This window comes from Pyrgilauda ruficollis, unplaced genomic scaffold (assembly GCF_017590135.1).
Source record: "Pyrgilauda ruficollis isolate IOZ18807 unplaced genomic scaffold, ASM1759013v1 scaffold55, whole genome shotgun sequence".
NCBI classification, from domain to species: Eukaryota; Metazoa; Chordata; class Aves; order Passeriformes; family Passeridae; genus Pyrgilauda; species Pyrgilauda ruficollis.
In genome coordinates, this window is record NW_024527155.1 from 4,671,869 (window position 1) to 4,793,833 (window position 121,965).

Consider the following 121,965-nt stretch of genomic DNA (forward strand, 5'->3'; position numbering starts at 1 on the left):
CTGCTCCAAATTGGACAACTTTGGATCACCACATTTTTGCAGTCTTCCAATTCTGCCCAGAGAATTAGTAGTATTCCTTATGGTGTAAACTGGAGCACCCATAAGTAATATGCACATTCTTCCTGGACTTGTGTGCAGGGGCCCAACGTGACTTCAACTAAGGCCTCTTTTGAAAACTTGATCATCAGGATGTGGAATAACTTCTTTCTGACACTTCCATTTGAAGAGGCTTTATGACTCAGATGCACAAATTAATTTCTAGTGAGTTAAAAAGTAGAAGCTTTAGCCCAGAAGCAACACCTACCCAGTTTCATAAGCCTGTCATACATATAGCTTTAATAAGAGCCTGCCAAATAAACAAAACTCACCTATAGAAACAATTAGGCAGTAGCAGTAGTAATTCAGGAAATTTCCAGCAGGTTAGTAACAAGCTGTGAAGAGCCTGTGGCCTGAAATGCAACCTTGAGCCTCTAATTCCTAGGAAATTGTTTGTGTTGTGATGGTTATTGCTGCTGACCAACTAGCACCTGGAAGAGCTTTAAAAATTTTGGCTTTTAATTTCTCTTTTCCATTTTCAGCATGTGAAGGCAGTTCTGGCATGAGTCACAGCTCTTTGAGATCCATCTCTTCCTGAGGTGTGCATGGGTAGCAGTGAAACAGAGCATGCTATAAAGGGCAGAAGCATTGATGGAAGGAAGCAATCAGGTACATGTGTGATTCTTTCTCCATGGAGCTCTCAAAATCTAATCAGAAAAGCTTTTTTAGAACCCTCATCCCAGAATCTTAAGCAGTCTAGAGGACACAAATATTTCTTTAGAATATGTACATAAAAAAAAGTTTGATTGCTACCTGTGTTTTTTTTTCTCCAATGAATTAAACAGAAATTGCATTTCTGTTTTATGCTACAAAATAATTACACTTTTTAGTGCCTGATGTTTCTTGACACTTTTTCCCCCTTTTATTGTGGCCACCTTCAGCATATCTGAGTCTTTTCAAAGGTTTATGAATCTTCATAGTTCACTCCTCTGTCCTACAGAGAGAGTCCCTGATAGCTGGAGGGTAGGTACTTCCCAACATCCCGGAAATGTCTCTGGAAAGGAGCCAGTTCTCTCCTTGAGGTCTGGTAAGAGTCAGTCAGAGAGACACCCTGAAACAGTAACAAACCCAGGCTCTCTGTGTGCCAGTTGAAGCCGCTGCGCATAAATCCTACTGATGGCACTAGTTACGGTTATAATTAAAGTTATGCCGTAAAGGTAACTTTTTACTACAATCCTAGAACTACTCTGCTTAGAGTCTCTACAAGCAAATCTAATGTAGTTCTCTACTATTTTGGATGCTTCAGAAATGAGACTGTGTCCCAGAACTTCATAGCCCTCCTGGGTCAGGTTCTCGACATACAAGTAATCATACAACGTACACTCAGCCACAAGTGTTAATGAGAAAGTAATTAATTACAGATTCCATGTAGCTTGTATTTGAAAAGCTCCACCAGTTATACCAGATCCAGACAGACGTGGTGCGGTAAAAGGAGTTCAGCTTCCTGTAATAGTGATGTAGCTGCCCAGTTGGCTCTCTCAAGCAAAGAATTAACGTAGCCTAAGAAATGTAACACCCTTTGCATCTAAATTGGGTTCTGTGGCCTCTTCAATGAAGAAGAATGAGTGAACTTAAAAGTCCAAGGATGTCTAGAATCTGGAGATGGAAACATCAGCTTGGAGATACTTTAACAGGTGAGAATCCCACTTCTAGCTTTCTTGGTGCCTTTTAATTTTTTTTTTTTTTCATTTAGTTTTCTCTTTCAGAGCTGGCTGCCATTACTGCTGACATCAGTGAAGAGATTCCCGCTGAATTTCAAGGCCAACTGGATTAGTTACCAGGCTTTTATACTGGAAAGGTATGTAATTTTAAAAAAGCCACACTGTTCCCACTTGGGCTGGAGCCAAGGATGGCCAAGCGTGCTTGCTCAAGTGCAGCTGTGGCACTTGAGGTGCAGCCCAGACAATGGAACCCAGTCTGGCCAGAAGCTGCAGTTTGGCAGCTTAGACCCACAGGGGGTCTGCCCAGGCATGGGGAACAGCAACAGGGAATTTATTTTATGAGTCAGAGCTGTAATTTCCAAAGGGCAGGGTTTGATCTGCAGAAGTTATGTCAGCATAACAACTTCACAGCAGCCAGTGAGACCTCTGTCAGGTGTGTGGTTTACCAGGAGGAGTCTTCAGCTGGAAAAAATTCTCAGGTGTTTTGCACTGAATGGAAAGTGTAAAAAGTTTTATTAATGTTTTTTGTATAGTGTTTATTGCCTCATTTCAGTACTCCCTAACATTAAAAAAAAACCCCGAAAACAACCCTTTTCTGAATTCTCTATTTCCTACAAATCTTACTGACACAACGTGATGCCTATACATCTACCTCCAGCTGTAGGTCTCAGCCTCCCAAACAAGGTTTGTGTGAGCCCTTACAGAATGATAGAATAGTTTGGTTTCAAAGGGATGTTAAAAGGTGATCTAGTCCAGCTGCCCTGTGATAAGCAGGAACATCTCCAACTCCATCAGGTTGCTGAGCCCAGCCCAATATGCCCTTTAACATCTCCAGGGATGGTTCATCTACAACTGCCCTCTGCAACCTGTTCCAGTGATTCACCACCCTCACTGTAAAACTTTCCTTCCTTATATCCAGTCTGAATTGACTGTCTTTTAGTTTAGAACAATTCCCTCTTGTCCTATAACAACGGGCCATGCTAAAAAGTCTGTCCCCATCTTTCTTACAATCTCTCTTTCAGTACTAAGAGGCTCTAATATGGTTTCCCAGGAGCCTTCTCTTTTCCAGAGAACAGCCCCAATGTCCTTATTCTTGTGAATTTTCCCATGAACTCCCATGGAAATAGTTGCTTCCGTAATGCTATGCACATGTTTTGAGGGCTCAGAAAAGACAGGGAAATGATAAACATATGAGCTCAAAACTTCTGAGAAAATGAGGACTGCCAGCGTTTCCGTAATTAAAGATATGCTCTGTAAACTGTCCCTGCCTCCCCCTTTCCCTTATGAATGAAATGTGGAACACTTCACTGAGCCTGGGAAGTAAGTTAAGGTTACAGAAGTGATGGCGTTTGATGATGTCACGTCCCTTTTGATGACATGGATAAAACATGATGACATGTCCAAACCCGTGCCTGGAGCGAGATGAGACTTTCTTGGGGGACTGTTTGGGGATGAAAAATGGTGCAACAAGCAGAGCCCCTCACTGCGGCAACCCCCCGGCGGGGCTCGGCTGCCCCTTACTCCGCCCGGGGCCGCGTGTGGCGGCGGACGGCGGAGCCCCCGGGGCCGGGTTAACCTCGCCTTAGCCCTGACCCTTCTGTGAATTGCCCGCCCCCGAGCACCGTGCCAGGGCCGGCCGGGCGCGCCCCGCTCCCTCCGCGGCTGCCGACGGAGACCGGGAAACTTTCGGAGAAAGCCACTTCCTCACCCGGGCCGGCTTGGCGGGGGGAGATGTCAGATGTCGGCAGGGAGAGAGGGAGGGGGGAATGCGGGGAAGCCGCAGCCCCTCCGCCCGCTGCCAGACGGCCATTTAAGCCGCGGCCGAGGGGCCGGCGGGAGGAGGCGAGCAGCGGCGGCGCAGGGAGGTGACCGGCCCGGCTCTCCGGCGGCCGTTGCCCCGCTCGCCCCCTCACTCCGCCCCGCGCAGGGCTTCCCCCGCGGCTCCGTCCCCCCGCCTCTCTTAGGGCGGGGCGCGGGGGAGGGCCGGGACGCCGGGCGGTGCGGGGCTCAGCCCGGCCATGTCTCCGGGGGCGGCGGCGTCGGGCTGAGCGGCCGTGCGCGCAGCGGGGAGCGCTCTCCGCCACCATGAGGCGGCTGCCCCTGCCCTGCCTCCTGCTGCTGCCGCCGCTGCTGCTGCTGCCGGCCGAGGTGAGACCGAGCTGCGGGAGGCGGGGGGCTGCCGTGCCGTGCCGCACCTGCCCCTGCCGCGGCTGCCCCGGCTCGGCTCGGAGCCGGCGGCCGGCGGGGCAGGTGTGCGGCCGGGCTCGGGCTTTGTCCCGCAGCGGCTCCGCCGGTGCCGCCCGCGGAGGGGAGGGCAGGGGAGGCTGGGGCCGCGGTGTGGCCCGGCCGGGGCGTTGCTCACCTGGGGCGGGATCCCCGCGGCCTCCCTCTGTCCCCCGCCCGGCCGCAGCGGGGCTGTGCTGGGGTTTAACCCGACAGTGCAGCTGCGTGCCTCCTTTCGGGGCATGAGGCTGCCCCGGTTGTTTTCCTGGGTAAAAGCTGCCCTGGGTACAACAGGCACGCCTCTCGTCTCCCCAGTGTTGTAGCCTGCCCTCCTCGTGTCGCTGCTGGTTAATGATGTTAATAGGGTATGTGTGGTAAGGGGGTCTTTGCGCATTGCCCGTGCCGCTGGTGCACATCACCCGCTGGGTTACAGCTTTCGGGATCAGCGCGGAGTTTCCACGGGAAAGCTGCCGTGGTGCGGAGCGAGCAGCCCCAGCGGTGCCGGGCAGCAGATCAGCAGGAGGCCTTGGCCACCACGCTTGGCTTTGAGGCCCCGCTCTGTTCCCACGTGTGCTGCAGGATGTTCTTCCAAGAGCACCTTTCATTGATGTAAATCAGAATGGCGTGCCAGGTGACCCACTCAGCATGCTGGCATGGACTCTCACCCTGCTTCCCGCAGCTGATGTGTTCTCAGTGTTCCCGTAGGAGTGCTTCATGGCCGCTGTGAACTCTCATGTTCTGGGGCTTGCTGAACTTTTGCTTCCAGATGCACCCGCTTGTCCTCTCTGCCTCGATGTTTTCTGCTACAGAAGTGTGCATGTGTGTTGATAGGAACCAAGGTGCTCAGCAATCTGTGGTGACAGATCTGCTTAGGAGCTGCTGAGCAGAACTGTACTGCTGCTTTACATTTTTGACTACTTTTTCTTACCTTGCATTGATGCCAGCTTGTGATTGCAGTCATTGGCTGCAATTGACTCTTGTAAACCTTTGCTTCCTCGTCTTGTCTGTTTCAGTTTGGAGTACCTTGCAGTGTTTTGTCATTTGATCTCTGTTTGTTGTTGAACCAAGCCTAGGTTTAAAAATCTCTTCAGAATAAGAGCTAAAACTGAATTGGGTATTAAAGTACACCAGCATTTTGGAAGACCTCAGAGGAGGCCTGGATTGTCCTTGGGTACAGCCTTGCAGGATCTGCCTGCCATGACCTCTGTTTGCAGTTCTTCTTCTCAAGCTGGGTGTGAAATCTTGGGATTTAGTGATGTCTAATGTTCTCTTAAGTCAGGCTCTTAATTGGTGTCTAGTATGATTAACAATAATACTAAAAAAAGTGGACCCACTCCTCAATTACATGTAGCTAAATTTATGCATTCATCATCTTGGGGCCCAGCTGTGGACCCTCAGCTAGGTCTTGTCATCTGTGTTACCAGAGCTCCCATCAACATGCTGCAAGACATAGGTCAGATCTGCAGATTTTGGTGTGGCTCATTATTTTAGGTGGGTACTCTGCAGCTCATAGTGTCACTACTGAAAATTTAGAAGACAACATTTGCAATTTTGACTTAATTGTACCTGTGAATGTGAAAGCTGAGGCAAGGAAGTCTCCGTTTACTGAAACTCTCAGGCTTCTTCACTAGTGCTGATCAGCACCTGGTGGAGTTCTGAACATTAAGAGCATGTGCTTGACCTGCAGACAGGTGGGGAGAGAGGTCCTTAAGGATTTTTTTCCGTCGAGGACTAGGATGTAAACCAGGTGCTCGCTGACGGTGTGATTCTGTAAATCATTCTCTCATTTGAATGACCAAATTTCACTGTAGCCATTTACATCAGGTAGGGTGGGATAACTCAATTTTGAAAAGTCATTATGTTTCTATAGCCTGTAAGCAATAAGGATGCAGAATGAAGCCTTGCTTAGAGGCAATGCTTCAAGTGCAATAATCTTGTTGCCTGTTCCAGTGCTGTTCACACGGTCTTGCCCTCTAAAAATGAGGATGTTCTCTAACAGGGCAGAGTTTTGCTCTTTGTGTAGGGCCCTTTGCATAGGCTCAGGCAGGTGTTAGAGGTGGCTGGTGTTGTTTGGGGTGTGGCATGTGCTCAGGTACAGGGTCATGGCCTGGCCTTACCTGGGGAGGGATGTGGCTGCTGTAGGAAGGTGACAGCAGCTGGCAGGACTGTCAGGCATGTGACATGAGCTGGGCTTCATGTGTTGCCAGTAAGAACTATTGCCCCTTCTCTGCAGTCTCCAGCCAGCCCCTGAGTGGAAAGGCTGGTGTGGAAGTGGCTCTTGGCTGGGTCTGGCCTCTGTGTTGCCTCTCAGATGACTGTGGGGTTGGGGAGGGGACAGCGCTGTACACTGACACCATTGTGGGCCCAGCCACACGCAGAGACTGGGAAGCGGCCGGAGCTGTGGAATGGCTGTGTCATGGCAGCTCCTCAGTGGTGTGATGGGCACATGATCTTTCTGTGGTGCCTTTTACTCAAGGATAAGCATCTTGCTTATTTTTCAGGAATTACAACATAGCGGGCAAGGTTGGAGTTGTTAACACAAAATCTTGGTCTCTGTTTCTTGTTGAGAGTGATCACATCAGTGATATGATAAATAACATCTACAAGTAAAAGAGCAACAGACAGTGGTTTTGGGCTTGTTTTGGTGTTTAGAATTACAAGTGCCTTTTATGTGGGCCTAATAGCTTGTTGTTACATCTTATTCCATGCACAGAACTACTGATAATGTGTGAGTTGATTGTATAGGATTATGACTTAATTACTGGTCTGAATTTCCGAGTGATGAGTTTAAATGAAGAACCATCTTATCTCAAATGTGGGCTTGCCATGTGTGTATGTTGCATGTGAGATAATTTCTGCTATATATTGGTCATTATTAATCATCTTTGTTGAGTCTTCTCCTGCATAGTACACTAAATTTAAATTTTAGTTTGTGAAATTATTCTGAGTAATCTTCAGCACATGCAAGAAGAAGAAGTTAATAGTAATTTGCATTTACCTTTGTGACTGATCTACATATAGCTCATTTAGAGGCTTACAAAAGAATAAAGATGGAGAAATGTGAGGCTCCTTTGCTGCTTCTGTACATGCACTTCTGGGGTAAACCCTTTAATGGCCACTATTAAAAACACAGATATGAGCATTGCTGATCTGGAGACCTGAGCAGACCTGACCTTAGGCAGCACAGACCAGAAGGGGAAGCTGTAGCTGTGAACAGAGTTTGCTTGTGGCTGAGGAGCATAGAAATAAACTTTTCATCTGCCAGGCCAGGTTATTTTTGTGTGATGACTGCTTCCATTTTTGTTTACAACAGCAATACAGGTTAATTTCCTGAGCTTCTTTATGTTCCTTACAAAGCCCTGCAACACAAGCACCTTCTGCAGGGCTCAATGGAGGCTTTGTCTTCAGCGTGGCATGGATGTGCTTCCTTAGAGGCATGGGCTGGCTGCACATTGCAGCACTCTCACATGGTTTCCAATACTTTGAGTCTCCAGCCAGCAGCTCACAACAAAATATCTTCTTCTGCATATTTGAGATCAGAATTGAGGCTCACAGTGGAAATGTTGTCTGTGCAAACAGCCACGCTATTATTAGTACTTCCTCAATTATGGGAGCTACATGCAAGTCTTTGTTGAGAATTTTCATGGCATGTAATTTTTTAATGGTTGGAGTTTCTAAATATGAGCGAACTTGCTGCTGTTTTAAAATTTTGGTTGTTCATTGTGCAGGGCATAATCTATATAATTTTAATTTATGCATTTCCTTCTTTCTACTAGAGTTACAGTGTGTCATAGAGGGGGCATTTTGACAGTGCTGGAGAGTGGTTGGATGTTTGTAGGTACAAAGCCTACCTATGACATTTACTTGCCTGCTTGAAAGATTCTCAGTATGAGCAAAGGCGAGAGACACTACTAAACCAGTTGGTGGCTGCACATCTGGTTGTTAGCCTGATGCTTTTAGTTTGACTCCAGCATTTGAATGCAAATAGTACCTTGAACATCGTGAAAAGTTGCTGGAAGTATAGGAGGAGCTAGCTGAGTTTTCTCCAGCAGAGAGGGCCTACTGCTATGTAGGGATGGGAGAGTGAAAGAACTTTGCCTTAAATGGAGCTATCAGTAGGAAATTAATTTTCAGCAGGAGATGACTGTGTAGGGGAGGGCTTCAACTGGGAGAGGGGGGAAGAAAATGAAGTGTAGGTAAACATGTGCTAATATGAAGTGCTAGAAAGCAATGAGTGTGGGGGAAAGAGTGATCAGGCATCACAGGAAGAGAAGAACAAAACAGATGCACTTCTCTGGAGGGCTGCACCAAGGCTCTTCTCTAAGTGCTTTCCAGCTGTTCCCAAATGTATCTGCACATAAACAGGCCTCCTGGGGCTATTAATCCAAAATTCCAGGAGAAAAATCCAAGATTAAGTGGGAAAAGTATTTCTGTAATCCAGCAAAGAATGGACATGTAAATGTGGTCCAACCAGAGCTGAATCAATAAATTCCTGGCCTCATTTAGTTATCTTCTATGGCCTTCATAGGCTTTCAGTGGAAAAGGCAGGGAAAGCTATGTCCATGTCTTTCCGTAAATGTTGTTGGTATTTGGCAAGTTACTGAAAGTGCTTATTTTCTTATCATCATCAGGAAATTGGAAGAAGCCCTTGATATCAGAAACCAAGCAGTCCACCCATCACTCTTTTCCTTCTGTGCTCTCTGTAAAGATACCACAGGCTGTTTAGGAAAGCTTCTTTCTCCACCTGTAGAAATGTAATAAGAGAAAAAGGTAACTGCTTTTAACTGTGTCTCAGAATTGAAGAAATTGCACCTACAAAGAAAAAGAAATGGCAGTTCTAAAAGGAGGATGTTGGTGTCTGCTGTGGTGCCAGATCTGTGGGATCTGTACCTGACCTTGGCTTTACATGGTGCTCCAAACCCATCTGGTATGAGTGGGGAAGAGAGCTCAGGCTGTGTTTGACATGGGTACTGCTTGACATGAAGGGAGAAGGGACCCCTGTTAGGATCACCTTCAGGCTCTTCTAGCCAGTGCCTGGAAGTCTTTTTTCTCTCCAGTGCTGCCCATCTGCTTGTTTCCTGTTCTTCTTGTACCTCCCGTTTGTTTGGTACACTTCTGATTTTTCTCACTCTTCTGTACAGTTTTAGCCAAACTGAACAAGTAAAAGAAATACCTAGCGTGTCATTGGAAAGTTCCTATTGCATGCAAGGGTTTTGTTATGTTCTGCATGTGGGCTTCTGCTTTAGGGTTGAGAATGTGGGTATTTTCTTTAAGTGTTGGGTTGGGTGTTTTGTTTATTGGAAGGGCCGCATGGTTTTTTGGTTGATTGGTTTGGCTTTGTGGTGTGCAGGAGAATGACATCCACATACTGTAGTACTGGTTTTTGTGTTTTGTGCACCAAATGAGCCAGGGCTTGAATATAAGGAATAATTTGTGTGAACTTCAGCCCCATTTTCCTCATTGAACATAAGAAATCTTTGCTTCTGAAACTGTAAAATCGCCAAGTAAAGACTTGAACATCAGGTGCAGAGCTTTATTGCAAATTACAGCCTGTCTCTTGTGGCCTGGTAAGCAGATGCAGTCTCTTAGCACTTCTGAGCCCCTAAGTGCTGCAGCTCTCTCTCCCATCATAGCCCAGGTGAGTGGCTGGGAGCTTTCCCTTGTTAGGCTGTTAGATTTGTATCTACAACACAGCTGGCTCTGTGATTAGCTGCATTCTCAGAGTCATTCCTTACTTCCTTTTGCCACTATTTTGGTAGGGGTGTTTGGGGTTTTTTTTGGTTTTTTTTTGTGTCTGCCAGCTTGCGAGCAGTTGGGCTGAACCTAGCCTGCATGGGAGTGCTCCCCAAAGAGGGTTATTTGTGCAGACCAGCTTTGTGGAAAAGGTAGCCTGTCCTTGGTCATTGAGGGATGTAGATTGGCAGGGCTTTAAATGCATATTTAAAAGCTTCTGCTAGTTCAGCAGGATTTTTTTTTTAATGGAGTGTGTCAAAATGAATCATTCATGGGTGTCTTGGCAGGTGGGTGGTAAGACAGGGAGCTCTGCATGCCTGTAAGAGGACTCCTGGTCCAGTTCATGATGTTACACATCTTGCTCTGCTTGCTGATAGTTTGTCTCGTCAATGGTGGATGGCTCTCGAGGGTGTTCTTGCACAGGAATGCTGGTGGCTTTTGTTTCTGCATTCCCATTGTGGTGGAGCTTAGGTAGAGCTTTCTGTCATTATTTCCTCTTGTGCACTTGGATTCTAGTAAATTGGGGCACTTTTAATAAGCTTCCTTTGCTTATTTTCTTATATACACACATGAGCTGGCAAGTCTGTTTCTACATACCTCATTTTGAGTCCTCACTTCCAAATTCTATTTTCTACCAGCTCTATTTTTCAAAGTAAGGAGAGAGCCATGCAGAGGATGCCAGCCAGAGGGTTGGGTTGTGAGTGCCACATTGGCTCATGGGACAGGAGGATGTTGCAAAGAATGGGGCAGCAGAGCTTAGCTTTGGGGCAGGCCAGCCTATATAAGCAGCAAAGCATGGGACCATCCATGGTATTGCAGACTGGGAAAGCTTCCTGCTGCCTCCCTGTAGCAGTTGTTGTGCCTGCAGAATCAAGAGTCCCTGTAGATAAGTAGCTTCTTTCTGCTGCCTTTCCTTCCCAGGGTTTCCTCATGCCCAAAGTAGCTCAGACAACTGATTCCCAGACTGTCACTTGAAACTTTCAATTGAATTTTCCTGAAGGTCTCATGATACAGAAGGGGAAAACGGTGAGACTGCAGTTTAGTTGCCTTCATCTGTCTGCATCAGTTTAAGGACAGGTGAATTGTTAGTTTAATCAGAATTCATAGTAAGAGAGCTCCTAGCTTCATCTTTATTTGTCAAAACCTGCTCTGCTGCTTGACTTTGTGCAAGGTGGCCTCTGTGCTTTTAAGTGGGAAGAGCAGGGTGGATGCTGGAGTGGAAATGAATGAGGCTTCCACCGCCAGGGACATCTGGATTGGAAAGGCAATCAGCTTTGTGTGCTAGTTGGGATTTGGGGTAAATGAGCTCTCTGAGACCAAGATGTGGTTTTGGCTGACAAAGAGAAGGGCTTCCACTGTTTCCTTCTGGGCTGCAGGTGAAAGAAATGCACATTAGTAGAAAGTAGCAGTGTGGAACCATCAAAAGATGCAGTAGCAGTGTGCAGTGTGGAACCATCAAAAGAGATGGACTCAGCCTTGCTGGTGGTTTTAGTGCAATATGAGATGTGCCACTGTTTCACTATAGTTATTAAACAATAAATATGACTTTTTGTGAAACACAATGTGAGGAAAAGAATGAGTGCCTGTGGCTGGCATCAAATTTACATATGTAAAATTTTCTTGTATTAATAAGGGAGTTTAGGGTTTTCTTCCTTTTGTGGTCATGATCTTTGACTCTTTGCAGGAATTTTACATACTTATAAATCAAGAGGGAAATAAAATGGACAACGATAAGTTGATAGGGTCCTTTTGGATTATCAAATTCTGTTTTGTTTGCTTTTCTCTAGTGAAGGCAGATATGGGAATTCTAACATCTTCTCGACACTGCACATTTATAATTGCCCTTTTATAACCAAGTTTGGAATTGAGTCCATGACTTTGCTGCTACATGAATTATACTTTCTAAATTCTAATATTCTTTCCATCTGCTTGCAGGGTCAGCTGCTTCTTCTAATACTTGGCCTGAAGTTCAGTACAAATAAAAATGTCCTTTTTGTGGTCAGTTCTGATGTGATTTTTTTTTTTTTTTTTGTGAAGTAGGCTGTGCCTGGTTAACTGGGGTCTTTGATGGTTTCACCTTCTGTGGATTTATGCTTTTCTATTTTATAGAGGGGAAATAGGAGAATTGTAACCACAGTTTTCCTTCCTGCAGTTATTGTAAGCTTGTATCTTCAACAAAAAAAAAAAGAAGCTCTTTCTTAGGGGAAGTTTGTTATCTTTGATTCAGTTTGCATAACTTTCAGGGTAATTCACCTCTAATTCTGTGCAGCTGGGCACCAGGGAGAAATGAGCAGCCCAGCTTTGAGGTCAGGATCTGGCCTTTTTAGCTGGCACACTGAGGATGTCACAGACACGGGCCTGGTGTTCTCAACTCAGAGTTTCTGATAGATTTTGCATCAGACAGCCGAGGAAAGGAGACTGACTTATATCAGGTAAAGGAGCAGCATTAATATTTGCAGGATAAAAGTTGTTTGTTGATATTTTTTAAAAATTCAGTATCTCTGCTGTTCAAAATCGTATTTCTGAGATGAAAGCAAAAAATGAAAAATTTTTGTCAGTTTCTTTTGCATTTATTTTCAAATGAGTGATAGACTAGCTAGTTATTCTAATTAACTTTGTACTAGTTTTAAGACTTCTTACAACCAACTAAAAACCCACTTGCTTTATTAGTACTATTAAGTTGTTCATCTGAGTGATAAATTAAATGCATTGCTACATCCATTTAAAAATAATTGGAACTACCCCTGAGCACATGCTAAGCACTGATAGATATTGGTATTGTGAATGTGCTAAATGAAATCCAATTTTAAGAAAATAATTATGGGAAAGGACAAGGCTGTAAGATCTGGAAGTGGATCTGTTGGGCCTTTGTTCTGTGATCTCCATAACAATGCAGGTAATTGTATGGATATGACAAATCTCAACAATACACTCCTTTCTCCCTATTAAAAGAGAGAAAACTTGCCTTTGTCTGTAACTTATTAAGGACTTGCATTTGGACATGTTAAAATTTCAGTGAGATAGTTCCAGAGGAAAAAAAACCCTAGCCAGTTAACAGAAGCAAAAAAAAAAAAAAAAAAAAAAAAAAAAAAAAGCTGGTTTGCTACATATTGAGAACCAGTAGTGTTGAATCCATTTGGAGACAGGCCTTTTTTCCAGCTGAACAGTTACAGATGAAATGTTGTTGCAAAGTGTTTAGATGTTTCTTCAGAAGACATGACTTTAATGGCCAAGTCCTCCAGCACCATGTTAGTGCACTTTTATCTTTTTGTCTTTCTCTCCAAAGATTTTTCACTATTGCTGAAGGGTAGTTGATCTAAAATATAAATGTCTTAACGTATTTGTATGTGGATTTAAGGCTGCATAATGAAAGTGTAATTGCTTCTGAGCTTTTATTGTGTGTGCTCAATTCCTCTGTGACATTCTTGTTTCTGATGTCTGCTGTGCACTTGTAGTAAAATAGCCACATTAAAGAAGCTAACAATCAGCTCTCTATATTCATGAATTTGAAGGCCTAAAATTCTTGGAAAAAAAGAGGTGCATCCTTAATTAACTTTATAATGTGCTTTAAAAAACCACCAAACACCCAAACTAAAAAAGTCTTCCAACAAGCTATTATATGCTTTTGATGATTAAAAGATATAATTAGTTTATTGTGCTCTGAATTAAGCTAACATTGTCTTTCTTTCTTGTCTGCAATATTTTGGGGAGTCCTGCTGCTGCTGCTGAGAGTGCATGTGCTGAGCTTTAGCCAGCAGCAAATATTTGCAGGTGGATGCAATATCTGGAGCAGCCTTAGGCGATACTCATTTCTCAGTCCTACAAGACAGATCTGTGGTATGTGGTTTAACTGGTATTTATTTAACTATTGTCTTCTGACTCAGTCTTCATAATTTTACATGTATCTGTTCAACTATTTCCTGGTTCAGTGTGCGAAGCACAGCATTGCAGGAGGAGTGAGCAGAAGGTCAGAGCTGCTATTTATTTACTGAAGAGCATGCTTTTCCCTCTTCACTGATAATGGAGTCTAGTTCTCTTCATGGTGGAATTGGTTAGGACTTGATCTAAGTGGTGCAAATAGTTTTCTTCTAAATTTCTGAAAGTTTGAGCAGCCTACAAAAAAAAAATTGTCTTTTTCACTCACTTGGACTGTTTTTGACTTGCAGGAAGGGACTGCTGTCCATCCAGTCATTAAGTTAATGAGTGGGTGATTGACACAGAGCAGCCCCTGCTCCATCCTAGCAGAGCCACTGCCTACTTGCAGTGCTCCTGCTGGACAGAAGGTAATTTCTGATAACCTTCACTGTGCCCCACAGGTTATGCTGCATGCGGAATTCTGTGCAGTGCATTTATGGTTTGTAAGCAGTGTGTGCAGTGATTCCTCCTATCCCTAAGTTTAGGGCTATTCACAACACCTGGCACAGCTGCTAAGAAGAACAGTAGGTTGTAATGCCTAGCTCTGCAAAAAACCTGTGGCTGCAGATTGAGTCTCCGCAGTCTTTTTTCTGCAAATTGCCTACCTTCTCTCTTGTGAATGATTTTTTTAAATTGAAAAAAGGCAAGACAGAAGAGCAAACAGGTATCTCATATGTGGGCATTTATTCAGTCATTGCTGCATGTGGTATTTATCACTTATCACTGTTGTCTCCAGATTTAATCAAAATTCACTCCATGAATGTTAATCTGAGTTTTGCAGTGAGAACTGGTTAGCTGAACATTCTGTCTCCTCCTGCAGAAATGTGTGGAAAAGATGGGAGATAAGATAGTGCCAAACTTCAGTTTCCGTTCTGAACAAAGACCTCTTACTTTTGCTTTCCTGAAGTCAGACATTTGCTGTTTCATGCTTCAGCATGGAACATAGCACTGATGAAATCCTGCTGGAGTTTTGAAGATAAAGCTAATGACTGAGAATTTCTAGGACTTGCAGTAGGTTGTTTGTCGAGATCTGTTTGAGGACTTGGGAGCTGCTCACCTGCCACCCCTCAAAGCTTTTTGGTACTTTCTTCCCCTTTCTTGCAGTGGTTGTGTTTTGTGACCTGGAAGTTGTAAATGCCATGGGACATTGTAGTTGTACATGGCTACTACTAAGGAATCTTGTGGGGCTGGGAACTCTGGCAATGACTTCAAAAAAGGAATCTTCCTCAGTCAGCCGGTGCATATCGGAAACCAGCATAGTGACCCACCTCACCTGTCTCCACCAGGATTCACTTCTGCTCACAAACTGCATCAAAAATGAGAGCTGCAAGGGGGGAAAAAAGCTTCCTTTATACAACTTCCTGTATTTTGTGAATACAGGGTTCCTTTTTGGTCATGAATGGGTTATAAATCAGACAAAAGTGGGGTTGTGGGGTCTCGTCTCTTTCTTCTCTAAGTGAATTGGCTAATTCTTGGTGGGTTTGTAGATAGGAAAGGCATTCCTTACATCAGGCACAGATGGGGAAAGGGTTCTTGTGTGGTGAGATAGACATTTACCTCTAGACACAGAGCAGCCTGTGGTAAACCACTCGAGTGCTTGGGAAAAGGGAGTGGGAGTGTGAGTGAGGCTGCACAAAACCTTGGCAGGCATTTAGTGGGACAGTGACTATCACCCTGGATATGTGTCATGGAGCAAGTCCCAGTTCTCAAGCCTCTACTCATAGCAAGTGGTGCAGCAAGAGGCATTGGGATGCTAGGGAACTTGTGAAGGATGGCACATGGATGTGCAGACTGTGCTAAAGGTAACAGCCATTATATTGAAAAGGTGCAAAAATCAGTATGCTGGTAAAACATCTGTGTTGTAAATGGCTTCCATCAGGCTGTTCTAGCCCCAGGCAGTGTGTATTGTATGTAACTGAAACAAACCCTTTTGTTGCCTTTGCACAGCAAGTACTGCTTTTTTCTGACCAACAAAACCCACAGTTTGTTTCTAGATGTCCTGTAGGGCCGTGACTGGTCTTGTGAGCAGTCTGTGGTTTGTATGTATTGGGTGCTGTTTGGAGGACTTTGAGGTGTTCCTGTCCTTGCTTTAATGCAGCAGAAAGAGCTAAACAAGAGCTGCGGGTGGGTGCAGCCGAGGAGGACACGTGTACGAGAAGCTACTTGAGCCTGGGGTGTAAGCAATCCTCCATCATGTCCATCTCTGTGGAAGGAGAAGCAAAGTTTCTGAAGAAAGGGAAGTAGGCTGTTGGGGGAGGATGATGAGTAAACAGAGTGTACACGAGGAGCAAGATTGCTGCAGCCTACGTAAGCTAGCAGCGTGCCTCAGCTGTTGAAGCAGCGTCTAAGTATGTGCTGTTTCATTACACAGAGCTGGACCCTATTCCCTCTGACATGAAACCGACCAGTCCACCTCCTTCTTCTTAATTAGATCCTCTTGGGATGAGACATCCCTTCCTGAAATGAGAGGGAGGCCAAATTCACACGCACCCGCCACCCCCAGACCTCTGCACACTTGACAGCTGTGATAACATGGCACTATCCCCTCTCATTTGGATACTGAAAAGTGATGGAAGGCATTTCTGGACAGCTGATGTTGAACCTGCAGGCTCTCTCTACATGAGATCACCAGCTGTGTGCTGCTTGCAAAGAGCCTTACTAAGAGGTGTGTTTGCCCCCCTTGATTTTTTGGTTAGCTTTCAAGCTGAGGTGAGAGCATTTTTTTCCCCCCAGTGCTCCAGTTCTGCAAAGGCTCCAATAGGCAAAAGTCAATTAAGATTTTTTATTTTGATATCCTAAGTATTTCTGAAATATGTAATCTTTTCCTAGCTATAGCAAGGGCAACTTTAGTGAAGGGAGCGCTAAAGGGGTCAGGGAAAGTCCATTTCTTGCCAGACCATAAAAAAAAAAAGGTCTTTAGGGTATTTAGCATTGGCACAGCAATCTGCTTTCCCCCTTTCTCGGTGTTTTGAAGCATTTTGCTTGCAACATTTCATAATTAAGTAAATATATATAGGCAGATGCTGGCACATAGTCCTAAAACTTTCCCTCCAAAGCACTTGGGGTAAGTTATGAAGAGGGATCTTCTGATAGGAGACCCTGGGTAATGTCACATTACCTGTGAATTGCCATTCAGATTTCTCATTTAACTAGTTGGCCTTGATTTTGAGATCACCAGTGCCTGCCTCCTTGTCATACAGAACAGCTCTTCCTCCTGCTCCTGTCCTGCTGCAGGTGTTCACCCCCAGCCAGGCTCTGTGGTGTGGGATGCTCAGTGTGTGAGAGCACCCTCAGTTAGAGACACTATAGTGGTGATGCTCTGGTGAAATCTCCGAGCACACCCGAGATGGGCAGCCTTGACAGAGCTGTGGCACAGCCCAGCGTCACAGCCTTTCCTAAACTCTCCTTTCTCTGGGCCAGGCAGTCCTGGTGTAACTTAAAGTCGGTGAAAGCTCCATCCATTCTCAGTTTTCTTAGTGCAAGTATGGATGGTTTTTCTCACAGCATTTCTCATACTTGTTTCTAAATCAATTTTATCTCATTTTCTGAAGTCTTCTCTGTATATTCATAATTAAAATTTATCATTTTGATTGAAAATCCATCCTTAATGCCCCTGTCTTTTACATGTTTCCCTGTAACATATTATTTTAGAAACATAGCTATTTTCATATTTTAGCATTTTTATCAATAAGAAACTTCAGAACATGATTTCTCTATTAAAAAGTCTTCTGCTAAAATTCAGCACCCTTCTTTACAACGTTTTATCTCCCCCTTTCCTTTTCTGCCCACATCTCAAGTCAAATTTTAGGTATGTATGTGGAATAGGTTTTGCTAATGAGTGGGAAACAGATAGTTACAAGCAGTGATGATGGAGAGGAATAAGTGCCTCTATTAGTGTGGTGACAAAGTGGTTTTTGCAGGACTCAGACTGTCGTTGCACATGATCTATGGTACAGCTTCCACCTCAATTTTGTTTCATGCTTATGTTCAGTTTTTGCATATACATGTCACAGAATAGTTTGGTTTCATTTGTATTTATTTAGCTTGCTGAGGAGGAGGAGGGTGGTGTTTTAATTGAAAGCAAAAATTCCTGTGAACCATATGCCTCACTTTTCAGTCAGCTCTAATTAAATTTCTTTTTCCTCCCTGTTTCCCCTTTGTGTGCATAAATGAGAACCTACGTGGGAGATCCCCATCACTGTTATTGTGTCACATTCCTGTTTTATGATCTTGTAGTTCCCTCTGTGTTGATCAGACTCCTTAACAAAGATTGTTATTACAGACACATTTTTTAATGTGGAAAGATCTTACGGAAGGTTAAATATTGCTACTGTAGGTCCTTTGGTCAGTATTTCAGAGTGATGATGAAAATCAATGGTTTGACCCCCTGGGAAAACTTCTGTTCTTAAATGTGGAGAAAAAGGCACAAGGGTCTGAAGTAACAGTGAAGGCACACAGCTTGGACTTTCTGAATTTCTGTGCTGCTAGGTCATTGCAAGGGGACCCTACTCTTGTTTTTGCTTTCTACCAAAAAGTAATTTTTAATACTAGTCAGTTTTTGCATAACTGTGATAGGATACTCTAAGTAGTATTAGCCAGTTCAATATATGTGTGTCTATATACATCTCTATATCTCTCTGTGTGTGTGTATATATACATATATATGTGACTGTGTATGTCCAGAGTATATATTTGTAAGTGTAGAACAGAAGAAATGGGCCTTGAGTGAGAAATAATTTAGTTTGCTATCTAGTTTTGTTTGTTTGTTATCAAGAATTGTTTGAAACAGGCTAAAGGAAAAGGAACTGTGTGTTGAGATAAGCAGTAGGAGAATATAAAAAAAAAAAAAAAAGACATGTATTTGGCTTACATGATGTCCAGACTTACTGTGATATTTTCCAGGCACTAGTATTTTCCTTTTTTCCTAAGATTATAAACAGTTGATTTTTGTTGAGTCTACAAATTAAAAAAGAACAACAGTATTAATATATTTAACTGTTCCTGAAATATGCATTGGAGTGCTTTGTTTTACTCCTCCTTTGTGTTTTAAAGAGGAACCTTGCTACATCAGGTTTTAACTTCTACAACTGATTAAGGAACCGCTAGCTTGACAAATAAGCGTGTGATGAATGGCAGGGGGAAAATGATGAATCAAATAGTGAAGTACTTGAATGGGTTCACCTTAGGCACTTAAAAGAAATTTCATCAGTAGAACATGCCAGGATTGTTTCAGCGGCTCTTCTGTTTCTGTTCGATCGATACTGGGCAGGATGTCTTTTACACAGGCATTTTGTGTAACCATGTCTCTGTAACTGGAGGAAAAATCAAGGGTTTCTTCCAGCCCCAGCATCCGTGGTGTTGGTGTGTCTGCCTGGTAAAAGGGGTCTGGCAGCTGGTGGGGACATTGTAGTGGTGTGTATTTGCCAGCGTGGGTTTGATGTGTGTGCTGAGCTCGGCAGGCCCTTGCTGGGCTGACATGTATCCAGTTCAGATCCTCTTCTGTGAAGCTGTGGCAAATACATCTGAGCGTGGGGATGGAAAGGTGGGATGAGTTCCCTGGGGTTCAGCAGGAGTACTGAAGGTTTGCCTTGCCAAAGCAGAATGTGCATGCTTGCTTTCCACCCATCTCATCTTGAGGGGAATTTGGATTTCTTTAATGTCCCGGCTTGTGCTTATTTGGCTCCTTATGCCTGCAGCTCATTATGTCTTGGTTTAACAAGGTGTCCTGTGTGTTTGGACTCCAGAAGCCTGTTCTCTACAGCTTTTGGCCACATATCTTTGTCTGCTTTGTTACCTGTATGACAGCACTGTGAACTTCCCACTGCAAGAAGTCATTTCTGGAGAAAAGAGGGAATTAAAAAACATATGATGGATTTTGTGCTTGCTATCGAGAATGGATTTTCCTATGAAAATAAAATCAATGGAAAGTTAAGTTACAGTCTGCTATGACATGGTAGAAAATTACTTATGTGTACTGATAGAGCACTAAGAGGTTGGTTGCAATGTCTGAATGTCTCCAGATACATAAATAATATCATATTGTCATATCATCGTCTAGACATATGTTGCCTTCAAACAGGAAAAATACATAATACTGTTTGTTTAAAAATCTCTCTTTTCAAAAGGCATGTGCCAAGAAGCAGTGTGCTGGGGAATAAGTTCACTTATAACCAGAAGGCTTTTTTTTTTTTTATTAGCAGAATTGTTTGTGAATGAGCAATGGAGATAGTGACCTACAGGGTTTATAAAATGTGGGAATCTGCCTGTCTAGCCAGCACTATAAATAAATAAGAAAGGCTTTTGAAAGATTTTTGTCAGTTCAATATACATTATTTTGTTTCAGCAAGTCTCCTTTGCTTCACAGGCTCCGTTCTGTATATGGTACTATTTATAATCTGGGGTGGAGGAAGAGTCTCTGGGAGTGGGTGATTCACAGACACAAAATAGGGCCATAAACAATGTTAACACTGTGGCATAATCTGATAAAATCAGAAACTTGGACAAAGCGTGCAGCGCTGTTCCTCACTAGGGCTGTTGTGTGGCAGCTTTTTCTCCCTTTCTGCTGACCTTCTCTGACTTGCCAGAAATGCCCTCCAGTTTTGTTTTCCTGAGAGCCCAGCACTGAGCTGCTGAAGGTTAACCTGAGAGCAGTGCTCTGGTTCAGCCTTCTGCAGGGAGGCTTCATGCCTGACCCATGTGAAGAGTGTGTGTCACTGCTGGTTTTCTGGGATGTGGCAGGGGAGTGTCCAAGGACTTTGGTAGCTCAGTGGTTGTCTCCTCTGCACCCTGGCCTGGCTGCAGAGGGCTTGTGTTCATGGCCAAAGGTGGATCAATGATTGTATCACAGGCTGGGAGTTGAGGAGACAAGTTCTGGATATGTGTTCCCTCACACTGCTCCTTTTGTGGGCTCTAGCAGAGAAAATGGCACACTTAAGAAAATCTGGAGCTTGCCTCGGACTACCAGAGCAGACAAGAGCTGTGGGACCACACTGAGGTGGTATTTTGAGGATGTGCCTTTAGTATACAGGTAGAGATAGCTTAACTACCTCCAGGAATAAGATGTGTGCTTCCTTGTGCCAGATGGAGCACTGACAAAGTCCGGGATTTGTTACTAGAAAGAGGGCAAAGTAGAAGGATTGTGAAGAGGAAGGACGTAATCATTGGTGCTTCTCTAATGCTCTTCTCTAAGTTGGAGGCATTATTTGAGCTGAACTCTGAGGCACAGTGTACATTATATGTGTGTACATTTCTCTGAGGCTGTTAGAGTCTGTTGGAGGGAAGTGATTTGTGAAACTTACCGAAGTACTGCATTGCAGAGCCTGTCCTAAAACTCAGGGCTCATAATCGGGCTTGTGTATCTCCAAAACCATGGTGTGTCCAGCAAATCACAATTTAGGGAGTCACACAGGAGAGAAGTATGTGAAGACACAAAGAAAAAAAATTGTAGCACAGGAATTAAAGATGAATTTTTTCTGTGGTGGTGGATTAGGATCCCAAGGTACTTCCCGCTTAGAAGGCTGTTGGAACAAAATCAGAAATAAACTTCTGAGCATTCAAGCCAACAACAGAGATGAAAAGCAAATAGAGTTAATTTTAAAAGAGGAAAAGAAGCTAGCCCAATCAAATAAAAATACACAGGCAAAAGTGTGCACTCATAGTAGGCAGGAAAATTCTATCTTTTGCTTTCTCCTATTATGGGAGGGGTCATTGTTTCTTTTTCTAGTAAAAGAATCCTTTTTTACAATGTCTGTGGGAAAGGAGAATAGTCTGAATTGAGTCTTTGAGATGTTGTATTACAGAGAGTCACAGAAAATGTACTATGCAAATGACTATCTGCCTTATTAGATGCCTCAATAGAGTTCATTGTCTCAATATTGCTATTATTGGAGATGGATGGACACTACGTGATTTTACCATCAAGCTGAAAAACTTCAGTGTTACAGTCTCATTACGAGGGCAATAATAGTGCACTGACTTAAAGGAGAGAATTGAATTAAGGGGAGTGAAAGGTCCATTGCTCTGTCCATTTTAGTTTGTCTTTTGTAGACTGTGCATCGTTTTAGGGGTCACAACAGGGGGGTTTGTGCTTCATGGTCTTGGTTTTGTTCATCTTTCATTGCTAATAAAAAGAAAGCCCTTTTATGGGGAGGAATCCTGCAGCACCTGCTGTGATTTTGCTTGATTGCAGTTGTGGTAAGGCTGGCGTTGTTGGATGGTGGTGGTGCTTTCTCAGGTGGGGGCTGACCTGTACCACCCTGGTGTCCTCATGGAGGAGGAGCATCATCAGCTCCTTTGTTCCCTGATGTCAGGAGCTCATTGCAATATTGCTCTTGTCCTTAGCTGGTTCCTTACCTGTGTGACTGCTCACTGAGCCTCCCCTGAGCTGTCACTAGAGCCTCACCCACTGCCTAAGGCAAAATATAAATCCCAGAAACTGCTGAAGCCAAAAATCTCTCTGATGTCCAAGTCTGTGTGTTGTCAGTCACCCTTAAACCTATTTTTGAGGCCTTGCCTTGATAAGAATTCTTTCTTAGGTCAGGTGCTTGAAATGACTACTAACTGGTGTTTTGTGATGTGTGTTTTTTCTGGGCATCACTTGGTGTGCTGGATCTGGCTACATTACAGTATGGGAATTTCCAGATAAAACTTGGGCTCCAGAAGTGTGTTTGGTGTCTGTGTGGCCCCATGGCAATAGTAGGGATCCATCATTGAGTTTGGAGCCATGCTGCTGTTATCCATGGTATGATGTATCTCTTGAGCAATTTTGGTAGTTCTAAACCTATCATTTGCTTCATTTTTTTCTTGGTGTGGAGGGGGAAACAACTGAGTTTGTCTCTTTTATTATCTGGTTAATATGTGTGGAAGTTAATGAGTAGCTGAAAGCAGCACAGGGGAATTGTGTTGTAACACAGTAACCTCACTCAGTGTTTGCTTTCCTTCCTTGACTTTTCAGTTTTGGAGGGGATAAGGAAGGCCTGTTACTCATTAAACAAAAACAGTTCTTTACAACCCAGAGCATTTTCCCCCAAATACCCAGCTGCCTCCTGTTAGTCCTTGAAAGTAGCACCTGTCATGCAGTACTCTGTAATAGGTATTATAATAACCAGGGATTGCAATGCATACACAGTGTGTGAGCCAAATTTCCTGACAAATCTTTATGCAATAAAACCTAAATTGCAGAATAAGGCATGCTCTACTTTTATTGTGTCATTCACCTTGGGGTATGTGCTCCTGATTTCTGTATTTCAGTGTTCCTTATTAGTGTTTGGTAAGCTTTACTTCCTTTTGGACATATGATTATATGCTCTGTTCTTCTCTATTTCACTCTCCACTTCAGTTTTCCACCCTGGTCTTGAGGGGTTAGTTTAATACAAGTGTGCATATAGGAAGAAGAAATGAAGGTATTGGTGGCTGTTTTAACCCTTTGTTTTTGTGGAAGGGTTGGATTCACCTCAGAAAAATTACATCTTCTCGGGTTAAAAATGGCCACTTAGTGTGGTCTGCTGGGCATTCTTTTGGGGGGAGGTTTAAGCAGTAAATTACCCTAAATTCCTCTAGCACTTAATCCAGCAGACTTAATCAAGTTATAAAGCAGCAGCTCTTCTGCTTTTGTTTTTTTGATGACGCTTTTCTACTACTGTGACCCTGAATATGATGATTACTGAAAGTTTTTTAAAAAACAAAGCCAACGCCAAAATGTGCACCCTTTCCTCCTGGAGCCTTTGGCAACACTTTCACCAAGTCAGTGTTTTGTTTGCTCTGTGTTTTTGGTCATGTTGCACGTGGCAGACACAAAACAGGGAAGGAAAAGGTACTGTAGGAAACAGTAAGATATGTCTATAAACCCAGAAGCCTTCCTAAATTTCAGGAACTATGCTTATCCCTAATAAATATCTTCAACTGTTTAAAATTGGGGGGGGGGGGGGGGGTTTAAAATTGGGGGGGGGGGGAGGGGAATCTAATTAACAGTGCAGCTTTTTAGTTAAAATTCTGGTAATGCTGAGCTCAGTGAATCAAGCTAACTTGTATTCTGCTGTTATCAATAGAGACAATTTAATGGAATGTTGGAAGACAGATTGCAGTAGTACAATTTGTTTTGCATGTACAGCAACAGAAATTCTGCTTTTCTCCTGCTCCTCATCAGAAAAGCTCAGTGCACAGGTAGTGCGTTGTTTTGCACTGAGCTATCTCTCTAGTCTTTCAAGGAATATGTGGGATTTTGTGTTGCTTGAATATATTCTGTGATTAGACATCATAGGTTTTATTATATGCAAAAAGCACACCTTAATAGTGGTTCTTGCAATTGTTTTGAACATCTTGGCTTTTATGCAGCTTTTCTTCTTGTGTGACTTCTTTATATTTTTTTAACCTACTGTATTGAAATGATAAAGAAAATATTCTCATTATTTCAGTAAGAAAAGCATATTACACATTTATGACTGGCTGTGTAGAGTTAAATTACCATTTCAGAAAATGGCGCTCAAAGCTGTGAAGAGCTTCTGGGGTGTTATTTCTCTCACCCTCTTTTTCTGACTCCCTTGTACATCTCAGATGGGCTTTAGCTGCTTACTCTGTGCTTCCTATAGGAGTTTATATCTTATTTTCATCATCACCCCCTGCCCAAGGGGAAAATTCCTTCCTTCTAAAGGAAGATGGAAGGTCTGGCTGTCTGTTGAAGTGAACCCTTGTGCCTTTTGGTTGTTGATGATGGGAAGTGGAGCTGCAGCCTGTGACCACTTAACTCTTCTGACATCTCACTTGCCTCTTCTCTTTCTATGCCAAAGGAAATGTTTTTTGTTTGGTGGTGTTTTTTTTTTTTTTTTGTGTGTGTGCTGCTGGCTTTGTATTTCTGCATATGACTTAAATTTTCTCTTTTTGCAAGGTTGGAGCTTTTTAATTCTTAACTTGGGTCCACTGGATTTTAGTAACTTTGAGACTCCTTGCCAAAGAAGCAGAAGTTTGGAAATAACTTCTAAAACAGGGAGGGGTAGATTACCTCACTTTGTCATTCCTGCAGTTTGTACCCTCCACATGCAGCACAAAAGCTGGTTATCTGGCTGATAACCAGATATCATGGTTTTCTGGACCATGAAGTATTTATATCAGGTGAATGCTGTAAATTTGTCTTTCAAAACACATGTTGTAGCAAATAGAATTAATGTTTTGCACTGGGGAAAAGGGATAAATCCTGTTCAATTGCTTAAAGAACCCTCCTGTATTGCTGTGGTTAGGTTGGAAAGGCAATGGGCAGGAGCTGGTTTTGCCAGATGAGAGCAGAGTTCTCAATAGAGTGGTGCCCTGGTTTCTGAGTGTTACTGAAGTGCAAATATACGTAATTTGCGCGAACGGGCAAAATAAAGGGTGCTAAATTTCCTCCTACTTTCTTCAAGTTCTGCTATTTCAAGCTGCTGTATTTGTGTTCTCCTCTAATATTATTGCACAGAGGAAGGAGAACATTTTATTCAAAAACAAGTATTTCATGGCAGTTAATTTGTGCAGTGTTTATAGTAATTACTTGAAGAACACATGGTACCTTTTCTGTTGTGAGTAAATACTGTACTAACCTCTGCTAAGGAGTAGTGCAGGTTGTCTAATGAATTGCATCGGGGTTCCCAACTGGTTCATTCATTTCATTGTTGGTGCTGGCTGAGAGATGATTTGTTCCTGCTGTGTCAGAATAATCCCTCTGCAAGTGCCTTGTGCATCTCAGTCGTGGCAGTGATAAAGTAGCGTGCCTGGAATAGAGAGAGCTTTTGAACACAGCCTTTCTGAAAGGATGTTCTCATGTCCAGCCATGTACAGTGTTAAGGCAGAAGGACCTGAATTTGTGTGCTTTTTCTAAAGGAGTCACTTGCCCGTCTCGTGTCTTTCAACTGGTTCACGCAGGCAAAAGACAGGAAAGTGAGGCAAGCAGGCAGGGAATGAGTGGATTGTAGAAAAGATGCTTTTGAGGTTCCTGGTCAGAAAAGAACATGTCGTCATTTTGTAGGCCGCCAGTAGAGCCTGCACCAGGAAGAATGATAAGCAAATGATTCTGTTTACTTGTTTTACATAAATGAAATATGCCACCTCTGTGAAATGACTGTCGTTGGCGGAAGGTGAATGTTTTCCTGCCTCAAATGCCATTGAGGTGGGTGAGTGTTAGATCTTTTCCTTTATGTTTGGGAGAGGGTGAGGCCTTACGAAACAGCTGAGCCAATCTGATGGCCATCTTCTTCCCTGTGTCACCCAGTGACGTGAGCTGGCCCATATCTGACCTCGTATTGGGCCAGGTGAGATAGCTAAACTAGCAGAAAGCTATTCCCATTATTCTGGAAGAGAAGTTCTCTGCCAAATGAGCTGCTTAAACAAATTCAGTGTGCAGTCAGGTGGGTGACCGTGCCTCAGCGAGGGCAGTGTGAGGAGAGGAGGAATGGGTCGGGTCAACCAGTGTGTAGCAACAGTAGTAAAAGTTACATTAACTGTATTTCAGTTTCTTATGCAGTGTCATCATCCATCTCTGTAAGCCTCAAATCAAATGCCAATTTCAGAGCTAAATGTGTGAACTGTTTTAATAGAGCAAATCGAAGTCCAGCATGGTGCCAATAGCAGTGTGCTGATGGTCGATGAGGTTGTTTCAGCATTCAGTTTCTCCTACAGCTGCAAAGACAAGAAGCTCCTCCAAGCATAAAAATCAGTTTTCCTTTTAAAAATAATTTCTGAATTTGTTTTTTTCAAGAAAACTGGAAATAATGTGCTGAGAATGTTGCACACCTGCGTAGCAAAAGCACGTTATTTCCTCTCAGCCAAAACAAAACAGACCACCTTTTCTAGGGACCTGGCTGCTGCAAACCATGGGATGTGAGAAAAAGTGTATTAGTATATGTCTGTGCCTTGCTGAACCTGAGCTTAGTGACAACGGTTCATTTCTTAATTATTTAGGAATAATCCTCTTTTAATAAAAACATGCAGTGTAGTATAGACACTGTAGTACTGCCTTATTCTTATGTTTCTGCCACTTTTAAGACCAATTTATCCACGTTAATTTGAGTAGTTACTGCTTGTTAACACTATATGAAAGCAAAACACCTTTGCTGAAGATCTGTTGTAATTTTTCTGACACATTCAGTGGGTGCAGTTGGGCTTTGTTTTTTATTTCAGCCTAGAAAACCCTTTTGTTAAGGTACCCTAAAATAGTTTGAATATTTGTCTCTCAACACATTACCCTTTGGAGTAGAGATGGGTGATTATGTTAACACTAATTAAGCTGGAGAATCATTAACATTGCATTGTGGTAGATTATCCAGTATCTGGCATTTCTAAATCAAGCTGGTTTTACCTTGAACTGATAATGTAGCTAAACCCTAAGGCATACATAGATTTTGGGAAGAAATCTGCAGTTGGAGTCAGGCCTTGGTCCCCAAGGCATTTGTAGGTCTGTGACTTGCAGTGTTCCACCTGTGGCGGCTACAGGTGGCTATTTTGGTCATTTGCTACAAAGAGCTGCAGCTTTGTGTAGTGTAAGGTCTGGTTTGTTTTTTGGGTTTTTTTTCCTTCAGTTGACTTGTGTCCAGTCTGCTTAGCAAAAGCTGGGAGGACTGGGATCCTTCAGGATCTTTCTATGCACTTTCCTTTCTTGTTGCTGTTAGAAATTGCAGACTGGTTACTTAGAGTTCATGCAGAGGTCAGAACATGGGAATCTACTGGCAAATATTTTTTCTTCCTCCTCCAGTTTACATTAGGGAAATAATTTTTGTTTCTTAGTTGTTTATTTTAGCCAAAGGCTCTTATCTGTTTCCCCAAACACATTTTGTTTCATTTGAGACTTAATATTCATATTGTCTAAAATGTTTATTACACTTTTTAACAAGAAAGGTGATTTTTAGACTTTTCTTGTAGTCATGCTGGTAAGGAGTTACTTCTGGTTAGAAGATTGAGTCTAAAGCCTATTAGTTTTTACCAGGAAAAGCTCCAAGGCAGACTGAAGTCCTTTCTACAGCTTTGGCAGTTTCAAGCTACTGTTGCCATATGTTTTCACTTGTAGATGTTATGTCCATGTGTGTGCACTCCACCTTTATTTTGTGTTTATCTGTACCTATGAACAAGGTCTCACTGAAAATAGTGATGTGAAAATAGACAGAAATACTGCTAACTCTATTCAGTGTGATTTTTGAATTTTTCTTTTTGCCTCCCTTTGGAACATGATGCTTAATAACTGTTTGAACAAAAGTGGTAGGGAAAACCCACCATGGATTTTGGGTCTTGTTTTTGTGGAACATGTTTAAAGAGAGGTGTTAGGTGGGGTGAACCTGCGGCTCTTTTTGTGGTGCAGTTTCCTCTCTCAGGTTGTTGCAAGTGGCTCCTGAGCTGGGACTCGTGTTTGAGCTACAGTGATTGGAGGAGTCAGGCAGATGGGATTCTCCTAAGGATTCAAAAGGTCTTTTGGTAAAATTTGCCCTGGTAATTTATTACCTGCTTTGCCTGGCAGGGACTGGGCTGGTAGCTTGGCTCAGTGATGTTTTAAATTTCCACAGTGGAGCATGTCACTTGTCAGCTTGCCCGCATCCTGCACCTGAAAAGGAGCAGAGCAGAGGTTTGCAAGGGGCACCGTGTGCGTGGGCAGGAACTGGGACCTGGCTGTTTGATGACAGTAATTGTAGGAGTGTTCTGTGCAATCAGGAATGGGAGGAAAGCTTCCCCTTGTCTATAGCCTCCTACAGAGAGAGAGACTTGCTTCATTCACACAGAGCAGACCTTGGAATGCAAACTTGGTTCTTTTAGAGGGGATCAAAATAATAATCTCAGGTTAGGGTGGGAAGAACAAAGCTGAACAAAAGTTATTTTCTCCCGTTGTCACTTGGCACCTCTTCCTGCTCTTAAGTGCTCGGCCAAAGCATTAGCACTGAGCTGCTGCAGAGAAGGGCTGTGTACAGTTGTACATAATACAAGCAGGCCTTTTTTATGGGGTTGTATGGATTACATATGGGGTCTGTTGTATGGATTACATATAGGTATGTAGGTTACCTGTTTTCAGCTTTTTGATGTGTTGTTAACCTCAAGATATTTCATTTGAGTTTCCCCATGAAAAAAGTAATCAGAGAATAAAATAGTCTGTGCCCCATGTTTTTAGGCTTCTGAAGTAAAAGAGAGTTTTTAAAAAACAGCAAAACCCTCCCTTCTGAGATAGGAAGATAAAATGTTGTGATATAGGTGAGTTTACACAGAAATTTAATGATGGAGATCAGTTAGTCATACAAATGTTTGGATGTTTACCCACAACCAGGGAAGCAAACAGCAAACGCAGTTCCCAGCTCTGCTGCAGCTCTTTCCTTATCTAACTCTTCGTCTTGTTTGCTGTTGCCTTATGGTGCTTTGGGAAGAAAGAGAGGGCTTGGCATTCCTTGGTGTATTTTGGGAATTTTTGTGCTGAAACTACTGGTGTTCTGTTCCATGTCATCTCTGTCACCCACCCTCCTTTTTTTTTTTTTTTTCTTTTTTTTTACTCTCTCTCCTCTGTCATTGCTGCTCTTAAATTCATAATTATTTTGAAAGTGCTGAGCTCCCATCCCCACTCTGCAGCAGAGACAATGAAAAAAGCAGGAATGTGTCTAATGATCCATGAAATCAATAATCCTTGTAAGCAGTTGGTTGGGAAAATGAGTCACATGTCTTTATTTTGAATGTCTGGGGTGTTTCAGAAAGCAGGCAATAGGAGAAGGTCTGTCAAGACAGTACTTGCTGACACCCGTGTGTGCATCGGAACCTGAGCAGGTGATCTGAGAAAATCTTTAGACACTGCTCTCAGATCTGTTTTTCAGTGTCTGTGGGGTTGCAGGAAATCTCCACAATGTGAAGTAATTAGCCTTCAGCTTTTTCATTAGTGTGAAGTTTTCTTCTTGAGTGTGGAAGTCTTCCTAAAGGATGTATGTTCAGTGAAGTGCTGCAAGCTCAGTAATAGTTTTACAACTGGTGTATTGCCTGGCTTTCGTGCTGATCTTGGAGCTTGTCAGGGGGGAAAAAAAAAAAGGGAAATGTTAAAAGTGCTGTTCCTGATGTTCATTTCCATAACTTGTCAAGGTATGAAGGAATATTGATTTGTGGTTTCTGATTAAAGTGAACAAACAAGTTTTAAGTTGTTAAGTTGTAAGGTCAGAGCAATTAATATATATGGATGTATTTTTCAGAGGCTTTTTTCCTATTTGCAAAGATAACAAGTTTTGCCTGTTTCTGTACCAGCAGCGATAGAAATCTTGCTTAAATAAACTGAAATAAAATACAATGAGGCCTTTAAAAACAAAGCATGGAAGGAAGGGGCTGCAATTTATTGGTTCATTGTGTTGATGACATGCTAAATACACAACTTTAGAGGGCTTAGCTCAGGGTCTAGTTCAAAAATCTTTTCATTTGTGTGTTGTGGTGTCCCTGAGGAGAAAGAATTCTTATGTCTGGAAACTGTCTTAGTGCTAAGAACTATACTTTATCTGGTTAAATGCTGTTGAAACTGAAAGTTTTTAAAATAGTACTGGGTGTTTTTTAACATCATGTTAACTGAAGCTACTTTGCATAAGGATGTTCCTGGCTTTAGTAAGTGGCTGTGGCCAGCAGGCCAGTTAAATACATTTCTGCTTAGTAAATTTGCTGCTGTGCTTATTTTCAGTAACCTTTCCTTCCTGCACTAGAACTGTAATATTTCTTCATGTAATTTCTAACAAGTTATGCTTCTGTAGGCAAGGAGAGGAGAAGTGTTCCTAAAAGCAGCCCAGTGGAACTGTTAAGTGATTTCAAATTGCAGATCTGAAGTAATTAATTAAAAAGCAAAGCAAAACAGAAAACCACAACCCAGTGAGAGTGAATAGAGTAACAATGGCAACTTGTTTGTGAGCTCTGTAAATTTGATGCACTAGTTGCTGAGATGCAATAATGTAGAAACTGTTGCACCATTTTTTGCAGCCTTAAAAACTTTTATACTCAGGGCTGTACAATAAATCCTGCATCTTTTTTATTATAGGGAAGTGTTTTCCTTTCACTCTGAGATGTTGCTGTGTTATGTTTCAAATAATATGCATACTATAAATCTTCATGTGTTAAACTCAGGCTGCAAAGCAATTTTAGATTTCAAAATTGAAAGTCATTTGATTTAGTCTGTTGCAAAAAGCCACTAAATTAGCCGAGCAAATAAAAAGGAAATAGCGTTGACAAGTTCCTTTTCCTTACCAAGATAATTTGAAATACTGGCTTGTGAAAAGGTCTGTGAGAAATTGTTGTAAAATGCAGCAAGAGAACTTGTGAAACTAAAATCTTCATCTCTCCTCTTGGTTATTACATGCAGCTGGTCGGGGACTGAATGGAAAACACTTCTACAATAAGTTCTGAATTATAAGGGAAGGTAATTGTATTGAAGAATATACAGCTTTTGGGAAAGGGAAAACAGAAGCAATACTTGAGTATGACTAAAGCCAGGGCCCCAGAATTTCAGGCACTTTATTCTTGGTGCAGTCTTCTACGTGCAACTGGTTCCATTTGAACTTTTGCACTTTTTTTGCATGATCAAATCATGTCTAACATTTTCATAGTTCTGTGGGCCAAATACTGGCTGCCTGCTCTGCCTCATTCCTTACTCTGTGCAACAGAAACTTCACAAATTCCGATTCATCAATTTGCTGAAAAACTGCCTGCCTGTGTTCAGCACTGCAGTTACTGCCTCCATTCCTTTGGTCCTCAGGCATCATAAGGGGGATGAAATGTTTCTAGTGTGTAATACATTCAGCTGTTTTTTTATTTTATTATCATGCTCCTTTGCTCCTTGCTCAGGGGGATAATGTATTGCCAGGTCCCAGTGGATCAGGGTTGTTTTAAGGCAGGCTGTTACTTTAAGCCAGACTTCTTATTGCTACTCTCCGAAGATGTAACCCTTAGAATTACAGTCTGTGTGATACTATGTTAAATACTGAAAATAGGGATCATAGTTGCCCTCTGCAGAAGGATTCCAGAAAATGCCAGTTTTACATGGTTCGTACTCTTGGTTGCCCCTGAGAAACTCAAATTTGCTTTAAGAGCTCCTTTTGTCCATGTAGCAGAAATGCTGCAGAGAGCTTTAAGGGAATTTTCAGTCATTTCTGCAGAAGTACACACAGTGAAGGGCTTTGGTTCCTCATCCAGTCCTATCATAGAGGTGTTTTTTTAAGGGGTGATGTTTGCAGCAGCGTGAGGCTGAAATAAGTGCACACTTCCGTATCTTGTAGCACTTGTTGAGACTTGCAATTTGGCCCATGGGTCACCTTGTGAACATGAGTTAGGATTTACATCTCCTTTTACCTGTAAAATGAATGGTGACTTTTTTAGAAAATGCCCTTTTTATCTGCTGAATCCAAGCTTGACTTGGACTCCACTGTGTGGGAATCAAAGCCCCTGGCCGGCCCCCATCCACCCTCCTCGTCGCTCTCCCCAGTTCAGAGCAGCTTCTGGCCAACTTCAAAGAATTCACTTCAAAGGTTTTTGGCAGACACAGAGCAGCCAGGCTGAGGTTGGAGTTTCCAGCTTCGGCAGAGTGAGTGAAGCCTCGGCTTCTCGGGGAGCCTTCTTCTCTTTTCCTGTTATTCACTCGAGCCAAATGTGAGCTGCTTTCATGGGGGGCATGGAGGCTGTGTTCACCCCTCACTTGAACTGTGCAACAAGAGGGAAAAGTGCCTGGGAAAGGTAGATAGCTCTGGCAGAACAAAGGAACTTCAAATTCAGCTATGGAGAGAGATTCCATGTTAGTTCTCCACCTCCCCTGAACACAGGATTGGCTTTATAACTGAAGTGCAAGGTTTACTCCTGCCCATAAGGGATCTACTTTTTCTGTTTTAGCAATCCTATTGCAACTCTTCTGGTTCTTGTTAGTCCCTCAAAGACCTGGTTCCTCTTCTCAGCTTCCTGAGATCTTACTTCTCGGCAACTTCCTATAACCAGGGAAAATGTGCTCCACAGAAATAGTGTGTACTGCCTGGAAATTGGCATTATTTTGTATTTGGCAATGTGGGACCTTCTGGGTGTCAAATGTCCAATTGCACGAGGGAACACTGCAGCTCCTGCTGGTGCAATTACTCTGGAAACCTCAAGCAAGCTGGAGGCTGGGGCAGCCACATCCCTCTTGTGTTGGGGTGAACCCCTCTGCATCTTCCTGCCTTAACATCCTGAAACTCTTTGTATTGGCTTTTGGGGGGAATTGTCTCCCCTGCAAAGCCCAGAGCATGAGTTCTCTTAGCCACTGTTGTCGATTAAAAGCTGTCATGGTTTCAGGAAAAGCCAAATACCAATGTGGCTGGGAGAGCTGCCCATGGAAAATAAAATGGAGGGGGGTGGAGAGCACCTGGTACTACATTTTTGTGTGAGGTACTTGGTGTTCTTCAAAAGTAGATAAAGAAATATGTTGAGTGCAACCCTTAACACCTTCTCCACATCCCATTTTGAATATTAATAGTTTTCTTTTAGACAGTGGCCCTGAGATGGTGTGTGATGTATACTATGTGCTTGCCAGGCTATTTATATATTTAAAGCCTTGCTCTTGCTGGTGGGGGTTAGAACTGTGGGAAAATGCTAAAAGTTATTTTTTTTCTTCCCCCATTATTTTAAAGCAACTCTCTGGCATAAGGAGAAGCAAGAAATCCTGCATAAAACAGCGGTTTGCTGCTTGTTAGAACTTCAGTCCAGAATCAATAACAGAAAAGATATCTCAAATACTGGTTTTTCTTTTTATTAAACCATACAAATTTTTTTTTATACATAAATAACAAATATATAGATATAAAACATTTTTACACACACACTTCTTTCTGCACCAACTGTTTTGAGAGTGGAAATTAAGAAATAAAACTCTTGATACTGCCAGGCACTGGGTGTTCTTCCAGTTAGAGCCGTGAATGCCTAGAGCTCTCCACCCCAGCCTGGCATGTGCCACTGGCTGGGAGTTTTGTGCTGGGAGACATTATCGGACAGGAACTTTTAATTCATTTGTGTGCACATTAAAAAAAAAAAAAAAAGGCAATTTTGGCTGCCATCATATCACTGAGATCTTTCATTGTCTTGATCTTGTTTTTCGAAGTCTTGAGGCTGAGTGGTGATTGAAAAAGCTGTGCCGCAGGGTGGAGGCTTTCCTCTGCCTGATCCTCTGTGCCAAGTGGCTGCTGCTGCTCCCACTCAGGACTGGGAAGAGGGTCCTGCCAGCCTGGTCAGGTGTCAGAGCAGCAGGTGGGTAAAGCAGTTCACAGAAGCTGCTCTATGGGAGAAATGCAAAACTCAGTTTGACCTCAGCAGCTAGCCTCTCTTTTATATTTATTTACCTTTTTTTTATTTATTTATTATCGTCAGGTGGGGTGGAGCTAAATTTGCAGATTGATCATGAAGATGCAAGATGGGTAAATGGGGCAGCACTTCCAGCTGACAGCAAGTTGTGTCCAAAGCCATAGAGCTGGAAGCATCCAGTCTCCTGGGAAATGACTAAGGGGCAGCCCGGCTGGGACTTATTTGGGTATAATGCCTCATGAAAGCTGTGTGGGTACTGAAAGAGCAGTTTTGTGTGTGAATGGCCACTTTCTAGGTAAGAAACTGTGCCTGCAACACAGTATTTTTTCTTCAGTGAAGGTACCATAATAAAAGGAGCTATTTGGGCCTAATTCAGAAGGCTGGAATGCTGCAATTACAGCATGTGCAGATTCCCAAAATACCCCAGACAGGAGAATCTTGCCTTGCTGTGCATACATGATGTGAGTCAGAGCATTGCATTGTGGTTTCACTGCTGCCACTTCATACCTTTGTTCTGCTTATAATTAAATGACTTTTGGGTCTAACTTCTTACTATTTTTGCCTATCAACAAAGCTGGGATTAAGTGTTTCAGATCCCTCCTTCCCCAGGCTTTTAATTTTGGTAGATGTGTTTTAGGTGTCTCCATGCAGGCTTGTTGAGTAGATTTGGTCTCACCCTGAGCAGCAGAAAGTAATGAATATCATTTTTCCCATTGTGCTCTAACTGCATTTGAATAAAGGGTATGTACAGACTGACCTCTGAGAGAGGAATTTGATGCTGTTCCCCAAATTACGGCTATTTAGAGGGATTATGCAGAAAGCTAAACAGAAAGGAAAAATAATAATTTGTCTTTAGGACTCTGCTACTGCCCCACCCTGGTGTACAAACAAATGCCTTTCCCCTTCGCTTCTTTTGAATGTTTATTTATTGTTTTTACAGGATTTTTCTGCTTCCAGGGCTGTTGGCTTCTACGTGCTAATAAAATGTGAATGTGTCCCAGATTCACCCTCAGTGAAGTGCACACAGTTCTGCAGTGGCCAGATTTTCTTTTTTAGCACAACACAAAAAGAAAACAAAAAATCTCCATCTTTATTTTTGCATTTGGTGGCATAGATATGGGGAAATAACATTCTCTCCCAAAAAACCATTTTCAAAGGGAAAAATTGTGGTAATTCCACTAGATAGTGCCGATGGGGGTGGAGGCTGGGAACAGGAGGAAGTCTTAAAGCAACACAAACCCACAATTTGGGTAGTTTAGGGTCATTTGACTGTTTGGTGTGACCTCATGTTAGAGTGGTTTACCTTGGGCTTCTTTTTTGCCTGTGTGGTTTGTGTTTAAACCCAAGAGCCCCAGGGGAAGGAGTTGATGGAAAGACAGCAGGAGAAAAGGGGCAGCCCATGTTTTTCCCCGTGGCACATCCCTGTATTTGTTTCATTGAAGCTTTTATTCTTCATTAGGGCCTGACCTCGGGTCTGTCCCGGCAGGAATGTGTTCCAAGCTGGTGGTAATTAAGGACAACTGGGCACAGGGTGAGGGCAGCTCTGAGCTGGGCTGGAGGCTCCTGGAGCTTTTGCCCCGTTCCCATTTGCCCTTCGCTCTGTGGCCAGGCAGCAAGGAGATTGCAGCGTGGATCTGCTGTGTGCCAGCTGAGTGCTGGGACCGTGGGGCTCTTGGGAACCACGGTCATCATATTGTGGCTGGTTATGGCCCTTTGTTGCCTCGGCTTTTGTTGCCCCTCTCAGCATCTGAACGTTTTTGTCAGAATGGAAACAGTTCCTCTCCATCTCCCGCCTCGGTTTCAGTGTGAGTCGCAGGGGGTTGTCCTCGAGTGAACCCTTCTGTAAATTCAGCCCATATTCATGAATAGTTTAGTCTTCCCAGAAATTCTGTTTCTTAATGAATAAATGATTGAGCAAAGGGAAAAAAAAAACCCTTTCCATCCAGAAGCAGCAATATTAAAATTTGCTAGGCCTGTTTCTTTATTGTTACATAGTCTTTGGGCTGTTGTGAGCACTGTGGATCCAGTTCAGCTGATAAGCAAACCTGACTCCTGCAGTCAGGAGAAGAAGGCTTTTATTTTACTTGGGTTTCTTTTAGGGTTTTTTATAAACCTGTAAATTTAAAAAGAGAGCTTTGCAGCAACAGCTCTGGTACTGCAGTAGAAGGAATTGGCTCATATGGTAACACAGGCAAGGTATCTACTTGGCAACATAAACTCGATATAAGAGAGAAAACTCTTACGCATTTTAAATTTCTTATTGCAAGTTGTTCTGTGTCTTGGGTGTCTGATTAGTGTTTGAAATAAAGGAGGAAGCTCTGGTGCTTTACTGGAAAGGTTTTTTTTCTGCAGATCAGCTCTGTTGGAAGATGATGTTTTGGGTCTATTTTGGGTTGTGTAGCTATGCAGATACTGTTTCTGGGGTGACTGAGCCACCATTTACACCCAGCTTTTCTGGTAGCTGCTATAAATACACTCTGTGCTCTGTTGATGGAATTGCAATAACATTTATACTAACGAAATTAATTAAAAACTTCAGAGGTTGCATATTATAGGGGATAAGAATTGAGAGATGCATGAAGTTTTCCTGTGATACTGGAGGGGTGTGTGAAATAACAGTGTAAGAGTTTAAAATGTTACTGTGGTAATATTTGGGAATGGAGGGTCTTCATACAGTATATGTTGAAATGGGATAAGAGGGTCATTAGGAAAACTGGAAATATCTTTCAGGATGCAATTCTAGTTAAATCAGGATAAAGAATAGAAAGAATAATGTTCTATCCCCTTCTTCAGTTTTTTTACTCCCCAATCTGCAGTGTGGGCAGTTCAAATGTCAGGTATAAAGGATGTAATTCAGATGAGACTGTTTTGGTTAACCTGCAGTATGAATGCTTTGAAATACCATAACTTTATACCAAATACCAAATGCTTTAAAAATACCATAACTGCAATTCGTTTTCTTTCATTTAAATGTGAAGGTTAAATTCTGTTAAGTGATATCAAGTAACACACAAGTTTTTGGGAAATTGGCTAGCAAATTTCCAGTGATAGCTGTTGGATCAAAAAATTCACAGATGTTACCAGAGAATTTCCTGTTTAATTTTTGTCTCTTATTGTAGTACTTGCTCCTTTCAGTGCAGGATTACCCCTGGGCTGACCTCTGTCAGTAAAAAGGTAATTCTTTTGGTTTCTTCAGTGCTTGGGTTGTCTCTGCTGATGCTGCATTCCTGTCACCAGAGTAGTACTGTTTGAATGAATCAAAGTAGGTAACTTCATGTTCTTGGAGTCAATAGTGAAACATGCTTGTTGAAGTATAATTCAGTGCAATTTTTTTTTTCTTTGGCAGCTACAAACTCTACCTTTTTTGCTTCTTTTAGAAGGCTTTAATCTTGAAATGTTTCTAGAAACATATCCCTGATTTTAGAACTATCCCTGATAAGTCATTGTAGTTGGTTGAGGATTTTTTTTTTTTTTGGGTGTGTTTTTGTTCACAGTGTTGTTTTGGTTTGTTTTTTAACCCATGATCTTGAGACATGAGTGATTCTGTGTCTTCCCTCTAACATGCAACAATGTTCTATGTGATCAGAGCTTATCTCTTTGGCTGCCTGCATCTGAACCCCCTGGGTGACACTGCAGGAGCTCGCACTTGCTGGTCACGCCTCTATTTTCAAACAAGAAGGAAACCCCTTAGTTATCTAAACACTTTTCTGTTTGTTTGGCTTACTTGTAAGGAATGTGCTTTGGTAAGTGTCTTTGGGAGGCAGAACAGGGACTGGGCTCTAAAACTTAGTCTGCATTTAAAGTGGGCTCTGAACACAGACCTCACAATGTGCAGTTGCTGCTAGAGGCAGATTAAAAATCACTGTATGGCAGGGGAGAAGGGGCTGTAACAGTGGATTTTAAAAGGTTCTGGGTTGTGCAGACTGGATATATCACTAGGAAAGAAAAGGAGAAAATGTCTTAATAGAGATGTTCAGCCCTTAGGGGTTGCCTAGACATCTGCCTTCTTGCCTTTTGGCATCTGGAGGCTCATGTGTCCCAATACATGACAGAAAAAAAGTCTGTGGGTATATTTTCATTTTCATAGCTTGGGTCAGGTGGTGGATCAGGCATCTTTCTAAACTGGGGCTTTGTGTGTGCTAGTGTATTCAAGCTAATGTGTTCCTCAGTCCTTTGAAAAGTGTTTCAGCTTTGCAGGGGCAGTCTGGGTGCAGTGAACAGTGGTCTTTAGTCTGACTTGGCTTGGCGTGCCCTCGGTCTCATTTGTATGTGTCATCTTAGCTGAGTCTTCCCTCTTGATGAAACTCTTCCTGGTAGTGTCTGCAGGATTCCTCCTCACTGCTGCTGAAACACAGGGTGGAGGTGCTGCCAGGCAGGCCAGGGATTAAACCCTGTGGGGTTGTGGATTAGCTCCACTGTCAGCTCTCACCCATAAAGCCAATTGTTCCAAAGTGCTTTTCCTTGTTAGTTTGTTTCGTGCAGTTGAAGTGTAAGGAAGAATAAAGCAAGCAGTATCTCCTAGAGATGGGAGAGGCTGTGAAGGATGCACTACTTTGTTCTGGTATGTAATCGTTCTTATAAATGTTTTACATTCTATATTCAAACCTGTTCTTCAGGTAGTCACGTTTCTGGCAGCATTATATAACTCTGTGACATTTTGACTATCTCTGTTAGAGACAGGAGGGGTGCAGAGAAATCTGCCTTGTGAATCACTCTCCCTTTAACCCTTGTTGGAAGGTGGGGAGGAAAGAGCCTGAGGCCACTAGAAGAGCAGTTCAGGGAAGGTGATGTGGAAGCAAAACCACATCAATTAAAAGGTACCAAGATAAGAGGTTTCAGCAGCTGGAATGCAATTAACTTCCTCTTCACTCTTATCTTTCTCCCCTACCTGCACATGGGTAACAAAGGTCATTTGTGTCATCTGATACAAGGCTTTGGCACTCAGCACCCTGAGTTCACGTGTAATTTTTTTATTGTGCTAAGATTACAGATCACACCAAAATCCCACCAATGTGGTGCAGAGCAATTAAGGTTTGTGTTTTATATTGCTGCTTTACAATTCTTGCTGTTGGCAAACAGCAGTTTATAGATAGTTACAAATATGTATGTTGTCCCCCTAATCTGAGGGAACTCTGCCTATTAGATGAGCTAAGACAGTAAATGACTTAGCCTTCTGTGGCATGCACATAAAACAGGATGCAAGGCATGGAGGACTTAGTTTCATCTTTGTTTTAGAGCTGGTTTAATGTGGCTTTAGTATTTGATTGTGAAGAGGAAGTTTTGCCCCATGTGTACATGATGAAAATGCATCACAGGGAACTGGAGGGTTTCCCACCTAACCTTCCCCAAATCTCTTGCTCCAAACACAGACACGTTTGTGTGGCTTTTCAGAGCTTGGTACTTGTCAGCCTTAAACACACAGATGAGAAACTTGAGAAGCATATTTTTAGCAGATAATTCAAAGTTCTGTTTGTGAACTAGGTGTGTTTTAATACAATACTTGAGCATTTGCATGGCCTTAGTGGTTTGTGGATTTTTTTGTTTGTTTGATTTGGGTTTTCTTTTTTGTTGTTGGGTTTTGGGGGTTTTTTGGGTTGTTGGTTTTTTTGGGGATTTTTTTTTTGTTTTTTTTTGGGTTTTTTTTTTTTTTTTTTTTGTTTTGTTTTGTTTTTTTTTTGAGGAGGAGACATTGGTTTGGTGTTGGTTTCTTTTCTTTTTCTTTCTTTTTTCTTTTGGCTTGTTTTTTAATTTTCTGGGGTTGTTTGTTTGTTGTTTTTTTTTTTTTTTAATAAATAATAGCAGTGAATGTGCTCTAGCTAGCTGGCTTTGGGTATGTCCTTGTTTCCTCCCTGAATATGATAGAGCTGTCATGCTTTAGCTATTGCAGAGTATAAAAAATTAAACACCAAACACCAGGCCAGAAAGAAATGTGTTTGTCTGGGAATCATGAAGTTCTTATCCTTCAGGGTTTCCCAGGCATTTTGCAGTGGTGCAAGGAAACTGTTTCTATAGTTTAGCTCAAGATTAGAGACCTTTTAGAGAAGCAGTGATATTTTTTTTCTCTTTCCATGTTTGTGGTCTGTTGAGGGCAGAGGAGCTAAAGAGAACACATCTACTGTTTCAAAGACACTGAACATGTAATCTGGGTCAAATCAAATCAAATCTGAGTCAAAGAATAATGAATGGAAGGAAGTGTTAATGTGTTGTTAAAGAGCAGCAAAACTGAAGAGGAAGATGAGGTGTTGTGATTGATTATAGTACCTGCTGCTCATCTTTCATTCTGCCATTTCCTATAGACAAATTAAGAGAGATTAAAATATATTGAGGATCCCTCAGGGACATCCCTCCATTTGAATTTCTAAGTGTACCTAACATGCTTGAAAAAATAATTTTATTGAAGGGGTTAATAGCATAGGTAGGAAAAAGAGGAGTACTGATGAAGCCCTCCCCTACCCCCAGTGTCTTCTACAGAGTCAGTGCCTGACCAGTATTAGTACTTTTTAATATCTACCTTTTTTTTTTGGCTGTAGTTAAGGCAGTAGTTGGTACTACAGACTTTGCCAAAGGGAGAATCTGCCAAAATGCTTGGAGGATGGTACTGCACTTGTTGCTGCCCCTTTCTGGTTTTCTATTAGGGCAACACTGTCGATATAATTGTGTGACACAATTATTCTTAATAGTGCACCCCTTCAAAGTGTATTTAATGTATTTTCTCAAGGCAGTCTGTGAAACAGGAGGTTGCCTATATAAAATATACATGGGTGTGTCATCAGAAACATAACTTGCATAGAGATTTTTTTTTTAATCTTGCTTGTTTAAAATTTGCAAGAACCATCCTCAAGTGGAGGGGGAATTCCTGCCTGAAACAGTTTGCTTCATCATTAAACTCACTGGTAGTTGGGTCTTCATTTAGTGGTAAAACAAGTTGGGGTAAATTTAATGAATTTTGTCTGTTGTTTTGTTTGTCTTGCACTTAATTGCAATTTTAAAAGTTTTTTTTTCAGTAATCTTTTATAAAAACTATGGATTTGTCTGCCAAGACTATGCAGTAGAAAGAGATAAGCTTTTGTATTCTGGGTTGTAGTGCAGGTAGAAGAAAATCTGTAAGTCTATGGAGATAACAGAAGCTGTGGGAAGCCACATCAGTGGTACTGTTGCTCTAAGCAAAGAATGAGCAACATGTTGGGAAAATTGACTCTTAGTTTTGAAAGCTTTCTAGATTTGGTTTGATTTCTTTTTCCAAGTGATACACAAGGCTAGCAAACACTGCACAGCAATATAATTTGCTATGTATTGAAATAAGCATGTTTCCAGACTAATAAATAACATAAACATCTTCCTCCTCAAATAAGAGTTTGAAATGAGCTGCTGGCTGTTGGATCTGTATCAGAGCTATGCCAAATACACAGATCAGCAGGAACTCCTTTGTGTGTCTTGGAAGGAGAGAGAAGCCATGGGTATTATTTTTCTGGAATAAAAAGTTTGCAGCTGTTCAGGCTGCAGTGTCGGTCTGATCTCTGGTTCTGACCCTGCACCATCCAGCCTTTTTCCACCACAGCCAGTCCTCCCAGATGGCCATGAAGTTGACCTTTGAGAGACGTGTCTATTGACTGGTAAATGAGAGAGAGCCCATGTTGTTGTCAGTGAATAACTTCTCATGCAGCCTCAATGTATTCACAGAGACGAGTCTGGCAATGGGGTAATGGCAGAGCCAATTCTCATTCCTGCTTCTATTCAGCTTCTGTTCAAAGAGGAGGAAAAGAGAGACACTACCAGAGCCCCAGATGAACTTAGGGGAGCTGTACAATGAGATCTTTTGTTCCCTCCCAGGAGTACTACTACATGTTTTGAACGCTTGCAGTCCATTTGTCTTTTGCTACAGTTTAAATTCATTAAAGCATTAAATGGGCTGATGATAGCCGGCAAACCCCAAGAGTATCCCTGCAGCCCCATACTGCTGCGTGTGAAAACAACATATGGGAAAACATTGTTTAATCAAATTGTTTGTGTTAGTGATAATCTGATCCCTGTAGATGAGCCAGATCTGAGGCTTATTTTGGAGCTGGAAAAGGTTTCACATCACATTTTTTGCTGTAAGGCAATTTGCATTTCTTTTGAGGAAGTCAAGCTCCTTTGCTTTTAGGTCCTATCAAAAAATGTAGATTCAGTGTAAACCAGTGCAGGTGAAGATGTGATATGTTGTAAATAAGCACTGTGAAGAAAGTCTAAGGTCCAGCCAGTAGTTTATTGCATGAAATGACTTTCCTTGTGACAGGTTTATGATGTTTGAAGGTGCACTTAGCCTGCCCAAGGCAGGTTGGCCTGGTGTCATTATCTCCCACTATCGGCACAAGACAGTGCTGACATGTGCATCTATATTTTGCACTCTTAAAGTGGTCATCATTAGCCTTGTGCTTTCCAGAATGTCAACTTTTATGGGAATTCAGCGTATTTCTCTGCTGTTAGTCACTTGGGCTGAAGTTAGGTGGTTTTACTGGGGCCTCTAGTGGTCTCACACTGCATGACTGCTCCAAAGCTGCTGTTCAGGGATGGGGAGGGAGGGTTGCTTTCCTCCCTGCCTATGGATAGATTTACCCAGCTACAGGGCAAGGGCAGTGCCATACAGAAAATTTATTTGGCTTCTAGTGGAGCATTTCACACGGAATTAGAACTGAATGTACTGAAGGAGCATAAATGAGTGGTAATAAACAGCAACAGAGCGTGAAGGAGGAGATGAAGGTTAGCCTGAGAAGTCTGTGTTGGGCAGTGGTCACAGGCTGGTTTCTCCCAGCTGCACAACTCACAGATTTTTTAGATTAGGAAGTTTTCAGGACCCTGATAAGGACAGAAAGATAGACTGTATTAAGACAAGTGTAGAATTAAGGCAGGAAAGAGCAAAGCATTCATGTACCAACATCAATACTGCCCCCCAGAAAAGGATTTTCTGTGTAAACAAGACAGTTTTGAGCTCTGTGTGAGTGAGCTTGAAGGCTTTCACAGGCCATGGTTCTCCTGCCACCAGACAGGGTGTCATGGATGAAAAATTTGGTCCTTTTTGTTAGTATAAATAATCTTTCTTAATGTTGTCTTTGAGCTGTAGTGTAAGTTTTAAAATCCCTTTGCAATTAGTTTTACTTGGAAAACCTCTCAAACCAAACCCAGATCAGTGTTATTCTCCTTGTAAAGTATTTTTTAACACTTCCCTGAGCAAAGACTGTGCAGAGTCCAAAGTTTCTGGAGCAGCATAGTGAAATATCGTTGTGATAAGAGAAACTTGAGAGTCCTGACTGCACTCAGCTCAGCAGATCTGAACTAGAGCTCTGTCAGGAAATGCTCCTTTTTGTGACTGTGCTGCAGGGGCCAGGCAGCTGCTGGCTCTGGTGAGCGTTTTCCGTGGTGCCTGGGTGGCCAGCCCTGCTGACTTGGCGACACTGAGTGTTGTGTCATTGCCACCCGGGTATTTTTTTTTTTTTCTTTCTCCATTTTTTCATTGTATCCTGCTTCTTCCAGGGTGTGCCTGAGTAATGAGTCAGAGTGAAAAAATACTGCTCTTGAGCATACCGGTATGCAGGAATGTGGCTTGTTCACATAAAATAAAGGTTGATGCTTCCTCTGTTTAAAAAATGAAATGACTGGCAGTGTTAACTGGAAGTTCCTCTTTAGAAGAGGAGGTTTTTTTCAATTCAAGCACTGTTCTTGCACTTCCATCTCCAGTTGCACCCATATCAGTTAAGTGTTGTGGTTTAACCCCAGTTAGCAACCAAGTACCCCATCCAAAACAGCCCCACTCCAGCCACTGTGGAGGAAGTTAACTCTGCCTCGGGTGAAACCAGCATGGTATGATGTGGAATTTGAGTAGGATAACAGTTTGGGGTGGAGTAAGTAGTTGTTTCACTCCTTGCACTGTCAAATAAGCACATTGTTTTCTTTATAACCTCCTTCAGCAGGATGGCCTCCGAATTACATGTACAACTTCTGGAGTTATGTGAATTATTTAAGCTTGTTGAAACTTTTCAGCCTTTCTTTTGGCTGAAGTTTTGTGGTTTCCTCAGTTGGAGGAATGATCCTACTAGACTATGAGGTGGTCTGCAGCACTTAATGCCTGGAATTAATCAGGACCTGGAGGTCTGGGCGAAACAGAACTGCTACTGGCCTGCATGGAAATGTCTTAAACAAAACATTTTAAACCGTTAGTCATTGAAATTAAATCGAATGGTGTTCTCTGGGGTCAGTGGTGAGAGAGATATCAGTTGCAACAATGTAGTTGTGTTTGCATTTTGGTGTCTGTATTTTTCTCTTTATTTTGGATACGTTGCCCAGAAAACTCCTTGCTCCTAGGCTAGCCATCTGAAAAGCAGATACAGGTAAAAGTTGCAGAAGAGTCAAGGAAAAAGGAGCTTGCTCCAGTATGTGCAATCACAAATATCTTTTTGGTGTCTCATCTTGGTTTTCTTACAAGACTTCGTCTTCCACAGCACTTTCAGTTCATTGGAGGTGCTGCACAAACTAGAATGTCCTCATATGTTTTCATAAAGACCAGTGGAAAAAAAATTATATTTGGCCTCTCTTTGCATAAAGGCTTGCTTCAGGGAAGTCAGAATTTAGAAATATCAGGGGCAAAATATAAATACATGCAAAGTGGAAATAGTCTTTCCTCTTTCACATAACTGCATAACAGCTGAAAATAGCCTGTGCTCAGTTGTGTGTGGCTGTTCCAGGTTCTGCACAGCTCCCAAATACAGCAGGGTGGCCTAGGAAGGTCCAGCCCCACCCAGTTCATAACAAACACCACCTCACATTTCTTTCTTCCGAGTTCTGCATCTCCATCTGGTCCTGTGAAGGCTCATTAGCAGAGCTGCCTGTTTAGGGTTAAAAGAAGACTCCAAACATCTTGCAAAAACTTAGTGTTGTTTCTAAAATTGGAGCTTTTTTACTCTAGCATAAACCCACTTAGAGCAAACCTTTTGTGAAGTGGTGTGTTGTGTATGGGCTGTGAGTACCTGCATAAACTACCAGAGGGAAAACAGGTGGAATCAACTCTTGCCACAGCATATTTTCCATTTTTCATTGGAAATGAATGCATCATATTAGTGAGATAATCTGGAGTTAATTTGAATGAATAAAAAAACAACAGAAACACAGAACTGTTGTGGACTGCAGTTAAAGTGAGTTTAGCAGAGTAAATATACACTAGAAAGGGGGAAAAATGATGACCAACCCCAAACTCTAGCACTGAATCCTCCAGAAAGTAATCAATCTTCAATGAAACTATGTCACATAATTAAATGTTAGCTTCTGACTTAGCCTCCTGTTGATTATTTCCTCCTTCAAGTAGTAGGGACCTGATAGAGAAGGGCTAAGTGTCCACAAATGCCACTGGAATTGGTAACTGAACTGTTATGTTTGCCCTCCTTCAGCACACAGGCTTTATCCACATTGCCTTTTTCCTTGTTGGACAGTGAGCACAGGGGATAACACCTGCTTTTCTTGGCTTGGCATATCCTTTGTGTAAATTAAAGGCTGTCTGGAAGTGTGCAAGAGGTGTTTGGATGTGGCATTTGGGTGTGTGGTTCAGGGTGATTGTGGTGGTGAGGTGTTAACAGTTGTACTGGATGATCTTGAAGGTCTCTTCCAGCCTGGATGATGCTGTGTTTTGTAATAGTGCCATGATGTGCACTTGAAGTTTTCTGCTTAAATGCAGGGAAATACTTTGCAGTTGAAGATTTATGTCATTTTATAAAAAAATTGGAGAATTGGGCTATTATGTTACTCAAGTATATTTTGACTCATTTTCCAGTATGATGTTTTTTCCACCCCAGAACCCAGATTGCATTGTCCAGATAAGGCACGTTGCTTGAACTAGGTTCATACAGGTTTGAGCACATAGTTCTGTGCCCCAGTTCAGGTGAACTCATTCTTCTTGCCCAGTGCTGTAAGCTTAAAAACTTCATTAATTTGGAAATAATATGGAAATGAATGAGATGGAACAGCCCTGAGATGGGTTTCAAGAGGCAGAAACATTTCATCTTTCCAAAACCCACCTTGTCTTCCTGCAGGATAACAGTCTCCAGCAGAAAGGTGTCACTCCCTGCTAATTTAGACTTTACACTCCCAGGCAAGTGGATAGATGTCCCCAGGTGGAAGAGAAGGCCATGCCTTAAAAATCCTAGCAAATCAGTAAGTATTGGAAAGCTGTATCAGTCTGTGGATGCAATACTTGGGCAATCCATTACTGTGGGGCTTCCTAAGTTTGATTTTCACTTACTTTGTGTGACCTTTAGTAAAAGCTTTCTGTGGGAATGTTTCCTGAATAAGTCCATGCTAAGTAGGAGGTATCAGAGGTGACAGAGGTCTAAGTGGCCTGTTTAGTGTGTCTTTGCTGGTTAATGTTTGTTGGCTGGGTGGTGGTGGCTGACAGCATCAGCAAAGCCAAGCCTGGAGTCATAAAGCCATCGTGATGGTGCTGTGTGGCGGCTTGTCCCAAAGCCCACAGTTATTCATGTGGGACAACTAACCATAGCTGGACTTAGAGGGGGTAGAATGACATGAGATCAGGGGTACTGCCTAGTGAGGCAGTGATCTTAATTATGCTGTTGCTTTGGTGAAAGGGTGTTGAGAAGCAGTTTGGAGACCACTGTGATAGCTTGGTGGTATTTTCATGGAACTCCAGTCCTGGGAGGATGGGTGGGTGGAGATTATAAGAAGATACACGCTTGTAAGATCAGCTTTGAGAGGGGTGCAATTAACTCCCTGGCTTTTTGCATCTGAGTCACAAGGCACACTGTGCTGAGCACACCAGAAACAGTGAGCGGCAACCTCAAGCGGTGCTCTTGGAAAGGATTTGTGGTTAAGGGGTTTTTTGGCTAAGATTTTTTTGGTTTGCTCGCTTTGACTGTTTAGCCAGCCTTTGACCTTATATTTACATGAACCAAACTATGCTGTTTGTTTTGAAAACTGGAGCAGGTAGGTTGGCTGCTGTTCACAAGGGTTTTCTTCAGAGCAGGAACCCCAATTTCATTAGAGGGCACAGTTTGGCAGCAGAGCCAAGCTGAGCTGCAGTCTTGCACTGCTGTCTTCCCTGTGGCTCTCCCAGTGCCTGTGTAGAGCTGGCGTGTTTTAAATCCTGCTCCTGGAAATGTCTTACTCTGAGTAATCAGATATCAGTGGGATTTGGTCTTCTCAGTCACCCACTATTTTTTAAGAAGTTTTCCTGTACAGTTAGGCAACCCCAGTGTACACCTGAGGAGGATAGAGCTGAATTCAGCTTGTATCACACACCACCAGCTCCTGGTCAGTTGTAAACTGCTCACATAGAGAGCACAGGACAGACCTTGTGCAAGTTCAAATGAATTCCTCAGTTCCTCTGGAACCTACAGCCTTTGACTGGGCCCTGAGCATGGCTGTGTGACACATGAAAAATTTCCTTTGCCATACCTGATGACAGTGATGGGTTTGTGTATACATTTCTCTCCTGTTTTTCAGCTGAAATGGTCAGTATTTGGCATTTTGCTGTCGTTTCTTGGTTAAGGATGTTCCACCCCTACCCAAAGTTCCACAAAAGCTAAAAAAATTACCCAACTGTATATATGAATAATAGGGATTTGTGTTGTTGGAAAAGAAAAGCAGAGATGGCAGGGCTCATGATGTATTAAATGCAAACACAAGGAGAATCAGGTGTTCAGTGCAAATATCCTCTGAAATCATAAACAAACGCTTTGTGCAAATTCTAGGTAATAACATCAGGTTGGAGAACAGTTTGGTTCATGGCTGATGTTGAAAAATACAACACGGAACGACTGAGTCAGGCTGGCTGGTGCTTGGGAACGGGATCGTTTGTTTTGTGTGGTTTTGGATTTCAGAAGGAGGCCTGCCTGCTGCCAGTGGGATGTGATATTTTTGAATTTGATTTTGGACATAGGATTCTGGAAAGTCGAAAGGGTATTTTGAGGGAGTATTGCCAGGATGTGATAGGCAAGTAGAATGATGGGGTGCAGTTAATCAATCACATGACAGGAATTTTAGTGTAACTTTCCTTTTTGAGGTTGTTTGAGCATCCTTAATAAAAGGATGCCCACTATCCACATGTGAGAGTACAACCAAATTTAAAGCAGCTTGGTCATTATTTGCCATTAGATCAGATGCCCATAAAACAGGCATCGTGTTCCTTGTTTGAGCTGGCAGGGAAGAAATTGGATGGTACAAAGGAGAGGTTCAGGGTATTTGCTAGTGGCATGCCTGTTTTGCAATCATATAATAATACCTGTTGTTCCTGTTGATAACGAAGGATGTTGTGCCCCTAAACTCATAATTTGTGAAGAAGAAGATGAGAGAGTTCATTTTCAATCAGTTCTACAGAAGGGAAAGTAACTGAAGGATGATGGGTTGTGAATGATGTCAGGCTCTTGATTCTTTGTCTATAGGGCTGCAGAAGTTGCTGTAGTTTAGTCCTGTGGCATTTCTTGTTGATTGTGTTCTTCTTGTGAGTTCCCTTTCTTAATAAACATAACATCCTTTTGGCTTTGCTTGTAGAGTGCCCTGCATTTCAGGGGATCTCACCTCTTACTATTCAGCAGCTGTTTCCACACAGCTCTTCTGCTCTGGACACTGCACAGAAGTGTCTTCCTGCCTTCAGAGTGGCTGTTTCCTCCTTGAGCCCTTCTTCCTCAGACACTTCATGAAGGAATGCAGAAGTACTCTTGACCTGGGTGCAGGCAAATATTTCCTCACTTCCTGAATAGCCTTGCAGTTTGGCTGAGCTCTCAAAAGCTCAGGTTGAGGAGGAGCCTCACACTTGTATGTAGGACATCTGCATCCCATGTCATGTCTGTTGTGTGCCACATTGTCCATAGGGCTGTGCTAGACAAGACCAGGCATTAGGTCTGTGATGCTTACAAGTGCTTTTTGCCTAGGAAGAGTGCTCAAACTGTTCTTGCTGTGGCACTGAGACCATCACTGGAATGAGATTTAATGGTATTTTCTGACTGATTTTTGAGGGTGTGTCTGCTTGGATCCATGGCTGGCACAAGGAGCTACAGCTGCTGGAGCTCCTTGTGGCACCACCAACATGCCAGCTGGGGGAGTGAGTGATTTGGGATTCCAGCATTGCATCAGGGTGTTGTGAGGTAGCTGTTCAATATGAGTTAACTCATGGAATTGTGCAAGTGGCAAAGAAATTGGATGGGGGTAGAGAAAACAAGAGTTCTAAGTGCCTTAGATAAGACTGCTTCTTGCAGACCTTAGTCTGGAAGAAGCTTTTACTTCACTCCTTGAAGCAGCGTTTTGTGGTGCCACCTGGAGGGATGTTAATATGGCAATTGGTGGGCCAATTCTCACTCCAATAGGTAAGGAAATGGCTATTTGGAAATAAAGTACAAAGTTTGAAGGTTAAAATTCATTCTCAAAGCAAAATTCTGCTGTGTTTGTCAGTATTACCAGCAGAGGAGCTTCAGGCTGCAGTTAAATGGCAACTGCCATTTAACTGATATTTTGTGGATGTGGGCACACGTGTAAATGGGATTTCAGAGCAAGTGTCAAGTGTTTTGAACTTCGACTACCCTGTGATTGCTTCAGAAAATGCAAACCACTCTTTTGTGAGAAGTAATAAGAAGGTTTATACAGCAAAAGAATGAAAGGAATATTCTTATTAATAAGGAAGACCTAATTGGCATCTGCCATTTTTTGTGGGACAGTGTTAAGGATACTAACTAAAGTGTGTTTTAACAAAGATCTTATAGGTTTGGTTTATAAATTTATATGTGCAAAGTAACCAACTTATGTTATTCAAACTTTTTTTTTTATGACAAAATAAACTACTTCTTTTCAGGATATGGAAACTAACATTTTACCAGCATACTTAGTGTTTTTTTTCTCTACTAGTTTGGTGTATTTTTTGGTGTTATTTTTATTAAGTCAGGAGAATTTTATGTATGTCTTTTGCAGATTGAAAAATCTGGTTTAAAACCAGATTTCTTACTCCCTCGTGTTAATTAAACCACTTCTTATTTTATTTGAGCTTCCAGTAGTTTTAATTTCTATTATTTGTTTTTGTTTTCCAGGTCAGATGTACAATTGCTTGTAAGTATCATTCTGTTGCTTGTTTTTTTTCCCCGTTTGTTTGTTTTTTTAATATAACTCTCCTTATCTTAGTTGATTTTAAGAAAGATGAAGCAGTATCAGCAAAGTATTTTTAAAAAAAAAAGCTTCCTAGAAAGAATTTTTAGAAACAGCAGTTAAAAATACATACTCAGTTATTTTCGTGACTGTAATACCTACAATGCATTTAGGGATATTTAAAAATATAAATCTGTATTTAAATCCCTTTGCTTTTTCAGTTTGTAGAGATTTCTGGTAAAATCAAGTACAGGTGTAATGTGCTTAGAAAGATGGGAAAATATGCTTAAAGGCAATGAAAACCAAACAAACCCCATAAACAAAAGGCACACAAAGTGAAATTCCGTTTAGAAATGCTGTCCTGGCCAAAATAACATATTTTCATGTGGCAGAAATTTCTGAAAGTGTGTGCAGATAAGTTCTACCTTAATACTGAACATCAGATTTAAATGAGTTAGCCTTTAAATTTTAGGGTCTCAATCAACGCTTTCTGTGCTGTGGCCTCTAAAATTGATGTAATATTTTTGGCTCTAGATATAGAGCCATGTCTCTTCCTTACTGGGGGGATCACATTGTGGAAATGTGAGAGGGGAAGAGGGGAATATGCTTAGAGGGAGAGACAAAATGCCAGGTTAAACAAAATTTCTGATAATACATTAAGAAAACACACACATGGAGTGTGCCTGCAAGTTGTTTTAACTGCTTTCAAACAAAACTGTACTGAAAAGAAAGGTCGTAATAGCTTTCATCCAAACCATGTGTAGAGTCAGTGAATGGCTGAAATTATGTGGCAGTCACTTGAATCTAGTTCATATAATCTCACGGAAGAGAAGAGGTAAAACCAGGAAATGTGCAGTGAGGTTTCTGTAGAACTGGGAAAACAGAAGTGACTGAGGGTCTGTGCATGATATCTGTAACTGGCTGTAACTTCTGCAAATGGGAAGTTCAGAAGTATTGTAAAGACACAGTTTTGTGTTCTTTCAGGCACTGAGGATTGCAGCTCAAAAAATGCAACTACAGAACCAGCAACCAGTAGTAATGATGATTTATCAGTAAACTCTGCAAGTGGGAACAGAACTTCTGCAGGTGGAAGAGTGGTCAAGGCTGCATCACTAGCTGATGACACAAGAGGTGATCTAAGCACTGTAACACGTTTGTGGTTTGGAATGTGACTGGGATGTGAATCTTTGGGGTGTTTGCACTTCTATATCATGATTGCACTAGTTCAGCATTGCAAGGGCATGAATCCAGCTGCTTTGCTGCAGAAGAGAATGAGGCCAAGAAATGCATCTGCACACCTGACTGGGAGTGCAGTTTCATGCTGTGATTGCAGCATGGCCTTGGAATAGTTTTATGCATGTTAGACTCAGACTCCCTTCCCTGCTCATTATGGCTTTTTAGGTAACAGGTTAATAGTTCAACTCTCTGTGACATAGAGATTTGAAATGCATAAGTGATGGGGTACCGCAGCTCTCCTCTGCCTAGTAGAGAACATTCTGTGTCACAAATGTACAGGACAGGTGTGTGAATATTGCTGCTAGAAAGGCTCTTCTATTTGGGATATCCAGATTAAGAAAAAAAATGACAGCGTGTTGTGTGTTGCAGTCTTTGTGAGCACACTGCATAAAGCTCACAGCTGAGGCACAGAAATCACTGCTGCACCTAGACAGCTTTACTGCTTGAGGTGAAGTGAAGCTTGAGGAGCTGGAGTAGATAGCAGAGTTTGCAAGTGTGCCCTGCAGTAGAGAAAGGTGGCTTGATTATTTTCCCAGGCTGATTTTTGTTTAACAGAGAGTGGATATGGCTGGGAGGAGAGCACTGTATGTGCTTGTTGGTCAGCAAATATTCTTGTAACTTAATTTTTTTTTCTCTTTTCATAGGATCCAGTGTGATTTATAACCTCACAGCAGAATCCATTGGTGTAACTAATGTCACCTTAAAATGGGTGGTGAATGGCAGTGGTTCTGAGCCGTACACGTACAGGATAGAGGTTGTAAATGGTACAAGTGATACACCTGAGAAGATTGTGAAATCCAATGAAACCAAAGCAGAAATTACTGAGTTAATCCCTGGGACACCGTACAGCTTCACAGTATTTGCTGTAGCAACTGATGATAAGACAGAAGGAGAGACCATACACCTGTACACAAGTAAGTCAGAGTTTTTTGCATCCCTGTTGCTGATGGTCTGTGCTTTGCTGTGCAGGCCAGGGCTCTGCCCCACCTGCCTGAAGTTGTAGCTTAGTAGGATCTTTACCTGGGCCAGATGCTAAGAATGAATTGTTTGTGTATACAAGAAACATAGCCTTGATTTATTTATTTACTTTTTAAACACCAAACTCCCTCTAACCTCCCAACATTTGGGATTCATCCCAGAGTGCAGAAGGATCTCACTGGTGTTACACAGGACCCCTCTCCATCAGCTACCAAAGGCCGTGGGAGCCTGGGGAGGTCTCTGCCAGCCACTGTTATTCCTATTTACTGGAAGTGTGGGAGGAAAGACCCAGGAGCCTGCAGGCCTGCTAGACCAACCTCAGTTCCTGGAAAAATTATGGAGGAGATTGTACTGAGTACCGTTAAAAGGTATTTGAGAACAATGCAGTCATCAGGTGCCATCGACATGGGTCACAAAGGGAAGGTCCATTTAATTACTTCAATCTTTCTATGGTAAGGTCACCCACCTGGTGGGGAAGAGAAGGTGGTGAATGTAGTTTTTCTGACTTTTAGTGAGATTTTTGGTACTGACCCTCACAGCATCCTTCTGGACAAGTTGTCCAGCTGTGGGATAAGGGGGTTCATGGTGTGCTGGTACAGAGCTGGCTGCAGGGCAGGGCTCCCAGGGTTCCAATGAGTGGGGCTGTGTCTGGATGGTGAGCAGTCACCAGTGCTGTCCTTAGGGCTCAGTCCTAGGGCTGCTCAACATATTTATCAAAGGTGTGGATGCAGGAGTTGAATGTGTACTTGGTGCACTTCTGGGCCCCACAATTGAAGAAGGATGTGAAGGTCCCTGAATTCCTGTAGAGGAGGGCAGGAAAGCTGGTACAAGGGCTGGAGTGCCTGTCCTGTAAGGAGCAGCTAAGGGCTTTGAGCTTATCTAGTTGGGACAAAAGGAGGCTGAGGGGTGACTTCATTGCTCTCCTCAGCTTCCTGACAAGGGGAAATGTACAGGGAGAGGCTGATCTCTATTCTCTGGTGTCCAGGGATATGATGAGTGGGAATAGTTCAAAGCTGCCTCAGGGGAGGTTTAGGCTTGACATTAGGAAGCATTTCTTCACTGACAGAGGATTCAAACACTGCAATAGGAGATGATCAGTGCCCCAAGCCCTTCTGTGTTTGAGACATTTGGACAATATGCTCAGTAATACCCTTTAACTTTTGGTGAGGCATAAGGTGGTCAGGTACTTGGATGAGGATAGTTGTAGGCCTCTTTTAAGTAAATATTCCATTCCACTCTGTCACTTTCCTGCCCACCTCTGGATTCCCAAGGGAAGCCTTAGGAGTTCAATCACTGTAATGGCCTGTGCTTATGTTTTGGGGTGTCAAAGGGAGATGAATGCCCCTCAGAATGATTTTTCTTCAATTCTCTTTTAGCTGCCCAGTGAAGCCCTGGTGTGGCTGTGTTTTTGTGTCCATGTCTGTGAGCAGCTGTTCTTGCAGGCTGACAGGTTGTTGTCTTGCGTTTCACAGGGCCCAGCCGAGTTCATGATCTCAAGGCAGAATCCATTGGTGTGACTAATGTCACCTTAAAATGGGTGGTGAATGACAGTGCTTCTGACACCTACACCTACAGGATAGAGGTTGTAAATGGTACAAGTGATACACCTGAGAAGATTGTGAAATCCAATGAAACCAAAGCAGAAATTACTAAGTTAATCCCTGGGACACCGTACAGCTTCATAGTATTTGCTGTAGCAGCTGATGATAAGACAGAAGGAGAGAGAAGTTCCATACACCTGTGTACAAGTAAGGAAATGGTGCCTCCAATTTCAAGTAACTGTGCTGTTTGTACCAAATTGCTCTGCTTTCTTACTTTGGGTTTCCAGATTTGTCCTGGTTTTTTTTTGTGACATTGCTTTTTTGCTCCAGCTATTTACATGCATGAATGCAGCAGTCTTTGCAAAAGGACTGAAATTGTCTGTGCTTGCATGTGCCTCCTGTAAATCAGTTATTTCATCAGCATGTCTGCTCTGGACTATGTTGAGATCCAGCTGCTACACAGCATGACTTCTCCTAGACACTTGAGGGCTGAGTAGACCCCTCACACACCTCTGGGAGTGGGTTGCCACAGCTTGTACCAAAAGAAGTGGTATGCAGGGATGTGGTGCCATGGTCACCAAGGCTTTTATTTCTTAAAAATTATTTTGATCTCTTTGCAGTGTCTGGGGTCTGAGGTTCCTGTGGGCTGTGACTGACTCACTTCCTAGGGTTGCATTATCAAGTGTGGTGCCAATCTTGTTGGCTTTTTGCCAGGGCACCTTTTTCCCAGACTAGTTAGATGGGATAGGAGTAGACACTACTTCTGTGTGTAGCTCAGAAATGCAAAGAGAACAGGCCATGTCCCTACAAAGCAATTTAGAGGAATGTGTCCTGGAGCTGCTACTGAGCTGATAAAATTGTCTAAGCTGCCTGAAGTGAGTTTTATTGGTCTGGAGTTGGTGCTGAGTCGGGCTTGCAGACACATCCCCCTAAAGTATGCCAGCTGTTGGACCTTTTCAAGCAGCCCATTTCTTTTTCCTGGTATTGAGGAGAGTTTAGGCTGAAGGTCTCAAATTCAGACTCATGGGCACAGTTTTGAGTTAACAGACCAAGATCAGCTTGGACTTTTTCCTTTCCTGATTTCCATTTGTTTCTCTGTCTGGAAAACCACTGTGGAAACAAATAATTTTTGCATATGGAATGAAATAGAATATCCCCCAAAGCTCCTATGACCTTTCCAGAGATGCCTCAGCGTGAATGCCAGAAACAGGGAAGTGACACTTGGCTCCAAGTGATGCTCGTTCTGTGTGGAATAGGGAAATGTGGCTGTGGCTCTTCTTTATTTCTTTTTTTTTCATAGGTTGTTGCTTTGCCTTTTACAGAGCCCAACCCAGTTCTTGATCTCAAGGCAGAATCCATTGGTGTGACTAATGTCACCTTAAAATGGGTGGTGAATGACAGTGCTTCTGACACCTACACATACAGGATAGAGGTTGTAAAAGGTACAAGTGATACACCTGAGAAGATTGTGAAATCCAGTGACACCAGAGCAGAAATTACTGAGTTAATCCCTGGGACATCGTACAGCTTCACAGTATTTGCTGTAGCAGCTGATAATGTGACAGGAGAAGGAGTGTCCATATTCCTGTACACAAGTAAGTCAGAGTTTTTTGCATCCCTGTTGCTGGTGGTCTGTGCTTTGCTGTGCAGCATGAGGCTCTGCCCACCCCTCCAAGGGTTGTAATTTAAGACTGTTGCAGGCAGGGGTGATGATTCCATCTTGGAGCTGGAGATGGCCAATCTCCAAGTATTGGATGTTAGTGGAAAAGCAGAATTACCCTGGTAGAAAGCTGTTAGTAAAGCTTGATGTCAGCCAAGAAAAGAAATTTTCCCTGAGTACTGGTCTCTTGCAAATTTTGGAAGGGGGCATTTGCATTTGTTTCCTAGAGTACGGGGGCCTGAGAGTCTCATTTTAAGGGACTCCCACCAAGAGCATTTTATGCCGGGTGAATTTGTGTGCATTGGGGGCCTATAGCTGCCATCATGCAGCTATAGGCCCCCATGCAGGAGAGTGGTTCAGGCAGTGCTAGGATGGCTCCTTTGGACATCCAGTACCTTGCCATGTTGACTATTAAAAGTCTTGACATGTGGTGTTGGAGGGACCATTTTGGAGCTGGCTTCCAAGGCAGTAGCCCACCCTGATCTTTCCACACATTGCCTTTGAAGGAAAATGGATCAATGTTCTTGTCATTTGTCTTTTCCTGAAACGTGCCTGCATGTGTGATCCTAGCTGACCAGTCAATGCCCAAAAATCTCCCCTGTGCTGTCTGTCTGTGATGGCCAATTGCCCTCTTTAAAGATGCAGAAAGAATTAGATGGCTGGAGACAGTGTCTGCAGAAGGTCTGGAGATGGTTTCTCTTCTATGGGAGTGAAGTGCAGGGCATGAGGATTGGAGCAGAGTGTCTGGTTTATCACCACTAGTCCTCCTCTAGTGATACTTCCTCTTCCTTGTATTTTGCTGAACAGAGCTGTGCTGCTGGCATGTTTCCCCTCCACTATTCTCTCCTTGTTGCCTACCTTTATGCCAGGTGAAACCCTGCAAGTGGTGGCACTGGGCAGGCCTGTGCCCCTCTTGCCTTTGCCTGTGACAGGAAAGTGAGTCATGCTTGAGATGGCTCATTCTCAATTTCCTGCTACCCTATTACTGCCAAAGCCTCTCGGGATGCCTGGTGATGTTGGGGTGCTCCTGCACTCTGGACCATGAATGGTGTGAGGGAAATGAAGCCCTGGTGTGGCTGTTTCTTGTTTCCATGTCTGTGAGCACCTGTTCTAGAAGGTTAATGAGTTGTTGCTTTGCCTTTCACAGGACCCAGCCGGGTTCGTGATCTCGAGGCAGAATCCATTGGTGTGACTAATGTCACCTTAAAATGGGTGGTGAATGACAGCGCTTCTGACACCTACACATACAGGATAGAGGTTTTAAATGGTACAAATGGTACTGTGAAGAACTTGCTGTCCAATGAAACCAAAGCAGAAATTACTGAGTTAATCCCTGGGACACCGTACAGCTTCACAGTATTTGCTGTAGCAGCTGATAAAAAAACAAAAGGAGAAGGAGTGTCCATATTCCTGTATACAAGTAAGTCACTGTTTCCTGCATGGCTGTGCTGGTCTGTGCTTTGCGGTGCACCACAGGGCTCTACCCACCTGCACATGGCCTGAAATTTAAAAGTGTTGCTGGCAGAGTTGCTGTGCTTTGCCTGCCTGCAGTCTAAGATATTTGTGTGAAAGAGACATAGCCTTCTTTGAAAAACCAGAGTAAAAACAAACAATTCTAAAACAATGATTGTTTAAGTTGATTACCTAGGCCTGTGTCACAGTGGACTCTTCCCAAGAACTTTCTCTGTGGCCTGGGATATTTGTGGGTGCATCTGTTGCCTTCACTTCTTGGAGGATCGGGGCATTAGAGCATTCTTTTAAGGGCTCCCATATAGTCATACTGTAATCTGGGGCCTTGTTGCTGGTGCAGAATGAACTGTAGATAGCACTGGCTCAAGAGTGCATTCATGGCACGACTTATGCAAGCTGCTCCTTTGCCACCTTTCATCACCTCTGTTCCTCTTTCAGTGATATTTGAAGTTCCTTACCTTTTGTTGTACACATATGGACCCCCTCCTTGTATCTTTCCTGATCAACATCTCTGAATTTCTGAGCAAAATCCTAGGAGCTGTGGCATGGTAATGATGTGTTCTGCTTTAGAGTGTCAAAGGGAGGTAAATGCAACTCAAGGTTACGTTCCATCAGTTCTGTCTTAGCTCCCCCAGTGGTGCAACAGCCTCCAGGAATGCCTGGTGATGTTGTTGGGGTGCTCCTGCACTCTGGACCATGAGTGGTGTGAGGGAAGTGAAGGCCTGGTGTGGCTGTGTTTCTTGTTTCCATGTCTGTGAGCAGCTGTTCTTGCAGGTTAATGAGTTGTTGCTTTGCCTTTCACAGGGCCCAGCCGGGTTCTTCATCTTGAGGCAGAATCCATTGGTGCAACTAATGTCACCTTAAAATGGGTGGTGAATGACAGCGCTTCTGACACCTACACATACAGGATAGAGGTTGTAAATGGTACATTTGTGAAGAGCCTGACATCCAATGAAACCAAAGCAGAAATTACTGAGTTAATCCCTGGGACACCGTACAGCTTCACAGTATTTGCTGTAGCAGCTGATAAAAAAACAGAAGGAGAAGGAGTGTCCATATTCCTGGATACATGTAAGTCATGGTTTCTCACATCCTTGTTCCTAGTGGCCTGTGCTTTGCTGTGCAGGCCAGGGCTCTGCCCACCTACCCCAGGTTTGAAATACAATATTATGTTCGGCAGAAGTGCTGCACACAGCCTACCTGGACTCAGCAATAGCAGTGTGTGGAAGGGGGGTCTGTGCCGGGGATTTTGTTGCTCTCTCTTTCCTCTGGGTGAAGCCTTCAGATTCTCATTTGGAAGGCCTCCCACAGAGTGTGCATTGTGTCTGGGGAACTTCCCCCTTTGGAGGGCCCATGGATGCAGCCGATCTTGGGCAGCACGGGATGGTGTGGCTGTCAGCCCTGCTGCTTTTAGGGGAAGGCTGAGCTATTTCTGCATTCCTCATGTTAGGCATTGTGACTTTTCCTCCTTGTTGTGTTCATGTACTGCCTTGTCCTTTCCTTTCTTTTATCCCATTTTGACTGAGGTGAAGTGAATCTGGCTCAGAGCTCCTGAGTAGGTTTTCCAAAGGGCATCTGGGATGAACTTGCAGAGTTGCTGGTACTGTCAAAGTGCTGCTTGGCTGAGTTTCTGGAGTCTTCTAGAGACTTTCACAGAGCCCAGCATTTTTTTTCTTAGCAGAGTGGAGTATGCTGGCCTCTGACATTTCCCATGGATCACTGATGGTTCTTCATCTAACTGTTCCTACAGGATAGAGGTCAAAAGTCATGACTCCTCTAGAAACCAGGCATCCATTGTCACCAAGTGTCAGAGGTGTTCCAGGGCTTGTCTGTAATCTCCTGTAATTTCACCGTATTTGTAGGAGTAGCCAACAGTGTTACTGAAGAAAAATAAGTATTTATAAATTGCAGTAGAAGTAAGTCCCAGTCACTCACATCTGTTTTTATTAAATCTCTTTCTTCTGGTTCACAATTGTGCTTCTCCTTAGTTTCTTAAAATAATACCCCTTCTAACAACAAAATAATTTAATAGATGAGTCTATTTGAAAATACCCTGTATTTGAAAGTACCAAATACTTCCTTACCAAGAGAGAAAATAAATTTGGTGTGTATTATAATTGTAGGTTTATAAGTGTTTTGGTCCTGAAGGACAAGTTTCACAAGATGTTTAGTTTAGGGGAACCTTTCTTCCCAGTCTTCCTGCTACATTACTTTTTAAGTATCTTTCTGTATCTGGTCATAAGGTTGCAATTTTTATACCATGTTCTAGAAGACTCTCACTCAAACTGACTTGATATAGTTCCTGCTTTTAAAGATGGCTACTGCTGTGCTCTTAATGGACAGAGATTAAACTAATTTTATTATTTGTTGGCCACTAAGAGTTTTACGTAGTTATAGAGGGATTTGGTGGCAGTGACTCTAAAAATGTTCTTAGAGTAATATGCTAAAGGGTTGAACAGTGTTTTGAAAATGTTGCTGATCTTGATAGATATTCGGCCTAAATTTTCTCAGTAACCCTGTCTGTAGAGGAGGTAAAGAACACAGAATAGGTCTGTGTATTGTGTTAAATAGTTTTCTTCCTCATAAGGTAACAAGTCCTTGTGTAGGTAGTAAGTGCCACGTAGGCATCTTTTTAAAAGGGAACGGGAATACTGAAGTTTTACAAGCATTTATACACATAACATACAAATACACAGCTTTTTCTAAGGGCAAGGCTTGGTTTCTTACTCCTCCTTTTGTGTTATTCTTTTTTTCTTTTGGCAGTAACTGTCTCAGTGGATACACTTCAGTGTGAGCCAGTGGCCAAGCAGCCTGTCCTAATGCTGAAGTGGAAATGTCCTTATGGTAACAACTCTGGCTTCAGAATCAAAATATATAATATAAGTACTTCTGAGGTAGTAAGAGAAGAATCAGCTTCACGCTGCACAGCTGAAGGCTCTGAGCAAACCTTCCAAATACCACGTTTAAATTTTTTCAGCACTTATAATGTTGCTATCATAACACTTTCAAATGGCTCTGAAAGCTCTCCAGTGGACAAGTTGTGTCACACCAGCATTACTGGTAAGCATTAAGATCTGAGAATAAAAAGATTCTTGTAGGACAAAAATATTAACATCATTATTGCAGAATACCAGACTTGGTATGCACTACATGATCAGCCTGCAGGGTATTAATAGAACACTATATTAATTCATAGTCTAACGTGATGCACAATAAATATGCATTATGTGAACAGTGTTGCTATCACAGCCTTTTCTTGTTTGGAAAACTTTTATCAGTGTCTAATGTACTAAAAAATGTTTTTGTTGGCAGACCCACCTCCTCCAACTGAAGTTCCTTCAGTCAAGGTCGTCAGTCACAGCTCGTTGTCTGTTGAATTCTCTGATTTTGATTCACTGAATGGTCCATTGGAAGCCTATGCAATAATGATTACAACAGAAGACCAAAGTAAGATGTTTATGATATTGTCATGTAGCTGAAACAATTTACCAGGCAGCATTATGTTTTACACTCTGAATAGGTGTTAAACAGATAAAGAAAAGGCAGACTGAGAATTTTCAATCACTTTTCAGAAATCACGAGGCAGGTACCTTGCTTGAAGTCAGGTCACTCCTTGTTTTCAGAAGGTGCCTGTTTTCACTCAGTCTTTTCCTGCCTGACTTATCTTTGTAGATAAATCTCTTGTGTATTGCCCTTGTGCTGTTGCCACCTTGATTTGCCAGTTATTCCTTTCCCCAAGATTGTGTAGTGTCCTTCCTTTCCGCACAGAATATTTTTCAGACCAGCTAGTAGAAGCAGCTTTGGAATATGAAATGTTTTTCCCCCTTTCCTCTTCAGCTGAAAGATTCCTGCAGTAAAGTCGTAAAAGGAAAAGAGCTTTTTTTCCTGATTATACCGAAAACACTTTTAACTAAGAGAGGTGGGATGTGGGTGGAAGGCTTTAAATATCATTGACAGCATTAATGGAAGTTAAATTCCGTGGAAAACTAGAGAACTGAGAAATGTCTCTGATAGGTGAATGTTTAGTGATAAAACACTAAATTAAGGAACTTAGTTTTGCAGCATAGGTTCTACTTGAAAAACTGTTCATTTTTGCCAGTGCACAGGAGGAATAAGGCACCTGATGGAGACAGTTTCTGCTAAGTGGGAGTTGACATTCATGCTTATCCTTTTTTACAACACTGGAAATTCACTTTGCAGAATTTTGATTCTAGATCTTCCTTCAGTGGTTTTCCATGCAATATACATCCAAGAAATGTATGTTTGTGTGGGTATATATGTGTGTATATATATATAACACATCAGTGCAGAAAATTCCTGTTTTTCACATGCCTACTCAGCTGCCCCAGAATTGCTGATTTGAATGGCAGTCTCTTGCCTGCAGCTCTGCTTGTAACTTCAACCAGTCCTGGTTAGTCACAAGATCTGTTCTATTCTTCTGTGTGGTTTAGATTGGAAGGTATTCAAGGAGGAATTTGTAGGCTGTGACTGAGAGAAATAAGGGAGGAAGGTTGCCCACATCTGTAATTTACAGTGGGTCCTTTGATGGGAGCAGAAGACAAGCATCTCTTCAGCTTTATTGCTGAAATAGCACAAATATTCTTGAGATACGTTTCTCTGTTCTAAACCAGTCATGGTTGTCTTTAGGATAGACAGAGAGGACTTTATTCTGTTGTGTAAGAAATACACAGTGCTTTATTCTGTTTAAGGCTGTTTGAAATGTCGTAGGGTGGTATTCAAGGCATCTAGAAGGAGCTGCAGGTATAACCAGGTATGTACATCCTGTTGGACTTGAAACTAGGGACAAGACAGGACATAACACATCTCAGGTAGTATTAAATACCCATTTCTGGGCTGCTAAGTTATTTGCAACCTCATCTGCTTTTAATGAGACCAAGTTAGTGCTCTGGAAGAGTTATCTTGCACCCTGTTGCTGCAGAGTCACAGTTGAGGAGAGCTTTGCTGCTGGTGGTAGAGCATCCCTTGTCTGCACAGCTCTAGAAAACTTACCAAAGCTTTTCCACCTTTCAGAGCCTCCTGCAAGGCTTCTCCTTTTTAAAGGTGAATTCAGTATGACACCCACCTTTAGAAGGGCCTTTTAGCTTTGTAAAGGCAGTCAGTAGAGAGCAAACTTCTGTCAAATGAGTGAGATTGTTTGTCCTGCCTCAGCACTGGGAATAATGTGTCAGTTGGCTTGCTCTTGAGTTGTTGGGACAACTGCTAAGTTGAGTTTATTATTACCTCTTAGGTTACATGTTCCTCGACTGTATAATTGCCTTAAGGTTCTAGGGTTTGTCTGCTATAAGAACAGACACTGTAAAGCGGTGCTGTTCTGCAAATGGTGTCCTGTTGGTCACTGTGGTAGCCTGTTCTTAATCTTCTGAAGGGGAAATTGTTCTGATCATTGTTTTGTCCAGTGCTTGTCTATGTCAAGGAAAGGCAGAAATTACTTCTTTCATCTCTTACAGTTGAGGTGTGAGACTTCTTGTAGGATAGAACAAGGAACAAGGTCAGGACAAGTTTAGTGTCACCCTGAATGAGGCCTGATGCTGTTTGGGTAGCACAAATACTGATGGACTTTTTTCTACAACATTTGCATTTTACTCTCTACATACAGGAATGGGTAGAACGCACATGGATAAAGCTGACTTGGCTGGTGAAGTCTGTCTGTCCACAAGGGTGCCTGGTTCCCGCACTCATGTACCTTTATTCAGAAGCTCCTGCACACTCTAGAAGTAAAACCAATAGCAAATTAAAACAAGTAACACTGGGGAGAGGTGGTGCAGTAGATTGCACTGCAGTAGAAGAGGTTTCTGAGATTATCTGTTGCTCTCAGCCTTTCATTTCAGCATTACTTGTGGAGGAATGACATCTGTAGTTAATATGACCAGCTCAGCCACTGTGCCAATTGATACAAAACCAGGGGATGAATTATATCCATGTTCTTGTTGTTTCCTGAAGGTTCTGAGTCTTTGAAGTCTAAATTGAACAACACATACAGAGATTTCAAGAAGAAGACAACAACTGCTTATGTTACATATATCATAAAAACAGAGCAGTCAGAATCACATTCTTCCCGTTCTCAGAGTGATAAAAACATCATTAATGTAGGCAAGGGAAACACAATGTATGGCTACGAAAATGGACCATTGATCCCTCTTCGTTCATACAGGTATTTATTTCAAACCATTCTTTTGTTAAGTTTTCTGCTGTTGAAATCTAGAAGATCTGTAATCTTTCCATTAGATGACTTTGCTAAAGGCTGTTAAAACCCTGTAATGTACATGGTTTTGTTTTTTTCTTATTCTTTCCTTTTCAACAGGGCATGTGTTGCAGGTTTTACTAATATAACCTTTACGGACGATGTAATTGAGGGGGAAGATAGTTACGTATCATTTTCACCCTGTTCTGAACCAGTCTTACTGCCCCAGGATCCAGGTATAGTTAATGTCAAATATAGGACTGGTGGCTTGGCACATACACAGTGTGGAGATTCCTTAATTATGGCAAGTTTCATAATATCAGAACACCCGTTGGTTTCTCTGTATGAACTGTTTCTAGCTTTGCAGTGGCACTGCTCTGTAAATTCATACCTTGCTAGTTCTGCAGGTAATCCCTTTTTTCCATGTAGGATTCCACTGCAGGAGTAGCCAAAAGCCATGGCATGCTAAAAGGGATTGGATGACGCAGTGAGACTTTTGTGTAGTAGCAAGTGGCAAATAGCAACTGATGGTCTCACAGTACTGTTAAACTAGAAGCAGGTGTATTGAAATGCAGATACTGGTGCTTTGATCCCAATTTTATATTAATTTAACATTCTCTAGTTATTATTCTTAATGAGATTTCCATACTGGTACTGCCAAAGGACAGTAAAGACAAGATATTTTAGTAGAGTGAAGCATGCTTGGTTAGTCAGTTGCAAGGTTCTGCTGTAGGATGTTGATTCAGTTAGAAGTTACTGAAGAGGACAATGAGTAATACTTTTTCTCTTTTATCAGGTGTTATTGCTGGAGTGGTTATTGGATGCCTCTTGGCTATCTTGGCTGTAGTCGCTGTAGGGGGATTCATATTCTGGAGGAGGAGAAGGTAATGTGTGTTTGTTGTTGCATTGGTTCTGCTCAGGAGCACCAGTGTTTCACTTCAGTGTTTTTCTCCTGTCATGATACATTGCTATCAAGATGTTTTAAAATATGTTGTATTAAAATGTTGTCTGTATGTTACAGATTAGAATTGAAGTATCAAACCACTTGTTTAATAACTTTGTTTAAGCCCATAGTTACAAACTAATGAGTTGAGAAGAGCTAAACAAAATAAATTTTAATTCATAGAACAGAATTATAGAATCATAGAATGGCTTGGGTTGGAAGGGACCTTCAAGATCATCCAGTTCCAACCCCCCTGCCATGGGCAGGGATACCTCCCACTGCCCCAGGTTGCTCAGAGCTTCTTTCCAGTCTGGCCTTGAACACTGCCAGAAATGGGGCATCCACAGCTTCTCTGGGCAACCTGTGCCAGTGCCTTACCATTCATGAATAGTGATGAAGTCATTCTATCACAAGTGAGCAAACATCTCAAATTATTGTGCAAAAAGTAATTGGGTGTAATTTTACCTTAGATGGTTTGATTTTAAATTATCCATCAGTCCTTCTTTTTAATTGCTTAATGGCCTGTCACGTGAAACTTTTATTGTGGAATTTCCGCAATACAAGCTGATGAGTTTCAGCTGGTCTCTCAGTTTTTAACCTTGTTCATATCATCTGGGATGTGAAAGTGCACAAAGGCTTTTCCTGCTTCTGACCATCCTTTATGTGGAGTTAGCCATAGGGCCCTTAGTCCAGTTTTCTTAGTTGCTTTAAGTAACTGTTGTTATTTTTACAGTTGTGTCCAATAGCTGTGTACAGCCTTGGGAAGAGTTTTCTTTAAAGCTAGCAACAATTCTTTTCATTCAGCTACCACTGAATGACTGACACTTCACTGTTGAGCACTTCCTGTAGGGAATCTGGGATTTGCAGCAGTTCTCCTCCTGAAGTATCAGCTATTGGTGCAGATCACTCACTTGTACATCTTCCACCAAAATATGTGCTTTGTGTTCAGGCTTTATACTTTGGTTCCAACAGAAAGAAGCAGTCCCATTGCACAACATCACTAAAAGAAGGGTGAAGTTTTTTTTTGGCTTTTGTTGTTTTTGGTTTTTGTTGTTTTTGTTTTTATTCCAGGTGTAAAAGTTTGCCTCAGGAGTTCGGGGTTTTTTTCACAGAATAACATACTTTAAAATAAATTGTTCTCAGTGGGCACAAGGAAACAGATAAGAAATCTCATATAAATTCCATTGAATTCTACTGTAAATCTGTGTTGTTTTCTTTTACCTTTTAGGAAAGATAAAAGAAATACTGAAGTGTCTTTTTCTCCAATTAAGTAAGTCCATATCTTCTCTTCTGGTATTTTCTGAGCTCAAGTGATATTTTCAAAAATTACTCAGAACTCAGATACTTGTTTTCTGTGCAGTTTTATAGAGAATGTTGAAGTATTAATTCCTCGTGGAACTGAAAGATGCCAGCATGCAGACTAAAAATAATCATGTTGATTGAGACTTCTAGAGCCACCACAGGGATTTGAGTGTTCACTTCATGAATCACGATTAGACACACAAATGCTCCACATGGTTTTGAAAAACAGGGTTTGAATGAAACACAGACTTCATGCACAATCAGAATAGTTGATAAAATGCAAAAAGGCAAAATATGTTCTGTGATCTGAATTATTTTTTTTAATGACTTTGTGTTGAGCCATTCATCCAGATAATGTCATGATTGTAAAAGCTGGCCATGGAGGGAGTAACCACAATATATTGGAAGTCACAGGCACTGCAACTGAATCATGTTATTGGTTCTGGCAGCAATTTTTGTGCTGATGGAAAGCCATGGCCAGAACATCCCATGGAATACCACCTCTGTAGGCTTGATGGTTGGCATAAAATACACCAGGGAATGGGGTCAATCCAGTGGGAATAAGCAGCTGGCTGACACCTTGCGTGATGTTCCTCTCCTGAAGGATGCACTGTTCTCTCCTTGATTTAACAGAGCAGTTAAATGCTATGCTTGATACCCTGTCCCCCGTAAAGGCACTGTTTTGTGGCTGCAACTAACAGTCATGCTTTCAGTCTTAGATTCACATAATGAAAAATACAACTGCATGTGTCTAATCAGCTTTTTTTTCTTTCCCTCACCTCTCCTGAAGAATCAAGAAGTAAGTAAAGCATACTTTCTAACACATTAACTGAATTAATTCACGGCTTATTTACCTAACACCAGTTGCTGACACGTGGCTTTTCTCATTTTAGATCAAAAATGATTAAAGTGGAGAACTTTGAGTCATACTTTAAGAAGCAGCAAGCTGACTCCAACTGTGGTTTTGCTGAAGAGTATGAGGTATGTGCCCTCAGTGGGGGGAGAGCTTCATGACAAATATTTTTGGAAAGACAAATCATCTTTCCTAGGGAGCATGCACAAGGCTTACTGAAGGAGAAAGAAGGGTCCTTTTTTATAGAAATGATTAAGCTGTGTGTACAACCTTCCCTTCCCTTATACAGCTCTGAATTTAGTTGAAGTGCATGATAAATACTTCCTGCCCTGAATTATTATCTCTGATTGTGGGCTTGTGGTATGGCCTGCTTATCAGAGCTCTGACCGTCTTTGACCCTAGTCATATGCAGACTTAGCCTAGGGGACACTGTATAATTTCTCTGTACTTCAGTTTTCTCATCTTGGCTTGTTTTGGGGATTTTCTTATACGTATCAAGACAGGTCTGTTGCTAATCTCACTGACTTCTTCAGTGCGTGGGTGTGATTTGCAAACCACACCTGTGAATAGCTCAGTCAGAGAAACAGCAATTATGATTTGCTTACTGACCTTAAGAGTTTTTCTATGAAACGTGCTAAAGTTCACTTGCTGTAAGGAACAAAGAACAGGAAGGAAGTGTCAGGGAGGATTCTGTGTTGTCATGTCTGCTGTTAAAGAATCTCATTCCATTTCTCATCTCCGTAAAGCTATTAATTGATTTTATTCTTCACATTCTGTCTCTTTGTATTTCACAGGCTGGTGCTCCACCTTGCCTTCCTCTCAGATTTTGCTTCCTTCAGTTGGTTCATGATGTGTTTGCTCCTTTCTGTAATGTCTGCAGAATTTATGCAGTAGTTCCCTGCCTTGGGGCCAGAAGGAGCTGCAATTAGTATCAGTGTCTGTTTCCACAAAACTGTTTCCAGGCTTTTGAAGTCTGTCTGTGGGTTTTAAACATGCTTCTATTCCTACATTCTGTATTAATCCCTTCTCTAAAAGATTTGCCACTGTCACCCTTCCACTCTGTAACAAGATGATTTTTATTGACATTTATTCCAGTTTAACATGCCTACTTTTACAGCACAGGACACAAGTTTGGACTACTTTTTCTGTTTGTCACATTTCTGTATGACTGCTAAACCAGAACCAGGTGCTCATGAATCCTGCTTTTATTGTAGGAACTCAAGTCTGCTGGTGTTCATCAGCCCAAATTTGCTGCTGAACTTCCTGAGAACAGGGGGAAAAATAGATACAACAACGTCTTACCATGTGAGTTATTCTCTTTGCGTTTGCATCTTGTACCGGTTGAGTTTTTAAGTGAAAGCGATTGGGTTTGGCTAATCCGGCTTTAATAGTACCCAGATGTTTCAAATATCATTTTCCAAATGAATGAATTTGAGCTGCTGCTTTGCCAAAGTCACTGTATAAACACACCTGAAAGAGCCTTCCCTCAAGGATATTTCTTCAGAAAGCTTCTTTAAAGAACTTTCTCTTAACGAAATAACTTTAATATTCCATTTGTGAGATATGTGCAATCCAGGTTGAAGACACAAGAGGTTAACAGTTAACCACAGACAAGTAAATTTGCAAGTTATGAGAAATATTAAGACCCTGCTGGCCAGCTTTGCAGATCAAGTAAGAGTAAGCCCTGTCAAGCTGCCTGTGGGCATCCCAATGTAGCAGAGAGTAAGAAGTAATTGAAAAGTGAACAGTGACAGGTACTTAAGGATGCTTTGGAGGAAAAACATCAGCTGCTGTGGCAGCAGGAGACAATTTTTTTTCTCTAGTAATTAAAACTGTAGTAAATATTGTGTTAGATTAAAAATATATAAATATGTATTATAATATATTTAAACATTTAATATCTAACCATGTTTAAACCCAAAATAATCTATGTTTCTTGAGTGATTATCCTGACCGCTCCTTTTTCTGAAGGCTACTGTTGTTTGATTCCTAAGGTTATATTCTTATTCTTAAAATGCACATTGAACACTTTTTGTTTAGAAACCATGTATTAGATAAACAATATTTTTCTGAAAGGTTCCAGTTAGAAAATTCATATTTGTCTTTTCATTTTTCTTTCTGCAGATGATATTTCTCGTGTTAAACTTTCAAATCAAAGCTCTGGAACTGACTATATTAATGCAAACTATATGCCTGTAAGTTGCTTCATTAGCTGAAATGAAATATAATGTGTATTTTTCTGATATAGGCATAAGGGCTCATAATGATGTTTAAAAGAAGCTTTTATTTCTCACTGATGTTGTGTGTGCATATATATACACATTTATTTTGTTTTTTTCTTAGGGTTATAATTCAAAGAAGGCATTTATTGCTGCACAGGGTCCATTACCCAATACCATAGAAGACTTCTGGCAAATGATTTGGGAAAAGAGTATCTACTCTATTGTTATGTTGACAAAATGCGTGGAACAAGCCCGGGTATGTTGTTATCAATACTGAATTGTCTCTTGAAGGCAGCTGCATCTCTTTAATTTCTGTTGTTACCTTAGTGGTTTGGAGACTGGCCACTGTCTTTTAACAACCATCTTCTTGGTGGAAGACTCTTTTCTAAAGTAAAAAAAGCACAATTATTTTGGTGGGTTTTTTTTTTTTTTAAACTTTTCCTATTTTTATATCTCCTGACTCCCAGCATAGTTTGTCTCAGGAGGGTTGTGGAATCACTGTCATTAAGGGTGGGTTCTTCTCTTCTCTCTAAAGAATTATTTTGGTGATGTTCTCTTGCCCTGGAATAGCCTTGAGAAGAGTGACATGCTTTTTAGCCCTGCTTCAGGTGGTGGGCTATTTAAAAGTGAGTTGTTTCATTGTTGTATGTGATGTGTCTAACTTTGTAACTCTCTTCTTAGACAAAATGTGAGCAGTACTGGCCAGACAAACAACCTAAGAGCTATGGTGACGTTATTGTGACAATGGTCTCAGAAGTTGTCCTTCCAGAATGGACAATAAGGGACTTCACTGTAGAAAAGGTGAGGACTGCCTTGATTGTTGGTTGTTAGCATGTAAATAACCTTGTGCTTATGCAGATAGCTGTAATATCTTCTGGACCAAACAAGTAGCCCCATCAGTAAATACAATGCAGTAGATATGAACTTGGAGTAAAGTACAAGGAAATTATTTCAAAGTATTCTCTACCACAGCAGAAGGAAGAGGGAAACTGCAATATTATTGGTGAAATCACTGCAGTTGTAACAGGCATCTTTGATGAAGCGGAGCTTGGCCCAGTACACGTGCCAGGAAGCACAACTGTCACTCCTCTCAAGCCAGTTTTCCTTGTCTTTTTTGTTAGTTTTTTTAATGTCTTCTCTTCCTGCAGTCCAACACCCCAGAGAGCCACACAGTGCGCCAGTTCCATTTCACCTCCTGGCCGGATCACGGCGTGCCAGAGACAACAGACCTTCTCATCAACTTCAGGCACCTTGTCCATGAGTACAACAGCCAGAATCCAGTGGACTCTCCTACTCTGGTGCACTGCAGGTAGGAAGAAGGTGTTTCTGTTAGGCACACTTTTGTCTTGTGGTTTTGTATCAGGAAGTGATACAAAATGTCATAAGAACAGAGCATCTCTCCTAACCTGGAAGACTGAGCTGGAAAACACGTCCTTTTTAGAGCTTGTGTGTATAATCCTGTGCATGAGCAAGGCTGAGAAGCCCCTCTTGGTGGTGGTAAGAGCCACTCCTCTGTGCTGCCAAGACTTTTATTACCCATGCCTCTGAAATAGTAGGAGGCATCATCCTGGCTTGCCTGGCTTTTTGTGAGGCCAGCAGTGAGCAGGTGGTTGGGAGGAAGCACAAACAGCCTGTCTGTGTCCTTGCAGCGCTGGTGTCGGGAGGACGGGGACGTTCATCGCCATCGACCGCCTGATCCAGCAGATGGAGATGGAGAACACTGTGGACGTGTACGGAGTGGTGTACGACCTCCGCATGCACCGACCCCTCATGGTGCAGACTGAGGTGAGGCTCTCTCCCATCCAGCAGCACCTTTCTCAGCTGTGCATACTCCTCCGGATGTAGCTCTGAGTTACAGGACAAGGAGATACTGAGGAGTTACAACTGCTCTTCATTTACCTTCTCTCCTTCCTGCCTCATCTCTTCTCCACAAAAGTAGTTGCAGCCAGGGACTGTAGTACACCCAAGCAATGTCTTTACAGAGTACTTTGTAGGACTGGCATTTGCAGCTGGAAGGAATCAAATCCTGAAGCAGACTTTTTTGCAGGCTAGTTTTACCCATTGGGGGGGGGGGGCGGGGTTATCCTTTAGTTGTGAGCCAGAATTATCTGGAGTCAAATGGTCTTGGTGGCATCTTTGCTTTTGTGTCCTGCAGGAATACAAGTACTCCTACAGAAATTACCACTTTGATCCAGAAAGGTGTATGGACTAACTCAAGCTGATTTGAAAAAGGCTGTAAAATCTCCATCATGAAAGTCTTTATCCTAAGTGTTAGGCACGACAGATCCTAGGTCTAGACAGCAAAAATGGATCCTAATTTTTTTTTATTGGGGCAGCGGCATTGATCAGATTACATCATGAGGTCCTTTCCAGCACTATTTTCTATAAACTATATGTCACAGTCGAGATGGCCATGATACAGAGAGTGTCACCATACAATTTCAGAACCCATACAGAGTAACACCAGACCACTTGAGAAGGCTGCAAGTATCTGCCCTTCTTGTTCTTTAGCCTAGCCTTTTATACCCCTCATGTTCATGCATTGCACCTGTGTGCCCTCTGTTCTGTTCCCTTTGGTGACTGGTCAGTAACAGCTCAGCACTCCATGTCTCATTGCTTTCAATGCTGTTCACCTGCTTTTCACAGCTGTAGCCTGTTGGGGATGAAGCTTGCAGCAGCTCCACTCCTAATTACCACAAACTCTGTGCCTATGCTATATATATGTTCTAAAACAAGCACTGTGATAACACTCAGTGCGGTGCCCAACTTATATTCAGAAGCAGAATTCCAAAATCAGGTATTTTTTAGAAATGTATTTCTGTCTCCCTTTCTCCCATCAGGACCAGTACGTCTTCCTAAACCAGTGTGTCATGGATATCATTAAATCCCAGAGGGAGAGGAAAACGGACCTTATCTACCAAAACGTGACAGCAATGGCAATCTATGAAAACTTCACACCTGGGCCAGCCTTTGGGAAGGCCAATGGCTACCATGCATAGTCCAGAAGGAACCCAGTGCCTCCATCCAGGAGATGTTACCTGTCCATAGGAGAGGGAGGTGTCCGGCTCATGTTTTCTGGGATTGTGTGCAGTGTTTCATGTCTGGCTTCTCCAGTTCTGTCTGCATTCAAAGGTGTGATCTACAGGAGGAAAAACACAACACTGGCAGGAGCTGCAGACTCATGTTAAAAAAACCCAAACAACAAAACCCAAGCAAAACTTTTTAAAGTTAACAGAGGAATCTTGTTTTTTCTTGGGAATTTAACAGTACTGATAGGTGAAATAGCATTTGCAGTATGAACAGTGAACTAGAGTTTAAATATTAAAATAATAACACAAGCTTTTTATTACAATTTTATATGATTTCATTTACAGACACCAGGCTGATGGGTTGTTTTAATATATTTAATTATAAGTTTCAGGAACATATTTTATCTACTGTATCTGGTTACTTAGTTAATAGATATGTGCCTCTGTGATCTATTTTTTTTCTGTGTTCCTTTTTATTTAAAAAAGGAGTACAAATGGCTCCTTCAAATGGACATTCATACTTGGAAATTGTGCCTTTTCTAGTTGCTACTCTAGAAAAAAAAAAAAAACAGCAGAGATTCTATTTTTGTACTGAAACTCTTAATGAGAACACAGATTTTTAAATAAGGCTTATATCAAACTTAACTGTAGTTGCACTGTTGGCAGGACTCTCCAGAAGTTTGGAGGTGAGCTTTGTTTTTGCATTTCATCACAAATATCCCCTGCCTTAATGTTTTGGTGCCTCTGCCAGAGGAAAAGGAGTGTGGTCTGTCACTCCGAGCTTTAACTGTAGATAAAAACAGAGCAAGTGAATCTGTGAATGTGTGTGCGGGGGGTGTGTGGGCGTGTGGATGAAGGACAGAATAGCTCCTCCCTGTTCCTGCCTGATATTCCTGTTTTTATACAATTTATAATGATTTATTTAAAGGTGCAATATATGATTTACTGAATAATGCTCACTCTAATAGAGTTTTTCTCAGGTTGGTGTCTTTTTATCATTGTTGTTGTTTTTCCTCAAATATATAAATCTGTGAAAATGCTGAAACTAAGGTTCCAAGTGTTCAAGCACTCCCAAACGGATCGACTGGCTTTACTTTTCTACCAAAAGACATTGCACAAAATTCTGCTGTAAAGACAAATTTCTTGGTTGTTTTAGCCATTCAAAACTGAGACACATCTTACCTGCCTGCATCTCACTGATCCAGTGTAATTGTTTTGTAATTATTTGCAATATACTGCTGCTTTTGTTTTGACTGGTCCTTTTAGAAACTGAAGGAACAAGCAGAAATCCCCGGTTTGCTGATTTCACAAGTCAAGGATCAGATTGGATTTATTTTGCTGGTACATAACTGTTAGACTTAGGAAGGCATTACCAATGAAGGACTTAGGTAGCATGGGATGGGGAGAAGGTGTGTTTTTTGGTCTTTGGATCATTGCACTGGTTGCATTGTAGATGAATATGAAGTTTATGAATAATGCTATAGAATAGCTATAAAGCAGGGAAAAAATCTTATGAAGGTTTAATAACCAGAGTCCCTGGAATTCTGCTGCTTTTTTGTTGTCGTTATTTTGGGGGTTTTTCTTTGTTTTAGTAGAATTGTTAGAAAAAGCTACAGATGCTAGGAGTATATGTGGTTTTACAGTGGAACCTGGCAACCTCACAGGATCCAATGTCAGCTGAAGGAGAACATAGGAATTCCTGGTGCACAACTGTAACTTTACAAATATCCTGAGGAATTTTTTACAACCTGGTGTGAAACTGTGGTGTGCTGTGTGAGCAAAACTGGAGGACAAACCACAGTGCACTTTTGGTTGTTAGGTCTTGGGGTTTGGTTTTGTTGTTTGTTTGGTTTGGTTTTTTATTTTTTTTTGTAACAGCCACTTGTGGGTTCTTGAATATAATTTTGTTCCTCTTTCTCTGGAAATATTTTAAAAAACCCTCATCTTGAGGTTCCTCATCCTGCCCAGCTCCATCCAAACTGGCAGCCTACAAAGTGGATCTCTTATTTGCATTCTTCCCAAGCTGCTGTCAGATGACAGAGATAAACCACTTGCACCAAACAGAACCATTCCAAAAGAACTGGGAGGGAGGAAAGTCTGCCCTTTCCAGTCATGTTATTTTCTTTCTCTCTTATTCTTTTAATTACTGCACATCTGTGCAGAGCACAGAGCCAGTATTTGTTATTCCAGGTCTCCCAAGAACTTGCTGCCTTAGGGTGGCAAGTGCTCTTTCGCTTCAGAAGGCCCTTGTTTTGTGTAGCTTAGAGGAGAGGGAGATGAGTCTTCCATGCTAGATCATGTTGTTTCTCTTCTGTTGCAGCAGAACATCAGAGAACATGAGCTAGGACAGTATGTGTTTCTGCCTAACCACTGCCCAGATCCTCTTGCAGAAAACAGATGGATCTGTCCCATTGTTTTGATGTTGGAAGCAGGCATTGAATTCTCACGTGTGCCATCATCTAATGAGCATCCATTTTTAAAGAACTGTATGCAGGTGTTTTTCCAAAACTGACACATTGTGAGAAGAGACTGAAAGTTGGCGTAAATGACCTCTTGATTCTGTGTATGGGTGGAAAAAGTTGGTAAGGCTTAAGCTGTTGCAAACATAAAGTTGGGTGTAGTGTCAGTGTGAATAAGTAGGACATTCCTTAGAGGATGTCTCTGCAGGAACAGGACTACAGGTAATGCTCCACTACCTTGTGGATCTGTCTTGCTCAGGATGACTTGAATTCCTGCAAATGTTTTCTCCCTGCCCTCTGATGTTCTCTGTGTTATAATTGCTGAGATCTGTCTCTTTGGTCAGTGTTTTCTCTCACTGTTGCTTATTTAAAGCTGTCCACTGAAAGCTCCACTGTGGGACAATTGCATCTCTTGCATTTCTATTTAACTCTTTCTTCCCACTTGGGGCCTGCTTAAGAAGGGAAAAGTTGATGTGTTTCAAATAAGTGACTGTTGAATATCTTGAAATGATGTACAAATTTTATTGTTTTCATATTTGTTGTACAGGAAATTTCAGTACATGTCTGTAATATTTTTAATGGTTTGATTTGTTCTTAAAAATATGAAAATAACAATTAAAAAGCATCATCCTAGAGCACTTTTGGTCTTTTTTTTCCCTTTGTTGGGATTCTGTTTTGAATCAAATTCATTTGCTAAAATACCCATTTCATTTAGAAGGGCTTTATAAATGGAAAGTGGGCTCCCATCCTCTGAGGTGACACTTGAGTCAGTTGTGTACTGCAGTCACTGGAGCTCCTTGGGACAGTGTTAATCTGTCATTCAGTCTTCCCTGGGAGGCCCTGGATCTGATGTTAATGTGTCCTGGCAGTTGGTAGCTTCTCTAAAGGAAGAGCTTGATAAAGAAAGATAAGGAAACAGGACATCTAAGGTCCGTCAAAGATTTCCATTCACTATAATAGCCTTGGGGAGGAGCAGTGTTTCTAAGACTTGATTGCTTCCAGAGAAACAAGAGTGAGGACTATTTCATCTCTTCAAGAAATCACATTGTCTGGAGATGGTGATCGAAGGGGATGCAGAAATAGCTTTGTGATGCAATAGTTGGCTGCTGGATTACAGACCACCTGTCTGTAGTTGCATAGAAAATTATCTCAGTTAAGCATCTTTCTCCCAAAATTCTTAGTTACCATTCCTGGCTGCCATCTGAATCACTCCTGAGGAGGATCACATGCCTGGAGGGTGATGCTGGCACTCAGCAGCTCTCCAGTTCATCACAGGGTGCTTACACTAAACTAACATTTTTTGATCTGCTGTGGCAACAGCTGTGTTTTCTGAAATGACTGCATGGTGAGATGGGAAAAGCCAAATGTGATTGTCTTGTTATTGTTCACTGGGATCATGGGCCAGCCACGTCATCCTGGTCCTACCCTTGTGCTATTAGAACTTCAGGAAAGCCAGCTGTTCTGGCTGCCATTTGGAGCCTTAGTCTGTTCATGTGGCTAAAGCTGAACTGAATATCTGGAAATGATTTTGTACCTGGTCTTGTCATGTATTAGTTTTACTGCCTTGGAGATTAAAGAGCTAGAGGTCAGAGAGGAGAGGATGTAATGTTTCTGTCCTGTTCTTGGCTTGATAAATGGGATGTATTGATGCTGCCCATGCATGCCCTTCCTGGCTGGGTGTTTATCAGGCAGCAGATGGAGTTTGGAGATGAACATGTGGGTATTTTTGTGGAAGCTTGGGAGGGAAACCTACGTGAAATCTTTGCACAGTGTGCTACTCTGAAGCAAAAAGAAAAAAACAAGGTCTTAACAGTTCCTGGGTCTTCTGGGTAAAAACTAATTTAAAAATGCAGATGCAATCACTGTGGTCAAGGGCTGGAATGAGGGGCAAGAAAAGATTTAACAGTTTACTTGCTTCTGAGGTGGGCAGGTACAGTGTTCTTCCTGTAGTCATCAGAGAAGTTACTGTACTTTCTTTCTTCTTTTACTGTGGCACTGCTTCAGGCAGTCCCTTTCAGCTCCTCATGTAAGACCTTGTGGTGTTGAAAAACCTCTGCCTGCAAACTGTTCCATTTTCAGCACTTTGCAGAAGTGTTTTTGATTTTGGCACCAAACAGTGCCTCTCTCCAATCTTGTGTTTCATTCCATGTTTGTTACCCTTGGACTTGGCAAACCCCTTGCCTGTGCCAGCCTCCTGCCTGTGAGGGAGGAGGAAGCAAATGAAGCAGAAAACCTGAGTTGGAAGCACCAGGAGAAGCTGCTTCCTGCCAGCATTGTTGGCTGAAGGGAAGGAGCTGTTAGTACATCTCACGTAGGGGAGAAGCTGGGAGCCCTTCTCAAGCTATTTCTTAGAGCTGAAGAAGAACATTACGAATCCAGGCCTGTTCGTCTTCTTCCCTGTTAGCAGAATCCCATTTATTCATTCAAGTTGCTTTCCCTGGGTTTATTACATTTTGAATTGATATACATAATTTTCTGACAGCCAGAAGCAAAGCTAGCAAATTATCCCTGAGAAAAGTGTCTAGTTTGATCCCAAGTGATTACTTGAATTCACATTTTATCTCCAACTTTCCAAGTAATCAGAGAAAAGCCAGATTGTTTGGAGCAATGTTCCAAGTGTAGTGCTGATGTCTCATGGACATTCCTGGTATATTAGTAATGCTGACAGGATTTCTAGGGACACACAAGAGCTGTGTGCTCTGTGTGTGAGGGACAGAGTGCTCTTCACACAGAGTGCCAGGTTGTTGCCCTTGTTTCACCTCAGGGCAGAATGGACAGGAAATCAAGGATCCTCTGTAAGGGATTTCTAGACTTGTTTTATTTTTTTGTTTAGCAGATTTTTGATGTGATGCTTCCAGAGTCGGGAATATGCTATCAGAAGGACAGCAGGCTTTTTGATAATAGTCTAATGTCAGCTCTGATTAAGGTACGTATCTACCTAAAAGGTGATTGTTGTCACTCCAGAAGGGAAATATATCCTGTTCACTTCTGGTTTAAGCCTCCAGATGGCACATGATACCACGGGTCTTTCCAAGGAAGGCTTTCCCTGCCAGGCTGCTCCTTTTTCACTTCCTTCCCAGATTCTGATAACCTCCCTCCACTCCTTGTGCTGTTTCCCCTGCCTTGCCCTGGCCCAGGTCACTGGTTAAGCCCAGGTTGCTGTGTCTGTGTATAGCTGTCTGCCTGCTCCACAGGGATATGTATGAGTGTTGTACATCTGATTAGGTGACCTTTTTTTCAGAAACTCCTAAGCTCAGTAATAGCCTAATAATGCCAAATAATCCTCTGCTACCTCAGGAAGTGCTCTCACGCTTCAGTGTTGCTGATACCTAGGCACTTTCTGATGGTGTGTGTATTCCAAGGTGTAAGGGCTCTGGTTGGTACCAGCCTGGAGCTGGTTACTCAGCGTTACCAGCTGTGTGCTCATTTCCCAGCTTATCAGTCTGTTCCACAGCTGTTCACAGCAATAACAGATTTATGGGATTGCTGAACACAGTGCAGATACATCAATAAAGACAGCAAACAATGACGTGCTTGCTCATACTACTCAATACGAATAACAGTTAAAAGGCTGTTTCATTTAATGGATCTGTTTGTGTGTGTGTGTGTAACACTGAACGTGACTTTTCCCTGCCTTTTTTTTTACACAGATCCTTGGGGAGACTTTAAATGTAGCTTTTAAAGCATCTGGCAACATCTGCTGAGTTACTTTGGCTTCCTCTGTCTCCCATTTGAAATATGGTGAGATTTCAATACAAAGCTCTAGTGATAGATCCATTTTTTACAAACAAGGCAATAACGGAAATAGGTGTGTGAGAGAGCTCTTAATCTTCTGGATCTATCTGCAACTGCCTAGCTGCTTACAAATCCTTTAGCCTTTGAGCAAGGAATAAATCAAACCTGGAAATAACATTTCACATCAGAACTTCCTACGCTCGTGTATCAGCACGAGTCCTGTGGAAGGTCTGCTCTGAGTAGGATTTGGCTGAGCTGAACAGCTCTCAGGTGCTGCCTCCTGGCCTGAGTGATGCTCCCAGTGCTGAGGGTGACAGGCCTGGCTGTCACGTGCTGAATGAAAGCTGAGCTCTGCAGGCCACTCACCAAAATACAGAGAAAAAACTGTGACCAATGTGGATCAGTCAAACCTTTAAACTTGTTGTAATTTAATTATAAGCCATGTCTAAAGCTACTAAATTGGTTTTCCTCTGCATGAAGATCTCCTAAAACATGACTGAGATGCCAGAAATTACATTTCATAGATATTTTTTGTGTCCAGCTCACTGGTGTCACTTGAGTACCAGTCATGTCATTTCTGTTAAGACACTTGATGTTTTGAAAATGACCTTTTTTTTTTTTTTTTCATTTAAGAAAGTGTTGCCTTTAAAAAATGCCTCTAAAGAAAGATTTGAACAGTTCCACCTGAAAAAAATCTTTCTTGGGAATTTCTTTGTTTTATTTATTCACCATTTGGATATATTTTTAAAACAATTGGAGGTAAAGATGAACATGGCTGTTTCAATCAGGATTTAGGAAAATAGTCCATGTTTGTTTCTTAAAATGTGTTTTTTAGTGAAAGGGACTGAAATACTGAGAAATCTGAAGAAAGCTCTAGCTCCTGTCACATGTGAAACATGACCTTCTCTGTCCTCCCCTATTCTTGCAAGTCAGATAACAGAGGGAATGTAGGCATAGACAGAGCAGGCAGTTTGCACAGGGTTTGGTAAATTAAGCTTACTTTTTTTTTTTTTCTTCTTTTTTTTTTTTCCTTTTTCTTTCTTTTCTTTTAGCAATATTAAGCACACAGAAAAGGATGGGACAGGGAATTTGTAATCTGAATGTGTATGGATGTCAATCAGTAACATCCTTTTAAACTTTCTGCAGATGGTATTGTGAGCCACTTAGAACTGAAGGCAAATTCCCCTAACCCCAACAGCTCTCCTATATGTAGATTTGAGTATTCTATTTGTTGACCTATTTCAAGATGTATTTTTTACTCAGTATTCTCTTATCTGATTTATAGATTTGAGTTAGTACCTTATTCTAAAGAGCTGTAGAAAGTATATGCTCTTTTCTGGGGAACATTGCACTGAGCCATCCATCACATATATTTAGGTTATCCACTTTCCATTTCACAGGCAGAAATTAGATATCTTTTTACTTCTTGTTTGTAATTTTTTTTTCCCTCTGGTTACATTATTCTATTGCAATGAGATTTTCTAAGTCAGCCTGAAGGCACAATGTTATTACCTTAAAGCTCTCTCCTAGTCATTGGCTTTAAATGATATTAGAAGTACATGGATGTATTATACTATGAACTACGGTCAATTGGTTCCAGATGAAACATTGTTGTAGTTGCAATTTACTACATGAAGTGATCAATATGTTGTAAATGCCTTTACAAGGTAGTGCCAGAATCTCTGGGAAAACACAACCAGCAGCATCACAGTCTGCAGAGACTGCTTTCCTCTCCTAGAAAAAAACACAACACTGCAGTTTTTCTTGGGTTTGAGCTTTCACTCGGCAGACATTTCAACTTCCAAGGACTTTGCTGTTTACTTTATTTCGGAAAAAGCAGCATGGCTCTGGAGGACTCAGGTGGCTGCTTCCTCTGGGCTGAGGACACAGCTGCCAAGGAGGGAACGGCCATTTCCTGATTAGTTTGCAATCTATGATATGGCCAGAGGCAGGAGATAAACACAACCAGCAGATGAGGCACGAGACAGCAGTGTGGTGACCGTGGTCATTTTAATGAGCAGCATTTGCAATTGTCTACCATTTTTCAGACTTCTTAGATACAAAATTTTTAGGAGACATTTGAAGGCAGTTTTGCAAACAGCTCAGTAGTTCCTTTCAGCAAAATGGGTGGAGTAGGAATAAAATCAGAGGGCTTTGTAGGCGATTCAATGTTGCTATCATTAACAAAGACAATCATCTTTGAAATACCCCAAAAAGATTTTGCAAAATGAACTGATGTCTTTGCTAGCAGCTGGCTTGTGGGGGTGAATTGCTTTCCCAAGCCTGGGGGAAGCAGAAAGCACTCTTGCTGTGCTGAGAGGATGTGGTGGGGAAAACCTGTGTTTTTCATTGCAGGTGTATACTGCAAATATTTGCAGAAGTGAAGATTAGGTGCTGCTTCTTGTTTCACACAACAGAAAAGGGAAAAGTGAATAATTTCTGCAGAGCTAAATACTTCCATTGCAAAAAAATCTAACATTTCAATAACCTGTGACTGTACCAAAAACTGATAGGCAAACAGCAGGGAGAGATTAGTGTGAAGCCTCTCATCAGCCTCCATAGGAAAGGCGTCATGTTCCAAGCTGACAGTGGCCTTTTAACTTTGCTGGTGTGTAAGGAAAATTCTTACATGCTAATAGTCAAATTATGGTTTCCCATGATTGAAAAGCAGGAGCTACTAAGCATAACAAAGTGAGTTTCCCCTGCTCACTAGGACATCTGCCAGTAACTGTGATCAAATTATAGCTTTCCTTGGCCCACAGTCAGGAGCAAACTGCTTTTCCTTGATCAAAAGCACAGTCTGCTTGGGTGGAGATGCTTCAATTATTGGTGACAAAAGCCCTTTGAAGTGACAGTCTCAGGATGCCTCAGTGTTCACATATGGGGGAATCAATGACTAATTACAGCAAGAAATAGCCTCAATAATGAAACTGAAAGAGAAGGTGGAGGTCTGAGGTGCAGGCAGCAGGTGTGAGGGTGGCCAGACAAGCGGGACCTGCTGGGGCTAAGGGCTGTGGGTGGGGGACGAGACATTTGGGGTTGATCAGTTGCCATGGGCTGTGTCTGGCTTTATTATCTGGTTCTTGCTATGCAAAAGCAGCAGAGGGGCCAGCCCAAGAAGTTGCAATGGACAGAGCAGTGTTTCTCTGTCATGCCTTGCAAAGGCTTTATCTCCATCATGGTCCAGTCCCCAGCAGCAGCCCCAGGCTCTCTGTAGCAAGCAGAGCCATAGCACAGGAAACCAATTCCATAGTGCTCTAAGGGATGGAAAAACCCAAAATAACTCCTACAGTTAAATAAAATGCCATCTTTTTGCCCAACTAAATTCACAGCAAAGGTGGAAAGCCAATGGAAAGGACAGTGGTAATTAGGGTTGGGCTACACCTGGGAAAATCCCCCCACCCTGTGAGGTTTATCTTTGAGGAAGGATTTGTGACTAGGATGAGAATGCCTGCTCTCTCCCATCCTCCCTGCTTGCCTGGTAAACCAAAAGCAGGCAGGCATCCTGAATTGTGGCCACAGGCCTCCTGTCTGCTAGTGGGTGTGGGGAGGACTCATTTCAAAGGGTGGAAGTTACGGCACCCAGATGGATTCCCCTTTGGCAGCAGATGAAAGCTGTGTGGTTTCAGAACAAAGAGCTTGATTTTTGCATGTAGGAAATTAAGAGATCAGCTGAGCAATGTTATACAAGCTGGAGGGGAAGCCTTAAAAGTTAAAAAAAGCACGTTATAGTAGGTGCATTAGGCAGTGGTGTTGACTGAGGCATTCCGTGCTAAATGATGTAGTAATGCAGCACAGGTGAGAGCACTGGCCCAGGACAGCAGTGCTGACAGCAGATTATATCTCTTCTACACTGTGGGATATCACTGCTACTAAAAACAGGAGAGAAGTGCTCTGATTTTCAAAAAAACCCTCTATTTGTGGCTGTTTAGAAAAGGGGGGCTGGAATAATACCAAGTAATGGTATCTGGTACTTAAGGTACAGAAACCAGTAATAATTTTGTACTTTTTCTCAGTTTGGCTGGACTTGTGTGCTGGGAGCTGACTTGGAAGGACTGGCTGGCGTCAGGTGTTTTCTTACGCTTCATGGGTCCCATGTAGGATCCTGTTGAGAACACACCTGAGTCAAATCAAGATTCCCATGGCACTGGAAGTTGAGAACATCTTTTAGATTCTGGCTCTCAGAAAAAGCTTCTGTGCTGTATGTAGTTTCTCATTCCATGGGTTTATAAATGTTTCTTGTGCTGCCTCACCTCTCGTCCACCCCAGGCTGCTGCCAGGGCTGTCCCTCACGCTGTCCCTCGCTGTTGGTGAGAGTTGTGTTCTCACCGGAGAACCTTTTCCCAGAGAAAGCTCCAGTTTCAGGGAGAGGCAGTGCACGGTGGTGTGGCTGGGGAGCCACAGGGCAGCCCCTGGCCCCTCTCCTCACAGTGGCTCCTCCTCTGCTGCCAGCACCTGGGCAGCGCACCAGGCATGGATCTTCTCCTGCCCGCCCCGCCGCCATCAGGCCTAGTCCGATGTGGCCGCATCCGCTCTACCCCACTCCCAGCACTGCTGGGAACAGGACTGGCACTGCCCCTGTGCAAGCTGGCACCCAGTAGGTAGGTTTGCCTTCTTCAGACCTTTCCCTCCAGGCAGAAATGGAGTGAAAATGGTGCTGGGAGAAACACTGAGTCCCGTCCCAGGCGAGAGGGCCCTCAGGGCCCTGAGGCGGCTCCTCGGGATTCCCGCCACTGTGGGGGACGAGGAGAATTTGTTTCCAACCTCACTTTGGGGTTTTTGGTACACACCTTGGTGGCCACCCCACATTTTTAGGGGTTACACTGGGCTGTCCACTGCCTACAGCACCTGCTTGAGGGGCGGGAGGGTTGTTAAGGAGCCCCAGGGGAGGTGACATTTCTGCGCATCAGCAGCCAGGCCTAAGGCAGTGCTCCTACGCTTCCCTGAGGTCTGAGGCAGGTCAGTGAACACATGGATGTGGGGATTTCTGGCTGGAGCTGGGCCAGGCTGCACGCTCACACCTTGGAGAGCTGGTGGTGATGGAGAGCTTGAGTCGATGAATTGTGCCCAGTGGTCCTTGTGCACGTGGAAGGGGAAGAAGGTGAAGGTGGAGGGATTAATGAATAATTAAACTCTGAGACAGAAGAACATACATAATGCATGATAAATTAGTCCAAGTGCAGCAGAGGAAGCATGGGTAAAGTTTGTTTCAACAAGCAGAAAATGGGATGTGACAAGGTATTGACACCAGAACAGCTGTTTGCTAAAATTTTTCATTTATTTATATAGATTTCCTCCTCCTCACAGTTAGGGGTCAGCCTAGAGTGGGACAGAAATCAGCAACAGAGATGGAAAACAAGTTTGGCTCTTTTTGGGTCCCTGTCCAGCACACTCCCTTCCTGGGAGATCTCCCTCCCTGCTTAGTGCTCTCCTTCCCTTGCTGGTAATCTGATGCAATATTTCCTGCCTGGTCACTCGGACTGCTCTTTGACTGCAGCTAAGGCGGGTAGGGTAATGCTCTTAATTCCATGGAAACAGAGAGGCCTGTGTTGACTCACTCTAGCCTTTTCTGATCCCAGATTTCCTAAATGTTTTCTTTCTTCTAAACTGTATTTGCTCTTACAACATAAATTATTTATAAGATGTTACATTTGTTACAGATGGTAATGAGGCTGCCAAGCAGAGGGCATTGACTCTACTGCAGTGTCAAACTGATTTAAGGAGGGGTGTGTGTGTAAATAAAAACCCAGCCCCTTCCTTTTATTGAACAAACCCAGCAGATCTGTTCAAATTCACTTTTCCCATAAATAACACTAAAGGCCAAAAGCTGCATTATTAGACTTGCAGAGTTGCTTCATCTGAATCAGAGCTCTGAGCAACATGACTTGTTTTTTCTTTCCTCAGCTGTGAATCCCTTAAGGTCTCCTTTCCTGTGTTAATGAATAAGTCAGGTATCTGTCATGAGAGATTACAGGCCACCATACACTGAAGCTGTTTTTCACATGTACCTGCCACGCAAACCCCCTAGCTTTCACAGAGCTGGTTTCATCCCTTTTGCTCGTCACATGCTGCTCATGGGTTAGGACTGTGTGAAGCAACCTAGAGCTGAGCACTGCAACTGAATCTTGATCAATTCTTTGATCTTGTCTCTCCTTCCACATTCTGTTTACTCCAAAGCAGCCTTCCCCCTCAAAGCAAGAGCCACTAGACACCATGCCTGCTGGCCTGCAGACCTGAGGGGGTATCTCACTTCTCACAGGGTAGACAATTCACAGGGAAATAATTTTTTCTTACTCTCTTGCAGGCTGCTTTTTTTGTACTCTAGGACCAATGCCTGTTTTCTGGTGCATGTTGCACTTGGATTTCTCCATATTTCTGTAGTCCTGAGAAGCAGGGACTGCTTAGACCTGAGGTGGGTGCAAAACCAGTCTGAGTTCTTCTGATTATTTTACTGTTTTCTCATATGTATGGCCTTTCATCACTTCTTGCTAGAAAAGATGAAACTACAGAAAGTCACAGCATCCTGCTGTCCTTTGTGATCAGAGTAAGTGTGAAGCGTTAAGTGTAAAACAGCTTTCTCCCAAAAATCAATACATTCTCTTTTAACACTTAAGTCATCTATATATTATTAAAAAAAAAAAAAGTATTAAGGAACTGTGCAAATACTGAGCCCATAAAACATAGAAAAACAGAATACTGCTGTTAAAAGGTTGACTGCCCAACCCCCTCACTGAGGACACATGCCTGCCAGCTGCACATCCAGGTGCTGGGGAAGAGGGAAGCAGCTTTTGATCTTGTGTTACAGAGAAGCCCAATGCAGATTTAACAGGCTTAGTTCTAACCACAGATATACACTTCAGTTCCTTGAAGTATCATAGGCTTCCTGCATGCTGCTGGGCTATCCTAGTGTAAGAAAGTGTTGTAGCTTTCCCAGAAGGAACACCCTAGTTCACAAAGGATAAATGTGCTAAAGAGAATAAAAATGGGCTATGGCCAGGCAAACCACAAGCATGCTATGGAAACTCCTCACTGAGCAGGTCCAGCAGATAAGCAGAGTTCTGCTTTTTTATTCTTTTTTCCCTTTTTTTTTTGTGTAGGGCTTTTCCCCTTCAGCTGTTGCAATGACTCACTGATTTGCATGGCCACTCTTGTTATGGATTCTGAAAAGCTTTGAGTACACAATTGGGTTGATGAAATGCCCTGTCAGCCATCTCTAATTCAGCTAGATTTCTTTTCTTTCTCTTCCTTCTCCCTCCTAGTGCCTTAATCTAGATGTGCCTTACCACTTTAAAACTAAAGTGGGACACAGAGATGTGAGAGAGAGAAAAGGAAAATTTCTGAACTCCCTGCCCTGTTCCAAATTAATTAGAGCCCAAACCACCTCAAATATGTGCAGAAAGCAGCTTAGAAAATGTTCTCCATTACTGAATTTAAGTCCTGGAGCTAAAGTTTATGATGAGTGATAACCAAACCCTGCAGCAGCATTTGTCTGCTTTGAGAGTGTTTGACCTCACTCCAAACACAGAGGAGAAGGAAATGTATGTGTTCACCATGTTTTTAGCACAATGTGCACAATTTCCAGCCTAAACCAACCCAATGCTTGCCAGTGGGATGAGACACCAGCACAGCTGCCTGGATGAATGTTTTGGTTTATTTTCCTTTCAGCTGTGTGAAAATGAAGAAGTTCCTGGAGGCAGACTGCTCTGGAAACCTGCTTGGCATCCCTCTCTTTTGTATGTCACTGGTGTGGGTCCTGGCCTGCTGCTGGCTGTGTGCTCTCCTGCTCCCAGAGGTAAGGAGGCTCCTCACCTGCTGTCAAGTGTCCCATGGTTTCCTCAAGCCAGCTGCTCTGAGGAAGTGTGTGTCCAGCTTGGCTGCCTCTCTGCAGCCAAGGCACTGTTTTCTGAAGTTACTGCTTGGCAAGCTTCTTTCCAAGACCCAAGGCCTTGCTTGAGGGAGCCCTCAGCATGTACTTGCTCAGGTTGGTGTGCGCTCCCTGCCCAGTGCTGCCCTTGAATGGACAATGAGGCAGAACACCATGGCTCCAGATGGAGCCCTGTGTTTTAGAGATAGCAGAAGATCCCCAGCTGGAAGAAAGGCCTGTGTGAATTGACATGGGTCTATGCCAATTTACATCAAAGGAAAATCCAGATCATAAATGCTTGCACATGCAGCTTTTCAAGATCAGAGTACAAAGTCCAGGCTGCTGAATTCAGTCAGGCTGTGCCTCTGTGCTGCCTGATTTTAGCATACTGTGGCTTTTGAGGAGCCTCTTTTCCAGCTCCTCCAATGTAATACAGCCTTCAGAGCTCTGGGGGACACATCTTTGGCTTGTTGTCCTTCAAATAGCTGTAGTATCAGCATGAAAGGAGAGGTTTCACATAAATATGTAGAAAGAGAGCAGAGGTCTCACATAAATATGAAAAAAAAAATACATCCATATAAACCAGGAGATTAAAGGCAATGGCACATGAAAACAAACACCAGTTATTGTTAATGGCAGTCTTACTGACCCTATTCTAATATCTAATTTATTCTAATTTCCAGTCTTCATATTCTAATCTTTTTTTCCATATAAATTGCTTTTTCATTAAGAATCCCTTCCCATTTCAAGGTGCAGTGTAGCTTTTTACAAAGTCTTAGCCTTCCAATGGGCTGTCTGCACTGCAGACATGTATTTTGTCCTCCAATACATGTAGGTGAGGGCATGCAACATTACTGGTGAACTCTGGATGGTATTTGCTTTTCATTTGTGTCAGGAAACTGAACAAAATGTTGAGAATGTGGGATTTCACCAGGGCTGCTGTCAGACTGGGTGGCAACTTAGCTTTGCAGATAAAGCACCTTGATGCAAGATTTCTGCAGAAACAAATCCAAATAGTTTTAACCTCAGAGAGGTTAGAGGAGGTAAATGCCAGCAAGGCAGTATAATAGTGTGCAGAGACCACCTGTGCTTTTTCTCTACTAAGATTTTGTGGCAAAAATATGTCCTCTGCTGTCAAAATATGTGTGCTCAGACTGATAACACATAGGCCTGGTCTTATGCAGATGGTTAATTTACAAGTAAAGGCCTCCAAAGGTCTTTCTTGACTTGCTTTCATGCATAACTGTCACAAATGCCTTGTCACCTTTAGGATTTACTGTTAGATAATACATAGTAAGACTGATTGTTTTTTTACTGGCTTTTTTGGTTAGGAAAGGCAAGCCCTAAGGATCCTGGGATGTCAGATAGCTGCTCTGTGAAGCGTTGTTGCACACTGGGATATTTTGCTGCTTCTGTAGGACTGGCAGGGTGAAATCAAGGGCTCCTCTGAATGGCAATGAAGCCCAGGACAAACACGTGGGGCTGAGGACAGGACGGCTTCCCGCAGCTACTGCAGCAGGTCCAGCTCTGGAAGATAAAATAGGGGTAAGGTTTTCACAGTCTCCACATTGCCCACCATGAACTGTCCGCCTTTGAGTGAAGCAATGTTGTGTGAGCAGTAATTCCCAGTGCCCACAAAAAGCTGAATCTGCTGGGCTATCCCTCCAGCAGCATGAATCCATGGCTCCAAATGCCACTGTATTGCTTCCCAGCTCATGAGGCACCTGCCTGACTGATTCCTTTACCCTTGTCAGTGTTTAGAATAGCTGTGCACCTATTTTAGCCAGGCAAGCCAAGTGCAAGTTGTTTTTCATGCAGGATGATTCTATGCAGCAGCACAGGCAGGGGAAAGCTGGAGTTTTGGCAAGCAGACCCTTAGTATGGGGCAAAATGCTCGCCTGCTCTCAGATGCTGATTTTCTCCTTTATTGGCTGCTCCTGAGGCTGCAGCCGGAGGAACGGTCTCCTGTGGAACGGCAGCTTTAGACAATTTTATTGGCTGATGAATCTGATCTTGCCTGGCCACCTTCCAGAAACACTGACTTGCCCGAGATGAGAGTGAGAGGAAGGTTGTTCTGCCTGGGGCTCTAAAGCAATTGTTTGGAGACCAACATAACACCCATGCCTTGCTGCACGGTGAGTATAGAAACACAGGTCTGTACAGCCGCGTCTATATGCGTAAAGTGCTTCATGATCTAATTGCTGACACAATTAAATGTGCGGCTCCTGTGGACTGTGTCTCGTTTGCTGCTTAATTATGTGAAAATGTACTTGGTAAATGGCATGCTGTCACAAAATGCTCGATTAACTGTTGCAATGATCTGAGTTAAAACACTGTGTTTGTGTCCTACTCTGGTTATTTCCTGTGCTGCAACATATTGATTTAAGCTTTTAGACATGAGAGAGCAAAATGCAGCTGCAAGATGTTGATATTAAAATGTTTTCTTTGGTTTTGTTATTTTGCTAGTGGAAACTCAAAATACCAGAGCTGCTTGCTAATATTTGCTCAAGTCTTTTAAAAATTGCTGATTAATCTTGCCCTTTCTTTTTTAAGGGTAACTTCTGTGAAGTTTGATGCTATGGATCGTTTTGCAAGTTGTGATTTGCCACAGAGCAAAAATAGGGCTGAGCAAAGGAAGGGAATGTTTTTAATGTAGCCCCCAAAGTGTGTGGTGCTCAAAGTGGCAGGATACTGCATTGCACCTACATCAGTTGCAAACAGCTCTACAGATAAACATTTCTGAAGAGCCCCCAAAAATATTGCTACCTAAGGAACTGATAGTTGATCAGCAGCACTGGAACCAAATGAAGGAATGCAGCTTTTTAGACTGCTGCAGTCCTATAATACACAAAGATGCAGTTAATCCTGAGTGCATCATACCTGCTGCTTCAAAAATGATACTAAATAACCTTGTTTCTAACAACCTGCAGTGCCCCTGATATTTGGAGTGGAGTTTGAAAATGTGTATTTTTGACAGCTTTGGGAAACAACATTTTATCACTGTACTTGTTCAAAATACCACTCTCTATTATTTCACAAGGGTTTTTTAGGAGAGGTGGTGCAGAAAGTGGGGTGTCAGTGTTTTCTGCAAACAGATCCCTGAACATAGTGCTGGGACAATGTAGCTTCCTCAGAGCTAAGTCAAAGTGTTAAATTAAAGCTGAGTAAATCTATACACAGTCCCCAAAAACTTCCCCAGCTAGAACTTCCCATACTCATGGGCTGTGAGTAGCCCAACTGTTGATGGCAATGATGCTTTTCTTCATTCTTCTTCCTGAGGGCCAAGGAGGAACCTGAGTAGCTTCATGATTTCCCTTGGCTGGAATAGCTTTGCAGTACCATACTGGGATGCAATGGGTTCCTTGGGGAGTCTGAAATGGATGGCATGGGGCTGGCTATAGCCTCTTGGAATATAGCTGCCTTTCCAAGCTGTGTTGAAGTTACATTTTGAGTACTCTGGGAAGAGGACAGAGTGGGAAGGCCAAGTCTGTAGGTGCAGAACAGACATGAACATTGCTTTGCAGCTGTAGTTGTAGGGAGGAATCTCCCCATTATGTCCAAGTGGGGTAGAGGGGAGGCCTCATTTGGTGGAATTCCATCTCTGTTTCAGCTCAGAAGTAAATAACTTCTGAACTGGCTCCCATGGCAAGTGGAATGGCAGTCCATGAAGTTATGTGGCCCTGTTACCACCTGTGGTTATGAGAGTGAATTAGGACCTTGTATTAATGAGAAATTACACAGCAAATATGGTTTAGTGCGACTTTTGTGCAATTGTGCCAGGTAACATTGACAAACTTTGGTTCTAAATGTCTTGTAAACATTTTTTGGCCCTGTAACATAGTCTAAACTATGTTTTTTGCTTGTTCCTGTGTTTCTGCACCATTCCTGTTCCTGTTCTTGCTGGCTGAGGCTTCCAAGGGAGCCATGGAAAGCTGACATTCATACTCACTGGATTCCAAACATCCCTTCCAGAAATCAGAGGCTCTGTCATTATATGGAAGATGAGGCTGTTTTATACCTAGTTTTATAGACATGTTTGCCATTTCCTGGGATTTTCTTGTGGAATCTGAATTAGAACTTAGGTTAAGATTTAAGTTTAACAAATGTGAAAAGCTTTGTACTGGCATACCAGCTCAGTACCTGTTTGTCCTCCTGGAGAAGATTTTTGTATTAATGTTAAACATGCGTCTGTGAAGTTGCAATCTGTGGCTGTTATAGCTGTAATACTGAAAAGGGGGGAAAAACGGGAGGAAAAGTGAGTGAAGGTGTGAATTTTGCTGGTTTAAGATTTAAATAAGATGCATTGCAAGTAACCCTTGGTAGAAATGGAGCTTTGCCACTAAGTAGGATGCAATTTATTTGGAGGGGAATGAGTGATTCTCTTGATTATTCAAAGGGCTTTTTGAAACCCTGTTACTGATGTGCTGCTGGTGTGTTCCAGCATAATAGTAGTCCTGAAAGAGCTGAATACAGGCTGCTTAGTTATTTTTGAGCCTTTGCCATCACTCTATATGCTACAACAGGCAAAATGTTGATGATTTCTGTCACTGTCAAGCCAAAGGTAGAGGTGGCCTCACTTTGGGCACCGTGGAATGGATACCCAAGGAATGCTCCTTGTGCCTGAGCTGTGTTGGTGGTCTCTGTGAGCAGTCCCAGGGAAGCAGGGGTGATCCAGGGCCCTGTGGTAGGGCAGGGGATGAGGATCAGTCACATGGGATTAATTGCCCTTTCCTGGCCTGGCCCTCAGCTTGTAGCTAACCAGAGGGAAGGCCATGACTGCAGCCAACCTCAAAACAGAACAGCAGATTTTTTCCTGTTCTGCTCTCAGTCTGGTGTGGTGCTTTGCACCCCAACTGCCTCCCTCAGCCTTATAAATGTTGCAAGTTTCTCAGTTTTGTTTGAGTAAATAAAAGATAAGGGTAGTTCTAGACATTTAACTTAGAGGGGAGAAAATGGAGAAAAGTAGAAAGAGGAGGCAACTAAAAATATAAAGCTTGTGATCTTTGTTAATGATTCTATTTGGCAATTCTGCAGGCAAGAAACCAAGCGAAAACTATGATTCTGTGACTTAAGAAAGCATTTATCTGCAAATCTTTTCGTTTTAGCTTAAGACCTGAGTTAAGGAAGTGGAAATACATTGATTTGTATTTTGACAGTTTAAAATAGCTTCTATGCAATGCTCTTACAGCATGTTCATTTGGAATGTGGACTTGCAAATTGCAACAGTATTTTAAAACACTTGAAATTCAGAATGACATGTAAACTGTCTTCAGTGATTTTATTTTTATCTTTGTTGGGTTGGTTGGTTAGCTTGGATGTGAATTTGTATTTCTGTATATGTATATAAACATAATCCCATTAACATGTATGTAAGTAGGAAGCTGGTAGGCAATATGCTTACATATATACCAGCATGTTACAGAGTCTAAACATGAAATATTTACTCTCAGTACCATGTGTAAACTTAATGCACTGTGGATTCATGCTAGAAGTAATAAGGCAAGAAGCTGTTTGTATTCTGTGATACAGATAGCCAGATCAACAGTGGGAGTGAAAACTGGAATTGTTCTTCCGTTTCAACTACAGCCTGACAAATGGTGCATTCATTTTTCATTGTTAATAAATGGCCCATATGGCATCCTTTGATCACATGCTCTGCAGCTTCTGCAACAGTAAGGCATTTATTTTCAAGGAATACAGAACCTAACAATTGATCTCAGCTTTCTGAGCAAAATATTGTCTTGAGTAAGGGAATGGACACTACCAGGAGAAGGTACCCAAGGCAGCTCAGAGTTTTCCAGTCTGAAGGCTTGGAGCATGCTGTGCCCACCTCAGCAGCAGAGCCAGCAACCTCCTCATGTTCCAAATCACACTGGATAAAACCAGGAAGGCTCTTTCTCCATTTGCAAACTCCCTTCTTTCACAGACTATGTGAGGATGGCTTTTCCATAGTGCACAGTCCACATTCCAGGATGCCTGGCATGCAGGGATAGGTAAAAACTAACCAGAGAAGAAATTTAGAAAGCAACACAAAGCAAAGTTAGAATTTTTTTGTGTGTGAGAAATATGTATCACCACAAAACCCACCAGCCTGATACACACATCCCCTGGAATAGAGACAACCTATTTGCTTTTAATCACATTATTTATCAGACCTTTTAGAAACAAAACTGAAATCCATAGCCAGCTGGAGACATTCAGGAATATCTCCATGGAAATACCATCTTGGAAAGCAAAGCTTGCTGAAGTTTTCTCATTATTATCTGCAGAGCACTGCAGTCTGGAAGAAAACAGGAGCTAGGTGACACCCTGTTTCCTACACCCACAGTTGCAACAGATGGATGGGTGACAGGACCTCTGCAGAGCAGCTCATGTCCTCCCTTAATGGTGTAGCTCTTGCTGTCACTTTGATCTTAGTGGGCAGACAGTGTCTGGGGCCTTTCTGGGTGTTCCTACCACAAAATGATAATGATTATATACAGCTCGTGCCTTTAATGTAAACTGAAGTGTTTACAAAGCATGTGTGGATGTACACTTCTACTTCCCCAAGCACAAGAGGTTTCCTCCTTCACAGTGCTCATGTGAACCTCCCAGGGATAAGGAGATGCAGGATGGAAGCAGGGGGAAGGGAAAGCCTGTTGGACTCCTCTTGGGAAAGTTTCATCAGTAAGAAAGAAACCTGTAGCCACTTGTAACTGCAGCACTATCAGCCCCCCCCCAGAGTAGTTTCAGCTTTTGCTTTGGCAGTAGCAAATGGCAGAACTGCACAGACTCACTCACCCAGGACTCCACATAAGCAAAGACTTGTATCCCTTCAACCTTTTGCAAAAGATGGGCACAATATGAAACCTTAAGCCCTAAAGCAGATGGTGCATTTTTGTACCATCAAGCCATGTGATTGATGAAACACTGCTGGCTGAGTGTGTCCAGATGGGCATTGCTCCTTTGGTGAAGAAACCATTTAAATGTGGCCATTTGTGGGAATCTAGGCTAAAATAGGCTCTCACAACGGAAAGCTAGTACAAGGCACAAAGTTGAACAAATTGGTCCCCACACAGGTAACTGAAGGGAGTGGGGGGAGGATGGGATGACTTTAAAGGTTGTATCATCATTCAATTTGCTGCTTTAGTGCTAATATAGAAAATGTTTCCCCAGCATATCTGGCTTCTCTTTTCAGCTGGCTTCTTAGAAAGAATTTTTTGAGGAAAATGCTCTAAGTGGTGTTACAGGCATGTAATTTTCAGGCTAGAATACAGAATAGTTATTTTGGTTTCCCTTGAGAGAGTTCTGCAATGTTTCATAAATCCAGATGAGTGTATAGGTTTTAGTGAATATGTAATTTACCACGTGGAATATATACTGGTCAATACCTCTGTTCTTAGAGGAGATGGTAACTAACAAAAATGATGTCTGACAGGCTGTTCCTTACTGTGGAATGATCTGTCATCTCCTCAGGTTCTTGTAAATTGCTGTAGCTCAGGATTAGGGTAAAATATTTAAAAGTTGTCAGAAGAAGCTTTAAAGCCTCTGGCCTTCTAGCTTTTAGAAGTGGTTTAGGGGCTTATGATGTTGAATCCTGTAATCACTTTTGAAATGTTTTTCTAGTCCATCTTCCTTGAATGAATAGAAATGTCTATTTCCTACAAGTAAAAAGGGCCTACCTTTGGACAAAAAGCATTGCTGATCATGAACTTGCTGAAATCTGTGAGGAGTAAAATTTGGAATTGACTTGCTGAACTGATAAGATTTGTCAGGGACAGTTACGGGTAATTGCCTCAACCTTTGTCATAGAAAAGGTTGTGCATGGTAGGAAAATGCTCTTGTCTCAGCAAATGAACAGTGACCACTTGCCCTGTGCAGGGCCAGGAGTTGGACTCAATAGTCTTTATGGATACCTTCCAACTCAGGGTATTCTATGATTCCATGATTCTGTGACTTGAATTATTTTCCAGAATCCATGATACAGGAAATGGGAGTTTTATCTCAGCAGATTAGGTTTTTATATTAAATGTTCCTGTTTGGTCTACAAACCAAACCTCATTCCTCTTGACTTTATTTAATATGGTGGACACCGAAGTTTAATATTAAAAAAAAAAAAGGAAGTATTTATTTAACTTCTTACCCCCCTTTTATAGTACAAGGCTCTGGCTGGGTGGAAGCAAAAAGATACGATGCAAGAAAACATGAATGGTTTGTGTTCGAGCTGATGTCCATGTTGGCTCCAATATATGGGCATCACGCTTTCCATCAGGATGTCACAGAAATGCCATGAAGATCCTATATGGAGGTGACTTCTACATGAAAACCAAGCTAACAAACATGACCCAGTCAAGTGTGTGATAAATATAGACACCCACTGCAGCAACTTGTACCAACACAAGCTCTGAGTCGCGAGTAAGACACGTGGCTGTGTCTCAGCAGTCACTCCCTGCTCTGGGCTGCAGTTAAGCTGCATTGGCTCCCAGGTTATTGCATCTGCACCAGGCATTTGCATGCTCCCAGGAAAGCTCTTAACTGTCTGAAGTTTTCTTAAAAGATGGTTAGATTTCTGCAAAATTAAATGAAAAGGAAATTAATACGGAGTAATCTGGGAAATGTCTTTCTATCCTGGCTTTATTAATGATTTTTTCCTTCTATGGTTATTTACATACATTTACAGAGTCCAGCAGAGCTATTCTTTGCTCTGGTTTTGTCTCATAAAATTCCAAAGTATGGAACTGTAATTCAGGGATGAAATGGCGTGATGTAATTTAACTATAGGCTTATTAACACTTGCAGTCTGTCTTTAATGGGTGGGCTTAGGATATGCAGAATTTTGCCTTGTAGTAACAGTCAGTTTTTCTTTTATGTCTTTCCTTTACCACTGTAGCAGTGGAAAAAGAGCTGATGTACTCTTTACTTGTCATGTGACCTTGGAGCTCCACAGTGGGACAGGGAATGCTCTGTTCAAGAAAAATCAGTGTTTTGGGGGAAGGACTCAGCAAATTAAGTGGGAGCCTGTTTTTTCTAAAGGCTGATTCATGCCAATGGGAAGATCCTCATACACTGTGGAGCAGCACTATGCTGATCTCAACAGAGCTGCTTTGTTTGGTGGGGTTAAAAATCTTGTCCAAAGTGTGTGTGATTCTCTTCTGCTGATGCAACTATCACCACTGTGCCTGGGGAAGGTGCCTCTCTCTCTTCCTCTTCTCTCTTTATGGCCTAGCAACCCTACAATGCACTGTTTGTCCCCTTTGTATTTTGAACATTGCCCTCGCTCACGTGGCGAGCTGTGTCTGTGGCTCAGTGCTGCTCCTTGTGTGAGCTTTGCTGCCATGAGCTTGGCAGCAGAGACAGCACAGCAGCACTGGCTTTGCTGCAGCTTTACTGCCTGCAATGAGACCCCAGGGCCTGGTTTGCCCAGCTTAGCCCAGGCTGCCATCTCCCTCTCACTCTGTTTGCCTCCATATGGCAAAACTGTGCTTTTCTCCCTGCAGCAAGGCATGTTGAGGTGGTAGGAGTTATCCTGGGATGTGCTCCCCTGATGGCAGTGGCTTACCATGGTACATTGAGCTGGGTTGCTTCTTACACATGGGAGCAGGATAAGTCTGTCCCCATGCTGCTGCTCCTGCTCAGTTTATAGTTTTAAAAGGCATTGTCTGCTTGAGTAGCCCTCCTGTGTTTGTAGGTTAGACAGAAGTCCCTGTGGGTCAGCTTTACATCTTCAGCTGTAAATGTAGGTCAGCTGGCTGCTATGCAGAGTGTTCCTTATCCTTAAAAGCACAGGTCCTCACACGCAACTTCACAGTACATTGCCTTTGCTGGTCTGTAAGGAAGCTCATTTTGCCAGCATAGTGAGGGGTGCAGCTGCTCTCCTGACCCTGGAAGTCCTGCCAGCATGAGAGCAGAGTATTTATCAGTCTAGGCAGAGCAGATGTGTAATGAGAGCAATTTCTGCTATTTCTGACACTTTCCTTTAGTAATGAGAGATTCATATCAGGCCTGTTAATGAAATTAATTATCATAGAATGTGACAGTGCCTGTAAATCAAAGCAAGTCCTTCAGTTCTTCTGTGCCCAGGCTCTGTTTATTCTGATACTAAACCTAAGATTTGCTCCCTCCTGAATCCTAGAGAGTCCATCAGAAGTCTAAAATCTGGAAAGATTCTCAGGAGCTCACAAGGAGCCAGTTGGGTCCAGTTACACTGTTGCTTCCTTCATAGCACACATTTGGTTTACACATCCCTGCCTGCAGGCTCTAATCTTGTCTGTGACACTCATTATGCTTTGAATTTTTTTTAGCCCAGTTTCCTAGGAAGTTGAAGCTTATGCAATCCTTATGCAAAAGGAATAGCCCTGAAAAGTTTCCTAAAAAGACAGCACAAACTAGCCAATGGGTTCATGAATCAGAAAACTTATGTTAAGTTGCACACAGAAGAAGGTGGCTGGTGCAGAGCTTTCTTTGTCCGTGGCTGCAGGGACCCTCCATCTGCTTGCAGAACCATGGCAGGGTATGACTGGGGCTCTGGGTGACCTCCAGAGGTCCCTTCTGTCCTCAACCATTCTGTGATTCTGTTGTCCATGAAGCACTAACATTTCAGCAAAATTCAGCAGAGGGGGACAGCTCTCAAAGGCAGACAGGTTATGACAAGTTTGAGAGGAAGGCTGTGGCATGCATGGGGTGGTTGGCTTGGAATCACCAAGTTCATGATTCTCCAGAGCCTCTGGTGGTTGGTGGATATAGAAGGGAGTAAGAGAATACACTGGAGGAGAGATGTGTGGTGGACCACTATTAGGTGGTCTGTGGGGAGATAGGGAGGTGCTGCGTCAATGCACAGGGTCTCTCTAGACTTGATCACTTCTCCTGGCAAGACACCTTGTCTGCAGTGCTTAGAGAGAAGGGGATGCAGATGTGGCTGTGGTAGTTAACCAGGAAAGGAGTGTGGTCCCTTTTGTGGATCTTACATTTGCTTTCAACAAAGCAAATTTGTGGAGATATCATCAGTGGGGCCAGCAAAACAAACATAATCTGTTAATAATACTGTAATCCCTCTGCTCAAAAATAGGTTGTCAAATTTCTCAGGAAATAACTGTCTTTTTTAAAAACTCAAACTTCTAAAAAAAAAATGAAACCATTTTCCCCCAATATCTTTATTACTGAGACCTAATATATTACTGCTTTATTGAAATTAATTTATTTGTCTACCAGAAAGAGTAAAACAAATTCAAGAAAAACTAAGAAAAGGGTTTTTTTAAAAATGAAATATCTTGCACTTTTAAAAGAAAATATCACTGTATAATAGATTATTGAGACTATATGAGATGAAGTATAATCCCATTAAAATTTGTTTGGCTTCATTGCTTCAAGAGAAGGATGTTACTTTACCCTGCTCATGAATATTCAGTTCCCTCTTTTTTTTTTTTTTTAACTGCCTCCTCCCCCTTGAGCACAAACCAGAAATGCATAACCCCACATGGGAAACTGAAATACAAAATTCTACTTTAAAAACCACTGTGAAATTGATGCCACTTTAATAAGCCATTTGCAAGGCCATTTCACTTAAAAGAAAATAAACCTTTAAGGGCATCCAGTAGGTCATCCTGACCTGTTAGCTCTGCTGAGGCAAGCTGTCTTTGTCCTCAAAATAAGAGGAATATCTAAACCTTTGAAAAAAAAGTACCTCAGTCTGAGATGCAGGACTTTCACGTGGCATCATTTGGGGGCTGCTGCCAAAGCCAGTTGACTTCGCCACCCGGTGGGCACCCAGCCCCATGGAACGTATCAATGACATCTCTTGGTCACTTGCAAGGACAAATGCCATTTTAGCTTCATTCAATTGTAAGTAAATACATGGTGCTAGCAGAGAAGCTAGTTACCATTTTTCTGCAGCAGAGAATTGGGCCATTTGGAACTTTAACCAATTTTCTTTCACAAAATTGCACAAGAATAAAATAGAGTTTCATGAGGGAAACAATTAAATATGGATTGTCCCTCACCTCCCCAAAAGAAATCAAAGACATTTTTGATTTGACAGTATATGTAAAAACCTTCACTTTTTGCCTCATTTCCTTTACCATAACTAGCAAATATGCAAGACTAACTGTATGTATGTTAGCATTCATTTCCATGTGGTAAAGGAGGCATTCCTGGTCAGATGTTAGAGTACTGGCCCAGGGAATTGACAGGAGTGCTTGATCAAGGGCCAGTGCTGAGAATATATCAATAGTCTGGAGGTGTGACAGGCTGCCCAGACTGCAGTGCAAGGCTGAGACAAACCTGTCCAGCTTGGCCCCGAGTTCACCCATCAAAAAATCATTGGCAGGATATCTGCAGCTTTCTACTTTGATGCTCCTTGTTCTGCCAGCATGGAATTTGTTCATCCCCTGTCCCTCGTGATGCAGGAGGATGTGGTTTGCCAAGCTCATCAGCTTCCTCTGAAAAAGGGATCTCTATCCTGGCCATGGCTGGATGCAGAGTAAGATTTATCTAAGCTACCAGAACTGAAATGACTGGAGACATGTTATTGTATTTCCAGGGAGAGTCCCATATACTGACTGTGTGTATTAGCTGGATCACATCCCCAGAATCTCTGGGAAAGAGAAGAAAATGGCACCCCTCTGAAGAGAGGATGTCTGGTTTTGCATGCTCAAGGATCAGTCAGATGCAACACAAAAGGGTGCAGTGTATGTTCAGATCCTCCTGAGCAAAGAGATGTCAGAGGGTTCTTCCCTTGGACGGGTCTGCAGAGAAACATTCCTCTAAAAATGCTTGGCTGGAAACACATTTGCTATTATAATCTACTAAATAGATAGATGGGAACAAGATTTCATCAGGAGTTCTGATGGATCTAGGCAGATTCAGGGCAGCAATCAGACTGTGACCTAACCAAATCATATCATCTTTGACTCCTCTAGGAGCTTCTCTAGGAGCAACCTAGGAGGTTGATTGGCTTTTGTTACAGAAGGCTATTTGGGCAGCAGTGGGGATGAGCAGGGAGCAGATGTTCAGGGAGCAGTTTCGTCAGAGAAGAAAAGGCTTTTTCCTGTGGCTGCTGTAACGACTTGAATGGTGATGGGGAAGGTGCCTGAGCTTTTATGATTACTGCAAACACATACATAGGACAGGAGGTGGGAGGAGAAAGGAAAGCTTTAGCACTGCCTACTTTGCTGTCAGCTGAGGGTCAGGCTGCCAGCAGTGAATGCTGACAGTGGCTGTTTTAACTCAGACTCTGTCAAGGTTTTGAAGGTGGAGGGAATGTGCTTTTAGAGGCAGGGCAGTGACCTGGAAGGAAGCAGCAAAAGCACTGGCAGCAGATGAGATGTGGGTCAGAGGCAGCACAGAGCAGAAGGTGCTTGCTGAGCCAGAGCTGTCTGGCTCAGTTGGAGGTGGGTGCAGGAAGAAAATGAGGTGTTTCTACATGGCCACTTCTCTGTGCTATGATGTTAGAAGAGGAGGGAGTTCTCCTCACGCATTTGAACCAGCTGAGCTGTACCATGGGGAAAGAAGTCAGGTGCAGCTGGTTTCTAGAGTATTCTCACCAAAGACTGTAGTTTGGGAGCTGTCTTGCCTCCTGCCAATGTGCTGGGAGGAGTTCCTTTCCCATGCCACCTGACTGCAGTCTGTGGATATTGGCAGTGTATGTTGCCATGAGAATGCCATGTAGGAACACCCAAATTGCTTCCCTTGGCTGTTTCTGGGTGCCAGGAGCAGTACAACTGCCTTAGATCATCCCCAAATGTGGGCCAGTTAGCTTGCCTTACAAGAACAACGTGGTCAGGAGGGGGACAGTATCTGGAGGCTGTGCTGCTGGTAGTGCTTGATTTACCTCACCCATCCCTGCCCTGTGCATCCTGCTGAGGGTTCTCTTATCAGAGACAACAGCACATCTGAGGCTCTGCTGCCTGAGAGTCAGCACTGGGGGTGGATAGGCAGATAAATGTAATCTTTACATGAAAAAGTCTAATCAATCACTGAAACAACTTATCAGTGCTTGTGGGGGGCACTTCACCTCTTACAATTGCTAAGTTAATATGATGTATGGATTTTTTAAAATATAAAATACATATACATGAGTTCTGTGACATTTTCTGCCTTGTTCCAAACAAAAAGCCAGACTATGACTAATGATGATTTCTGGCCTCACAAAACTGACTCTATACATAATTTATAGAGTTCTAATAAATATTTGAAGTTTACTATTAATTTTCTCTTGAAATATGTCTTATGCCTAATACTTTTATGTCTGGATCCTTCTTTTCGTACACAAATAAATTTGGTAACAAGTTGATTCCTCATAGTCAGTGACCTTCATTTATTCTGGCATAAAACAACTAGTATTTTTCCAAGTCTTCCACAGTCTTACAAAATTAAGAATGGAAAGCTGAAGGGAAGTCTTGGAGTCCAGAACTGCTACAGACTTGAGGACCCAATGTGAAAAAAATGGTATCCTTAATATTAGCAGAGTTGAGCATGACCAAATATGAATTGCAGAAAGATCAGGATTTATGTAAATTAGCAGACTTTGAATATGAATCCAAAATCCTCTGAACAGTCTGGAGTATTTTCCTGAGGAAGCATTTCACCATGTTTCAGGCCCATTTGGGTCTCTTGCTTCTTTTCCACACACCTGCTTATTGCTCCCAGGTGTGGCAGTCAGTGACAAGGGCTGTTTTTAAAAATGACAGGCTTTATTTTTCTAGGATGTATCTTTGTGTAGGTTACTAGTGATTTCCAGGAGGCAGCTCACCAGGACTACCCAGAGTAGCTGGATCTGGGATTTTTGGCCTTTTGGTGTGTGCAGCTGCTGCTTTCCACATGCCTCAGCAAATGTGGGATTGGAACCAGGTTCCACTTTGGAGGGGACTGAGACAGGAAGGAAGGCTGCCTGCAGTGCCAGTACACCCTGCAAAAGGAGCAGGAGGGCCAAAGGCATCAAATTTTGGGACTGGGCAAGATGCCCAGACAGGAGCACAATTATTCATGGCCTTGCCTCTGCTGTATTTGTAGTCAAGAAATTTTATAAACACCTTATTCATGGTTAAGTGTGTTGTCTTGTTAGTGACAGCCTTATGTCATATCCCAAAGTCAAAGGCCTTTATCAAGAGTTCTGTAAATTAAATTGCTACATTACATTAGACTTTCTTTTCCAGTGGCTGTGAATTCCTTGGAGGTGCTTTGCTTTGTTAACAAGAGGAGTGTGTGCTCTGCCAGAAGCTGAGAAGAAATAGGTTATGAATTCTGGAGGATAGGATTTCAAAAGCCCTTGCAGCTGCTAAGGTAGAGTTTAAACCTTTTCTGCTTGGGCCTTGCAAGTGCTGTGCTTGCCAGGTTGGCCCCTGGCCTAGGAATGTCAAACATCAGTTCTCACGCACTCATTTTATGCTTTGTGGTTTCCTGGGGTGTCCACAGAGGGAACACACCACTCTGCGCTCAGACACTGGTCCCAGCAAAGGTCCAAATATGTAAATTTAGGCCCACTGTAAGCTTTTTGCAAAAACTCTTATAAACTCAACAAACTGAACTCTCAAGTGCTAGAAACATGAATTATTCTACTTAAATGATTTCCAGTTACTTCAGGATTTAAGCCAGGCATAGATAAAGCCAGCAATGTAGTGAAGTAAATTCAGAGAAATGGAGTTCAGTTATTTTTAATTTGGCAGCTGAGCCCTCCTCTTCTATCAAACAAAACACAATCCTTTCTTTAGTTGTTTCTGGACATGCCTAGAAGCACTAATATTTTTGCATCTTGATTTTTAGCTTCTTTTTACCTCATATTCCCTCTGCCTTGAAGAGCAATGTACACCCCTAGCCATGACATTTAAACATGCAACTCTCTTGTTTGGCCTCACACTAGAAGTGTTTTTATTAGATAATTGTCAGTGTCATAGTTTACTTGACAAAGTAAAAACTCATTGTGGTAGAATATAATCTCAACCCTTGTGTGACTGGGTGTGCTCCATGGCCCTGTGCAGAGTGTGTGGTGGGAAGCAAGGATAGCTGGCCCCAGCTCACAGCAATTCTGAGATTGCAACTGAGACATTGGCCATTCACAGAAGAGAGGATCCTGCCAAGGAGGTTTTATCACTGTTTGCTCTCAGTACTTGCCCAAGATTGAAGGGCTGGCTCTGAACCAGGTAGGATGGGGAAGAAGGAAGACTCTACCATGACTCCCTTTGGGAAGTCCTTGTGTCTTCTGAGATTACTGTTTTAGAGACTGAATTTTGCTGCATTTAAAAGTCAACAGTGGGGCAAGAATTAATTTATCTTTTTTTTTTTTTCACTGTGTTACAGGAAAAGCCAACTTTACATCATTTATGTGATTGTTTTCAGGATGTTGAAGAAGCGTTTGGCTAAGAAGGACAATTTTCCAATTAAATACAAAGTCAGGTCATATACCCAGCTCTTTCTCAGATGGCTATCAGTCTGTACAGCAACATGCCAGGCAGTGTTGTCTAGTGCCTTGCTGGTAAAAAAAAAGGCACTCAAACCAGTTTCTGCATGCTCCGTTTTTGAGGACTTGCTTTAAATTCCCTTCAGTTAAACAAGGTCGTCTTGTAGGGATGTGAAATCTGGTGAACCTCTGCATGAAAGCCTTAATAACCAGGATATAACTGTCTCTTAGTGAGATTTATTGCAGACCAAATTAAATCACTGGAGGAAGTTCAGCTCTCTTTCTGATAGCACTCCCTTAAGGATCAGTGATTTTACACTTGAATATGAAAACCACAACATTCTCAAAATGTTTGGCATTAATGGGAATGTAATCCCATTGAAGTCAATCATGAAATGATCTACATTTTAATGAAAATAATTCTAAAATGCCATCTGAGAAAAGCCTTCCAGACAAATTTTTAACTCTACAAAAGTTATTTTACTTTGCCAGACTATCTGAGACACTGTTTTATTTAACTTTAGTTTGACTTCTGGTTGGTAGGAATCTTCCAAAGTCAGTAAGAGTGAGCATTTCCAGAGGGCAAATCATTGTAGCCACCAGTGCTATCCTTTTTAAAACAGGATTAACTACTCTGTGGAGGTTTGTGTTGCTGTGCATTAATTGGGTTTTTATGCTATTGACTATATAACTATAGATACCTGTAGTTCACCCCAAGTATTTATTCTTTACCACATATGCTTAGGTGCTTATAAAAAAGGGTTCAACTTAGTCTGTCTGTCAAAATGCATGTAGATATAGTTGCAGCTCATACCAGAGGTGAATTTAATTTAAAACAACTCAGATTAGCCATTTTTTAAAAGCCTCACCTTGATCACTGCTAATTTTCTAGGCAATGAATAAAATAATACTGTCCTTTCTGCTTAACTTTCCCTTACATATTGCCTTTGCTATTCAGAGGTTTTTCTCTTCACTGGTTTTGTTTGTTTGCTTTCTCCTCTGTACTCCCAGGGAGCTGTAAGCTCTTGCAGGGCAGTGCTTGTTTAAATCAGGTTTAAAGCTTAGTGAAATCAGGTCTCAGACATGTTCATCTCAAAGACCTCCACTGCAATGTTGTGACTCTCCCTAGTGCCAGTAGGAGTCACACACCTCAGGTCTTGCATATTGTTTTGAAAATACTGGAGCAGATTTATTCTTTTAAGACATATTGTACTTCCTTAATTTCTTGGATGGTTTCCCTTTCTGAAAAATGTGCTAATTTCTGTGCATATAAACACTTGCTGTGGAAGCAGCAGAAAGAAGCAATTTCCTGTAGTTATTTTGTCAGGGTTATAAGTGAATGAATCTTGTTCAGCAAAAAAAGCCAATTGAAAATCAGCAAAAGACTTTGAAAATTTGTGTTGATTTTGCAAATAATTCAGGGAATAGGAGAAAAAAGTCTCATCACAATATACCTCAAGTCCTCTTGACCAGTATATCCTTTCTTATCATGCATGAAGTTACCTGTAGACCTGAGTAATTTTATCTAGCCAGGGACATGTTTTTTAGCCTTTCTTTTTTATTCATCTACTCTGCATGGGCAACCCCTTATGCTTGGCTGAAATCTAAGGCTGTGCAGAGTTAGCAAAATTGTTCTGCAGAGGGTACCCTGGGTGCCAGAGAAGTAATAGAGCCATGGAGAATTATTCCAGTGTGTCCTGCTTTCCAGCTGGGCTGGCAGAAAACTGTCTTGATGGTCTATGTTGTACTGCAAGACAACAATCTTCTGGCTAAAACACAGCTCAGTACTGGTGTAACCCTGCTAAAATGGCCAACATGACTCAGAAAGGCTCAAGATTTGTCCTGGAATGGCTTCCACAAACAGGAAGCCAACCCTCAAAGAGCCACAGTGATGTGCACACACCCACTGCTAATTTGGGCACAGTAAATATCATCCTGACTCATCTGCTGGCTTTCTCTGCCACTCTTTCTGGAGGATGAGGACTGCAGGTTTTATGGATGGTGTTTCTAACAGGCAAATCAAATGCTTCAAGCCTGCAGAAAAAGTCACATTTCCTTCTCACTACTGTAATTTCTACATCATCCTGACTGAAAAAAGGTATAGTTCTGGAAATATATCTAGAGGTAGGCTTCAAGGGGAAGAATCTTTAAATTTATTTTTATTCTTGTAATGAGGTGGCTGAGGAGGGACAAAAATCTCTCTGTGAGAGTATAAAGTGCTTACCAGTTAATGAAATGGAATCAGTATCAGGAATGTTAAGTGATGACGTTACGTTCTCCATTAATTTGCTTTGCACTCATTTATTGTGAACCTCTTAAAAGAGCTGGTGACTGAAAAGACATATGTCTTGAAAGCATAAGGATTTATTCTAGAAAAGCATCTATTGTTAACAGTCCCATGTGAAAACCATCTAATTGTATCATTGGTAGCACTGGGGTCTCATTTATCTTCTCTTTTTGCAATTCCAAGGTTTAGTTACATTAGTTTCTATTTGTACCAGCCAATCTCATTTAGGCTGGAGAAATGTTTCCTCTCTGAAAGGCTCTTTCAAGGCAAAAAGGGCTATAGAAAAAATGAGAGAGCTCTGTCTTCTGGAGACATTTATCTCAGTTCTAAGGCTGGCACAAATCTTACAAATCTCCTAAATCCTCCCTTTAAGCCTTCCAAAAGAGTCTTGACTCTGAATGCTTCCAGGTGTGGGTTCCTTATGCAGGGCTGTGTTTTGCTGCACAAGGCATCTCTAGAAGATGTGCCTAGAAGAAAAGCCAGAAGAATTAATGTACAAAAGTAGCACCTTTCCTGTTTGTTTGCTTGTGGTTTTTAATCTCAGCCCCAAAATCTCCAAACAAGAGGCAGCCAAAATCTCTGTAAAGAAGCTGGCTTAACATAAGCGGTGATGGTGACCATGCTGAGCTGATGCCCAAGAGAAATGTCTAGTAAAGATGAGAAAGGCACACAATTTGCAGGTAGAAGGTAGCATCTTAAACACATAGCATTGCTCTCTTTTATATTCAGCACCTGCCTGCATATTTGGCCCAGCCTACAGCTGGTACCCAAGGGGGGATGGACTCTCCCTTCCGCTTTGCCAAGTGAGCACTGAGCTCAGGGTGAGCAATAGCCCCCCGTGTGGCTTCCTAGTGCATCCTCTGGTGCACTGCAGGCTTCAGAGAGCAAAGCTTTGTCCAGGTTTTGTGCTAGGCATTTCTGGAGTGTCTCTGATGGCGTGTCTTCTGTTTTTTGTTTCTCTACTGTTATTTTATTTCTCTTTGTACTGGACTATACAGGATCCAGAAAAGGTTTTACATCTTTTTACCCCCCTTTTGGGATGAGGAAACAGGCCAGCAGCAGGCACTTTCCCTTAACATTTACTGAAACCTTTCAGCTTCAACGGCTCCACGTGTGCCAGTACTGAACAACAAGTGCCAAACGAATTTTTTACAGGTGGATAAATGAGGTGCCTGAGTGTTTGCACATGTGCCCCATTTATTTCAACTGGCACTGTAACATATTAGCTCAAGCCATAGGCCCATTCCCTATGAAAGAAAGTGAGGTGGAATAAATCAGTGCAAAGCACTGATGCTCCTGAGGTAGATTTTTTCCAGCTAGCTGGAGATCAAGTATTGTTAAAGAAGACTTCATGTAGCAGAGCAGAACAAGCCTGTCCAAATGTGGGATCAGCCAAATGTGAGAAGCTGGCATTGCTTTTAAAATAATATACGCCTGAGGTGCTCACATTAGCCTTTCTTCCTTCTTCCCTGAATGATGTCAAGGGTAAGGAGACTTTTATTTAGCTTTTCAGAAAGAGGTAGATCCTGAATACAGGAAAGTGTTTGAGTGTTTTTCCCCCTGTAGAAAATTCCAAGAGGATTTTCTGTGCTGGAAGATCACAAGTTGGCTGAAGAATGGCACTGGGAAAATAAGGTGAAAATATGTAGCACTGGGCTGCCAAGAAACTTTCTGGCTTGCTGATTCTGTAAGAATCCCATTAGACACTGGCTCTGAAACAAACTGTACATCTTTTTATAATCTTGCCTTATAGGACAATTTAAGCACTGCTTGATTATCAATTCTGATATCCATTATGTTGGAATGAATTAGTATGCTATTTTGTGCAGTAGATAAAACTAGTGAGATCGCATTCCTCTTTTATTTTTAAGGGATTTCTTAGATGTTGCTCCAGTTCTTGTAACTTGAAAAGGAATGTAAAAGAATTTGGTGTGTTACTGAAACGAGCAATATTAAGGCATAACACACCCCATAATGGGTTGTTGTCTTATCTCAGCTTCACTTAAATGAGAGTGAAATAACCACTCTGCTGAATTGCAGTATTTATTATTTAGGCATGCAACATCCACTCTGTTACAGTAGTGACAGTTTGAGAATGCCAGGTCAGGCTGGCTATTACTAGCTGCTTCATTTATTTGTGGAAGCAATCTGTGGAATTCATTAAGTATCTTTACATGTAACACAAGAAGTCTGCTGCATTTTAGCTTTTTTCTTAAGAATTTTCACTGTATTTTGGGCTCTGACTCTTTCAGGGTCATTTTTAGCTAATGGGAAACAGAGTAGGAAATGGGTGAAAAGACAAATTCTCTTTGTCATAGTATAGCACAGTGTAATTTCTTGGTAAAAGATAACACCATTTTTTCTAACAGCTCACTGGCAGTACTAATTTACCTTCTACCCTGGAGTATCTGATTTTGACCTCTTACATGTCTTTTATACCACTGTGGTTTTAACATTCTTAAGAGCATTTTTGGTTTAGGCACAAATGCAGCAATGTGATTAAATCAGGATGAAGCATCTACTTAAAGCTAATTATGTACTTATATATGCTGCTGAAGATGACTTTCCTACTGATTTGTGCAAGGGGAAAATTGAGTCCAAAAATACCTATGAAATCAGGCAGGTATCTATTTCTTTTGAGATACCATACCCTATCTCCTCCTCCCTTTTTTTCCGTATCTTTATATAAAAAACTATCTTTTTTTGATTTTTAAAGACTGAATAATGGTGTTTTCTGCAGCTATGCTGATGGCCCTAAATTTATGCCAGTAAGTTCAATTTCCATATGCTTTCTATCATTCCTTAGCAGACTCACTAGGCCTACAGTACCTGTTAAAGTTGTTTTGCTGCTTTAACAGATACTGTTAAAGAACAGAAGTTCTAGAAGTTTTAGAACTCCTATTTAACTTTTTTGTTGTTGTTGTTATGTCTTCTGGAAAGATTGATGTTGACAGAGACTATTAAGTTTTAAATCTTTTGGTTCCTTCCACTTAGTGATGATGGGACACTCTCTGCAGTCGCAGAGCCTGTGCAGGGTGTACCAGAGCTCCCTCTCAGAATTCAGGGAACTCTGCTCACCCCTTTAGGAGTGCAGCCTCATTCTCTGTTTCAAAGCTGTGGAGTAACAAGGGAAGGCCAAATCTTCCGGGCTTTCACAGCACACCCTGATACTGGAGCACTTTACCTGTTTTCCACTGGTCCAATGTTTTCCAAAGCCCAGGGTGGGCAGACTGTTAGCCCCCAGTGGGCATTTGTTTAGGCATGGCTAACTGGTACCATTTACCATTAGATGGTGCTTCCAGCCTTCTCCTGCCTAACACTCTTGTTCCTGGGATCCCAGCCCTGCAGCCACCGTTGCTGTTGGAGGGAAGAGGCCCTCTTGCTGGCACTTGCAGTAGAGCACCTGAATGAAGTCCAGGGAAAAATTTTTCTCTTCATTTCCAGGCATGGTGCTTTGCTGAGGGTTTATCTGACTTGGTGGTTACTCCAACCTAGGAAACAACACCTTGGCGTTGACATATAAGGTTGGGAAGTGTTTCCATGTAGCAGGTTAACTTACAGTCTCTCACAATCTACAACTATAGAGAAAAAAAAGATAACCTGTGCCCAAGAAGAAGTTTAGTGACTGGATTGCTGCAGTCAGGCCAATTAATCTATTCCTTATTTCAAAGTTTATTAAAAACACACAGCTTTTCCTGATAAGTGTTGATAGTCAATGACAAATATTAACCCAAAATCCATAATAGGCCCTCTGGCACACTGCTGCACACATCATGCCAAGTGTGGTTATAATTCTACCCTGGTGCTTTGCTGCCATGTCCTTGAGCTACTCATTAATATTTGTGCAAAGAGTGCCTAAAACATGGACATGCCTAAAATGTGAGCACACCAGAACCTGTTGATAGCCAAATTATGGGCACCAGTGGAACATGCTTCACTGAGGCCTGAGTGAGCATAGGTAGCTCAGTTTGGCTTTGCGTGGGTCAACATTCTGCCTTCCCAGGGCTGACACATCCCTGCAAGTGGGCCAGAGAGGCACACGGCATCCTGAGCAGCCTGTGCAGGGTGCACAGGAGAGAGGATGCTCCCCTTTAGTACAGTTACACCTGGGGACTGAAGCGTTTCCTTCCTGCGTGTCTGGCAAGGCAGCAAACACGGGATCCCTTTTGAGTCATATGCAAAAAGAAGGCATACCCTGGTTTTGAGGGTGGAGATACCAAAGTGCAGGACAGGAAGCTCTGAGCTGGAATGTGGTGGGTTGGGAAGGTGCTCCCCAGACCTCTCTCTGGAGCACTGACCCATAGCTCCCAGTGAATCAGTGCTTCCAGGAGTATGAAGCAGGGCGCAGCCTACGGCAAAAATTGCAAGTAAAAGATCTGTAAAAAGAAAACATGCAGGGTTCTTGAGGCCAGCTGAGAGCAATTTTTAAAAGAGGTCAAATGTAAATCATAATGTTTAGCCTTGGAAACATTGTACTCTCACAAGTTGCTTTCATTTGTGTATTTAGAGAAACAATGCAGCGTGTTGGGGCCTCAGTTTGGGTCAGGCTGCCTCAATATCATGAGTGAACAGTAATCATAAGATCCTGTCTCTTTAAATTAGAAAAGCCAGAAAATCTTCTTGCTGAGCCTTCTTGTTATCACAGAGGTTTATAATTTATGTGGTATTTGTATTTTAACCCTGAAAAAAGGGGTGACAGTAAATTGTGTTCAGATGTGCACAAAAGCTCTAATATACAGAAAAAGCTCTCTGGGGGCTCCAATATAGATTTGCCTAAGAAAAAAATCCAGACTTATGCCATAATATGGATGTGGGGATTTATAAGAGGGGGATAATACTCTAGTTTGAAAGGGAAGTAGGGGAGTTTTGAAGGCAATGTTTTCTCCACTGTCCAAACCAAGAGCCAGAGCAATAGGACAATTCCCAGAACTGGTCCCATCAATTTAGCAAGACCTCATCTGCTTAGGAGCAAGCATTAATTGATGTTGACTGTAGCAATTTACTTATCCAGTGGTGAAAACAGATACACAACTCTACCCTTTGGAATTAGACACTTGGATCTCCAGGCCAGGAAAGAAGCACATGGAGATGTGGACTCCTCCTGAGCCACAGGGCGAGCACAGAAATGGAGAGAACTCTCTCCTTTATTTTCAGCTTTGTGGCAGTGTACATAGGAGCACTTAACCCTGAGGCAAAGAGGTCACCCTTTGGCTCCTGCAGAGAAGAAATGAAGGGATCCAATAGCAAAGCAATTCTTTAGTCCTCTTTTCTTTTTAAGCTATGCATGATTCATGGGTTACATTAGAATCCCTCCAGCAGAAGGCCACGGATCATTAATGCACAAGTCCATAGGATACGTGACTTCTTTCTGCTTTTGTTACAAATCACATTGTCTACCTTGCACACAGCCAACTTTACCTGTGGCTCTCAGCACTCCCCATTTACAAGTAAATTCTCTGTGCTCCAACGTGTCATGTTAGATGCACCTCGTGTACAAGGAAACCACTTCCTGCAGAAAGAAACCCTACCACTGCAGGAAAATGTGCACTGATGAAAGCAGTCAGTGTCCAGGAGGAGTTACACAGAGCAGCTTAGCTTACACCCTGGAGCAGGTGACACTAATGTAATTGCTGACCCTCTGCCTTTGGGCACAGAGCAGAGCATCCATGCCACCCCTGCAGCACTGCCAGCTGCCCTGGGTGGAGAGGATGCCCTTCTGGCTTCCTTTCTGTTCCTTTATGTTCAGGTCAGACAAAAGGATGTTTTGTGTTGAATTTGAAGACCATTTCAGATTTTAAATAATTTTTTTTTCACTCACTGTGTGTTCTCTTTGTGAAACAGTAGCTGCAAAACATATTAGGAACTGTTGTCCAAGATGTCTGATTGGATAGTAAAAAGCTAAAGATTAATAAATAGACTGGGGCAGACAGGATGGAAATACCAAAAAGTAGCAGATGGAGCATCAGTGGAGAACAGTGTGATCAAAGGTACGTTTATTTGCAATAGACTATGCACAGAGGAAAATGAGATATTTCTACTTGTCTGAGTGGCAGTAAATTTGCACAGTTAACATTGAATTCTGGAGTTGTACATGTATGAGTGCTCAAGATCAGACCTCTTTGCTAAATGTGCTCATTTCCTCAGCTAAGCTTCAGCCTACTCATCAAGTTAATGCCATACCTAGCAAAGCCTACTTGTCTTCCCAGCATGTTCCCTGAGAGTGGATAAAAAGGTGACTTTTCCTCTGCAGCTGAAGGAACCTCCATATGTGCCCCTGTCCTTTATGACTGGGGTTGCATGGGAGTGGGAATTGCAGTCCAGCCCTTTATAGTGCTGCCAGAGTGAAATACAAGAGTTGTGCCCTGGAGTCTGACCACAGATGCATCTAAAAGCTGCCCTCAAGCAAACATCGTTGTCACTAAAATTAAGATATTTCAATATAAACTTCCACCTTCATCCTTACTGCTCTTATAGGGAGGATCCAGCTGTTCAAGTGTGATTTTTTTTTTCTCCTCAGTTAGCAATTTCAAGAAATTAAAATACTTGTTGGGAGAAGTGAAAGCTTACAGATTTGTGGCCATCTGGGACTCATCTCCTGCCCAGTCTCCAAGTGCTTTTCTGGGCCAGGCAGCTGTATTTGCATAGTGGTTTTTGTGGGCTCACCATTTCTCAACAACTAGCTTCCAAAAGTCTCACTTGACTCCTACTTACTGGTAAAAAGAGCTGCAGAACTAAGATTGGTTTGATCTATTTTTGTCCCAGAAGGTGTCACTGAAGAGCCAGGAAAGGTGCAAGTTTAGTATTAGTTTTAACTGGGATCTTAACTGCAGTCTCAGGAGGTGGTCCCTGGAGGTTGGAAGCAATTTGGAGGCACAGATTCCTGTGCCTGCTGCCGACTGAAGATCGGGAGAATTTTGCATGACAGAATAAATACCCTGAAAGTTGCAATGCTGTGTTATTCCTCAGCTAAGTCATCCTACATTCTGTAACAAAACTAAAACATTCTTGGGAGTGGTGGTGGGAGTTTGGAGGTGTTTTTTTTTAACATACCTTTAAAGGATTATGTTCATCTTCTTGCTCTTTAATCTGTTTTGTCAACGTTATACTATAAATAATACATAATTTTAAATAATATAATTTAAGAATTTTACTGTCTAGGTCTCTAGGCCTTTTCTTAAGAATAGGAGGAAGAGCTGGGATTTCCAATTGCTTTGCTATGATTTATTAGACATTATTGGTAGACATGAAGTAGCACAGATCTGGCAATGATGTAAGAGGCCTCAAGCAGCCTGTACTTTGAATTCCACAAAGAACAAGTTATACACAGCAAGCTGGGTGTCCTTCTCTCCATTTGGAAAAGGTAGTTTGAGTTACTGTTTTAAGTCTTTTCTCCAATGTTAAGCATTTTAGGAGACTTGATCAGATACATAAAGCAGATTTATGAAGGCTACTTGCCTCCAAGATGGGTATTGGAAAGAAATTCATCACTGATGTGACCAGAGTAGAAAACCCCCTCAAAAGGATATTAAATGCTCTGCTTTTAGCCAGTCTTTTAACTACTGAAATCTAGGCTGTGATCTGATCTGATGTGGGGGGTAAGATTATCCTACACCAGTTTTCTGCTGGTTGTTGGTTCCTTCCCCAGAAACATCTGCTACTGTCTGAGGCAGGGTAATGGACTGGATTATTGCATCCATGTTCCCATTCCTGGGCTTAAAAGAAAGTAATTGGAGGGTCTTAAAAAAGAAAAAAAAGAAAAGAAGGGGGAAAAAAAGGGTGGGTTAGGTGATCTTGAGCACTATAGCTGGTAGATTTCTAGCCAGTTCTCTGCTATTGAGAGTACTGATATTTCAGATCTCCTCCGTTCCTCTAGTTTCCAATAGCATGATCTCAGCTGAATTGGTTTGTCTTGTCTATAGATTAATACAGCACAGCTTTTTGACATATTGTAGTTCACTGAGGTAAAAGAACAAAGGAGGGAGAATACATTTTTCCCTGACAAAGCTATGCCAGGTTAATTTCTCCAACATACTTCCAAGGTTTGAATCAAGAAATATGAAAAAATGTTCCAAAGTCACTAAAAAGTCACTAAATTTATTCTTGTTTGATAAAAGCTACTCACAGTTTCACTTGAGTGAAAATTCAAATATTTTTCCTAATCTGCGCAGCACCAGATGAACCACGAAGTGGCTGCAAGTACTTTTAATGGCAGAAACACCATAGGAATGTATAAGAAAAATTTATTTTATTTCAGTGAGAGGAAAATGAGACCAAAACCCCACATTTTTAACAATGAAATAGAGTGTACAGTGACATTCTGCTAAAAAGTTTGGTGTCCTGTACAGTGAGGGAGTAGAGCAGAGGAGACTTGCAGATTTCAGTGCTGGAATTTTGCCATTTAATCTTTCCTCTGGCAGATCAGCACAGAGATTACATAGCCTCTGTGCATTGTTATCCACAGAAATAAAACCTATAAGAATTTGTTCAGCCGTACTCCCCACTTTACTGATCCATTTTTTATTTCAGCTGCTAATCTACTAAGGATTTCAGCCTTTAGCTCAGGGTTATCAGGGTGGCATTGTGAGTGGATAACATCTGTTTCAGCTTTCACCCATCTAGAACACAAGCATTAATCACTAGAAATGGAGTGTGAAATGGAAAGAAAAGTTAAATGCACGTTTGATTCTGAATGCTCTTGGAGAAAATGTCTTTCAGGACGTGACCAGAGGGAGAATTTCACTGCACTATGGCTTGCCAGTGCATCTTACATGAAAAGCTGGTTATTATCTGATAGAAATTCTATTCATTTCATTTTATTTTAAAGCCACAAACCTTGTCCTGTCTAATTTAAAAGAAATATTTAAAACAACTAATCCCAAAAACAGTGCATGTGTTCAGCTTAATTTAGTTGTGGTCATCAATAAATCTTCTCTTTCCATGCTTTCTGTGCTCCAGCTCATACCTGGAGCCCTGAGCTGTTGCAGCCTCATGCTGCAAATGGGTAGGTAGCTGGGGCCATGCTGTTCAGGGGTGCTAAGGAATGTATAACAAGCACTAAGAACAATCTGGGACCAAGACACACTAAGCTGACTCAATAGGCCTTTTCCATCCTGCATATCTAGATTTTCACAGATGCTGTAAGAAAATGCATTGATTTCTACTGGTCTGGCATGTGTCAGGGTAGCTAGACTCTTAATTTTTAACTCTAAGAATAATGATCAGCCCTGCCTTGATGGGAGCAATTAAGCATGAGATACTGTGACCAGAGTTAATCTGAGTTGTTTTTGAGCATGTGTACTTCTCTGACAGTTGCTTGGGAAATGTTAACAGCACAATACGCTGGATTTGCTCCTTTTTTTGAGGATTTTTATGTGCCAGGTACCCTCTCTGCACTGGAGATTATGTTGGATGGTGGCTCTGGAAAGCTGGAGATGCAAGATGGCTATATTCAGACCTAGTTAAGGATACATGTTTAATATGTATCCCCTTTTGCAGAGGATATTTCCAGCTTTGCTTCTTGCATCACTGTATGCTCAAAAAGCAGGCAGTAACTATCTTCTGAACCTCTCAGAGAAGGCTTCTCTCAGAATTCCTCCAAAACCACAGAATACAGTTCATCCACAGCAGTCAATACTACCTACTTCTGCCATTTTAAAACCTCTTTTTCATGGACAGTGAGTTTGTCAAGGCATAATTTCTGTGCAATGCAATGAATTCAACAGATTACCTGCTTCTGTATCCTTTATCATTCTTTTCTCTTGTCATACTTTGAGACAAACGGTTCTCAGCATCTTGATCTCTCAAAGTCCCTGAAGAAAGCCATAATAGCTCATTAAAAACATCCCAACAACCCTTGCCCATCCATCAGGTCAGTGCTATAGCTCTGGAAGCATCTTGTTTCCAGATCCTGAGAAGGATGTCTCTCTGGGGAGAAGAGAAAAACCTGTTAATGAGAGTATTATTCCTCTAGCATTTCAAAGCTGAGCCCAACCTTAACCTTTTCATAAAAATTACTTCATTTGGTGCCCTCCCTCTGACTTTCTTGCAGTTTAACTGTAGGTAGGTTTAAATACATTTATTTTATGCATAGCAGCAGCCAAGCTCACTCTGTATTCTGGGAAGTGTTTCTGCAGGCCCTCTGGTCCTTTGATTTCCTTGTGTGCTTTGTTAAGAAGTGAAATAGTTAATGTTTACTCATTACAGTCACAATACTTGTCAGCTGAGTTGGCATCTTTCCAAGTGAAGGGAATGTCACGCAGGAGAGATCAGTTCAGTCTCTCCTCAGACTCAGCTGATCAACGTGGGATAGTTACAATAGAAAGGGAAAGAGACTTTGAACCTCTCTAATTAAACCAGCAGTAGTTCCCAGGAGGACACTTTGTGTCTAAAAATCAAGGCCTGTCTTTTTTACTGTATATTGCTGCATATGCTTTAAGCTATTCTGACAAGATCCAGTGTTCACCTAAAATCAGAGTGTCCACCCTGGTCTAACATGAATCATCTCATTAGACCAGTATAACCAGGAAAAAACAACTGCACAGACAAGCTCACAGATATCTATTTATATTCATTTTGTGTTTAGAAAGATCCTTTCCCATTCTAACAGATAAGAATTTGCTTTTACAAGTGAGGTGAGAATATGCCAAGCAACTGCCAGACATTGAATCCTTTGTGTTTTCTGGAGCTGGTGACATTTACCTGTGTTTTGAGTAAGAAATGAGAGTCTGCCACCTCCCCCGATAGTCCTTTCCTACCTTTCCATCCCCTGCTTCCCTCTATCAAGCAAGATTTTCTTTCCATTAAAAAAAAAAAATAATGAGGTGGAGAGGAGAGGGAAAGAGAAATTATTTGCCTTATGCTTTTTGGGTTATGATGTTTAAGGCATATCTTACTGCCTTATATCTTCTTATAAAAAAAGACATATAAAGACATTTCTTACTTGGTTTTACTTCTGCATATGCAAAAGCCTAAACACAGAATACCATCTCTGATTGATTTGTTTCTGATATAAACATAACTTTTCCTCTTTGCAGGTTTTTTTAGATTTGAAAATTTCTTCCGTTCTGAAAACTAGTGCTTTTAGAAACCTCTTGTGAATTTTAAAGGGAATATCTAATGAACTCACAGAAAAGCAATAGAGGAGGAGTCAGTGACTTTCTGTACAAGTGCTGAAGTGCAATACTGTGAACTGTAATAAAATATTGTTATTTATATCAGAATAGGAGTAACTGCAGTTCTAGACATGGTAGATAAGACATCAAGAGTATAAAATGTATGTAAGCAAAGTCTGTGAGAAATATTTCATTCTGCGCATGAAGACTTGAAGGCATAAAAGTTTGCAAAGAGAAATTCAGCATCTGAGGCCAGAACCAGGACATAGTCTGGAGAAGATGTTCTTTTCCTCACCAGATCTTCCCTTCCTTCCTTTGGGTTCTATGCTCTGTAAGCAGCTCAGAGAACAGAGTTCTTGAAACTACTTTGTATTCACCACAGAGATCAGCCTTGTAATTTTGTGAAAAGTAACATCTGTTCAGGGAGAAACTGTGTGTACATGTATAAGCAGGTTTCCAAGACATGTATTTCAGAGAAGAGGAAACAATTTTGCTCAAATATCCCTAAAAATTACTGGCCTGTTTAACATAATCCAGTGACCCAGAGCAATCTTCCCGGGGAAAGAAAAAGAATAAGTGATGATGTCCAGACCCCCCACCTGACACCAAGTGATATTGCTCCTTTACAGATCTACTCCATTATGGTTTTGCTGCCTGATAAAAAGAATTTCCTGTCAGTGGCAACTGCAATTTTTCAAAACCAATCTATATGCTGGACTTCCCTCTGGCTTTAACCAGCAGAGCTTTGCATCACTGCCATTGCTGATACAGGCATCCTGTGAGCTTTCTGACTGCGTCCAGAACTGCTGAGTTTCATCTGCTTTCACTGGACAGTTTCACAGAGCTGTGAGAAGCATGAAGTTTTGCTGCAGAAGCACAAGCTGGCTGAGATGCTTGGCGCAGCTCTGATGAAAATAGGATAAATTTGAAGGTTGTAATATGACTCCACCCCCGTGAAGGTTCATTTGGATTTTGTTCTGTTTAAAAAAACTCTTTTCCCAAGGGTTACTTGAGGTACTTTTGAAAAGCACTATCAAATTAGCTCACCATATTCAAATGTAATTATTTGTTTCACTCTGAGATCAGCTAAAGAGAATATTTTATTCTACCCATTATTCTTTTCTCTTCTTTGTAACCATTGGAAAGCAGGACAAGGATTAATTGCATGTCAGAGAGTCTCCTATACTGGGTAGCAAGAGATCATTGATGGTCTTGAACTCTGGTTTCATCCCTATATACTTGATTAACATTACTCCTTTAATTGTACACATATAAACATAAGTAATATCAGTTTTAACTAACACATTTCATATATTTGTGTATTTTTTGCAATTTCTTGATCAAAATAACCACAGGTAGCATTTGTTGTTCAAACCTATGGTATGTTTTTCACTGATTGTCTTTTAAAGGACACCTGTTCTTACAAGTAGGTCTTACTTTTAATGTCTGTATCTTTACCAGAGTGTTCAAAGTGAAAGGCTGCTACATTTAGCATAGTTCATCTTCAAAACAGTGGCATGAAACCACCATGTGACAATATGTGATTGAAAAAAGCAGCCTTTGGCCTCATGGCAAGGCTCGTACCCAGTGAAGGCCTAGTGGAATGTGGGGCTATGGTGTTCCATCTGTGGGATCTGCTTCCAGCAATGTCCCACATGGGTTAGCTGCTCCACGCAGGTGTTTTCCCCTGGGTGTGAACAGGGACAAATATCCTGACTTTTACAGCCAGGTATAATTGAGGGAGCATAACTCAGAAGGGCTAAGCAACATGCTCCAAGGCTTGTGCAAACCTAAGGAGCTGTTACCAGTCAGTAGATAAGATGATGTGTTATCCTAAAATCTGTATCTTTGCATTCAGGGTATTTTTTTGCTATCAGTATCTCCTTTGTTTTTTCAGTCAGCAGCCTCTTAGTTTCTCAGATGTCAGTCTCTTTCTTTTTCAGACAGATCAGCAATGTGGTTTTGAGGCAAATATCCAGATCGTTTTTATTTACTGCTCTTTGATTCACAGCCAGAGCAGCCTCAGAGTACATGCACCTGGAATCCCTTTCAGTGAATCAGCATGGAAAGATGCACTCTAGGAGCATGCCTAATTTGTTGCAGTTGTTGATGGATGCTGACTTGATGGAATCAGACTAAAGCTAGTCCAAAGCCAGTTCTCTGAAATGCAAATAGTGTGCATGTTGCATCCTCACTACCAATTTCTTTGCCTTACAGATGTGCTCCTGCTTGCTAATGCAGTGTCAGCACAAGAAAGTCACACACCACAGCAAGCCTGGTTTCACTGTATGAAGGGATCAGGAGACACAGTCACTGGCAGGGGAACAATACAGTTCATCTGGGCTGAAAACAGCTAGGACACAAATAATTTAATTTGCAAAATGATGGAGCAACTACCTACAGTTCTCTGTGGCCACCATCACGTCACCCATGTGGACGTCATAGTTCCCAAGGTATTATCCCACTATTTCAGCACTCCAGTAGTAGCTAAATCAAGCCATCCTCTGTAAGAGTGCCTTTGTGTTTGGACTGCAACAGCACAGATCTAATCAGTGACTCTGGGATGAAACCAGGTCCTTTGTGTCACAAAAGGGATAGACAATTTGCTCTGGAACAAACCTTTGTGTGCCGTCCTTTTGGGTTATAAGTCAGAGCATGGTCTTTGATAGTGTTAGATCTGTTCTCAGGAAGCATTTTTCATGCAGGCTTCAGTATTTTGTGGTTTATTTCTATAATTGTAACTTGTGACTGTAACACCAGACAGGTCTTCCTGTTTGAAGCGAAAGGATGACAAAAATACTGGCATCCCTCTGTGCAGATAAACCAGATGCCCTTCAGAAGCAGCAAAAAATATTATTGTACTTTTTCTTCCTGATCTCCTTCAAGCCCCTGTGGGAGTTCACTGGAGGCATCAGCAATAACAAAGAGTCCTTAAAATGAATTGTAACAAGCAAGGAGACTTTTTTGCTTGATCACAAATGGAGCCAGAAGATGAATTTCGGAGAGAAGAGCAGGGAAGAAGCTGTGAAAAGTTCCATAATTTATTAGAGATGAGCTGGCTACAAGAGTGAATCAAGAGTCAGGCAAAATAAAAAGGGTCAAGAATGAGAACAAACACATCCTGGGAAGCAGCTGCAAGCTTGGGAATATGATACAATGTTATTACAAAGCTACTAATAGAGCTGATTTGTGACTCACTGTCCGGACCTCCAGATCAATAGTATACATCGAGTGTCAGGAACTAGATTCAATCATCTGTAATTCAAAATGCCCCTCTGGAGAGAATGAAGTAGTAAACAAATAGGAATTAAGCTGTGATTTCTGTCTGTCTAGATCCAGATCTATCCATGGACAGAGTATTGATCAGTCAATACATCATTAAGTATAAGTGCAGAGATTGGTACTGGCCCATATGAAGACCTGTGTGTCTATGCTTATGAGTCTGATAGAAGAATCTTTTATAGAAACACATGTGTTGGAGTGGTTTGCATGGCCAAGCTTTTGGAAGAATGGAGGCTACAGAGTTGGCTTCTGGGAGAAACTGCTGGAAGCTTCCTCCCTGTCCAGCAGAGGCAGTCCCTGGCAATCCACAGATGGAAGTGTCACTGGCCAAGGCTGGGCCAACTAGAAATGATGGTAACGCCTCTGTGATAGAATACTTTAGAGAAAGAGAAAAAAAAGTGATGCACAGTTGTAATTGTGGCCAGAGAAGAACAGGATGAGAACATGAGAGTGACCCTGCAGGCACCAGGGTCAGTGCAGAAGGAGGGGGAGGAGGTGTGCTGGAGCTGAGATTCCTCTGCAGCCCATGGTGCAGCCCATGGTGAAGCAGCTGTGCCCCTGCAGGCCATGGAGATCCACAGGGATGCAGAGGTCCCACTGCACACCAGAGCAAGTGGATGCCTGAGAGGAGGCTGTGACCTTTGGGAGGCTCACACAAAGAGGAGCCCACACTGGAGCAGCCTCTCCATAGTGAAGAAGCCCCATGGAAGTGACTTATGCTGCAGCAGTTTAGGGAGGACAATTGCCCAAGGGATGGACTCACATTGCAGCCATGCTAGAAGTTCATTTATACACATATTTATGTGGTCAGATTGGATGGGACTCTGATCAACCTGACATAGCTGTGGATGTCCCAGTTCACTGCAGGGAGGTTGGACTGGCTGACCTTTAAAGATCCCTCCCAACCCAAACTATGCTACGATTCTACTTGTGGATATGTTTACATATACATGAATGTTTTTGTTTTGTCCTTTGAGACTTTGTAACAGCTAGCCTGCTTTGTAATTAGCTTGAAATCTGACCAGCAACAAGGGTTATTGGAATGTTTTTGAATACCAAATTGGTTTTGTGTCATGTCTTATCAAGGGTTTTGAAATCTAGCCCAGATTTCACTGGACAATTTGTCAGATCCTGGATATCTTGGCTGCTTTCCAGACTGCTGCAGTAGGAACCTTGCTCACCAGATCAGCTCAGCATTTTGGGTTATTCTCTGAGATTATACTTGCATTTAGTCACTGGCCAGGCATGTGGGAGCAAATCAATGGCAGCCAAATTCTTTGATCTATTTTTCATACTAAAGCCATAATGGCAGCATTCAGCTTAATTTGCTGGCTTAGACATTTGGAGGAAAATAAAATAGGTCCATGGTGCTTGACATGAACTGGCTTCAGCTGAACAGTAAGAAATTAGGAACTTGGGTAGTCACAACTAAACATCATTTGACTCCAGCTGCAGCAAGACCCACGTATGTGGAGCAGTTTTACTTCTCAACACAGACCTTAGTTTGGGATTCCTGAATGAGTCCCCTTGAGAAAGAAGTTTATATTGTTGAGGGTGCAAGGTAGAGAAAGTAAGGTCTGGCCTAGAAGTCTTGTTTAATATAAGATACCTAAGATCACAAACAGTTTCTCTGGAATGAGGTCTGGGGTGAAGTAGTTGAAATGGCTTTGTATTTAGATTCCTGAAAAACACCCTTGAGGCTAAGGTTACAGAAAGCAGGGCATCATCCAAGCATGTGATGGGTTGGATAGAGAAAATAAACCAGGTAAGAGCATCTGGGATATTTTATTTTGTTACTGGCAGGTCTTTAAAGCTGCCTATGAAGCCTGTGCTACATGTTCCTGCTGGAGACTTTTCCTGAAAGCTCAAAATCTTGTTGGCAGGACCACCAAAGCTGTGAGAGGCTCATGAGCCCTTTTTAGGTTTGGCCCATGGGATGAATTTGCTAGCTTTGCTGTAACCCAAGCCCAAGCGTGGACATGTGAAAACTTTCTGACCACAGTGTGTGAGTAAAGAAAGATTTTCAGGTTATTTACTTACTCCATCTTCTGCAGTGCTGTTCCAGGCAGGGACCATGGCACTAACATGGCCAGCATCCATGATTCATAGAAATGTCTCCTAAGATGACCTCGAGGCAGACCATAGAGTCTACTGCAGATAGAGACAACACAGCAGAAAAGGAGATGGAATACAGAGCAGCAAGATCTAAACAAGGTCTTAGAATTGTGTTATCTGCCCAGCTCAGCGACTGAAAAGAAGGATGGGAGCTGACCTCTGATACTGTACAGTGAATATATTAGCCAGGAGAAAAATTCTTGCTAGCAAACCACTCAGGAAAAATTACCTCTGCTAAGAGAGACAGAAAAAAAAAAAAAAAAAAAAAAAACAAAAAAACCCCAGTCAGAAACATCACCTCAGCAGGGGACACACTAACAGAAAGGAGCTACCACAGCAAACAGAAGTCTGCAGTATCAAAACACTGTGGCATCCTGCTCCTTTTGATGCTTGCCCACTGCCAGCTGCAAAGTCTTCATGCTGCTGCTTTTATGCTCTGCAATGTGACATGAAGCTCTTTACCAAGTAGATACTCCCTGTACCTCTTACTGGGTCGCAGCTTTCAGCAGTAATCAGTCACTGGAAATTTTCTTCTACCTTTTGCCACAAGAGGACTCCAGTCTCCAGTGGCTCCTGGGGAGATGGTTGTGGTTTTTCTAACTAACTTCTCTAGAGACCTGTTCCAGCAACTAGCAATTAGGATCCTGGTTTAGCAGCAGCTCTGTTTTTCAAAATGTAAAATGAACAAACTTTTTTTCAGAGCTCTAAACAGAGAGACTACTATATGTTAACAAGAAACTCCTGCTCTATCCAGCTATGACATTGAATATTTTTGCTAAGGAACATTGCACTGGAAAACACTTGCGGGCAAGTGTGATCTTTTTCTTATCATTAATTGTACACAGCTGTGTTGAAGCTTACAACTAATGATAAAGACCTGTGTTTAATAACATTTTTTCACTCATTTGTTTTAAGCTCCTGCTTCTTGTCTCACTATGTGCCATGAGCTTAAGGGCAACTATCTTACAATGCTAACAACCATTCGTATGATGTCTGATTAAAGTGGTTATGGCTTTACAGCCATTGTAGTAATTATAATGATAGAAATATGATCCTCTCCATTTTCATTTTAATAGAGGCTAATAAATATATCTTATGGCTTTTATGGCATTTAACTATCTAGTCATGAAGGGGAGCTTGTAGAACTATCGTAACTATGTTGTGAGATATAGGAAAGCATAAAATGCAAGTCTGCTGGACTCTGCATTTACAGTTCACATAGGTGAGGTCTGATCTATGCTGGGGGAAGAGGAGCTTGTTCAGCAGTTGTGAGAGGTGGAGGACTAAAAAGGAAGATGCAGGGGAAA

The 121,965-nt window shown here is 42.2% G+C and overlaps 1 protein-coding gene across 3 annotated transcripts; it reads left to right on the forward strand.

Moving 5' to 3' along the window:
* Nucleotides 1-3,555: 3,555 nt before the first annotated feature.
* Nucleotides 3,556-74,533, forward strand: LOC121360900 (receptor-type tyrosine-protein phosphatase eta-like). Of its 3 annotated transcripts, XM_041481051.1 has the most exons (22): nucleotides 3,556-3,905; nucleotides 49,946-49,964; nucleotides 50,985-51,131; nucleotides 51,881-52,150; nucleotides 55,078-55,350; nucleotides 56,563-56,835; nucleotides 57,690-57,956; nucleotides 59,649-59,945; nucleotides 60,198-60,332; nucleotides 62,847-63,057; nucleotides 63,208-63,323; nucleotides 63,884-63,971; nucleotides 65,259-65,300; nucleotides 66,123-66,131; nucleotides 66,226-66,313; nucleotides 67,400-67,490; nucleotides 68,310-68,380; nucleotides 68,529-68,663; nucleotides 69,089-69,208; nucleotides 69,556-69,716; nucleotides 70,057-70,192; nucleotides 71,248-74,533. In XM_041481051.1, exons 1-22 carry the CDS (start codon nucleotides 3,843-3,845, stop codon nucleotides 71,404-71,406), a joined length of 3,171 nt encoding a protein of 1,056 aa, XP_041336985.1. In that variant the 5' UTR covers nucleotides 3,556-3,842; the 3' UTR covers nucleotides 71,407-74,533. The 3 variants fall into 3 exon arrangements, with proteins under 3 accessions (XP_041336985.1, XP_041336986.1, XP_041336987.1); XM_041481052.1 differs by lacking the exon at nucleotides 55,078-55,350 and having other exon boundaries at nucleotides 3,558-3,905; XM_041481053.1 differs by lacking the exons at nucleotides 55,078-55,350; nucleotides 56,563-56,835 and having other exon boundaries at nucleotides 3,559-3,905.
* Nucleotides 74,534-121,965: the final 47,432 nt, after the last annotated feature.

Coding starts and splice junctions, on each gene's coding strand:
- LOC121360900 (XM_041481051.1), top strand. CDS start 3,843: ATGAGGCGGCTGCCCCTGCCCTGCCTCCTGCTGCTGCCGCCGCTGCTG. Junction 52,151..55,077: donor GACCATACACCTGTACACAA/GTAAGTCAGAGT, acceptor TGCCTTTTACAG/AGCCCAACCCAGTTCTTGAT. Junction 69,209..69,555: donor GGGACTTCACTGTAGAAAAG/GTGAGGACTGCC, acceptor CTCTTCCTGCAG/TCCAACACCCCAGAGAGCCA.